Source organism: Miscanthus floridulus, chromosome 4, assembly GCF_019320115.1.
Source record: "Miscanthus floridulus cultivar M001 chromosome 4, ASM1932011v1, whole genome shotgun sequence".
Lineage (NCBI taxonomy): Eukaryota > Viridiplantae > Streptophyta > Magnoliopsida > Poales > Poaceae > Miscanthus > Miscanthus floridulus.
The window spans coordinates 112245832-112384040 of record NC_089583.1 but is presented as its reverse complement, the minus strand read 5'-3'; the positions used below and the strand labels follow the sequence as shown (position 1 = coordinate 112384040).

At 47.8% G+C, this 138209-nt stretch overlaps 9 protein-coding genes and 3 pseudogenes across 9 annotated transcripts; 8 read left to right on the top strand and 4 right to left on the bottom strand.

Moving 5' to 3' along the window:
- The first annotated feature begins 33483 nt into the window (after positions 1–33483).
- On the top strand, positions 33484–38914 carry LOC136552656 (probable protein S-acyltransferase 22). Its single transcript, XM_066544213.1, has 9 exons — positions 33484–33852; positions 33951–34064; positions 35364–35750; positions 35825–35893; positions 35972–36043; positions 36322–36450; positions 36571–36651; positions 37201–37383; positions 37712–38914. Exons 1-9 carry the CDS (start codon positions 33811–33813, stop codon positions 38489–38491), a joined length of 1857 nt encoding a protein of 618 aa, XP_066400310.1. The 5' UTR covers positions 33484–33810; the 3' UTR covers positions 38492–38914.
- A 1645-nt stretch (positions 38915–40559) lies between these two features.
- LOC136552655 (uncharacterized) lies at positions 40560–42175 on the bottom strand. Its single transcript, XM_066544211.1, has one exon. It carries the CDS (start codon positions 41914–41916, stop codon positions 40921–40923), a length of 996 nt encoding a protein of 331 aa, XP_066400308.1. The 5' UTR covers positions 41917–42175; the 3' UTR covers positions 40560–40920.
- Positions 42176–43493: 1318 nt separating this feature from the next.
- Positions 43494–45691, bottom strand: LOC136552654 (uncharacterized). The gene is made up of 3 exons (XM_066544210.1): positions 45493–45691; positions 44207–44491; positions 43494–43936 (listed from the first exon to the last, which is right to left on the bottom strand). The coding sequence occupies exons 2-3, from the start codon at positions 44481–44483 to the stop codon at positions 43857–43859; spliced, it is 357 nt and encodes a 118-aa protein (XP_066400307.1). The 5' UTR covers positions 44484–44491; positions 45493–45691; the 3' UTR covers positions 43494–43856.
- Positions 45692–49321: 3630 nt separating this feature from the next.
- LOC136552653 (uncharacterized) lies at positions 49322–52494 on the top strand (annotated as a pseudogene).
- A 3434-nt stretch (positions 52495–55928) lies between these two features.
- On the top strand, positions 55929–57485 carry LOC136552651 (senescence-specific cysteine protease SAG39-like). Its single transcript, XM_066544209.1, has 2 exons — positions 55929–56471; positions 56606–57485. The coding sequence occupies exons 1-2, from the start codon at positions 55979–55981 to the stop codon at positions 57202–57204; spliced, it is 1092 nt and encodes a 363-aa protein (XP_066400306.1). The 5' UTR covers positions 55929–55978; the 3' UTR covers positions 57205–57485.
- Positions 57486–73299: 15814 nt separating this feature from the next.
- Positions 73300–74897, top strand: LOC136552650 (senescence-specific cysteine protease SAG39-like). Its single transcript, XM_066544208.1, has 2 exons — positions 73300–73883; positions 74018–74897. The coding sequence occupies exons 1-2, from the start codon at positions 73328–73330 to the stop codon at positions 74614–74616; spliced, it is 1155 nt and encodes a 384-aa protein (XP_066400305.1). The 5' UTR covers positions 73300–73327; the 3' UTR covers positions 74617–74897.
- A 5440-nt stretch (positions 74898–80337) lies between these two features.
- Positions 80338–81211, top strand: LOC136552649 (ribosome-inactivating protein-like; annotated as a pseudogene).
- Positions 81212–89525: 8314 nt separating this feature from the next.
- Positions 89526–90053, top strand: LOC136549096 (glycine-rich protein DOT1-like). Its single transcript, XM_066540394.1, has one exon. The coding sequence runs from the start codon at positions 89526–89528 to the stop codon at positions 90051–90053; it is 528 nt and encodes a 175-aa protein (XP_066396491.1).
- A 1443-nt stretch (positions 90054–91496) lies between these two features.
- On the top strand, positions 91497–91907 carry LOC136549095 (ananain-like). Its single transcript, XM_066540393.1, has one exon. The coding sequence runs from the start codon at positions 91497–91499 to the stop codon at positions 91905–91907; it is 411 nt and encodes a 136-aa protein (XP_066396490.1).
- Positions 91908–123225: 31318 nt separating this feature from the next.
- LOC136549093 (ervatamin-B-like) lies at positions 123226–124267 on the top strand. The gene is made up of 3 exons (XM_066540392.1): positions 123226–123235; positions 123339–123758; positions 124221–124267. Exons 1-3 carry the CDS (start codon positions 123226–123228, stop codon positions 124265–124267), a joined length of 477 nt encoding a protein of 158 aa, XP_066396489.1.
- Positions 124133–128628, bottom strand: LOC136552648 (uncharacterized; annotated as a pseudogene).
- A 1212-nt stretch (positions 128629–129840) lies between these two features.
- On the bottom strand, positions 129841–134089 carry LOC136549092 (putative disease resistance protein RGA4). Its single transcript, XM_066540391.1, has 4 exons — positions 133043–134089; positions 131449–131618; positions 130691–130749; positions 129841–130604 (listed from the first exon to the last, which is right to left on the bottom strand). The coding sequence occupies exons 1-4, from the start codon at positions 134087–134089 to the stop codon at positions 129841–129843; spliced, it is 2040 nt and encodes a 679-aa protein (XP_066396488.1).
- Between the last annotated feature and the right edge of the window lie 4120 nt (positions 134090–138209).

The window sequence follows — 138209 nt, the reverse complement described above, 5'->3', positions numbered from 1 at the left end:
AACCAATCCTCAAACTGTACGAACCATAGATGCTACACCTGTCTAGCTATGGCTACCCTTAGGTCAAGGTGAACAACCGACGGTAGACCCTATGGTCTAGGAGGTGGACGAGAGCCCTACCTCTATGTTTGAGGCCTCGATGACACCTGAGTGCGTGTGCGACTAGAGCATCGAAGCTATGGCTATGTTGCCTGCTCTGCCTCCTCAACCTGCTCTCCCTGCTAAGCATCCTCTGTCTGCTCCGCTGACTATGTCTGCTACTCAGTCACCCCCTGAGTCTGATTCTCCTCTAAAGAGACACGCCATTCTCCAAGCATGATGGTCCTAGGTGGACTACCAAGACTAGCCTCAATCCTCTCGACGGCGGTCGTCTGAGCTAGTGGCAACTGATCACCTATGTGAATGCCACTGCTAGATCCATCTATCTCGGCTCGCTCTACGGAGGCTACCACTGCTGCCTCTCTCTCTGCCTCAACATCATCTCTCTTGTGCTTCTTCTTTGTAGTCTTTTTCACCTTTCCTTTTTGAGGTGAGGCGGAGGCGTTGGATCCTCATCGTCAGGACCACCCCCGACATTCTTACAACATGCCATCTCTGAAGCTAACAAGAATCACTACCACTGACAAGAAACAACTGCCAACTGACACTCATGAGGCTTGGCCTCAATCCATACACGTGAGCTTGGCCCCGAGTAAAGCTACCACTGTCAACTACCAAGCAACCTCAAGCACACCGACTCACTGCATAGATGGAATAGATGGATATAAATAAGAACATTATGTAACTAGAGATAAGAGAGTAATCCTATTGGAGCAAGCAATTGGGTAAGAGATAGAAGAATGTCTTGCTAACTGGAAAAACTCCAATGAAAAGATGAGTATACTGAGCACAATGGGGCACCACAAGGTCACGACAAGGATACAATGGAAAGGCACTGCCGGCCAATGAATTTGGGAGAGCAGCTACTCTGGAGGATGAGTAAGGCCAGGGTGGGAGCGTAGGAGAGAGTGGTGACAACGGCGAGCTGGTGCGGAGAAGAACTCCGACGGTGGTGATGAGCCAAGCACAGGCACAACGAGCAGCGTCACGGCATGGTGAGTGGAGGCGCATGCACAGGTGCGGTGATGGAGATGTAGGCATGGTGGGTGCAAGGCGGTGTGGATGCAGGCACGGTGAGGGCAAGGCAGCGTGGATGCAGGCGTAGGCACAGCGGTGGAGATGTAGGTGCGATGAGGGCAAGGCGGCGAAGTGAAATAAATGAGCCCCCTCGTGATTGTTACAGAAGAAATGGATCTAATCCACATGAGTTGAAGCGACCAGACATGCCGATGAAAACAACTAGACACAGAGAACTAGAGTCTGGTCGAGTATAGAGAGGTCCAGAAACGCCCAAATGTTGAACGGACGCGTCCGATGCACTGTGACCGGACGTAGCTCTGAGTCCAATCCTTTCTTGTTAACTTCCTCGTGTTGACCGGACGTGGATTCAACTTCACCCATGATGCGCGCAAAATACTATTCATCTTTCGGTCTTTCTTTAGCAACCGTATCTCCTCCTAATGTATTGACCAGACGCTGCAACAGGTGAGTCCGGTCCCTACATCTGGTCCCTCTTTAACTACAGATACTCCTCCTTTCTTCGCGATGCTTTCTCCCAATCAAGTCCCAAACTTCAATAAGACTCAAATAAACACCAATTGAGACTGATACGAGAGACCTCTCTCAAACCCTCAAGTTTATCTAAATATTTTGCCTTCGGCAATAATTCTTTTTAAGAAAATAAACAACAAAAGGGGTGAGGAGCACCATGTGACCACACAAGAGGGTTTTATGACCAATAGGAGCTTCAAATGCTCTCCCTATTTGTGGATAAACACAGCGGGTGCTCAAAAGATAACAGAAAAGAAACGATAAAGCAACACACATGCACATGCAATGCAACACTTGAAAGTAAGTCTAGTTGATTGTCAAGTTTAATCCAAGGTTAAGCTTCTTCACACACTTTTTGGCGGTTATCTTAACCATGTTAGACAAGCCCTAAGTGCATTACTAAAAATTAAACATATTTTATATTACAATGCAATGCAAGGGACAACACAAGCTCATTTTTTAGTGAAGTTACTAAAGTCAAGCACATTTAGCTCATTCCTCCACCGACAAAATGTAGCCTCATCCAGCGGTTTAGTGAAGATATCCGCCAATTGATCCTCGGTCCTTATACCTTCTAGTGATATATCATTTTTAGCAACATGATCTCTAAGAAAATGATGGCGGATATCTATGTGCTTGGTGCGAGAGTGTTGAACTGGATTATTAGCAAGCTTTACCGCGCTCTCATTGTCACAACTACACCATAGTCTAGAAGAATTTGCTTCATTTAAAGAATTTGTGCACAACAAGCACCCATGGCAATGTACTCCACCTCGGCGATGGACAATGCCAACTAGTTGGAATCTAGCTGGAATCTAAGACACTAGTGACCTACCAAGCAAATGGCACCCTCCGGATGTGCTTTTTCTATTAATTTTGCAACTGGCATAATCCGAATCGGAATAGCCAACTAGTTGGAATCTAGCTTCTTTGGGATACCAAAGACTAATGCTTGATGTGTGTTTAAGGTACCTAAGGATTCTCTTAACAGCAACCATGTGAGCCTCCTTAGGATTAGCTTGAAATCTAGCACACATACACACACTAAATATGATGTCGAGCCTAGATGCGGTCAAATATAATAAACTATCAATCATAGAATGGTAGAGAGTTTGATCAACTGATTTACATCCCTCATCTAGGTCAAGATGTCCATTAGATGGCATTAGTGTCTTGATTGGCTTACATTCATCCATTCTGAACCTCTTGAGAAGGTCCTTGGTATATTTTCTTGAGAGATAAAAATGCCCTCTCTCATTTGCTTGACTTAAAAACCAAGAAAGAATGTAAGCTCTCCAATCATAGACATCTCAAACTCCTTTGATATCAATTCACAAAACTCTTTGCAATAGTCTTCATTTGATGAGCCAAATATAATATCATCAACATATACTTGACAAATAAAGATCTCTCCATCAAACTTCTTGTTAATAATGTGATATCGACCTTCCCAATGGTGAAGCCCTTCTTAATGAGGAAATCTTGAAGGCGCTCATACCAAGCTCTTGGGGCTTGCTTAAGCCCATATAGTGTCTTGGACAACCTATAGACATGATTAGGATATCTAGGGTCTTCAAACCCGGGAGGTTGATCAACATAGACTAGTTCATTTATAAAACAATTTAAAAATGCACTTTTAACATCCATTTGATATAATTTCATTTTATGATGGGATGCATATGCAAGAAGGATACCAATGGCTTTAAGTCTTGTAACCGGTGCAAAGGTCTCTCCAAAATCCAACCCTTTAACTTGGGAGAACCCCTTTGTAACTAGCCTTGCCTTATTCCTCACAATGATGCCTTGATCATCTTGTTTGTTGTGGAACACCCACTTTGTTCCAATGACTCTTGCATCTTATGGTCACCCTTCAAGTGTCCAAACTTCATTTTGAGTGAAGTTGTTCAACTCTTCATGCATGACATTTATCCAATCCGGATCTTGAAGAGCTTCTTCTACATTTTTAGGCTCAATGCAAGAAACAAACGAGTGATGTTCAATAAATGAAGCAAGTTTTTGAGAGCGAGTCATTACACCCTTTGAATGACTCTCTATAATGATATGCTTGTAGTAGGGGTGAATTTCTTCTATCAACCACTTGAGAGGGAGGTTTTGGAGCATCAACATCTTGAGCTTGTGCCACCATTTGATCATGGGAGACATGAGTATCTTTATTTTCTACTCTCCCATCTTTATCATCATCTTGTGGCACATTTAATGAAGATGGTGAATTAATCACTTGTATATCATCTTCATCATCTTTGGGCTTGATGTCTCCAACCAGAATGTTCTTCATGGCCTCTCTCAACGATTCATTACCTACATCATTAAGATTCTCATGTGCTCCTTGGGAGCCATTAGATTCATTAAATTCCACATCATATGTTTTTCAACCAAGCCAATGGTATGATTAAATACTCGATATGCTTTGGACTTTGATGAGTAACCAACAAAAAAACAATATCACAATATCTTTGAAACTTCCCTAGGTGTTGCCGCTTCTTGTAGATGTAGCATTTGCAACCAAACCCCCGGAAAAATGATACATCTGGCTTCTTCCCATTGAGCAACTCATAAAGGATCTTGCTAAGAAATTTTTGAAGAAATAGACGATTGGATGCATAACATGTGGTGTTGATAGCTTCTACCCATAGAGCTTCGGATGTTTTGTACTCATCAAGCATTGTTCTCGCAAGGATGATAAGTGTCTGGTTCTTTCTCTCTACTACACCATTTTGTTAAGGAGTGTATGTTGCAGAGACCTCGTGCTTGATCCCTACTTCATCACAATATGCTTCAATGTTTGTGTTGTCAAATTCTTTTCTATTGTCACTTCTTATCTTCTTGAGCTTCATATCAAATTTATTTTGTGCTCTCTTGGCAAACTTCTTGAAACATGTGGCCACTTCAGTCTTGTCATGAAGGAAGAACACCCAAATATATCTAGAGTAGTCATCAACTATCACAAGATAATAGAGATTTCCTCCCAAACTCTTGTAAGTTGTTGGTCCAAATAGATCCATATGAAGAAGCTCTAGCACTCTTGTTATTGACATATAAGCTTTTGTTAGATGAGTGTTTGCAACTTGCTTGCTGGCTTGACATGCACTACAAAGCTTGTCTTTCTCAAATTTCACATCCTTCAAACCTCTCACCAATTCATTCTTCATTAGCTTCTTGAGTGAGCACATCTCAACATGTGCAAGTATTCTATGCCATAGCCACCCAAGTGATGTTTTAGTGAATAAGCATGTCTTCAAGTTTGTATCTTTGAAGGTGAAATCCACTAGATATAGGTTGTTGTATCTAAAACCCTTGAATATAACTTGATCATCATCTTTCTTTGACACAACCACTTCCTTCTCAGTAAACAAACATTGAAAGCCAAGATCACACAATTGACCAACATATAGCAAGTTGAAACTCAATAAAGCAATATATAGCACATTTGATATTGAATGATCATTTGATATTGCAACTTTGCCCAATCCTTGAACTTTGCCCTTTGAATTATCACCAAATGTAATCCTTTGTTGACCATCTACTTCTTCATTTAGTAAGGTGAACATACGAGGATCACCGGTCATATGTTGAGTGCAACCACTATCAATAACCCAATGACTTCCACCGGTCTTGTAGTTCACCTACACACAAGAGATCAAGCTTATTGTTTAGGGACCCAAACTTGATGAGGGCCCTTGACTTTCTCAACTAGTGACTTTGCAACCTAAATTTGCTTAGGCCTATTCTTGTTGGGTGGACCTAAGAACATAACTTTCATTTTTCCACTAGAATCATTTCTAAGCATGTAGTGAGCATTGAAGGCAAAGGGTCTAGCATGCTTGGGCAAGGGTTGTAGTGGTAGAGTTTGACACTCATGAGCAAAGTGACCTTCTTGTCCACACTCAAAACATCTCTTTGGCTTAGACTTTGACTTGTATTGTTGTTCATGTTGAGCTTGAGCTTTTTTCTCTTGATTTGCCAAGTACCCAATACCACTTCTATCCATCTTCATCACGGTGTTCATGAGTAGCTCACTTTGAAGATATTAGCCTCTTATGAACTTGCTCAAACCGGTCTTGAGTTGTTCTTTCTCCAACTTGAGCTTCTTGTTTTCTTCTCTAAGTTCATCATGATTTTTATCCATCTTGAGTCTCTTGTTCTCTTCTTTAAGCATCTCATTCTCAAGAGCTATATCATAATCATTGTCAATATTCTCTATCATAATTGTGTTGGTGGTTGATAGCTTTTCAAGATCTTTCTTGAGCTTTTCATTCTCATTCTTGAGCTTGACATACTCATCATAGTAGTCGGACTCAACCACTTTCTTACCTTTTTCTACTAGAACCTTGCTCAATGCTCTCAACAATTAAGTCATCACATGATATAGCTATATCAATCTTAACAACATTGTTAGTAGCATCATGTGGCTCTTTGAATAATAACTCATGAGAAAGAACAAGATTGTCATGATTAATCTTGAGATTGGCGTACTCTTCTTTTAGCAAATTGTAACTAGTGATGAGCTCATTATGTATCCCCTCAAGTTTACCATGTTTTTTTTCTCTAAGCTCCTTTTTAGAGGATTTGAGCTCCTTAAGTTTGGATGACACAATTTTATTTTCTTCTCTAAGCTCAACACTACCTTTTTCGGTTATGTCATACTTTGCTCAAAGTGAGTCCTTCTCAAGTTCTAGCTTTTCATTTTTAGCTCTTGTCTTTCTAATGATTTTAGTGTATTGGTTTAGCAACTTGACAAGATCAACTTAAGAAGGTAATTCAATTTTTTCATCACTATCACTACCACTTTCATCATTGCTAGCATTATCATCATCATTTTGTACCTTTCGTTCACCCTTGGCCATAAGGCATCGGTGTGTAGAGGATGATGGCGGCGGTGTTGGTGAAATAGTGAAGAATCAATCACAAGAGCGGCCATCTTCTCCTTCTCATTCTCACTTTCATCATTGGATGAGCCACTTGATGATTCAATGTTCGTAAGCCAATCATCAACAATGTATGCCTTGCCATTCTTCTTCTTCTTATGAAATTCCTTCTTCTTGCCATCCTTCTTCTTATATGGCTTGTTCTTCTTCTTCTCATCATCATCTTCATCACTTGAGTCATCTTTCTTGCCCTTGTACTTCTTCTTATACCTGTCTTTCTTGGGTTTGGGGCATTGATGAGCTAGATGACCAAGTTCTCCACAATTATAGCAATCCATTTCGAAGATGGGCTTCCTTCTACTACTAGTGAAGAATTTCTTCTTCTTGCCATCAAACTTGACACCATTCTTGTTTAGCTTCTTGAGCATCTTGGTAGTTCTTCTCACCATAAGAGCAAGACTTGCATCATCAATCTCATCATCACTTGAGCTATCATGACCAACTCTTGCTTTTCCCCTCTTCTCTTGGCTAGTATTGAATGCCAAATGTTTCATGTTGGTGGAAGAAGAGCTATCTTGTGGAGTGATGTGCATGTACCTCTCATGGGTATTGATCTTTCCTAATATTTGAGTTGGTATAGCGGTGGAAAGATCACCTTGATGAAGCACCGTCACAATATGCCCATACTTGTCAATGGGGAGAACACTCAAGATCTTTCTCACAACATCGGATTGTTGTATTTGTATGAGTCCAAGCCCATTAACTTCCTCTAAAAGAACATTCAAGCGTGAATACATCTTATTGGCACTTTCTCTAGGAAGCATCCCAAATGAATTAAGCTTTTTCATCATAAGATGATAGAGTTCCTCACACTCACTTTTGGTTCCCTCATGGAGCGCACAAATGTCCGACCATAGTGTATGGGTGTCTTTATGGTTCCGCACACGGTTAAAGACATCCTTGCAAAGGCCTGTAAAGAGAGTGTTTCTAGCCTTTGCATCCACTTCTCGTAGTTAACCTCATAACCTTGAAGGTTGGCAGGATCCTTAGGTTTTGGGAAGCCTTGTGAGGTGGCTCTAACAACTCCAACATCTAAAGCATCTAGGTATGCCTCCATGTGAATTTTTTAATAAGGAAAATCATCTCCCTCAAAGATAGGAGGGGGTCCATCTATGTGGGACATCTTACTCTAGGCGGTTAAGCCTAATTTAGGGAGCACGAGGCTCCAATATTAATTGGAAGGATCAAGATGCCCAAGAGGGGGTGAATTGGGCTAATTCTATTTTTTTGTAATAATTAAGCCCTACACTTAGCTCATTTCACCCCTTATGACTAGAATGTGTTTCTATTATTCTACCGTACAAAAGTTTTGCATCCTAGGTTCCAATCCTCCTCTAGCATGACAATTCTAGGAATCTAAAGACATGAAATGAATTGCTCAAATGTAACTGATCAAAATAAAGAGAGGGAAAGGAATGCAGCGATGTTTTCCTAAGGTATCAGAGAGTCGCCACTCTCCACTAGTCCTCATTGGAGCACCCACACAAGGGTGTAGCTCCCCCTTGATCCACGCAAAGATCAAGTGCTCTCTACAGGCTAATTCTTTGACACTCCATCATGATGAATTGCCCACAACCGCTCACAACATGAAGTGGGTCATCCACAAACTCCACCAGATGATCACTAAGATCCCAACCACCAAGCCGTCTAGGTGACGGCGATCACCAAGAGTAATAATCACAAACTCTCACTTGACCAAGACAAGCCTAATGAGAAAGGTGGATGCACACTTGCTACTCCCTATGCACTAATGAGGTCCTTAATCTTGGATTATCAAATCTCAATCACCCCACTAGGGTCTTGCTCTCCCTTGCACTCCAAAGATGTTTCTCAGCTGAACAAATGGGCAAGAATCCTCACATGGATGAGTGGGATATGTATTTATACCCCCCATTCAAAACATAACGGTTGAGGTCCAACTCAGTAAGTATCGGGTGATCGGACGCTCTGGTCAAGGTGACCGGACACACCAGTCAGTGTAATACGTTAGCATGTCAGAAAGAGTCGTTTGCTCTGACTGGACTTTGGCCTACATCCGGTCAGCACCAATCGGATGCATCTGGTCATCAAAAACCCTCTCTAGAACCTTATTGTTGTTGACCAGACGCTGGCACATAGAGTCCGGTCATTTCTCTGTTCAGCGTCTGGTCCATGATCAACAGCTTGTCCACACTGCTCCAGATATGACTAGCGTCGCATGTGGTGAGCACTGGTGTCTAGCGTTCGATCGCACTCTGACTGCTGCTACCATTCAAATGAACTGATCAGACTCTCCAAGCTGTGTCTGGTCACAACCAAACTAGCAACCGATCAGTCATTTAATACTCTGTTTACTTCCAATTTAAAATTCTTTATGAATGAAGTTGACTTCTATCGATCTTAGGCCTATTCCTGAGCTACCTAGTGCTAAGTTTGATAAGTGTGCACCACACCTAATCCATTAGACTCACCTAGATTAAGCTACTAGTCCACACCCCCCATAATAGTATAGCTAAAGGAAAAACAAAGTCCTATACTACTCTAAGTGTCTCTCCAACACCAACCGACACTTAGAACTAGTCCGCTCTTAACCTTGTCTTCCATCCTTTGAAAACCAAAATAATTTCCATCGACATGGGCATGACAATCATGATTGTCCAATCAATTTCTATTACCATAACATACCTCAAATTGCCTCTGCAACACACATGTTAGTCATAGTAATCTCATATCATCATTAATCATAGAAACCCAACTGGGGGCCTAGATGCTTTCACACTCGAGGAGGAGCGCCCTCCACTAGCCCTAGGTCGCTCGATGACCTCAACGTTGAGACACTCACACTCCGCCTTGAGCCCATGCTAGGCTCAAACCCCATGGTGAGTAACATAGATATTATTCTTTACTCACTGTTTAACACCTTTTGCCAGCTCTTCAGAGGGACCCTGTTGTCCCCACCATGACCGCCATACGACTAGTTCCCCTATGGCTTCACGTCCCCTGTGGATGCGTGCACATAGGGGCTTTGGAGGATGCAGACGCTGCCCCCTCTCACATCCAAGTTCATGGGGATGGCGGGCTATGGCCCCACCTCCTTCCATGACCTCATCAAAGATGAGGTCAAGAGCGATAGCTCTAGCATCGGTAATGTCATGGCACCTGGCCACCCTCTATCCTAGGAGTGTGCTATGGCGGATGCCTCGAGATAGCTACCAGAGGTGGTGGAGTCTCTGCAGACTCACACCCCTTCGAACTCTCATGCGTAGGCCCTAGTGCATGCATAGGAGCATGGCGAGGAGTTACAACAAAGGCAGCAGAGCCAACCACCACCTGCGCTGGCATGCCTAGTGTAGCACGCTGCGCCACATGCATGTACCTAGTGAGCAGTGCTCGAGGTCATGCCCGTTAGGTCCAGCGTAACATCCTAGATGAACGGGATGATCCCCATCAGTTTGCTCAGGCTAGCCAGAACATCACTGCTACGGCCATGCTTCTGCGCGTCCACCCCGATCCTGCTGACCCCTAGGAGTAGGCAATCCACTAGAACCTCCAAGTGCTGGTGGAGACTGCTGCCATTCAGCAGGCGGAAAGCTCCATGTCATGACACTGGCTTGTGACCTCTTGCCTAACCAGGGGACTAGGGCTACACCAGTCGAATCACTTCATCCACTCACCACAGCAGTTGTTGGGCCTAGAGCAAGAGGTCGCGGCTATGTCATAGCCCAACCCAGCGCTCGCTCCACACCAACCACCTATGTGCGAATGGCTTGGGCCGAACCATGATGCTCGCAGCGTCATCAATAAGCAACGCCATGCCCTGCATGATGATGACGTGCATCGAATGGCGGCGAGAGCAGGTGGTGTAGGCCCTAGCCTGACCATCAAGGAGTGTAAGGACACACACCCTAGGCATGGAGGCTGACCGAATGACCAGAGCCCTAGCCCAGATGGCCCGGGGCCATGGGCCTTTGGTCACCGCATCTCGAAAGCATCGTTCCCACTGTGCTTCCGACTACCCACCAATATCACCAGGTACACCAGAGAGACAAACCCCGGTATATGGCTCAAAGACTTTGGCTTGCCTGCTAAGCCGGAGGAATGGACGATGACTACTTCATCATCCAGTACCTCCCCATCTAAGTGGGGAGCATGTTCGAGCATGGCTCGAATTCCTTCTGCTCGACAGCATCCGTGACTGGGCAGATCTCAAGAGGGTCTTCGTTGGAAATTTCCAGAGGACGTATGTCCATCCTAGGAATTTATGGGACCTCAAGAGCTATAAGTAGGAGCCTAGTGAGTCCCTGTGGGATTACATCTGTAGGTTCTCAAAGCAGTGGGACTCCCTTCCTGATGTCGTCGATGCGGACGTCGTCAGCGCATTCCTCTTTGGGACAACCTACAAGTCCCTGATCCACAAGTTCAGCTATGTGAAGCCTCGTACCACCCGTGACCTGCTCGACATCACCACGAACCACGCCTCTGGCGAGGAGATGGTCGGGGCAGTCTTCAGCAGCGGTCGAGACAGGGGCAAGACCAAGTGCGAGGACTAAGGAGAGTGCCCCTCCACACAAAAGGGCAAGAAGAACAAGAAGGATCGGCGTCGACCGGCCAACCCAGCTTTGGTCACCATGGCCGACCACGTGGGCAAGCAGTCCTAGCAAGGCCAGCCCAACCACTTCGACAAGCTCATGGAGAGTCCATGCACCAACCATGCCTATCCCATCAAACTCCTCTACAAGGATTGTGAGCTCCTAAAGCGCTTCCTGTGGCAAGCCTCCTAGCCAAAGGAAGGGAAAGGCAAGGAGGAGGTGGCCAAGAAAGGAGGTGTGGCGGGCAAGGATGAAGACGGCTTCCCCAACCCCGAGGAATGCCTCATGATCTTTGGGGGATCCAACGCCATCCACTCCAAGCGCCAGCACAAGGTATGCTATAGAGAGGCATGTGCCACCGAGTCATCCATCCCCTCCTTCCTTAGCTGGTCTAAAAGGTCCTAATGTCTAGAGGGGGGTGAATAGCCTGTTAAAAATTTCTACAACAACACTTAGCAAACCAGTTAGACAATTATGAGGTGAAGCAAGTGTTGCACTAGCCTACTAAAATTGCAAGCCACCTACCACAATTCTAGATTCTATAGTCTCTATCCACACAATGGCTATGTCACTACACTAAGTTAGTGTGCTCTCAAAGGCTAACTAAAGAGCCACACTAACCAAACTAACAAGCTCTCACGACTAGCTGCACTAAAGAGCTTGACAACTAGTTTACGGTAATGTAAAGAGAGAGAGAGCAAGATGGTTATACTGTTGAGTCGAGGAATAAACTAATCAATCACAAGAATGAATACCAATCACCTCGAAATCAAATGTTGACACAATGAATTTTTATCGAGGTTCACCTTCTTGCTAGCAAGCTGGTCCTCGTTGTGGTGATTCACTTACTTAGAGGTTCACATGCTAATTGGCATCATATGCTAAACCCTCAATAGGGGGCCGCATAACTAATACAAGATGATGATCACACAAGCCACGAGCAATTTACTAGATTACCTTTTGGCTCTCCACCAGGGAAAGGTCAAGAACCCCTCACAATCACCACGATCCTTGCTGCTCCAAGCCATCTAGGTGGCGGCAATCACTAAGAGTAACAAGTGAATCCCATAGTGAAACACAAATACCGAGTGCCTCTAGATGCACCGTCTGTGAAACTCTCTAGATGCAATGAGTTAGAGCATCTAGTGGCACTTTGATAACCGTATTTTGATATGAGTTTCACCCCTCTTAATAGTATGGCTATCGATCCTAAATGTGATCACACTCACTAAGTGTCTTGATTACTAAAACGAAAAAGTTCCTATCAAGTTTCACCTTTCCCTTGAGCTTTTTGTTTTTTTCTCTTTCTTCTTTTTCAAGTCCAAGCATTTAATCGTCACCATGCCATCACCATCATCATGATTTTCACCATAGCTACATCACTTGGAGTAGTGCTACCTATCTCATAATCACTTTGATAAACTAGGTGAGCACTTAGGGTTTCATCAATTCACCAAAACCAAACTAGAGCTTTCATGGTCGGACTGCCCGATCACTTTTGATCAGAGAGACCATCCTTCCCACATCGCCCAAATAGGTCGCTACCCACTCATCACCGACCCCATCATCCACAAGAAGTGCCTCACCAAGGTGCTGATGGACAGAGGCAGTGGCCTCAACATTCTCTACGTCGACACCCTCGACGCCATGTGCATCCCTCGGTCGAAGCTCCGTCCAGTGAGCTCTCCCTTCCACGGCATGATCCCGAGGACGCAGGCATACCCACTCAGGTAGATCAACCTAGCCGTCATGTTTGGCGACTATGCCAACTTCCGCTCAGAGGTCCTAACCTTCAAGGTAGTGGACTTTCTAGGGTCCTACCATGCTATCTTGGGGCGGCCATGCTACGCCAAGTTCATGGTGATCCCCAACTACACCTACCTCAAGCTGAAGATGCCAGGGCCGAACGGTGTCATCACCATAGGTAGCACCATCTCACATGCCTACACATGTGACCATGTTTATTATGAGCTTGCCACTACCATCATCAACTCCACCGAGCTCTCGGAGCTCGGGAATTTGGTGACTCCAACAGTCCCTGACCATAACGGGCAGACCTCCTTAGGCACCTTCCTTCCGACCGAGATAACCAAGGCAGTGGAGATCAACCCCAGCAACCCAACCAACAAGGTGCGGATTGAGACCAAGCTCCTAGCCAAATAGGAAAGCGAGCTCGCTGACTTCCTATGCATAAATCGTGATATCTTCGCGTGGAAGCCTTCTAACATGCCGAGCATACCAAGGGAGGTCGCCGAGCACACACTACGCATCATCCTAGGCTCAAAGCCTACCAAGCAATGCCTATGTCGCTTTGATGATGAGAGGCGCAGGGCCATAGGCGAGGAGATCGCCAAACTTCTGGCATACGGATTCGTCAAAGAGGTATACAACTCTGATTGGCTAGCTAATCCTATTCTTGTGAAAAAGAAGAATGGGAAATGGGGAATGTGTGTTGACTATATTATCCTCAACAAGGCGTTTCCAAAGGACCACTTCCCTTTACCACACATAGATTAGATAGTCGACTCCACCTCAGGGTGCAAAATTCTCTCCTTCCTGGATGCCTACTCAGGCTACCACCAAATCATGATGAAAGAGTATGACCAGGTCATGACTTCATTCATCACCCCATATGGTTTGTACTCTTACATTACGATGCCTTTCGGTCTAAAGAACACTGGCACCACCTATCAATGGTGAATGCAGCGATGCTTCGTCGACCAAATTGACCCGCCCGACCAACCTGACCGAGTCGAGTGGCCAAAACTAACAATCGCCGTTTATGTAGATGACATAGTGGTGAAAACAGCTCAAGCTAGCGACCTGATCACAAACTTGGCCACCACATTTGCGAACCTCCGAAGGTTCAACATCAAATTGAATCTCAAAAAATGTGTTTTTGGGGTTTAAAAGGGGAAGCTGCTCGGATACATCATGTTCAAGCGCGACATCACAGCCAACCCTGAAAAAATCACGACCATCTCCAACATGGGCCCTATACACAATGTCAAGGGCGTCGAGGCTCACTAGCTGTTTGGCCACCCTGAGCCAGTTCATCTCCCGACTAGACGAATGGGTGATGCCTCTCTATAGACTTCTCAAGAAGATAGACGCATTTGTCTAGACAAAGGAGGCACAACAGGCTTTGGTAAGCCTCAAAGCATCACTAGCATCGACTCCAATCCTCGTCGCTCTCGAATGGGGAGAATCCCTCATCCTCTACATCGCAGCAAGCAACCATGTTGTGAGTGCCGCCCTCGTCGTCGAGAGGGAATAGCTCGGACCCCCTAAAGGTCCAACAACCAGTGTACTTCATTGGTGAGGTACTCACCGACACCAAAATTCTTCCCCTAGGTTCAAAAGCTTCTTTACGCCATGTTGATGGCTACCCGGAAGCTTCTGCACTACTTCACTGACCACGAGGTCATGGTCGTTCCTCGTACCCACTCGGGGAGGTCATCCGTAACCATGATGCCACCGACCAAATCTCTAAGTGGGCTCTCCAGCTCATGGGCCACGACATCAGGTATGTCTCCCGCACCGCTATTAAGTTTTAGGCTCTTGCCGACTTCATCGCCGAATGGACGGAAGTCCAGCCCCTGACCCCAGACGTCACCTATGAGTACTTGACGATGTACATTGATGGGTCGGTCATGGTGCCTAGCTTGGGGCCTAGAGTGGTTCTGATCTCCCAGATAGGAGCAGGCTCCGCTACGCGATCCATCTCCATTTTTTAGCCTCAAACAATACCACAGAATATGAGGCCCTCATCAATGGACTACGCATCACTGTCAAGCTCAGCACCACGTAGCTGTATGTCCACGGCGACTCAGAATTGGTCATCGACCAAGTTATGAAGGAGTCCTCCTACAAGATCCCTCTCATGGCGGCATACTGCCAGGAGGTGCACAAGCTCGAGGACTAGTTCTGAGGGATCGAACTACATCATGTCCCTCAAAAGGACAATGCCACCACCAACTTTCTCACAAAATTGGCGGCTAGACAAGAACCGCACGCTGACATGGTCTTTGTAAATGACCTCCACGAGCCGTCTGCCCGCATCCGAGAGGATCCGATCTAGACACGCTCCAACACCAATCTAGCACTTGGGGCTTCGACCCCCCCCCAACGTGTCCTGACCCCAACCGAGTGCTTGGGGGCTCTAACCTTGGCACCTCCGTGGCAACGTCGCCCGGTGACATCGCCATGATGTCACTCGATCCAGCCAACTAGAGAGCACCACTGCTCGCTGTGGGGGTATGCCCCCCAAGACATGGGCCGCACCATCAGAGGTAGCCCAGCCACAAGATCAAGGCATGCACGGTGCTACTCGGCGTGTACCACAAGACATTGTATAGTACCAAATAGGATACTTACCTTGTAACCCTGCTCCTCCATACTATATAACGAGAGGCAGGGGTTCCCTAGCGGACAGGATACAACTAGATCTATCCACTACATCTCAATACAATACACCAAAGACACAGGACATAGGGTATTACGTCGATTAGACGGCTCGAACCTATCTAAATCGCTGTCTCTGAGCCTTGTGTCACCATCTGGTTCCTGATCACGCGCACCCCCACCGACAAATCTACCATCATGGGATACCCCTCGGTGGACTGCCAACGATATTCTGTCGATAGTTGGCATGCCAGGTAGGGGCTGTGCATGCTGATCCATAGCGAACCAGATGGCGTACCTCAAGATCAACATCATCCAGGGGCAACTCAGCATCCGGAGATTGAATCTCTATCCTTCACGCTGTCGTCGCCAAGGGCATCTACTATTTTCTACCGATCTAGTCAGTTCGCTATCCTTGAAGTTGAAGATGAAGCCAAGTGCATCACGTGTTGGCTCAGGCCCACGTGGAGCCAAGTTTGACTCTGACCTGTGCTCACGAGCCTTTGCTGTATCCGCTCCACCGAGTTCGACTCTGACCTCTAGAAGCAAAGGTGGAAGAAATCCATCTACTTGTACATGCAAGCCTCAACAGAGTCAATCAGACATGCAAGCCAAGCCAATCAATCTATACTTGCCTCACGTACATACAAAAAGACATGCAAGCCAAACCAAGATGCAACATATCAAGTTGCATATAAATACATCATGTGCAGGCTCACTTGCATCTACACCGCCGTGCAAGCTACCAAGACTTACCTATACACATGCATCCATGTATGAAGGCTACGTGTTACACCTCCATGTATGAAGCAGATTGACCGCACGTCTTTGTACGCGGACCGACACTGCCAATCTCTAACTATGTCCGTCCTACTCCAACACGAGATCAACTCCGTTCTAGCTGTCAAGTGAGCCGCTAAGCGAGTTGTCCATGTTGCCAACCAGATAATGCCATACGTCGCCGACCAAACGCTCCGTCTAAAGCTAAGTCATGCCTTAATATTTTTTCTAAATATTCTCCGATCTTTGTATATCGCCATAATGTTTCTCCGAGCTATTTTCTCCATATTTGCTCTCCAAAATGATTTTCCAAACCCCCAAACAGTCCTGTTGATGCTCGAATGCCTCTAGAGACAACCCTATCTCCGGCTCCTCCCTACACGTGCTACGGGCTCCGCGCTCTGCGTTATGGGTGGTCAGCAGCGGCTCCTTGGTCACGCCTGTTCCTCCTACACGTGCACAGGCTCCACGCTCGATGTTATGGACTATGGGCTAGCTAGGGCTGGAGACTCAGCTACACACTAACTGTTCAGGCGGTTTATATTAAACATAAATATATTTTCACGCCAACTGATCGCCAAGCTACATACGCTATTTTTTCTCTAGAGTTCATATATTTTTACATCATGTACTACCCATTCTACATATTTGTTTTGTAGGATCAGAGTCTAGGTGATTGGATCACCTGGTGCTCGGAGGACTTCTCCACCGATCAACTGGTCAGACCGCTCGGTTCATGGACTCCGTCACTGACCAATTGATCGGACTGTTCATTGGTCGCTTCTATTCAATGCTCACCTCACCACCGACCAGTTGACCTGACTGTTTGTCGCTCGTGCTTCATCGCCAGCTACGCCGGTTACTCCTTAGCGCTTGGATTCTTTATGCTCGAGGACTAAGTGGGCACACTTCACCGCACGGACGTCGTCAGCTACGTCGGTGTTTGGTCATCGCCAGCGATGCTGGGGACTCCTCTCTCCTCGGTGCTCGATCATCATCAGCGATGCCAGGGACTCCTCGCTCCTCGGTGCTCGGACATCGCCGCCTACGCCGGGGACTCCTCGCTCCTCGGTGCTCGGTCATCGCCAGCGACACCGAGGACTCCTCGCTACTCGGTGCTCGGTCATCGCCAGCGACGCTGGGGACTCCTCGCTCCTCAGTGCTTGGACATCGCTGCCTACGCCGGGGACTCCTCGCTCCTCGGTGCTCGGACATCGCCAACGACGCCGGGGACTCCTCGCTCCTCGATGCTCGATCATCACCAGCGATGCTAGGGACTCCTTGCTCCTCGGTGCTCAGACATCGCCAGCAACATCGAGGACTCCTCGCTCCTTGGTGCTCGGTTATTACCAGCGACGCTGGGGACTCCTCGCTCCTCAGTGCTCGGTCATCGCCAGTGACGATGGGGACTCCTTGCTCCTCGATGCTCGGTCATCGCTAGCGACGCCGGGGACTCCTCGCTCCTCGGTGCTTAGTCATCGCCAGCGACGCCGAGGACTCCTCGCTCCTCAGTGCTCGATCATCACCAGCGACGCTGAGGACTCCTCGCTCCTCGGTGCTCGATCATCACCAGCGATGCCAGGGACCCCTCGCTCCTCAGTGCTCGGTCATCGCCAGCGATGCCGAGGACTCCTCGCTCCTTAGTGCTCGGTCATCACCAGCGACGCTAGGGACCCCTCGCTCCTCGATGCTCGGACATCACCAGCGACGCTGGGGACTCCTCACTCCTCGGTGCTCGGACATCGCCAACGACGCTAGGGACTCCTCGCTCCTCAGTGCTTGAACATCGCCAGCGATGCCAGGGACTCCTCGCTCCTCGGTGCTCGGTCATCGCTAGCAATGCTAGGGACTCTTCACTCCTCGGTGCTCGATCATTGCCAGCGATGTCAGAGACTCCTCGGTGCTCGGATCTTGCTATGTCTCATCGGTGTGCTATCAAGCTGCTCCATGCTGTTCGGATCAGGGTGCTGATCTTGGGCAGCACATCTAGGGTCTTGATACGTGCATGTTAGACGATGTTGGCAAGCTTTTAGACTTCTTTGACGCTGCTACAAGATTCATTCTTCATCTTCCAGCAGGCTCAGGGACTAAGTGGGCACACTTCACCTTGCAATGAATGTGCTTGTTCTCATCTCGAGGCTATGCCTGGGGACTGGCTGCCTGCTCGGCTGGTCTTCTACTTTTATGACCCTGGCACCATGTGACTGTGTCACCTACTGCTAGGCTCAGGGACTAGCTATGGGGGTATGGCCCCCAAGACATGGGCCACACCATCAGAGGTGGCCCAGCCCACAAGATCAAGGCATGCACGTCGCTGCTCAGCGTGCACCGCAAAACATTGTATAGTACCAAATAGGATACTTACCTTGTAACCCTGCTCCTCTAGACTATATAAGGAGAGGTAGGGGTCCCCTAGCGAACAGGATACAGCTAGATCTATCCACTACATCTTAATACAATATATCAAAGACACATGACGTAGTGTATTACGTCGATCAGATGGCCCGAACCTGTCTAAATCGCTGTCTCTGCGCCTTGTGTCACCATCTGGTTCCTGATCTCACGCACCTCCACCGACAAATCTACCATCGCGGGATACCCCTTGGTGGACTACCGAGCATATTCTGTCGACACTCGCCTACGTCCTCGAGGAGGTTCTCCCACTAGAAAGGACTAAAATGTGACAAATCACTCGACATGCCAAGACATTCATCGCCATTAGTAATGAACTTTACAAGCAAAGTCCGTCGGGAGTGCTCATGAAGTGCATCCTGACTGACCAGGGGAAACAACTTCTCCTTGAAGTCCATACCAGAATATGTGGATATCACGTGGCCCTAATGTCGCTAGTTAGGAAAGCCTTTTGCTAAGGTTTTTACTGGCTCGCTATGCCGCGAGATGCAGAGGAGGTGGTCCACATGTGTGAAGGATGCCACTTCTATGCTCGGCAAACTCACCTGTAGGTGTAGGAGCTTTAGACCATCCTCATCACTTGGCCATTTGCAGTCTAGGGCCTCGACATGGTTGGACCCCTCAAAAAGGCCCTAGGTGGCTTCACTCACCTTCTCATGGTGGTGGACAAGTTCACCAAGTGGATAGAGGTGAAGCCCATCACCAATATCCGCTCAGAAGAGGCGGTCAAATTCTTCCTCAACATCATCTATCAGTTTGGTGTCCCTAACTGTATCATCACCGACCATGGAACATACTTCACCGGGAAGAAGTTCCTAGACTTCTATGATAGATATGACATTAGGATCGATTGGGCCTCGGTCAGACACCCGCGTACTAATGGTTAGGTCGAGCAGGGCAATGGCATGGTCCTCTAAGGACTCAAGCCTCGCATCTTTGACCGACTCAAAAAGTATGCCGAGCGATGGGTTGTAGAGTTCCCAGTGATCCTCTAGAGCCTAAGAATGACCCCAAACCGATCCACGGGGTTCACCCCTTTATTCTTGGCATACGAAGCCGAAGCAGTGTTGCCATCCAACCTCGATCACGACGCCCCAAGAGTAAAGGCCTTCGATTGAGACTGAGCTACGAAGGCTCAGTAGGACGTAGTCAACCTACTTGAGGAGGCTCGTGAGATGACCATCATCCACTCTGCTCGTTACCAGCAAACTCTTCGTAGGTACGTACCAAGGCGGGCCAGGGCAAGTATAATCAGGGGGAGGATCCTCAAGGTCAGTGATCTCATACTCTGAAGGACCCAATCAACCAAGGACAAACAAAAGCTCTCTCCACCATGGATAGGACCATACATGATGGCCGAGGTGATCTGACCGGTCGCCTATTGGCTGAAGGATGACAACAGCAACGTTCTTACTAACACATGAAACATTGAACATTTACGTTGTTTCTTTCCCTAAAGCTTGGTCTTACCGTTTATCTCCATTCAATGCTTGCTCCTACAGCGCCCTAGCCCGAGCACTCTTAACCTGGGTCGCTTAGGGGCTCCACGGGGTGCGATACCACCCTCTTTTTTTACTATTATGTAATAACACTTTTTGCCCAAACAAAAGGGCATCCCGTTCCTTTGATTACCCTATGTTACTTGCGCTTTAGCCTCCCGACCGATCACACCCTGCCACGACCTATGATTATAAGTAGCTGAGCCTCGTGGGCTACGCCCGGGTTCTTAAGGTTGCAGCCTATGGGTCAACGGGCAGGTGCAAAAAAGAAAGGACAAAAAGCAAAGCTATGCAAGGATAAAACCAAGGGTAGATGAGACAAGCTTCCCCTCACGAGTGATTTCATAACAAAATGAACTTAAAATATTCATGAATGTAAAACTATTCACATAGGGGCTCCCCCATGAATTCATCTTTTACATAAACTAACTATTCTACTCTAACTCTATTGTGGCCCCCGACTGCGTCAGTTGCCAATGCTGTTGGCAAGGATGAAGGCAGCTCGATTGTGGTTAGGACAATGACGCTCGGCTTGGCTGCGGTCGGGACGATGTTTGGCTCAGTTGGGGGCATGACGATGCTCGCCTCTGACCCGGCCTCCGCTGCCTCCATAGGCTGGATGACGTCTTCTTGGTGCACATCTACGACCATGGTCCAACAACGAGCCTCCATCACCCACTGTGCGGTGACCTGCTCAACGACCACCTATGCGTGCAGCACCAAACTTTCCCCCAGCGCATGGATCTTGTCTACGCTCCACCCATCGGCATATCCTCTATAGATGGTTGTGAAGTCCAGATCAGGGTAGTGGGTTGCCACCGAGGACAGCACCCCTGATGTCCCATAGAACATGTCATCGGAGATGAGGGCCCAAACTTCATTTGGGACCTCCGCTAGCTGGACGGTGGGTGTACTGGTGCTCGGTCCTAACCCGAACACCTCAGAGACCACCACATGTGCAATGTTGCAAAGCTGGTCAAGCTCTCCCATGAGAGCATGTCGCTCCTCAAGGGACTAGGCTAGCGCCTCTGCACTTTGACCGATTGCCGCTTTGACCGTCTCCAGATCTTGCTCCAGAGAGCCAATCTTTCCACCCAGTTCTAGAAACGCATGACAAATTTAGGAGCAAGGAAAAGAAAAATTCAAGGCATCAATCGAGGGCAGAACAGGTATGTACCGAGGTGGGTGCTTTTGAGAATAGAAAGCCCTTCCTCTTGCTGGGTCACCCTCTCGAGCAGCCGAGTGTTCGAATCCTCTGCCCCGAGCATTTGCCCCTAGAGCACAATGACCTCCTGCTCGGTGTCCGATCGGGACTTTCGCTCCACTTCCAGATCCTCTAGGGACTTCATAAGCGCCGCATCGATCGCCGCCAAGTGGTCCATCGCCATGTTGAGTTTCTGCTTGGCAGTAGTTGCCCGCTCGACCACACATAGCTCCGCCACCCATGCTCCCATCGCCTTGGCCACCTAGTCTTAGGACTCATAGCGAGCAGACTCTAGCTTGTGCCTAAGCTCATCGACCTGCCACAATGCCACTACTTCTTGATCTATTCGACTGTGCTCCTCCCAAAGAAATCAGGACTTGCGGATTGACATCATCTCCAGGTCCTATGAGACAAGAAGCAGGCATGCTGAGACAACCGTTTAAATGCCAAGGAATCAAAGACAACACCAGGAATGTAGAAAACTTACCTCTATAATGTGTGGTAGGTCGACAGTCATGGTCTGATGGATGAGCTCAACCCTCTCTACAGCCTCCTTGAACTTCGCCTTAGTAAGGGCGAGATCAGACTCCATCGACAGTCCTCTCTCCCTAAGCAGGTGCCAAAGCTTCACCTCCTCCTCGTCGCGAAGGACGAACTAGGCCTTTCCTGACTCACCGAGGCAAGGCCACACCAGCTCGCGGGTCACCCCCGACCCGCTAGAAGATCCATCCATCATAGTATCAAGCGATAATCGGATCATCACCAACTCTTAGGATGACGGGATGGCTGGTGGCTCCACCTCAGTGTCTTCCTCACCATCAAAGGGGATGTCCACCACCAGGACTCCATGGCTCACTAGCGGCTGCTCTATCTCTATCCTGGTTGTAGCTCCTTTGGCCCCTCTAGCTCTGACTAGGTGGGCAAACCATGTGCTCCTCCGCCATGTGAGACAGGAAGCCTAGCTTCCCTCCTCTCCTCCTCTACAACCGGTGATGGAGGGACCATAAGAGTCACCCCACCCCAGCCTCTACCGACACCATGGAGATCGTCGCCGTCGCCACCGCTATAGCTGTACCCATGACCGGTCAAGAAGAAATGACCCTCATTAAGGAAGGTCATGCTGCCACCAACCTACTTCCCCCACCGCTCGTCATGACCCACTGTAGGCTGGGCCATGACTCTTCTCGCACGAGAGGTGGGGAGATCTCCATACCAGCCAGAGCATGGCCGCTGCAAGAGAAGGCACAAACATAGGTTAGTCATACCCAAAAACTCAACTATGAGGGCAAAGGGAAGCATGAATACATACCTAGATGAAAGTGGTAGAACCTTGAAACCCCGACTGGCTAACGATGAGCCAACTGGATGAGGATCGCTCGGGGGTCATAGTTTGTGCCTCCTCGGATCGACCGAGGGTAGGGACGGCATGGCTGGTCCCTATTTGGCTTGTGAATGGTCACGGCCACTAGCTCGTAGCGAGACAACTGGAGCAATTGGTGGGGCATCTCCCCATTAAGGGCCATGCACGTACGTTGACCCTGAGGGAATGAGCGAATGATCGCGCTCCCCCGATTGACCAGCGTGCTCCATCACACTCAGAGCAGGGGGCTAAGAAGCCGACGATGCCTCTAAAGGGTGCGACGACCACTCCCACTTTGCCTTTTGTTCAAGGGCAGCGTCTACACTCACAGTGCGCTTCCTCGACTCAGGAACATCGCCGCATGTCTTCGTACCACACCCACAACCGACGGGCACAGTCGTAGGCTCATGGTGCTCCACCAAGGTCATGGTAGCACCTCTATCTCTGTTGTCCTCCGAGGAACTCACGTCATCACCTATCTTCGTGGGCTCCTTTGACTCGAGCTCTGCCTCCATGTCGCTCTGGCTCTCATCATCATGGACCCACCGATTGATCTCCTTCTCCTTATCAAACCTCCTCCGGACCTTCTTGGTTTTCTTTTTCTTCTTGGCAAGTGTGGCCTCCCTCTAGGTGGCTTGCCGAACCATGCCTTTCAGCCCTCTCAGAAGATGCGGCCAAGATTTATAGCCCACGAGTCCCTTCAAAACGAGCAACTCAAAATCAATCAAAACAAGAAGGAAAAGGTCACAGGAAAAAAACATACTAAATCGGATAGCTTCGTGGCATGAAGGGCTTCGGGCGTCCCTTCGAGGGAGTCTTCATCCCTCAACTGCAGTGCCCGACCAAGATAACTCCAAACTTCATATTTCGACAACTCCTCCGGCGATGCATAGTCGGGATCCATCGGGCCAAAGTATTCCCACAACGGTCATGTCCTTTCCCTCAGTGGGGCAACCCGACAGCGGAAGAAGGTGTGGAAGACCCGCAACTCATCGTGGCCATTCCGTATGGGCTTTTGAAGCTCTAGCTTGATGATCGCTAGCTTTTTCTGCTGACGGGAAGGACTCCACGTCCAACTTTCCCTCTTCTCCGGCCTCTCCCCGGTAAACATCAGGAACAACACCTCCACTGGGTTCCTAATATAGAACCACTCGCCATGCCACCCCTAGTTGGAGTCACTAGGGGAGTACATGGGGTAGGGGACCGACAACTTTGGCCTCTTCTATAGGGCAAACCCCCCAACCGGTGCAGTTCTAGGCGGTTTCCCCTCGGACAGGGCTCGCCCGATGAAGACTCACCAGAATAGATCCACATGCGGCTCCATCCCAAGGAAGGCCTCACAGACGGTGACAAAGCTAGTGATGTGCAGCCCCCTAGTTGGGTTGAGGTGCTGCAACTCCAGGCCCCACTCATTGAGGAGACTGTGCAGGAACCAATGTGTGGGGTACCCGAGCCCGTGCTCGTGGAAGGCGAGGAAGAAGGCGACCTCGTCAGCTTGGGTTCATGGAACAACCTCTAGTGCGCCACCTCCTCCGACAAAAGTAGCCCCTTCACGATGAAGTCGGCCAGCACGGCCTTATCCATGTTGGAAGGCCTCCAGTTCGACATCGCACCTTGGATTTATAAATGAATTTGTGAGTTTTTCCTCTCCCTCGCTCTGCCCTCCTCTCTCCTAGAAACCGCCGTAGCACACGAACAAGCTTGGCAAAAAGAAGGAAGGAGAAACAACAGTGGTTGAAGAAAGGGGAAAGAACGGAAGGAAAACCCTCTCCATTCCCCCTATTTAATGCAGAAAGACATGTGGTGGGACGTGGCCCTAGCTGATAGGACGCGACCTGCACAACAGGACGTTGTCTGGCTAACGGGAAATGGACTATGTGGAGCCCACCACTACCACAACCCGGGCATGGGAAACGGGGCGCAACCACATGCAAATGACCCTCCACCTTCCTAGGTAGGGTTTGGAGGGGCCCACCGATAGAATTTCCATCGAGGAGGGGCCAGCGGGTCACCCGAGTCAATCGCACGGCTAGGGCGGCTGCTGAGAGATAGGTAAGGAGCAGTGGGATGCCCCATGCGGGTTATGTCGACTCCATCACGAACGATCGACCTAGATTCCACTCGGACATATCCGATAGGAGCTCCCTGAACCTGTCACTCGAGGCATCGAGGTAACTTTATCAACCCCCGTTTTACTTTTCCAGTACACAAGCATTCATTCTCATGCATGCATTCATACATCCAAATCATTGCCTATGCAATCATTGCATCGAAACGCTTCGTGTCACGTCACGAAGCGGTAGTCGTCTCATTCGATATGAGCGGCAACCGACCGAGGTTTGAAGGCCGGCCCACGAAGGGCTCGAGGCCGCCTCACGTCAAACAGAGCCAGGGGAGAAAACGCAGATGAGCCCTAACGGCCCTCGCTCGACCCGCTCAAGTGCAAATAGGGGCTTCTCAACCTTCTCGTTCTATCCTGACCTCGAGCCGTTCCCACAGAATCTCTATCGAGGGGAGGCCATCGGGCCACCTGAGTCGCTCTTCAGAATGACTCGGGCATCTATCGGGAGGCGGGTTAAGGAAAAGTGGAGTGCCACAGGAGGGCTATGCTGACCCCATCACGAACAATGAACACGGATTTCACTCGGACATGGCCGTTAGCGAGCTCATCGAAGCCCACCACTCAAGCCATTGAGGCAAGTGGCGTCAGCTCCACCCCTTTGGTTGTGAAAACCACGGACAGGGTGACATAGAAAATCATGCGACCAGCCCGGACTAGCCCCTAGTGGCTTAGGGGCTCAAGCCGCCAGATCTCGACTCAGGAACCCGACCGACCGCACAGGTTGCGGTCAAAATGGACATGGGCGAACACCCCAACCAGAAGAGACACAAGAGTCCGTAGCCCCAAAAAAGAGTACCAAGGTGCTCAGCCTCTGATCGACTCCCTTGTTGGTCGTAGGCTCGGGGGCTATACCCATCGGGTGCGCTCGCGCGTACCCAACGGAAAACGAATTACCAGCGAGTCTCCTCCTCAGGGGCTAGGCACCTATGTCTGCACGACGTGCCTTCACGGCCTTCACGGATGGAAAATTCAACGGAGTGTCGTATAAGGAACGAAAATTGAACTCGGTGTCAAATTGGGAACGAAATTTTTTTGAGGGTCAAGAAAGGAACAGATCATTTGTCTGATGTCAAATAAGGAATTCTCTCCTCTGCAATCTGCTTGCGCTTGTAGATACTCCTTGATTAAGCTTATCGAAAGGTTGTTGAGGGCTGGAAGGAGAACAACAACAGCAAAGGACAAACCTGGCACAACAACTCAGTACTAATCCACAATTGTTTGTCTAACCCCAAAAGGTACTCCTAAGCTCACCATTGTAATACTATTAAAACAATGTTAAGTTGTTGACACTTGACAGACAGAATCGTGAACAAAGTGATGGTGTCAGCATAGTTTTGTAAATCGAGGTCGCTAACTGTTGATCCCTGACAGACTGTTGTTGTGTACGGACGACGTGACACACTGTCATAGATGGATGCTGATATGCTGGATACTGGGAATTCAGATTAGCAGGAAAGCAAGTACAGTACAGTACGCTTGCACGCCGTCAGTGCAGTAAGTGAGGCCTGTTCAGTTTCTCCCCTAAAATTTACTTTCTGTCCATCAAATATTTGACACGTACATAGAATATTAAATATAAACTAAAAAATAATTAATTATACAATTTGCGACTAATTTACAAGACGAATCTTTTAGATCTAATTAGTCCATGATTTGACAATGTGATGCAACAGTAACTATATGCTAATGACGGATTGATTAGGCTTAATAAATTCATCTCGTGGATTACTAACGGATTCTATAATTTATTTTTTATTAGTATTCGAACACTCCATGCAATATACCTATGTGACATTTGATATGACACCTCAAAACTTTACACTCTGAATTTAAACAAGACGTGTGCACATGAAAGGGGTGCTACTTTTGGTTCGTATTTGATGCATTGTTTACTACGTTTTGCATGATAACACGCTGGGAGTGGAGGAATTCTTTTGTTTATGTCAGCTGCAAATGTTGATTAGATACCGGATGGGTATATCTGTGTGTCCTGTTCGTTTGAACTTATCAGCCCGATTTATCAGTCATTGTATAATATTTTTCTTTCACAACACAACAGCATCAGTCAGACGCGGAAACCATCAGCTAAACATGTTGGTGAAGGAGGTATAATTTGTAGGAGGTAGAAACCATTAGCCGAACAGGTTAATGCAACGTGAACAGGTTGATGCAACGTGAAGGAGGTATATTCATATCCATTAGAACTTTTTTGCTTCCAAAAAAACTCATATCTATGTAGGAGGTATAATTTGTGTCTATACGTATGCCCATGCGGATGACGAATGTATTTTAGGTTGTCCATACTGAAAAATAATATGTCACATGCATCAAGCTATAGCCATATAAGCAAATTACAAATCTAAAATATGTAACAAATGTAACCAAGAAGCGATATATATGTAGTTCCTTTTATATGGCACTAGTTGGGCTTGGTTTGACCACGTTTTGGAGTACTTTTTGAGTTGAGGGGTGGCTAAACTATGGATGCATATCAGGATATACTTACCCATGGTTTTACGGACACAGATAGAATAGAACCATACCTATGCTCACAAATCCAATAGGTAAGGATTTTTGTCCATTAATTAATATGTTTATTGGTAAGAAAATTAGTCCACAACCAATATGCCCTAGTAAGGTAAAAATTCATTGGGTTTTGGGTTGCAGATACCCATTGTCGACCCTACTTGTATAGCTGTATTGTAGTAACTTTGACTATTTGTTTTTCTCTAAAAAATATCCTTACATATTTCAAAGTATATAACAAGAAAAACTATATGATATACAAGGCTAGATATATCTATAAACCTTTCTAGAAAAAAATGTTTGGAAAATGCAGTTGTAAAAGTTTAATCTCAAGTAAACGAAAATGGAGGGAAATAATAAAACTAGATTTATTTTTTAAAGAAAAAAAAGTATATTTCTCTTGGAAAAAAATAGTTTAGTCAGGGTGGTCAAATGGCATCTTAACTTTTTTGTGGCTACCTTGAATGCCACTTCTTTATGACTAAAGGAAGTAATGTAATTTTTCTAAACTCGTACTGTATCTGCATTGGAAGATTTTTTTTCTCCCGCTGAGAAGATTTGCTTCACATCTATAGCTTATGCTTGTGGAGTATTTATGTGCCAGCCAATTTTACTAACCGTTTCAGATGTAAGCAAATTTAGCACCATATCACATCAGATTTTTCCTGTCAGCAGGTGATTGATGTAGCACATGTTGGAGTTGTTCCAAATTCACTCCAGGATATAGGCCAGGCTTCTGACGGAGCGAAGCGGAGGCCCGTCGCCGGAGGCTTGGGCCGGAGCGTCCCCCTGTGTTCGGGGGGGGGGTGCGGGGGGCGGAGCCCCCCACGGTACGGTACGGTATATATACCCTTGCTAGGGTTTCGTGGAGACTTGATTCTCTTGTAAGCCGCCATAGGCGTGTAACCCAAAACTCTTGAGATAGTGAGATTGTTGCTGGCTGGTGCCCGTGGTTTTTCCCCTTCACATCGGAGGGGTTTTCCACGTTAAATCGTGTGTCTCCTCTGTGGTTTGATTCTTTACTTCATATTCCTATACGTCGTTCATAACAAGTGGTATCGGAGCTTTGGTTGCTGTTAGGGTTCATGACGACGTCGATGAAGTTCGATCTTCCGCTGCTGAACTACGACACACGGTTCTCGCTATGGCAAGTCAAGATGCGGGGGATTCTGGCGCAGACTCATGACTATGATGAGGCGCTGGATAGTTTCGGAAAGAGGAAGGCCGAGTGGACTCCAGAAGAGATCCGCAAGGATCAGAAGGCGCTCGCCCTAATTCAGTTGCATCTTCATAATGATATTTTGCAGGAGTGTCTGAAAGAGAAAACTGCTGCAGAACTATGGCTGAAACTGGAATCGATCTGTATGTCCAAGGATCTAACCAGTAAGATGCAGATGAAGATGAAGCTGTTCACCCTGAAGATGAAGGAGGAGGATTCAGTGATGAGCCACATCGCTGAATTCAAGAAGATCGTCGCCGACCTAGTGTCGATGGAGGTGAAGTATGATGATGAGGACTTAGGTCTTTTGCTGCTATGTTCTTTGCCAAATTCGTATGCAAATTTTCGTGACACCATACTTTTGAGCCGTGATGAACTAACCCTAAAGGAAGTTTATGAGGCTCTCCAGTCTAGGGAGAAGATGAGAGGCATGGTGCAGAATGACGGGACGTCGTCCTCCAAGGGCGATGCTTTGCATGTGAGAGGCAGAACTGAAAACAGATCCTCCAATGATGGCAATGATGGTAGAAAGAACTACGAAAGGAGAGGCCGTTCAAAGTCCAAGCCGCATGGTAATAAAAAGTTCTGTGTTTATTGCAAGCTGACAAATCATAATGTTGAGGATTGCAGAAAAGTACAGAATAAGGAGAAGATGAAAAACAAGTCGGCTGGTAAGGTCTCTGTTGCTGCTGCTGCGTCTGATGATGATTCTGGAGATTGTCTGGTAGTATTTGTTGGTTGTGTTGCTGGTCATGATGAATGGATTCTCGATTCCGCATGTTCATTTCATATTTGCACTAACAGAAATTGGTTTAGCTCGTATAAGTCTGTGCAGAAAGGGGATGTTGTGCGGATGGGAGATGATAACCCGTGTGACATTGTGGGGATTGGATCAGTTCAGATCAAGACTGATGATGGCATGACACGCACGCTGAAAAACGTCAGGTATATACCAGGGATGTCCAGAAATCTTATCTCATTGAGCACGCTTGATGCAGAAGGTTACAAATATTCCGGTTCAGATGGCGTTCTGAAGGTATCAAAAGGTTCTCTTGTTTGCTTGAAAGGTGATCTTAATTCTGTAAAGTTATATGTCCTTAGAGGGTGTACTTTACCTGGTTCTGATTCCGCTGTTGCTGCTATTACTAATGATGAACCTAGTAAAACTAACCTTTGGCATATGCGTTTGGGACATATGAGTCACCATGGTATGGCAGAATTGATGAAGAGAAACCTGCTGGATGGCTGCACTTCGAGTAAAATAAAGTTTTGTGAGCATTGTATTTTCGGGAAGCATAAAAGGGTACATTTCAACACTTCAGTTCACACCACTAAAGGTACTCTTGATTATGTTCATGCTGATTTATGGGGTCCTTCCCGTAAGTCCTCACTTGGTGGTGCTCGTTACATGCTTACAATTATTGATGATTACTCTAGAAGGGTTTGGCCTTATTTTCTGAAACAGAAAGATGATACTTTTGTTGCTTTTAAGGACTGGAAAGTAATGATAGAAAGGCAAACTGAAAGGAAGGTAAAATTGCTTCGTACTGATAATGGTGGAGAATTTTGTTCGCGTGAATTTAATGATTATTGCAGATCGGAAGGCATTGTTAGGCATCACACCATACCCCATACTCCACAACAGAATGGTGTGGCCGAACGCATGAACAGAACCATCATGTCCAAGGCCCGTTGCATGCTGTCTAATGCCAGGATGAGCAAGCATTTTTGGGCTGAAGCTGCTAATACTGCCTGTTACTTGATAAACAGGTCGCCTTCTATTCCACTAAATAAAAGAACTCCCATTGAGGTATGGTCTGGTACGCCTGCTGATTATTCACAGTTGAAAGTTTTTGGATGCACTGCTTATGCTCATGTTGATAATGGAAAATTAGAGCCTAGAGCTGTTAAGTGTCTTTTCCTTGGTTATAGTTCGGGAGTCAAAGGCTATAAATTGTGGAATCCTGAAACAGGAAAGACTTTTATGAGCAGGAGTGTTGTTTTCAATGAATCTGTGATGTTTACTGACAGTTTGCCCTCAGATCATGTTCTAGAAAAAGAGCTGCAACGTATGCGCATGCAGGTGGAGCATGTTGATGATGATACAGGTGTGCAGGTGGAGCCTGTTGATGAGCATGGTGACCATGATAATGATGTTGCTGAGGATGATGCTCATGATGATGTTCAGCAAACTCCTCCTATTTTGCAGTTAGAGGAGGATTTACCTATTGCTCAACGCAAGTCAAAAAGGACAATTGCACCTCCTAAGCGTCTTATTGAAGAGTGTAATTTGTCTTACTATGCTTTGAGTTGTGCTGAACAGGTGGAGAATGTTCATGAGCCAGCAACCTATAAAGAAGCTATTCGTTGTGGTGATATTGAGAATTGGATTTCTGCTATGCATGAGGAGATGCAGTCTCTTGAGAAGAACAGTACATGGGAGATTGTACCTTTGCCTAAGAATAAGAAGACCATCAGCTGCAAATGGATCTTCAAGAGAAAGGAGGGTTTATCTCCAAGCGAGCCTCCAAAGTATAAGGCAAAGTTAGTTGCTAAAGGCTACAGTCAAATTCCGGGTGTTGACTACAATGATGTGTTCTCTCCAGTGGTAAAACATAGTTCAATTCGTACTTTCCTTAGTATTGTTGCTTCACATGATCTTGAGCTTGAGCAGTTAGATGTGAAGACTGCGTTTTTGCATGGAGAGCTTGAGGAGGACATATACATGGACCAACCAGAAGGGTTCATAGTGCCTGGCAAGGAAAAATATGTGTGCAAGTTGAAGAGATCCTTGTATGGTTTGAAACAGTCCCCTCGTCAGTGGAACAAGAGGTTTGATTCATTTATGTTAGCACACAGTTTTAAAAGATCTAAGTATGATAGCTGTGTTTACATCAAGCATGTTAATGGATCACCTATATATTTGCTGTTATATGTTGATGATATGCTGATTGCTGCCAAGAGCAAGATTGAAATCACTAAGTTAAAGAAGCTATTGAGTAGTGGTTTTGATATGAAAGATCTTGGTAGTGCTAAGAAAATTCTTGATATGGAAATTAGTAGAGACAGAAAATCTGGTTTGCTATTTCTTAATCAACAAAATTATATCAAGAAAGTTCTTCAGCGTTTCAACATGCAAAATGCTAAGGTTGTTAGTACCCCTATTGCACCTCACTTTAAGTTGTCAGCTACTCAGTGTTCTAGTACAGATGCAGAGATTGAATACATGTCAAGGGTTCCTTATTCTAGTGCTGTTGGGTCTTTGATGTATGCCATGGTTTGCTCTCGTCCAGATTTGTCATATGCTATGAGTCTTGTTAGTAGATATATGTCTAATCCTGGTAAAGAACATTGGAGGGCAGTTCAGTGGATTTTCAGGTACCTTAGAGGCACAGCAGATTCCTGTTTAAAGTTTGGAAGAACTGATAAGGGTCTTATTGGCTATGTGGATTCTGATTATGCTGCTGATCTAGACAGACGAAGATCACTTACAGGTTATGTGTTTACTGTTGGCAGTTGTGCTGTGAGTTGGAGGGCTACTTTACAGTCAGTTGTTGCTTTGTCTACTACTGAAGCAGAATATATGGCTATTTGTGAAGCGTGCAAAGAATTAATTTGGCTGAAAGGTTTGTACGCTGAGCTTTGTGGAGTTGAATCTTGCATAAGTTTGCACTGTGACAGTCAAAGTGCAATTTACCTCACTAAAGATCAGATGTTCCATGAGAGAACTAAGCACATAGATATCAAGTATCATTTTGTGCGTGATGTGATTGAAGAAGGTAAGCTGAAGATATGCAAAATTAGTATTCATGATAATCCTGCTGATATGATGACAAAGCCTGTTCCTGTTGCTAAGTTTGAGCTGTGCTCAAGCTTAGTTGGTTTAATTGGATAGTCCAAGAGACTATTGTTGGCACCAGTGGTTTTCTATCTTTTGTTATGTTCAGGATGAAGGGTTGATTTATGATACAAGATGAATTTGTCTCAAGGTGGAGTATGTTGGAGTTGTTCCAAATTCACTCCAGGATATAGGCCAGGCTTCTGACGGAGCGAAGCGAAGGCCCGTCGCCGGAGGCTTAGGCCGGAGTGTCCCCCTGTGTTCGGGGGGGGTGCGGGGGGCGGAGCCCCCCGCGGTACGGTACGGTATATATACCCTTGCTAGGGTTTCGTGGAGACTTGATTCTCTTGTAAGCCGCCATAGGCGTGTAACCCAAAACTCTTGAGATAGTGAGATTGTTGCTGGCTGGTGCCCGTGGTTTTTCCCCTTCACATCGGAGGGGTTTTCCACGTTAAATCGTGTGTCTCCTCTGTGGTTTGATTCTTTACTTCATATTCCTATACGTCGTTCATAACAGCACATTAGTTTCTTTCTCACAGTAGAAAACACTGTACAAAATACAATCTCACAGTTCAGTTCTGGTTTTGGAATTACCGTCAAAATTAACACATGAAAAGAAAATTACTGTGCTCTGTTAGAACTTGGAAACGCCCCTATCATGAAAAGCCCAGAGCTACAAAAGCAAAAGGATCAAGGTCTATCCGAGCCGAGGACCATGGATGACAAGGGGTTAAAACAAACCGGCTGTCACTGGGCCCCACACTGACAGACAGGCATCCTTGCTGCTCCTGCTACTGCCACAGTCCTCAGTCATCACAGGGGAGACCGGAACCGGACTCTGGCAACGGAGGTTCACGTGAGCGCCCAAAAGGCCAGAGCGAAGCAGCCACGGGCCACGCCAGTCCAAACCCTCTTGTTCCCTCCCTCCCTCCCTCCCTCCCTCCCCGCTCGCTTCTTGCAACTCCCTCGTAAATCTGCACAGCCAGCGCGGCATTTAATGCTCTCCAACCTTTGGTCTCCCTCCCAAACGCTCCCCCATTCCTTCCATCCTATTCCCCTCTCGCCCACCAGGCCCCAGCCCACAGATGCGGCAAGATCGAATCCATGGCGAGAGCTAGCAGAAGCCGCGGGCTTGGTGCTTGAACCCTCGATCCTTGGGGGTCCCGGTTCCTTCTCCTTGCATTGATCGCGTCCCTCGACGCGAGGAGACGAGCAGAGAGGGTAAAAGGAGGGTGCTTTCTCGTGTTTCGTTCTGTCGATTCTGCGGTTCTTGGGAGTAGCAATGAGGCGGCATGGGTGGCAGCTCCCGTACCACCCTCTCCAGGTTCGTCCCGGCTGAAATTTTGCGCCTTTTTCTTGCTGGGCGTGGTTCCTTTTGTCGCCCGTGATTACTGAAGATTCGATGTCTCGCGCGCATCGCAGGTGGTGGCCGTGTCCGTCTTCTTGGCGCTGGCGTTCGCGTTCTACGTGTTCTTCGCGCCCGTCGTTGGGAGGAAGGTGTTCCAGTACGTGGTCATGGGGCTCTACACTCCGCTGGTGAGACTCGAGAGCTCCTGCTTGGCTCCTTCGATGCCATTCTGAGTTGAGTGAGCGACTGAGCGCCTTGTGTTTTGCTTGTCTGGGACCTTTTTGGATCCCCATCTAGCTGCTGGGTGATGGGCCCAGCAGTGGTTGCTGAGCTAGGGAAGGCGCCGAATTAAGTGTGGCCTGATAATCATGAAATGTGTTGCTTGGCAGTCTCGCGTATTTGTTTGGTAGGATTTCTGTACGTTTTGTTTGCTTGTTTAAGGGTGGTACATCTTAAATCGTTTTGCTGGCCTGGGCAATTCTTGTTGTGCCATCATGTGGCGTGCCTAACCCTGGAAGCAATGTCTGTTTCGTTCAGTTCAACAGCTTTGCTTCAGCCTCAATGGTTGGTTGAATTCTGGCTTGTGTCACAAGGTTAAGGACAACAGTGCATGCTTATCTGTTGTTTATCTAACACCATTGGGGAAATGTAGTTTCAGAACAAGTGGGAGCTACATGTTCGTCAGGCTCTGTGTGCCTCTTCATTTCTGTCCACATCAGCACTACTGTCTTTGGGTTGTATGCCAGAACACGTGTTTGGTTGGATTTTGTGGCTCCGTTTGCTGGAGAGTGACATGTCATAGTAGTACTTATACTAACATCGTCAGTTTCGGAATGGCCTGTAACCTTCTGATACCATGTCAATACTCTCGGTGCTACCTTGTTGTGATGATGCCAACTACTGAAATACTGTTCCGTGAAATGGGTCGTATCATCCCTGCAAATTGCTGCCCTGGATTATTCTTTTTGCTTCACGGTTGTCATGAAACCTAATTTGTTTTGAAGCTTTCTTTGCTTTTTTTTTTTAAAAAAAATGTTGTGCTTATGCTGTAACAGTGTAGTGAGTAGGCAATGCTGTGAAATGTAATGGTGCCTGTTCTTCTGATGGACATGTAGTGGCATGTTCTTCACTGCTTCTGACAGACCATATGTAGTTACTGTTGGCTTGGAATTATGTTTTGCCTTCACATGTGTGAATTCGTGAGCCACAAATATGGAAGAACATGAAAATTTGCAGAAACAATGATTTCAAACTTTCTGGATAAAATGTTATGTGCTCTAAAATGCCACATTCTGCTTTGCTAAACTGGAAAAAAAAATGTTGTGATTGTTGAATACAACATGCCTTACACACAGTGTCATCATGAAGCTACTGTTTTGGGCAAACTATATTCCAAGTTCATGACTGCACCTTTTTGTCTCTCCTGAAGAATCAAAGCCTATCATAAGGGAATTTATTGTGACCAAATGGTGATCTGATCATTTCAGGTTTTATGTGTATTCTTTCTATACATCTGGTGTGCTGCAGCAAACCCAGCAGATCCAGGAGTCTTCAAATCAAAGAAGTATCTGAGCTTGTACGGAAGTGGCAAACACAGGCATCTGATGGAATCCAGAAAGGGTTCTTCAGATGCTCGGTTACAGCTAGAGGGAACTGGAGAAAAGCAAGAGCATGAGGTCGCAGCATCTAGCGAGAAGTCAATGACTCAACACAAGGACAAGAATTCATCTTGCTTGAGTTCAACCTTCTCTGCATTTCTCCTTCTATTCTACCCTCTCTCTTTTGTTTTCTCATGCTGCCAATCACATGAATGGTCCTCTGAGCAGCACGGCACTGAGGAAGGGATGTTTTTCTGCAGCCTATGTGAAGTTCAGGTATGTTTCTTGTAGTTATTGGCATTGAGGTATGTTTTTCTGCTCACAGTTAATAGTCCGCTATTTTTTTGTAGGTGTTGAAGTATAGTAAGCATTGCAGAGTTTGTGACAAATGTGTTGATGGTTTTGATCATCACTGCAGGGTAACATACTCCTTAGCAATTGTCTTATTTCCATCAGTGAGTACATAATAACTCCCCTGTTTTCCTCAATCTCAACAGTGGCTCAACAATTGTATTGGAAGACGAAACTATAGGAGGTTTTTTATTCTAATGTCAACTGCCCTTATCTTGGTAAGCTTACGCTCTCCTAGTCCTATCCATCTCTGATAGATTGTACTAATACGCTCTCCTAGTCCTATCCATCTCTGATAGATTGTACTGATAAAGATGCTACAAAATACTTCTACCATTGTGTCATTATGTAGAGCATGTTCCCAATATCGTCTAGATTCTAGAATCAGTAATCTATATGCATTGGTCACCATTATTGTGGGGAGCATTTTATTCCTGGTCCTTTTCATCCTAGTTGACCATTGACAGGTCTGCATGGTTTGTGCAATTTGGGCCAGCTTATCCTACAATCAGCAATTGGAGTATTGGTGCTAGTGCTATGCTTTGTTGAGCGAAAGGAATTCTCTATGCAAATTGTTTCAAAGCTTGGAAGCAGCTTCTCTGTAGTGCCTTTTGTTATTGTGGTGGTATGTACTGTCATCCTACTTCTTTCATATCTACTGAATGGTTCAAAGATTATTGAATTGGTCAGCTCTTTTCACCAATCTTTATCGAAATGCTCAAAGCGTTGACACTTGTTGACACAGGCATCATGTACCATCCTAGCCATGGTTGCTTCACTGCCTATTGCCCAACTTCTTTTTTTCCACATTCTTCTGATCAAGAAGGCAAGTTCTGATACATTTCCCTTTTGTCTGATTCTATTGCTTACTGACTCTTGTAAAAAAAAAGCTCCATGCCTATGAATTCAAATTATTCTAGCTTCTACCAATAATATCCTTGTGAATCATATGGGCATACATAAACTTTGCTAAGTTTCAATAATATATTAATATGGAAGGATTAGAAGCTGCCGGTCAAAGTTATGCACTTATGCCTTATTGGCAATAAACTTGTATTAAAAATTTCTAGCCCACCTTACAAATTTTCTTTTGGATAATGCAAACTTGGGTTCTATGCGCTGTGTCTATGCTTTTTGTACAATGTGAATACTGACATCATTATGTATTGAACCAAATATTGATATCACTAGCAGGATTAGTATCGGCATGGAGTTTCTTATAGTACCACTTTGAAACTTTTGATTTTTGAAAATAGTGATTAAAACAATAAACTGTTGCCACGGAGTATGCAAACACCATGAATAGTTTGAGTATGATATCATAGCCTTTTGTGGTTATGTGAAACTGAAGCATCATGATGACAACCTTATGCAGGGAATCAGTACCTATGACTACATCATTGCCCTGAGAGAGCAAGAACAAGATGATTTGAGTGGGCAGCAGAGTCCACAGATGTCTCGTGTAAGCTCATACACTGGACTCAGCAGTACTAGTTCCTTTGGTCCACTTCGTCGTGGTTCATGGTGCACTCCGCCAAGGCTGTTTCTTGAGGATCAGGTGTGAACGTTACATCCTTAGGCTTCATCAATTATTAAACAGATAATGTAACTCCCAGGCTGAAGCTATACCTATATCTATATGGCACATGGGTAGTATAGCAGGTGAATGGAAGTTAAGTTGGTCACTTTTCTAACAGTCATACTGACTCTAAGTTTCTAGTTGATAGCTACAATTAATGTCTTGCACATCTAACTGATAGCAATTGCACATGTAGGCCTCATCATGAGCTGTACGTATGATTAAATAAAAAAATGTGTGACCATTTTCCATTTCACATCTGCCCATTAACTCACTATTGACATGAAGTTACTGAACCTCCTTCTAGTTTGATGTTATTCCATCGGAGGCTGCTTCTTCGCATAATTCTTCTATGAAGAGAAAAGAAGATGAGGGAAAGAGGAAGAAGGGCTCAGGGGCTGTGAAAATAAGCCCATGGGCATTAGCTCGTCTTAATGCTGAAGAAGTTTCAACGGTTGCTGCAGAGGCACGGAAGAAGTCCAAAGTTTTAGTACCAATCAGAAAAGATGACTATTCACGAGGCCATGAAACAGATAGTAGCTACGGAGGCATGAGCAGTGGTAGGATTGATCTAGGCCCCGATAGCAAGAGGAGAACAAACAGAAGAGGAAGACAGCCCAGTGATCTCTCTCTCAAACCTGTTGCAAAGATATCTACATATGCTATTGATTCTACCAGCAGTGACATGGCCCCTGAAGCAATGTCCAATTTAGCACCATTGCAACTTGAGGCACGGAGTGCCTTCCATCCCAGTAGGGCTGCATCTTCTGTTAATGTTGGTGGGTCATCTCCAGATAGCAGCTTGGATTCGCCTGACCTGCATCTGTACCGAGTCTCGGCTGTCTCCTCGTCTGGAGCTGAAGACTTGCAACTGACAGCTCTAACTGCTCCAGGAAGCACTCCACAGCAAGGGATTCAACTGTCGAGATCGACCAGCGATGGGTATGAAGCATCAGGGGGTGAAGACAGCGACCGCATTCCGTCACGGATAGTGCATCGCTCGTCGAACTGGGCAAGCATCATCCTCAACTCCGACCAGAGTGCGTCCTCATCTGGCATTCTTGTGCCAAAGAACAGATTGTCCTGACTTCAGATGAATGAAGATTGTAAATGATCAGCCAAGAACCGGAGATTCCAGTATCTGACCTTCTTTGTTGTCAATGTCAAATCTTGTCGCAGGGATGGTTGGATACTGCGCAAATCATTAATTTTTGTGTTAGTCTCTGAATCGCTAGGCAGGCAGTGTCTGAATTTCTTCCGTGGGGGTTCAGGTGCTTGTAATTTTGCTGTCAGACGACAATGAACTGATTTGTTTAGAGGTCGGTACCTTGGATGAAATGCCTGATTGGTTGGTGATTGTTTTTTAGGTTGACTTATCGGCTCCGACCATGTGCTGTGATGAAAACAATGGCATGTACTTATATGCTGCAATAGGCAACGGGCATTCAGAAAGTAATTCTCTCTGACTATAAATATCGGCCTGTGCAACTCCTGTCATCTGGAACACACTGTTAATCAGCCTGCTCGGTTGGCTGGTTCGTATCGTTGCTAGTTCGTGAAGAAGTACTGCTGACTGGTTTGTGTAAGAGAAAAATACTGTTCCGACAGGAAATTTACGATCGTTTACGACAAACCACAGCCAAACGAATAGGCTGAATAAGTCTCTAATGGCCGTACTAGGGTTCTGTTTGGTTTCTACAGGAGCTCATAAAATTTCTGCCACATCGAATGTTACACATGCATGGAGTATTAAATATAGACTAATTACGAAATTAATTGCACAACTTGCGACTAATTTGCGAGACGAATCTTTCAAGCTTAATTAGTTCATGATTTGACAACGTGGTGCTACAATAAACATGTGCTAATGACAAGTTAATTAGGCTTAAAAATTCGTCTCGCAAATTAGCCTTCATCTATGTAATTGGTTTTATAATTAATCTATATTTAATGCTTCTTATTAGTATATAAATATTCGATGTGACATGAATTTTAGGAGCGCCTAAAGAACAAACACTCCCTGGGTATACTTTTATTAAGCCATACCTACACAACCAAGTCAAACATGTACCAAACATTGAATCCTATAATAAATTACATAGACGTCACGTGATAAAGGTCAGTCGCTTCTGTTTTGGTTTTGGTGCCAAACATGTCGCATAAAACCTGCAGGAGTAACACTTATATCAGTTTGACGATCGGTTAGATTCGCTGCCCAATAGAAAGAAACCGGAAATACCATGAACACTATTTATATGACATTTTTTGACCTGAGTTATTTTGCGATAGAACGAACAATGCCACTTTTTTATTTTCTTACCTTGCTCCTGACAACTTGTTTTTTTAAAGAGTGGAAGCGTTTGCCATATTAAATTCAACCAAATTGAAGCAAAATGTCAGGGGTTATCATGTAAAAAAAAAAGGTGTCAGGCGTTAATGTCGGCGGCACGCACCAACTGACGGTGAGGGACACAAACTGAACAGTCAATTGTCTGTGAACACTTGACAGTAAAATACGCGAATTGTTCATTGAACATTACATAGGTTCGATCTTGGGCATAAGGCACAGCCAATAATCAATGGAAGTCAATGGCCTGTTGATCTGAGGAAGAGAAAATAATTCATCTGTCTATAAAATGCATGGATTATCAGCCCAAGTTCTGTGCCGACAAAGCATAATGCTAAAAGATAATAAAGAAATAAAAAAGATGCTTCAGATGCAAAATTCTAAGTTTCAGAGTTGATGTGTCTTCAGCAGCACAAATTACACAGAAAGAACACTCTCAACAAGGTTGCTTAGCTCCAAGGTGACTTGCGGATGCTAATTGCTAAAGACAATCAGCATCTTCTGCAAAGACAAGAATACACCATACAGATTTGTCGGTTGTAAGAACCTTTTTCAGATAGTAGGAAGACAGATCATCAGAAATCTGAAAATCTAGGGCAACCAGACTTCAGCAAAAAACAGAATACAGGTAAATAAGCATAAACTCAAAATGATGGCAGCGTTTTGCCAACAAACATCATCCACTGCACAAACATAAAGTCACTGACGACGCACATTTAGCTTGAGTGATACTTCAAGAATCAAGATTCGTATTTCCCTAGTAACAAATGTTTCATCCAGTATAATCAGAATGCTGTAAGGAACAAAATTCCACAACAATTAAATCGATATGCTAGTTACATCATTTTGAAAGAATGCTACACATATCACCAGCTCTTGAATCGCTGCCAAAACTCAGATCTGATCGAGAACACACCACATGACAGATTTCCATCTAGCCTTTCCATCCAAATCCGCTATAACTAAGCATGGATATACCAAATGGCTGCAAAAATGTTCCTTTCAACACCAACTTCAGCTAATCAACCCAAGCATACACATAAGCCATGGCGCTGTAACCACCAATACCACTGGCCAATCTGTGCGGCTCTTGGCAAATGGCCATCTCACTTATTTTCCTGTGATGCTATGAACAGATACACATGTGAGAAATAAACCAATCTTCTTCATCACCTAATTGCATCTAAATTGCCAGCTCTCATCATCTCAAGCTCCTCAACCGAGCCACCCTCCTCGTCCAAGAAGTCTAAGTTTGATGACCGGCAAGTGAAGTAGAACACCGCACTCATCATTGAATCAATCAGCATCACGAAGGAGTACATGAGGACCAACAATGGCCCCTCCCAGAGCCGCGACAAGCCGTCGCCATAGCTCAGCGTCTTCACCCTGTGCTCAAACAGCCCTTCCACGAAAGCTAGGCCAATGGTGGACCCAAGAAAGATGAGCAGCCCGACGTGGGTCTGCCCGCGCATCAGCTGCACCGACCAGCGCAGCGCATTGACCCCGGCCACTTCCTCGAGAACGGCGATGACGCCACCGAGGTTGCAGATGATGATGGTGTGCGCGTACACCACGGAGTAGGCGAGAATAGTGAAGAGGCCCGCGCACACGACAATGTCGGGTGGGTAGAGCATGGCCCTGAGCGTGGAGCAGGCCGTGACGAGGAGGGCGAGGAAGGCGACGAGGCCGGTGGCGACGGCGGCGCACCCAAGCGCGTACGTGGCGGCGAGGCGCGGCCACGCCCGGCGCGCGAGGAGGGTGATGTCCCCGGCGGCGAGGGGCTTCCCGGCATACACAGCCGCGACTGTGTATGCCACGGCGGCGCGGGCGGCGAGGAGAAGCGTGAGGAGCGCCGGTAACGAGACGACGGCGGAGACGAGCGTGGCTGCGAGGTGGTGCGCCAGCTGCCTGACGAAATGCGTGAGCGGGAGCCCCGACGTGGCCGCGGCGACGAGAAGCCGCCGCTCGAGCGGCACCACGACGGTCCCGTCCAGCGCGGCCGCGGACAGGAGGAGGCACCCAGACGCCGGGCAGAGCAGCAGGAAGAGGATGGACGTGAACGCGTGCGGGTCCCCGCGCAGCACGCGCACCGTCTCCCGCAGGATCTCCATCGCGTTCATCGGCGGCAGACGCACCCCGCCTCCGGTGCCCCGCGTCGGCGCCATTCCTCCCGGCTCCTTCCCCGCCGCCTCTTCTGTGCTCTCCTTAGATTCGCGGCTACTTCTCAGCGCACCCAAGACCCCGCCGCCGACTCGCCGGTCAGGGTCAGATCCGGGACGATATCCCGGCGGCACAACGCGCGTGCCCAATGCGGTGTTCTGCGACGGAAATTAGGGCCCAGCAGGTGGGATCTTGGGGGATGATAACGGCGTGGGAGGAGGTGGAGGAGAAGTTTGTTTGGAGCAGAGATCGAGGGGGGCTTTTGTGAAGGAAGACGACGATGAGAGTGTTGTGGTGGGGCCGGGGGGGGGGGGGGGGGGGGGGGGGGGGGTGTAGGTTGACACTTGAGACACCGACAGTTCACTGGGGAGGATGACAGGTGGGTCCATGGAGGGTTGGCCGTTTGCTTCCGTGGGAGAGTGGCAGGTGGGTCCCGGGAAACGAAGTACAGTGAAGCTTCCGCGCACGGATTCCAGTGGGTTTATCTTTGTCAACGGTGGTAGTACTACAAACGATGAGTGTGAAGATTCCTAAAGAGTGTGATTAAATTTTGTACGTCCAATTTGTTTGACGAAAAGAGTATGGGTTAGGAGATTAGTCTGTGTACCATTCATTCGTTTGACAAATCTAATCATCGGCGTTATGATCCGTTTGACACACGTGGATTTCGCATTGAACATGTCATTCCAAAGAGCCTACAAACCACAGTAGTATATAAGATTTATTTTTTTTGGTAAATTCATTTCATGTCCGTGGAATTTTTCCTTTTCCGAGTGTATCTCAAGTTTTGGTGTACACTTCATTTTATTGACAAATCCGGATTACGGTTGAGATGGCACCACAAACTGTATGCAATCTGAGAGTTCTTAGTTTAACATAGAGGTGATGACTCATTTCGTCTTAAAAAAGAGAGGTGATGGGTCATTTTCAGACGCCATTTGAAAAAAAAAACAAAAGGGAAATAATCAACTATACGTGAAATGAAATACAGTACATTTCCCTCAACGATAGCATGCAGTTGCAACCGCAGGGAGATAAAACAGGCCCAATAGCCCTTAAAAAAACTTGAACTGTCTCGGCCCTACTAGCCTGATTGACTAGACAGTAGCAAATGAAGGCAACAGGACAAAAAGAAAATGACAATTGAATCCACGAAGCAAAAATACCCTTCTTCAGTGTGCCCAGCATTAGCGAAGGCACCCAAATGGAAACGCCAGAGTAGCCGGCTTATTGACGAAGCAAAGCCTATGCTTTAGGGCTTGTAAAATGAAATGGACCACCAGGATACTTATTTCCCTTGCTCAAGTCTAAATACACTCATTGGCATGGCATGCACAACATTTTAAAACTCGCCTACGATGCTTTCCTTGCACTTGCCTCTTGGCTACACACACTCTTGGAAGGAATACCAGGAGTGTAGAATACCCAACTGTCCAACTGGAGTGTGTCCTCATACATCACGTGCAAACGAAGAAATTTGTAAATTCATACTACATTCGAGTCCCAAAACATGAAAGAGATGAATTAGGATAAGCTACAAGGAAATGTGCTCGAAGGAACACACAGCCATCAGTTCAATCTGTAAGAGCTCCAGAATACGATACTACAAGGTACTGCATCAGTATGATGGCAAAATTCCCATTGCATATCTATGAATCCATCAGAATTATCTAATACAAGTAACCAAAAGGAAACAAAAACAAAAGGAGAGAAAGGGGCAAACATATGTACCTATGTTGCTGGCATTCTACTTAACAACATTATTTCTATGTTGCCAAGTTAACCTATTCAAGAATACTACAGCACCGTTTCAGAGGATATGTTGCCTATACGTATCGCTTGGGAGTCTTGACAATTTTGATAGCTCCATCAGTGGCTCGATTAACTGTCCAGGTGCTTGCCCTAGCTGCCTCTTCACGCTCTCAATCGTATGAAACACAGACGGCTAATAATCCAGGATGGATGCAAAAGTGTACCCTTGTGCTCCTCTCCATGAATAGTAAGCAACTCGAGTCTCATAATATCCTGTAAAACAGATTTACAGCCACAGTGAAGTCACATAATTGACAGAAAAATCGATCTAAAATGTCCACTATCTACTGATCACAAACTAAACAATTTTACTGATCTGTACAACATATTGCTAGAAGAAATATAACTAAAATACTTAACCACCAGGAACAAAAATACATTCAGATTCTTCCAGAAATGCATGTCTGCATCATTCGTGCCCAAAAAAGAAGGCATAATCTGGAAAGAAAATACAGAAGGATAAAGTGGTTTGTGGTAACATACCGGGAAGGAAAGCAAGCACACCCAGGAATAAGAGACCATATTCCTGAGAACCATCACCCTCCATGTGATTTGTGAATATAAAATATGACTGAAAGAGGAGTAAAATTCCTATAAGGAGGAGAAAAAGTGCTAGGGCAATTGACTTCCATGGAATTCTCATGTGCGATTTTGGTGTGTAGGTGAATCGTAGGTTATCATCAGCTTCTTCACAAGCATGGTCTCCATCTATATCCTCCATAGGAAGATGTGCATACTGAACATTGCGTCTTGTTGCCATTGTAGGATCTGCAACGAAATGTATTAAAAAAAACTAAAGTAGCGCAAAAATATATAAGATCACACAGTGGAGCAAATATAATAGAGCTAGAAACTTTGAGTCCTTGAAGTCCCCTATCTGTGGAAACATCACAACCTTAAAGATATCCCAAAATTATGGACTTAATAACTGAGTACAGAGTTAAACTTGGATCTATCAGTGATTTCTAGTTAGTCAGATTACATATGCTCATTCTAAATGAAGAGTTAAACAATTTTTAAGAATGAATAGAAAGCATTTCATAGATTAGAAAGTCAAGTAAATTCCTTTACATACGAGATGAACAACTCTAGCTGGTTGAATGAAAATAAAGGAGAACTGAACATACATAAGCTCAAACACAAAACCATATGAATATAGACAGCGATAGTGTCACATGGCATCAGTTCTCAGTTCTCTAGTACTTCCAATGCTAGAGGTACAGCATGGCAGGAGCCAATGCATGTATGAAAAATAAATCATATGAATGTTGGCACCATTACAGGACTTCAATAGGACATGTATTCCAAGCAAGTATCTCTAGCTTATGACTATCAATTAGTAACTGTCCATATTCATGGGATCCAGTTATGCGAATTCGAATTTGTTTGCTATTGTTGCCACTGCAATACAGAATAGAAAGAGTAAAGTAGATGCGCTTCCTGCTTGCAGCTCTCACATACTCGTGATTACTAAGCACGTCCACGACTAAGCCCTAAAGACAACCGAAAGTATCATAATCATAACGAGCTTATCCCCCCACCACACTCGATGCAGTTACATCGGGGCTATGCGTGGAACAAATAGGCCAATAGCTGGATAAGAGAAGGGCATCCCAGCAATTGTTTAATCGGCCGGGATGGGTTAACAACCAATGCAGAGTAAGTGAGGCGCATCTGAGCACTAATTGGACGCGGATCGGACGATCCGTCGAACACCATCCGTGCGGGTGCGGTGGAGGGGAGTGGGGAGAGGTAGGACAGTGCCTGACCTGGAGCACGTCGGGCGGGGAGTTGGCCAGGAGCCGAGGAGGTGGGTCGGCACCGGTGCTGGACGCCGCTTGGGAGGCTGGCGGAGGCCGTCAGCGGCGCCGGGCCGGCGACCGCGCAACGCAAAATCGAGGTAAAGGAGCGGGAGTGCGGAAATTGTTCGCGTACGAATCGCGAAGTATGGTACAGGTTAGGGCTGGACAAAATACCGGCTCGTCAACTAGCTCCACTGGTGGTCAGCCCAAGCTCGACTCGGCGGAAAGCCCAAGCTCGACTCGGTTCGTTTTAATTTTTCCATGAGTGAGCTGTAACTATGTAAGTACGGTTATTTTAACGAGCCAGCTCAAGCCAGCTCGTGGGCTGCTTACGAGCTAAAACAAACTGTTCATGACTATAAATATAGAAGATGATGATGCTGACTAAGAAATGTACACCTATTCTATTAGTACGTAATCCTTATTTTCAGCTGTTTCATATGAATTTTAATTTTATAATTGTTGTGGTACTTAAATGCTAATTTTATGGATTGTTTTCTAGGGAGAAGATGATGAAGCTGACATTGAATCTTATGGACTTTTCTAAGTTTGTGGTGACAAGCAATTAGTTAGTATGCTAGAACTGTATGATCATGAATGGACCAACTATGTTGCATGGTGATACTTTTGATGAACATGATATGTACTAATCATGTATGGTTACATAATGGTAGACGTCATCTTCTGGAATTAATGTAGCATAAATATTATAAACATGTATGTCCTATTTTTGTAGTAGCTCGCGAGCTAAACGAGCCAGCTCGAGCTCGGTAACGAGCCGAGCCGAGCTACTCCTCTAGCTCGTAATATTAACGAGCCGAGCTGACTCGTTAGCCTAACGAGCCAGCTCGAGCTGGACCGAGCCGAGCCGAGTTGGATCGATATCCAACCTAGTCTAGGTTATCGCGACACGAATACATGGATGGATGGAATTTTCTATTTTTTAAATTTTCTCCGTAATTCAGAAAATATACCAGAAATATAACATACTTCATCTTTTCTATAAAAAGAGTCGCCATAACATTCGTATTGGTCAAACTTTTATAAATCTAATTAACAAGATTTATAAAAAAAAATATTAGTAATATTTATAACTTAAAATCAATAATCTATCTATCATACTACTTATGTAGTAAAAATATTAATATTTTTATATATGTTTGATTAAAATTAAAAATATGTTATATTCCTTATTTTAAAAATGTTACACATGCCCTTAAAAATGCAAAATTTATATATGATATTTTTTATTTTAAATGTTTTGAATATCGAAAGTCATGAAGATTTTACAGTAAATCACATCTCAACTAGTTATTTGTGGCAAAAGTTTCATACACAGAAGAGCTAATGTTAGAGTGCACAAAGTACAACTATCGCCCTATTCGCTTGGTTTATAAATCGTATTTTTTTAGTCAACAAACAGTATCTTTCTCTCACAACAAATTAGCCAACAATACTTTCAGTCATGACTTATCAGCCAAGCGAAGAGGGCATATGTTTTTAGCTTGTTTAATACATTAAAAACAAATAGAATTGTTGAAAAAAGAAAAAAAAACATGATTTCCCTTAATTGTAAGATTAACACACTGTTTAAGTAACTTATTTCTTTTAATATTAAAGGGTCAAAATTCATATGTCGGACTTAACTTGGATAGGAATTCTAATCCTAATCTAAATAGATTCTTCGGATCCTAAGTACCTGAATAGAAATCCTCCAAATATAATAAGAATTCTAATCCCAATTCAAATAGATTCTTCGGATCCTAAATACCTGAATAGGAATCCTTCTAATATAAAATCTATGTACGTTTTGTTTTCCCTATGTCGGGTACCCTATGTCTTTTTTTTTCCTTTTCTACCGTGGTAATTTTGGTCTCCCATTGCTTTGAATCATGAATGTGTAAAATCCCTTGCTATGTCGTTGTTATTGCTTGGTACGGGTATAGAGTTCGAGCTCTAATGCATAATGTAGATAAGGCATTGGAGTTGAGTCGGGTTCAGACTGTGCCGGCCTCCTCTACCGTTTCATGCTCCAACTCTGTTAATCTAAGCTGATTAAAGTTGAGCCCAACAAAGAGCAAAAACGTGAAAGCCTAGTTATAACTGCTGCATCCAGCCCAAAAATGGTCTGATCATTGGTCAGTGTTGGGTGAAGACGCAAAAATTTGGTGACCACTCCCAAATATTTCTTCTACCACTAACGGTCGTATATATTAAAACTAAAATAATCTATATCTATCCCTATTCCTTCTCTAATACTAAATCAAGAAGAGTTTTTTTTCGTTTGGCCCTCCTTTTTTTCTCGACATCATTCCGTCGGTTTTTTTTTTTTTTTGCTTCAACTGTCCTCTCGTCAACTCAATATACACTATACAGTCTATCCGCATCCGTGTTACCCATGAACTTGGTGATTTGTTTGGTACAGGTGCAGTCGGTTCCGGATTTGTTTTTATCTATAAGTACATCTCACTATGACTTTTATTTTTTCTCACAAACGTTAAAAACAAATAATAAATATAATGTTATGGGTCTTTGAACAGTTAAAAAAACAAAGATTCTCATTGATGTAATTTATGATTAGAAACAAAACTTACCTAAATTATAAAATTTAGATTAACGGATGATCCAACTAATCAAACAATTAGGGCATGTTTGGTTCCAAATAAGTCACCTACTTATAAGTTAAAAAGTGAAATACGTGACTGATTTTACCAAACACCACCAACTTATAAGTCACCCTTGCTTAAAACTTATAAGCCACCCTTTTCCACGTGGGGCCCACACCTTTCACTTAACAGGCATGAGCTTATAAGTCATCTACAACCAAACAGACATGACTTATAAGTCACTGATTTTCAATCACCTGACTTAATAAATCACCTGACTTATGGAAACCAAACAGGGCCTTAAATGTACGAACATTCGTAGTTTTTTCTCCTGTCGTAATGCACAACCATATATAATATCAAACAGAAATTTCTTCCTTCATACTTTGGTCCATCACGCACTCTCCGCTTGTTCATGTGTCCCTCCACTTTCCGTAGCAGTTCTAACCGGATTTATTAAGTGTAGTAGTATGTGATGAATTAGAAATTAGAGACCTGATTAGATTACTCATGCGAGTTACATAGCGCATGTCCCAACTACGATACAAGTTTAATTTCAAAACATATTAGAACAGATGACATAGGATATAAATCCCGTTGCAGCGTATGGACATATTTCTAGTTTAATATTAAAGGATCAAAATTCAACATATTTTTTCGTCTACCTCGTATTAACTATCACGATGTATTGGAGAGTTTTTTCTACCCCGTTGAGTTAGAACAACTCACGTATCACGATGATGGATAGGTCCAACCCCGATACGTACATCCTCCGTATATGTGACCCGGACATATATCATCCACGCTTATACAAATTAGAACAATCCACGTCCACGTAAAGAGTATAATTTCTATACTAACGTTTGCTAGTAGAGAAAATTCATATTATCCCTAACCCGTTCAAGTCCGTCGGAACCACCGTACCCTCACCGCCGCCATGCCGATCTCCCCCACGGAGAAAGAGATGCCCAGGCACCGGTGGCAGGGGCGGATCCAGGGTCCGGGCTGCCCGGGCTGCAGCCCGGGGCGAGTTCATGTAGCCCCTATAACATATGTGGTGTTTAGCTAAAAAAAACTATGATTTTAATTAGACAAAAGAAGACCTAAGAAACAAGATCAGATTATTTTAAACGTGAATCAGCAGCTCAGTCTGGGGCGCAGCCCCGTTCCGGATCCGCCCCTGACCGGTGGTACAAGCGATCGTCCAGTGCTTCTCGGTCCGTGGGGTCACCGGCCAGGGCCGAATCCTGGCATCTCAAAGCACCGCTGGTCATGCGGATCTCGTCTACGGAGACAGAGATTCCAGGTCACGGGCGGTTGAAGCGATCCTCGTCGTCCAAGGATGCCAGGGCCGTCTCCTCACACTGTAAAGCATCGCGTGCCATGCGGATCTCATCGCCAGGGGCGGTTGAAGCTGCCGTCGTCGTCCGAAGCCGCCAGCGCCTCCTATCCAACCTGGGTGATTCTGAACAGGGTAGGCGCCCGGAAAGACTCCTTCGACGGCGACGGCACCACGTCATCTGTCTCCTAGATCTCCGGCGGCGAGCAGGTCTCCGTCTCATTCGTGCTCGAGAAGCCGCCGCGGACTTCCCTCGTCACCCTCGACTGGCCACAAGGGCCCCGCCCGTCGGAGGGGAGCACATCAAAGCCGCGCGTCTTTGCCGCGCCAAGTACCATGCTTCCATCAACTTCTTCGTCTACAAGGCCAGCGGCAGCCGGGGGCCTTCCTTGACGCGTTTGCCTCTTTGCTACTGGAAGGGGCCTTCGAATGCAGACAGCCCTCGGCCGCGCATCATGGGCAAGTACTCCACGGGTCTTCTGTCCTGCAGCGATGATTTCTTCGTTGTAGCTGATCTCGCTAGAAGGTCACCTCGACCTTCCCGAGTTTGACATGTACCTCATGTGCTCTGCGTTCAACGACTCGAAAGTATTGAGGAATTTGCCTATCCATGATGCTGATGGCGTCTCACATTTGTCCTGGTGGTCAACTGATGTGGTGTTTACCCTGCCGCCATCACTTGATCTGGGTGCACTATTTCAGAGGGATGATTGTTGCCCACATCACACATCCAGGAAACGGCGCCATTGACCTGCAGGAGCCTCTTCTAAGATATGTGCCCGCTTCTGGTGGATCCAGTTCAAGATAATCCTTATGACAATGACTATGGGCGAGGATGCCCTGGAGCTTCCCGTAGTGTTTGTAACACCCACCATGGCATCAAGTTCGTCAGTGTTAACAAACATGGCAGCAGTTTCAGCATCAAACTGTGGTCCTTGTGCGAGAATGAAAAATGGAGAGAAGATGCAACAATGGATGCTGCCCAACTTTGGGACCTGGATTCTGAAAACCGCCTTCCAAAAGTACAACCAACATTTCCTGTTGTCGACATGGAAAACCCTGACGCCATTTGCTTCTTGTTGAACTAGCATTTGCCCGAGCGTTGCTACGGGAGTTTCAAAATTCAAAGTTGCCATTATATCATCAATGCTCAAATTCACCCATACATCTCAGTTGATCACTCATAGAACAAACAGAAAATGTTAAACTGAGCATGAAGCAAATTTGAAAGACTACTTAAATATAGAACCTCCAACAAATCAAAATAATTATTTATATGCTAGAATACCATTGTTTCACACCAAAGGTTAAAATACTACACAAATAAGTTACAGGAAAATACTCAAGTACAACACCCTTCATCTGCTCGAAGTTCAGGTTATCACTCATGTTTGTGGCTGCCGAGTCCAGGCTTTAAAGTGGCACAAGAATTCCTGTTGAAAAAAAAAAGAGATTGAATCAATGTAATTGGACGAAGACATATCTCCTATATCAGTTGTAGCCATGATTAAATCAATGATCAACGCATTTTTACCTTTTTAGTACTAATGCGATACCAACATGAGTGGGTGAGGGAGGGGTTGGGTTCTTTCAGATGCAAACTGATACTTGGTGGTAGTAAAGGGATGGCGGGTAGGAAAGGAAGTAAGAGCTCACTCATTCTGGTGCCTCACAGGCAGGCACCTGCATTTTTAGGAGACGTGGGCACATAGGTGACATACATTAACTTGTCCTAAATGTCATATAATTACAAACAGAGGGACTCACCTGAAGAACCCAATAGTTATTGATATTGCTTATGTTCAAACAATTACCAGATATAAATACCATTCAAAATTTATTTGCAATAGGCATACCGTGCCTAGCCATCTGTGTATTTAACTTACGAAAGTTTAATCGAAGATCCTTGAAATTTGTTGCTTCATACACGATAAAGTTTCTGCACAAAAAATGGTTATACTTGGTATAAGCCTGGATCAGGAGACAGAGAATCTATACACCTCCAGGTTATTGTCAGTTATGAGCTTAGCATCATCCTGAAACATAAGATGGTTTAGGTCAAAGCAACAAACAAATAAGAATACTCCTCTCCGTATGCTGAAACATTCAGCATGCTGATCTCAGTAGTAACAGTACTTCAACACAACAAATTATATGTTAAGACTAAGGACAGCAATTTTCATATTTAGATTACAGAGTTTTGCAATAAAAATATTTAGAGATCAGACAAAAGGTTATTAGTTGACAGGCACAGTAAGAAACAAGCAGCTCGATACCAGCAGAAAAATTGCCCTCACAGCTAAAATTTTTCACCTTGTACTTGTACCCGTCGGCAGCTATGTCACCATTGCTTTTGTCGAGCATTCTCCCTGTCATCAAGGATGGAAAAAGTGGCAGTAATACTCCAGACAAGCACTCAGGCTGCACGGTACTAAATCAATGCATTATTAAGCATCAATCGGCCAGGTCGACCACCTTCATCTGCAGCGGGATGAGCGCAGGCCTCCTGGCCTTGCCGAACTGCAGGATCACCGGGTCATGGCTGGACGACGACGATGGACCCGAGGCCTGCGTCTGCGTCTGCGCAGGAGGTGTTGCGGCCTGCGGAGGAGCAGAAGAAGCCTGGCGCCTTGTTGCGCAGAACCAGAGGCCTCTCCTCCTCCTAGTCGTCGTCGCCTCCACCAAGCTCGGAGAACCGGCAGCTGCTCAGGTCCATGGAGCTGTCCCCTCGTGGCCCGAAGCGCCTGCCGACACGGCACCGTGCGACTGCTCCGGCGCGGCCTCGCGTGCCTGCTCGGGCCCGTTCCTGGCGCGGCCCCGCGAACAAGATCCGTGCGCGCCGCTCGCACGCCCTGCTCCGCGCGCGCCACCCGCACTGGCCCCTGCCGCGCGCGAGCAGCCCAATCGGCCGCCAGGAGCAGGCATGGGCGGTGGCGGCTCGGCCGGGCTCAGCCGGTGGGGACCGCCCGAAGGGCGCGCGGGCCAGGGCAGCGGCGGCGGGCGGAGGCGGGGAAGGAGGAGCGCGAGCACTGAGCCTTAATTCCTCGTTAAATTACTGTAGCATCAAGCATAAATCATCATTAAATCTTCATTATCAATTAACATGTCCATTACTTAGTCCCCTCCTTGATCCCATCCTGAATCCGCCACTGGGCGCGAGGTGGAGCCGGCGGCAGCGAGGGGCAAGGGCGACGACCGACGGGGGAGAGCAGGGAGTGGTGGGACCGTGGGAGCAGTCTGCGCGCTTGGGGAGTCGGGGGAGTTGGCGTGGGTCGGACTAGCCCGCAATACAGCCCAATCGAATAGGCTGTCGGACTTCACCACGGATTGGGTGAACGGGTCCAGTTTACTCTTTTCAGAGTAGAGACGAGGGCCGACTGAACCCTGTACCCCAACATGATGATCAAGATTCACGTGAAGAAGAAGATTGTACTAGATTTTACTGAATATTTCAGGAAAAGAATAAAGTCTTATCAGAAAACATATACATGTGCTAGGAGTATGTCCGAGGGGCTCTCCTTCATCTCCACTGAAATGCTATATTACCTGTCCGGACGAACCATGAAAAGGTAATCACAGTGCGACTGCAATGAGAGGAAAAAACAATCAAATAGAAAAAAGTTATTAATCATTCATGATAAACAAGAATGAAAAATGGTACATTATTTAAGTTTTACACTGTCTATAAAATTTATAAGATCTATAATTTAATCTATGATGACCATGACCTTGGTAAAGTAATGTTGGCAGTAATACGATAATGCAGAAAGCCAACCAAACGGTGGAAAAACTGCTGCTTTCGTCTAATATAGTTTTGGAAGCACATTGGTCCCTTTCGGCTTACCTTATAATCTGCACTATTCAGTTTGTTTTTTCAGCTGGAACATTATTTTTCTTTCACAATAATTCAACCAGAACAGTATTTTTCAGCCAATTCAGCCAAGTTTCAGCAAGCCGAACGGAGCCATTGAACCTTGCTTTTGGCTTTATGCCGGTTCATGCGCCAACCCTGCAATGATAGCCATGGATACTAGTGTCGGTTGATGCATTCATTCGACGATGATAGACTATTATCAATGTCGGGTCGCCCAACCGGGTCACCCCATCACTGTTGATTATCCTCTGCCGGCGTGAATTCTAGTAGTATAGGAGATTTCGACCCGACAATGATCCATTGTTCTGGCATAGTGTTATATCATTCGCTCATTAGGGGTAGTAGATAGGCACTAAGGCTTTGTTTGGATTTTAAAATTGAGTTGGCTAAAGTTAATGGTTAAATTAACTTTAGATAACTTTAGCTTGCTCTAAATAGATGGTCTAATGTATCATCTAAAGTTAATTTAGCCAACTTAAAAAAATCATTAGTTCATTGGACCATACAAATGAGTTAAAATGATCTAAAGGTTAGTGACTAAATTTTAGACCGTAGCATTCGAACAGGCAGAGGCCTAAGACCGATTGGACTGACGGCAAAAGCATTTCCACTCTAACCGCGCGTTGGACACACCAGTACCGGCGGTAGCCACAGAAGCATTGAAGCAGCCCACTGAGCCTCCAGCTCGGGCCGCTCCTACTGGCTCGGCGATCAATTCATCCGATGCGCGCGGGGGAGCAGGCGAATCCAGCGTTTCCGTGCGCGCAAGGGCACAGGGACTCACCAAGGGAGCACCACGAAACGACCAGTGCCTGTGATGGTGGTGCGCATCGTCGTCATTAGCGTACAGTCCGAAGGATATGTATGGCATGACGCCGTGTGGCGCGTGCTGATCACTGACACCGGCACCCGCGGCGCACCGAGCTAGCTAGTGATCAGCTTGCCACCACGTTCGCCGCGGACTGCCCATCGTCGTGCGTTTACACTGCGCTTGCACAGTTGCACAGCAGCAAGCCAGCAATGGGTAGCGTATACTAGCTAGCGTGGCTTGTTGCATCACGATCTCAAACGTCAGGCCTGAAAACAACTAAACACTCCTGCAGACTGATGACAAAAGTACTTATATGATGGGAAGAAACGTGAAACTTACCACGCACTTGTATATGTATATACGATCGTATCTATATGTTCACAGGCGTTGAGATTTGTGCTAGGAGAAACCCTCTCTTACTGAGCACCAAATAAGGTGCCTAGATAACGTTTGGTTTGAGGTGGATCAGGGACGAAGTAGGATATCCACTTTGTTTTGTTTCAAATTCTAGGACAGAGGCGACAAAGTCATCCCAGAGAGGAATATTTCCTCTAAATCTGGTTTTATGTTATTCCAAAAAATTTAAAGGAGGAATGTTTCTGTTGGTTCATCATCGCTCAAAACTATTTGGTGGAGATATGATGGACTAAATATCTCTCATGTCCGTATGAGTTGAGCATGTTTAAGCATAGCGTGGAGTCCGATTCAACAAATTGGAATGTGGAACGTTTTCATGGTTCGTACGAGTTAGAGAAGAGTGTTGAGGCATGGTGCAGAGTTTGATTCTAAAACAAATTTGAACGCATTATGCCCATGCCAGAGGCCCAATAACACTCTCTCTCTCTCTGGTCATTGGGTCCTTGAGTGTGAGAGATGAGATGTAGGAGTGTTTCAACGGGACAGATGCCCATGCCAGAGGCCCATTAACATTTGGCAGATGTTTTTTTTCTACTTTCACAACGTGTCAACACAAAGACGATATTTTTTTTTTTGTGAACGGGATGTAGTACCCGTATTTCGTTAATACGAAAGGAATCATTTTACAGCATGTTGTTATTCCTGCTACCTAAAACCGGTCCGCGAGAAGCAGACGACTAGTGACACTAACAACCGAACACAAAGCTGGTAATACACGATGACGAAATCGTTGTATTTGATCATTTTCCTGTGAGTATTGTGTCCACTTCAAATATTAATATCTCATCGTGTTTTCGTCAGGAAATAAACTCATTCCCCCATAAGTCTTTTAGTATTTCCTGTGGGTTTTAAACAGTACCCAAAGGTTAATCTCTAACTTTTCTATTCGCTAAAAAAACTAAAAACTTTATATGTACCTGTAAATGGAAACCTAAAACCAGTTATTTGAGGTAGTAACCGATGATATTTTTTCTGTTTGCAATCTAATCGAGTCGAACTATCATCACTGATGAGGCACTTATCGATCGTTCCTCATTGGAGCAGATGTAACACTAACGCTATGCGAGTCACTAATAAGCGATGCGCAGTAAGCCTTCGTCATGCCTATGCGTGCAAATGCAAGGACACATGAACTGTGGCACCAAGCTCTGTCGTCTATCGGTGCTGCATCAAAAGCAATTGCACTTGCACCATCTCTAGTGCTGCCATGAATTCTCGGCCACGCGAGCACCGGTATACCGCACTGATTCCGATCACTTTACCTCCGATATTTCTTCGTCCACTCCAGTCCAGAGATGCGAAGATGCGCATGGCGAGCGATCGCCAGACCGCTATATAAACCCGTCCATGGCTGCTCACTCAGTACAAGCTCAAGCCAGGCACACAGCAGCCCAAAGACATCGATCATGGCTGCCTCGCGTTACCAGCAAGCTCTTGCTCTCCTGTGCGCCTGCCTGCTCCTGGCCGGCGCGGCGTCCGGCGGCCGCGTGGACGTGGAAGACATGCTGATGATGGACCGGTTCCGCGCGTGGCAGGCCACGTACAACCGCTCGTACGTGACCGCCGCGGAGCGTCTGCGTCGGTTCGAGGTGTACCGCCAGAACATGGAGGTAATCGAGGCCACGAACCGGCGCGGCCTCTCGTACCAGCTCGGCGAGACCCCGTTCACGGACCTCACCAGCGAGGAGTTCCTCGCCACGCACACCATGCCGCGCCTGCGCGCACCCGAGGCCGCCGCCGCGAGGCACCGGGAGCTCATCACAACGCGCGCTGGCCCCGTCAGCGACGGCGGTCGTCGCCACTGGAACTGGAACTCCACGACGGCCGTCGACGTCCCCGAAAGCGTGGACTGGAGGACCAAGGGCGCGGTGACGCCGGTCAAGAACCAAGGATCTTGTGGTAAACAATACTCGTAGAAAAATATTTACCAATCACCGTATCACACGCATATTCCTACAACGTATACGAGACAAAAAAAAAAATACACACACTGTCATGATAGATGATCGACGACGATGCCCCTCTCCTTGCAGGCAGTTGTTGGGCATTCGCGACGGTGGCGTCGATCGAAGGCCTGCACAAGATACGGACGGGCCAGCTCGTCTCCCTATCGGAGCAGGAGCTCGTGGACTGCTCGAGGTCCCCGCCCAACAATGGCTGCGACGGCGGCGACCCTGGGGTTGCCATGGACTGGGTGGCCGCTAACGGCGGCCTCACCACCGAGTCCGACTACCCGTACTACCCGCCTGAGGGGCAGCAGGGCAAATGCAAGCCCGCCAAGGTGCGCAACCACGTCGCCAAGATCAGAGGCAAGAAGTTGGTGGATCAAAACAACGAAGCAGCGCTGGAAGTCGCCGTGGCGCAGCAGCCTGTTGCCGTGGCCATAAATGCAGAAACCCTCCAGCACTACAACGGCGGGGTGATCAGTGGCCCCTGCGACCCTGACAAGATCGACCACGGCGTCACGGCGGTCGGGTACGGTGCCGAATCCGGCGGCCGCAAGTACTGGATCGCAAAGAACTCGTGGGGCGAAAACTGGGGCGAGAAGGGATACTTTCGCCTCGAGAGGCGCATCAAGGACAATAGAGGCACATGCGGTATAGCCACATGGGCAAACTACCCGGTGATGTGAGCTCCTGTCCGTCGCCGCCGTGCTTACTTGCCTGGTCGATCGTATACTCGTATGGATGATTAACTATATACAGTACGTACAGTACAGTCGCCTTGCTTCCTGCACATGCGCAGCGCAAACCTATATCTGATGAGGTGCAGAAGTCAGCTTGAAGAACAGGCTGAAATAAACTCGACGCACGCGACTACTCAGTACAGTGTCGTCGTCGTCATTTGCCAATGATGTATAATCTTAAAAACTATAATATATATAAGCTCGATATGTGGCTGTGCTAAATAGAATATCCCCTACTTTAACTATAACTAGAAAAATTAAATACCCTCCACTTTAACTAGCAAATTTATCCGTGCATTACAATGAAACCTAATTATGTTCGGGCATGGATCTAATTAATAGGATAAATGGATGATATGATACCAAACAACACTGCACTACGTACATAATACTCTTTGCATTTCAAATCGTAAGTCGTTCTAGCTTTTTTGATATATAACTTTTGCAACATACCTAGATACAGATTATGGCTACATACTGGAAAAGCCAGAACAAGACTTACAATTTAGGATGGAGAGAGTATTAAGTTACTACGATCATTTTTCAATGGTGCATTATACAAATACTAAAACCGACTATGCTGATCTTAACTTGCTCAATTAATACAATGGACGGAATATTCAACAACACTGTTCTGGTCGAAATTATACTGTTAAATGGCCAAGTTTCTCCAGAATTCCGTAAATCTTGTCTAGCAAAACCAAGAATCACTTCTCCTAAAAAAACAAGAATCGCAATGGGGGAAATGGAAAAAAAAAACCTCATTTCCCTCCGGTCACAAATTTGTCCATGCGTTCTAATAGAGCATACAACTTAACTTATTATGCGTACTGCTACAAAATTTATTTTTGGAGATTACTACTTTCGTTTATGGAGGTATCACATTTATATCACTGTCTTTCATAATAGAGACCCATTTTGAAAGACTCACATGCCATTAATTTACAGAGGTGGAGGAATCGGTGTACACCGTCTCCCAAAAACTGGCTAAGACGTGTTTATCTCTGATAGCACTCCAACGCTAGTTTTTGTGTATAGCCTATATATAGCTCTCCCTTTCCCCTTGTGTTGGCTGTTGTTGCTCTCCATTGCCATACACGACCAGAAGCCCTTGGCTACTCCCAAACCTCCCTTGCGGGTCATAGTGATTAGAGAAGTGAAAATTCTTAGTTTGGGGAGTGTGTTTTGTTTTGTGAGAAGCCTTGCAGGTACGGTGGCTAGGTGACGCCGGCAAGTACCTAAGGTTGTGGGTGGCTGTAGGAAGTTTGTGAGGGCTGCAATCTTGCCCCGAAAAGGGAAAATATCACTTGGTAGAAGCGTGGAAAGTGATTGGATGAAACCTGGCTAGAGCTCGTCCACGAAGGTCATTCACGGCTTCCACAATAGAGATGCAGGATCCGGTGGGGATCTGAATACTAGGAAATACATTGTTGTGTCTCCATTTGGTTTGCTTCACATTTTGTATTTACATTGCGTATTTATTATCCTTCCGCTTGTGTCAACTTGAGTGTGTGTGTGTGTGTGACTACACGGGCTGTGTGATTATGTTGATAGATTCACAAAGAAGCCACAAAACCAAGCTTGTGCTGACGTGAAAGAGGCAAGGAGGGCTCTAACTATTTTTTGTTGGAACTTAGTGAAAACCGGCTAGGCTAGTATAGGAACCCGGCTAAGCTGGGTTGGACACTGTGGTGTGTCAAACAGCCAAAACTAGTTTGGCTAGGTGAAAGCTCTAGTTTGGTTTTGGTGAATTGATAAAACTCTAAGTGTTAACCCAGTTTATCAAAGTGATTATGAGATAGGTAGCACTACTCCAAGTGATGAAGCAATGGTGAAAATCACGATGACGGTGATGGCATGGTGATGACCAAATGCTTGGACTTGGAAAAGAAGAAAGAGAAAAAAACAAAAAGCTCAAGGCAAAGGTGAAACTTGATAGGAGCTTTTTCGTTTTGGTGATCAAGACACTTAGTGAGTGTGATCACATTTAGGATCGATAGTCGTACTATTAAGAGGGGTGAAACTCGTATCGAAATACGGTTATCAAAGTGCCACTAGATGCTCTAACTCATTGCATATGCATTAGGATCTAGTAGAGTGCTAACACCCTTAAAAACATTTGTGAAAATATGCTAACACATATGCACAAGGTGATACACTTGGTGGTTGACACATTTGAGCAAGGGTAAAGAAGATAGAGTTGAAAAGAAGTTAGTCGCGCTAGTCACAGAGTGACTGGACACATCTGGAATCTAGACCGGACGCGTCCGATATTCGGACCCAAGGTGAGCGACTAAGTGAAAGTGACCGGACTCTAGCTCAGTGGAATGACCGAACGCTGATGAGTTACTATTCAGCGTCAGGTCAAAGTGATATACCCCGATACAGGATTGCAGAGAGCGACCAAAGGCGTACGGTCTGTGAACCAGCAAGTCTTGGGTTTTCAGTGCAATAATTCATCGGACACTAGGAGCGTTCGGTCCAGTATGACTAGACGCGTCCGGTCGGCCCAGAGCGCTCTAGGAGCTCCCTAGACTTGACCAGATGCTGCATCTCCTACGTCCAGTCCGGTGTGACCGGACGTGTCCGGCCGGCCCAGAGCGGCTCTAAAAGCTCTCGAGACTCGACCGGACGCTACGTCTCCCGAGTCCGGTCATTTCTAACAGTGCGTCCGATCACGTAGTATTACTGTGCAGAGATAGCCGTTGGGCGGTCAGGCTGCGACTGGACGCAGCGACCAGACGCGTCCGGTGCACATGACCTGCGCGTCCGGTCGTCTCGTAGTCAGCCCAATAATTGAGCCAACGGCTCTATTGTTTAGGGGTGTCTATAAATATCGTTTGGCTGGCTCTAGCTCACTTTCTTGGCCATTTGCATTGACATAGCAACCTTGTGAGCTTAGCCAAAGCCCCCCCACTCATCTTCATCATTGATTCATCATCTTTGTAAGATTGGGAGTGAATCCAAGTGCATTACTTGAGTGTTTGTATCTAGAGGCACTTGGTGTTCATGTTTCGCTATGGGATTCGCTTGTTACTCTTGGTGGTTGCCACCACCTAGATGGCTTGGAGCAGCGAGGATCGTCAAGCAGAGGTTGGTGATTGTCTTTGGCTCCGATCGTGGTGATTGTGAGGGATTCTTGACCTTTCCCTGACAGAGAGCCAAAAGGTTGTAACACCCCGGTGTTACGCAAGCATTTAGGCACTACAAATCATGAACATAATACATCATCAAGCATCATAATCATACATGTATAATCATGTTAAATAATTACTAAAATAATGCTTTGAAACATATGAAACATGCTCGTGAAACATGTATGTTGCATTACTGTTTAAATGAACATGGGTCGTGTTTGTGCTTGTAATTATGTTTAACATGATTGTTTGAGAGTACAAATGACTTAGAAATATTTCACATGCATTTTGGAGCAAGGTTGGTATTCAAATTTCCCAAATTTTGCTTTTGAAAATAATCTTCCAAAATATGATTTTGAAATTAAATTGACCTTAATTTTGTAATTCAAAATCTAGTGGGAATTAGCCCTAGCTCCTTTTGACAAAGTTGTAGAGAATAAATTTTAGAGCAACTTTTATTTTTGGGCCAAAGTTTGAAACTGATTGAAATTACTCAAAATTTGCATTTGAATGTAATAGGAATAGAAAATAAATTGAAAAATTCGATTTGCTTCTTACTGGGCCGCCGCCTCCCTTTTGGCCTAGCTGGCAAAGCTGGCCCGCAGCGCTCTCGCCTCCGCTCCCGCGCCGCCTGCGCCCACGCTTCGACCACGCTAGAATGCGCGAGCCGCGTGGCGGCCATGCGCCGGCGAGATCGCCACGCGGCATCGCCGGCCTGCCCCGTTCTGACCGGCCCCACCCTACCTTCAAGACCCCTGTCCAAGCCTCACTCCGCCAATCCCTCCCTCTCTTCGCTTCTCCATCACCCGGACAGCAGCCGTAGCTCCCGCGCGCACAGCGAGCTCCGCCACCATGCTCCCTCACCGGAGTTGGCTCGCCCGGCCACCCTAGCTCACCGTCGATCGCTCCATCTCGCCCTGAGCTCCGCCTCCACCTCGCGCACCCCGTGCTCGCATCGGTTCGCCTTGGTAAGCCTTCACCGGCCATGAATCGCTCACCGGAGTGAGCTCCTCCTCGCCGGAGTGCTCCGCTCCGTGGACCTCGCCCCTCCGTCCTCCTTCTCGCTCTCTTTTCTCACGCATGAGCACCACACTGACACGGTGGAGCTCGCCAGCCATTCCCCGTGCCACATCTCGGCCGGAGATGGCCGGCCGACGTAGGGCCGCGCCACCACGCCGCCATGGACACCGATGAGCTTGCTCCCGAGCTCCACTGGCCACAGTAGATGTACCATTAGGTCCGCCTTGTCATGGGAAAGCCTCCGGTGGTGACCTCACCGCCGACGAGCTCACCGGCGGCGAGAACCGCCGTGGCCGAGCGCCTCCCCTGTCATAGTGACTGACCGGTGGGGCCAAGGGGGCCACTGTTAGCCGCTGGGGTGCACGTCTGTGTGCAGATCCGGGTGGATCTGGCATTTTTGAACCGGGATTTTCAGAAAGATTAAAAGAAATGATTTACATATTTTAATTAAATGCTTTGGAAATTCATAACTTGCTCAAAATAGCTCCAAATTTGTTGAAATAAGTTTTGCTAGTTTCTTGTGACTAGATTTATCTGTTAAAAATATTGCATGTCAAATTTGTGATACTTTTCTGTGTAGCTTTATTTAAATTGAATAAATGCTGATTTCTTAGAAAATGTCTAGTAAATAGAATAATTATCAGAAAAATATGGTTCTAGTTTTGTTAATCTCCTTTAGTGATGTACTTTGTAGGAAAAAGATATGTCATGCATGTTCTGTAGAGAAATATTGATATGTAGTTCAAGTGCCTTTAATTGATGATTTTTGTTATTTTAATAGAGAGCAAAAATTGTATAAAACATGTGTATGATAATTTTTGTGCAGTGATTGTTTACTGTGTATAACATAGAAAAAAATACCAAATCTATTGTTTGACACTTTTCATAGTACAAAGTATTTTCATGCTTAATTATCAACCATAGCTTGTCATTTTTGTGTAGGCTGTTATACTTATCCACATGCAATTAAAATTTTATGGTAGACTAATTATTGGCTAAGGAAGCTACTGTAATTTTCTCATAATTTTATGAACACCAGAAATATATGTTGCTGTTGTAGCCCTAGATTAAAATGAAATAAAACAATCTTCTTTAATGCATGTTTAGTTAATAATGTTTACTTTGGTGTATCTTTGAAGCATCTTAGCTTGCTGTGGTGACTTGGCATGTTAGTACAGTGGTTGTAGTAGTAGTATAGTAGTACATGTTCTTGGATGATGTTGGCTACCTTGTAGAAGAGCTTTACTTCTACTATGTCCAATAAAGTTAAACATGTTCATCTGCATTCCATGCATCATGATCATTTCATATCATCTCTCCGATGCACCTATGCATGAGCACTTAAACATCTGCATCATACAGGAACGTAGGAGGAGTTGCTAGTAGTGGTTCAGAAAGAGCAGACCGGGACAGATCCACAAGAAATCCAGGCACAGGAGGTACCAGAGGAAGAGGAGCAAGGAGAGGACTTGCTCGAGTGCGTAGATCATCAACCTAGTTCGTTCGAACGAGGCAAGCCCTGGAGCATTTTAAGTCTCCTACTTTATAAAAGCAATAATTCTTTCTATATATGAGTTTATATATTGTTGCATTAAGTTGTAGGAGTTGATTGAAACCGTTGATGCATTCATTACTATCCTTGCCTACCTTATTACCTTTTTACCCTGTTAGGTCAGGATCAAATGACTGCTTAGCCTTGCTTAGACCGGTAGCGATCGGTGATTTTCGGTCACCTACATCTATAGGGGGTTACTGGAAGAATTTAGCTATAGAAAGAATGATATCCTGGAATTAACCATGTGTGATGGATAATTGGAGACCGGACGGAAAAGTTGAAGGCAACCAGACAGGGTTCTGGGGTGCTGTTAGTTTTCCATCTATGTCGATTAAGGACCGATCGTTGCTCGTCCCTCTTGTCATGTTGAACGTATGCCTCATATTTAGCTAGCTGAATAAAGTACCTTTCAACCGCAAAGCTAGTGACACTATTTGAGCCAAGATAAACTCAGATTGGCAGACTGGTGCTGAAGAGGGTATGACGGGGACGCGAAGAGTGAGCCCAAGGTGCGTCCTAGCTGTCGGGCGGTCCCTAGGTAGTGCGGTCCATGACTGTTATCCCGCGGCTACTTGGAAAGTGTCATTAGTGATCTATAGCTCACTAGATCGGTGAGTGTGGTTTGTGTAAGGAATAAATCACCAGCTGGTTAGGAATCGATTCGAATCGCCATCGCTCCTGTATAGTGAGCACTTGACTCGAGCTACAGCATCGTAGTAATTATGATGGAACACTGATGGTTATCTGGATGGTATGGAATATGCTAAATCTAAGTTGGTAACTGGATGTTATTGGTTAATCAAGGGATTGCTATAGTATAGGTGCTTACCTAGATGGATAGGTCATAATAAAGATGATGCAATGTACTTAAAATGGTTTCTTCATGATAGCTTATGCTTTTCGCAAATGAGTCAGCTAGCCCACTAAAGAAAGCCTTGCATAATCCTTGGTGTCGCTTTATTTTAGTTTAAGACGGGTAAATCTAGCTAAGTACCTTCTCGTACTCAGGGCGTTGTTTCCATTGTTGTTGCAGATGGTCAAATATACTACGGCTATTGCATTAACTGCCTATACCCGGCGATGGGCGACAACTAGGACCAAGGGCAATGGTCACTCCGTATCTCTCATCTGATGCTTTTGTTGGAGATGACTACCTACTGGCACTGTATTTGAACCAAAAGTGTGTGTGTGGCTTTAAAACTATTTGCTTCCACTATTTTAGTTTGAACTTGGGTTGTAATAACTTTATGTTCTAAACTCTGATATATCCAACTGTCATTGCGAACTTTATATAACATGTGATGGTAATTGCTAAACTTGTACGATCTTGGTTTGTATGTCAATTGGTTTGAAATCCTTTGTGGTTTCACGGACTACCGGGTTATACGGGCTTAAGTTTGCCAAATTATCTGCTTCGGTAGAAAATTTCCTTACTTAATCTTGTATAATTGGTTGGTTCTATTACAAAGGTACTCTAGTAAATTGCTCGTGGCTTGTGTGATCCTCATCTTATGTTGGTTGTGCGGCACCCTATTGAAGGTTTGGCATATGAAGCCAATTAGCGCATGAACCTCCAAGTGAGTGAATCACCACAACGGGGACTAGCTTGCCGGCAAGTAAGTGAACCTCAGAAGAAAAATCATTGTCTTGATTGTCTCCTTGCTATTCATTGGTATTCACTCATTGGTCACTTGCCACGGCGGTATACCTCTCTACCACTCTTGTATTTCATTATATATTCACTTGAATAGAGCTAGTGGTAGTTAAGACTAGATAGTGTATCATTTAATTGTATTACTCTCACTAGGTTGATCACGTAGGTGTATATTAGTGACATAGCTTTGTTGTGATATACTAGAGATCATAGAAAATAGAATTAGGTAGGTGGCTTGCAACCCTAAGTATAGTGCTAGCGCAAAATTTGCGTCGCCATCTTATTGACTAATCATTTGTCTTAGTGTTATTGTAGAAAATTTTAATAGGCTATTCACCCCCCCCCTCTAGCCATTAGGACATTTCAAGTGGTATCAGAGACGTGGTCACCGTAATTTGAGGCTTAACAACCTTCGGTGTAAAAATGGCTCAAATCAACAACACCAAGAAGCCACCCCAATCTGATGGCGCAAATTATTCATATTGAAAGTCAAAGATGACCACACATATCAAGTCAATCAATAGAAGGGTGTGGAAGGTGGTAGAAACCAAAATTGAGGTTGTTGATCCGGAGAATCCCACCGCGGCCGAAGAAGTGCTTCTCCAAAATAATGACATTGCTCTAAGTGTCATTCATGATGCAATTGATGAGAGAACATTTGAGCAAATCAAGAATTTTGAGATGGCTCATGAGGCTTGGAAGAAGTTGAAAGAATCATTCGAGGGCACCAAGGCAATGAAGGGTGCAAAGGCATACATTCTCAAGGAGAAATTTGCTAGCTTCAAGATAATGGAAGATGAGAGTATGCTGGACATGTTCTATCAGATGGAAATGCTTGTCAATGATCTCAAAGCACTTGGTGAGAAGGTGGAGGACAATGACTTCTCTCATAAGTTCTTGAAATGCTTACCCGCAAGATTTGGCATGTTGGTCACCTTGTTAGTGAGGACCAGTTTGGACACAATGACACCAAACCAAATCTTGGGAGATATCATGACCAATGATGCTTATAGAGATGATGATGAGAAGGAAGAAAAGAGAGAAGAAAGATGACAAGAAGGATGACAAGAAGAAGAGTGTGGCATTCAAGGCCACATCATCTAAGGGCAAGGCAAAGCAAGAATCATCAAGTGAAGATGAAGACTTGAGCTTTGATGAGATGGATGATGAGAAGATAGCTCTCTTTGTTAAGATATTCGGCAAGTTCATGATGAAGAAGGACTACCATGCTAGAAGAAAGAAGTCTTCATTCAAGAACAAGGAAGAGTCAAGAAGGTGCTTCAATTATGGAAGCAAAGATCATCTTGTTGCTCAATGCCCATATAATAGTGACAATGATGATGACAAGAAGAACAAAAAGAATGACAAGAAGGAAAAGAAAGAGAATGACAAGATGACCTTCAAGAAGAAGAAGAATGGTGGTTCATATGTGGTCACTTGGGATAGTGATGCTTCCTCAGGTGATGATGATGATAGTGATGATAATAAGACCATCAAAAAGAAGGCACTTGCAAGCATTGCTATCAATAAGAAGCCTTCTCTCTTCGACACTCTGTCATGCTTTATGGCTAAGGCCACTAAAGTACAAATTTGTGATGATGGAAGTGATGAGGAACATGATAATGAAAATGAAAATGAAAATAAAAGTGATAGTGATAGTGATGATGATGAACCAACTAAGGATGAACTACTTAACATGCTAGATGATACTAAAAACACTTCAACATTAAGAGAAGGGAATGCAAAAGCTTGTGTAAGGAAACAAAAGCCCTTAAGCAAGCCTTTGATGAGCTCAAAGCATCTCATGAGAGGCTAGAGGAAGCCCATGAGAAGCTTGGCAAGGCTCACAAGAAGCTTGAAAAAGCTCATTCATCTTTGCTTGATGAGCAAAATGAGAAGAAGCATGTTGAGACATGCAATGTAGGCTTAACTTGTGACCTAATTGATGAATCATTATATAAGTCTATCATTGCTGCTTCCACTAACCCTTGTTGTAGCACTTCTACTTTCACCTCATCTAGTAGTGATGGTTTCACTTGTGATGCCTCACTAATGGTTGAGAATGAGATTCTCAAAAAGAAGGTCAATAAGCTCACTCACACCTTAGCTAAGGCATATGGTGGTGAGGACCGCTTGCTTATGTGCTTGGGTAGCCAAATAGCTTCTCTCTACAAAGAGGGATTGAGCTATACCCCCAAGAAAGATAAGGCGGTATTTGCTCCTCACAAGACTAGTTTTGTGAAGAACCATGATCGGTTTTGCACTAGTTGCAAGCAAATTGGTCATAAAGAGCATGAGTGCAAGAATAAGAGCAAAAATACTAATATATCCTCAATTAAGATTAATTCTTTCTATGTGCTTACTAAGGGTACAAATGGTGTGAAGACTAAATTCATTGGTGCACCATGGATGGGCTCAAAGAAGAAAGTCATTTGGGTACCAAAGAGCTTAGTGACTAACCTTTAAGGACCCAAGCAAGTTTGGGTACCTAAAAGGAATTGATCTTCTTTTGTAGATCGATTATAAAGCCGGAGGAAGGCAATGGGTTCTTGATAGTGGGTACACTCAACATATGATCGGTGATGCAAGAATGTTTAACTCAATCAACACCAATGGCAATGATGGTTATGATAGTATCACATTTGGTGACAATGACAAAGGCAAGGTCAAATGGCTTGGTAAGATTGCAATATCCAATGACATGAGTATTTCCAATGTGTTGCTTATAGAGAGCTTGAACTTTAATTTGCTATTCGTGGCTCAATTATGTGATCTTGGATTCAAATGCATATTTGAGGTAGATGATGTAGAGATCATAAGTGTAGATGACTCTAACTTGATCTTCAAATACTTTAGATATGAGAATCTATACTTGGTTGATTTTAATGCTAGTGAAGCTCAACTATCTACATGTTTATTCGCTAAGTCTAGCATGGGTTGGTTATGGCATAGAAGACTTGGTCATGTTAGAATAAAACAATTAAATAGATTGGTTAAGCATGACTTGGTTAGAGGCTTGAAAGATATAGTGTTTGAGAAAGATAAGCTTTGTAGTTCTTGTCAAGCCAGAAAATAAGTTGGAAACACCCATCCTAAGAAAAGCACGATGAGCACTAGTAAAGCATTTGAGTTATTGCACATGGATTTATTTAGGCTAACTGAATATACTAGCATTGGTGGTAACAAATATGGCTTTATGATAGTAGATGATTATACTAGATACACTTGGGTATTCTTTCTAGTGGATAAAAGTGATGTGTTTGTAACATTCAAATCATTTATAAAAGGCATTCACAATGAGTTTGAAACAACCATCAAGAGAGTTAGAAGTAATAATGATAGTGAGTTCAAGAACACTAGAATTGATTAGTTGTGTGATGAATTTAGAATTAGACATTAATTCTTGGCTAAGTACACTCCATAATCAAATGACCTTGTTGAGAGGAAGAATAGAACACTCATTGATATGGCAAGGTCTATGCTTCATGAGTACAATGTGAGTCAATCTTTTTAGACTGAAGCTATCAACACGGCTTGCTATTGTAGCAACTGCCTCTATTGTCATCCATTGAAAGAGAAAGTACTATATGAGCTCTTAAATGGTAGAAAGCCCAACATTGCATATTTTCGAGTCTTTGGTTGCAAATGCTATATCTTGAAGAAAGGCACTAGATTAGACAAGTTTGATAAGAAATGTGATGAATGATTCCTACTTGGATACTCAACTACTAGCAAAGCTTATAGAGTTTGGAATTTGGATAGTGGTACTCTTGAGAAAGTTCATGATATTAAATTTGATGAAACCAAGGGTTCACAAGAAGAAAATGAGAACTTAGAAGATGTTAGATGTATTCAACTTTTAAATGCCATGAAGAACATAGATGTTGGTGAATTGAGGCCTAGGCAAGTGAATGATAATGAAGATGATCAAGTGCAGGTGTTCTCTAACTCAAATGTGCAAGATGATACAAATCAAGCTAGTACAAGTGGCTCTCATGATAATGAATAAAATCAAGTGGCTAGAACATTATCTCAATCCAATGATCAAGCAAGTGCAAGCAATCAAGTTTTAATACTCCAACCAACCAATATTGCAAGGGATCATCCATTGGACACTATCATTGGTGATATTTCAAGAGGTATGCAAACTAGATCAAAATTGGCTTTATTTTGTGAGTATTTCTCATTTGTGTCATCTATTGAACCAAAGAAGATAGATGAAGCATTGAAGGATGTTGATTGGGTGAATGCTATGCATAAAAAATTGAATAACTTCATAAAAAATCGAGTATGAGAATTGGTAGAGAGACCAAAGGGACACAATATGATTGGAACCAAATGGGTCTTTAGAAACAAGCAAGATCAAGATGGGATAGTAGTAAGGAACAAAACAAGATTGGTAGCACAAGGATATACACAAGCTGAAGGTCTTAACTTTGAAGAAACATATGCTCCGGTTGCTAGAGTAGAAGCAATTAGAATCTTACTAGCCTATGCTTGTGCTCACAACATCAAGCTTTATCAAATGGATATTAAGAGTGTATTTCTCAGTGGTTACATCAATGAAGAAGTATATGTTGAGTAACCTTTTGGTTTTGAAGATGGCGAGAAGTCCGACCATGTGTACAAGTTGAAAAAGACATTGTATGGCTTGAAGCAAGCACCTAGAGCATGGTATGAGAGATTGAGGGACTTCCTACTCTCTAAAGGGTTCATGATGAGCAATGTTTACACCACTCTTTTCATCAAGAAGATTGGTAAAGACTTATTTGTGTTGCAAATCTATGTTGATGACATCATATTTGGATCAACCAATCAAGACTTTTGTGAAGACTTTAGAAAGATGGTGACTAATGAGTTTGAGATATACATGATTGGAGAGTTAAGTTACTTCCTTGGTCTTGAAATTAAGCAATTGAAGAATGGTACATTTGTAAATCAAGGCAATTATATCAAGGACATGATCAAAAAGTTTGGCATGAGTGATAGTAAAACCATTAGTACACTAATAACAACAAATGACAACTTAGATAGTGATGCAAGTGGCAATGTGATAGATCAAAAATTGTATCGGTCTATGATTAGAAGCCTACTCTATGTGACCGCATCAAGACCGGATGTCATGTTTAGTGTATGCATGTGTGCAAGATTTCAAGCCTCACCAAGAGAAAGCCATTTAAAAGCAACAAAAATAATATTGAGGTATATCCTTGTGCTACCAATCCTGTTTTAGATAACTTTAGCTTGCTCTAGACAGATGGTCTAATGTATCATCTAAAGTTAATTTAGCCAACTTAAAAAAATCATTAGTTCTTTGGAGCATACAAATGAGTTAAAATGATCTAAAGGTTAGTGACTAAATTTTAGACCGTAGCATTCGAACAGGCAGAGGCCTAAGACCGATTGGACTGACGGCAAAAGCATTTCCACTCTAACCGCGCGTTGGACACACCAGTGCCGGCGGTAGCCACAGAAGCACTGAAGCAGCACACTGAGCCTCTAGCTCGGGCCGCTCCTACTGGTTCGGCGATCAATTCATCTGATGCGCGCGGGGGAGCAGGCGAATCCAGCGTTTCCGTGCGCGCAAGGGCACAGAGACTCACCAAGGGAGCAGCACGAAACGGCCAGTGCCTGTGATGGTGGTGCGCATCGTCATTAGCGTACAGTCCGACACCGGCACCCGCGGCGCACCGAGCTAGCTAGTGATCAGCTTGCCACCACGTTCGCCGCGGACTGCCCATCGTCGTGCGTTTACACTGCGCTTGCACAGTTGCACAGCAGCAAGCCAGCAATGGGTAGCGTATACTAGCTAGCGTGGCTTGTTGCATCACGATCTCAAACGTCAGGCCTGAAAACAACTAAACACTCCTGCAGACTGATGACAAAAGTACTTATATGATGGGAAGAAACGTGAAACTTACCACGCACTTGTATATGTATATACGATCGTATCTATATGTTCACAGGCGTTGAGATTTGTGCTAGGAGAAACCCTCGCTTACTGAGCACCAAATAAGGTGCCTAGATAACGTTTGGTTTGAGGTGGATCAGGGACGAAGTAGGATATCCACTTTGTTTTGTTTCAAATTCTAGGACAGAGGCGACAAAGTCATCCCAGAGAGGAATATTTCCTCTAAATCTGGTTTTATGTTATTCCAAAAAATTTAAAGGAGGAATGTTTCTGTTGGTTCATCATCGCTCAAAACTATTTGGAGGAGATCTGATGGACTAAATATCTCTCATGTCCGTATGAGTGTTGAGCATGTTTAAGCATAGCGTGGAGTCCGATTCAACAAATTGGAATGTGGAGCTTTTTCATGGTTCAGAAGAGTGTTGAGGCATGGTGCAGAGTTTGATTCTAAAACAAATTTGAACGCATTATGCGATCAATGGATAAATCTCTAAGCCTCCCATACCTCTCTCTCTCTCTCTCTCTCTCTCTCTCTATATATATATATATATATATATATATATATATATATATATATATATATATATATATATATATATATATATATATATATATATATATATATAGAGGCTATTCAGTAGCCAGCTACAGAATAAGTTATTCTGTAGCCACCTCCATTTACTATAATTTTATATACTAATTTACGATAATGTCAATATATATTTACTATAGTTGGGTTACTATAACACATAGGGATATTTACCATAACGTTATAGTAAACCACTTAGTAAGGAGTTACTATAATCTCATAAATTAACATAGTAATTATAGTAACTCAAGGTGGCTACAGAATAGGTTATTTTGTAGCCAGCTATATATATATATATATATAACTACTATCCTGTAGCTGGCTACAGAATAACTTATTCTGTAGCCACTTTGAGTTATGATAATTACTATGTTAATTTACGAGATTATAGTAACTCCTTACTAAGTGGTTTAATATAACGTTATGGTAAATATCCTCATGTGTTATAGTAACCCAACTATCGTAAATATGTATTGACATTATGGTAAATTAGTATATAAAATTATAGTAAATGGAGGTGGCTACAGAATAACTTATTTTGTAGCCGGCTACTGAATAGCCTCTCCATATATATATATATATATATATATATATATATATATATATATATATATACACGCGTCAAGCATAATATGAAGTTTGATCGCAAGACGAACTGAAATGTATAACATGGTTGTTAAATAAATCTTCAATTCATAAGTTCCGTTGCCAGGCATACACGTAAGTGCATGTTTTGCTAGTGGGACCTAAGCAGTTATTTGAGGTTCTCGCCGATGATATAACATCCCCCTCCCCCTAATCACAGCGCACTCAACACCGGACCACTCATCGACGGATCCTCACTGCAGCAGATTAACTCAATTCGAGGCACTATAAGCATGCAGTTAGATTTCATCATGCGTGCAAGGACATGAAATGTGACACAAGCTAAGTCGTCTATCGGTGCTACATCAAAAGCAATTGCACTTGCACCATCTAGTGCTGACATGCATCCTCGGCCACACGAACGCGCGTCGCACTGTCCTGATCATTATCATGTGACACTAGTATTTATGTTAATGTGCTTAGGTTAGGATCCATACCTACTATCTATGGACCTTTCTCTTAGTGCGAGTTCTTGCTAAGGACATGATTAGCTTGATGACCCTAAGGACTCAATAGATTGCTTTTGAAGAAGAACTTATTAGGAGTCAAGGTGGTGAGGGGACGGGGTTTAGAGTTTACATAGGCTAAGATTGTTGATTTAAAGTTTGACCCAATTCACTCTCTCTCTCTCTCTCTCTCTGGTCATTGGGTCCTTATATTAAGTGTGAGAGATGAGATGTAGGAGTGAGATGCCCATGCCAGAGGCCCATTAACATTTGGTAGATGTTTTTTTTCCTGCTTTCACAACGTGTCAACACGAAGACGATATTTTTTTGTGAACGGGGTGTAGTACCCGTATTTCATTAATACGAAAGGAATCATTTTACGGCATGTTGTTAGTCCTGCTACCTAAAACCGGTTCGCGAGAAGCAGACGACTAGTGACACTAACAACCGAACACAAAGCTGGTAATACACGAAGACGAAATCGTTGCATTTGATCATTTTCCTGTGAGTATTGTGTCCACTTAAAATATTAATATCTCATCGTGTTTTCGTCAGGAAATAAACTCATTCCCCCATAAGTCTTTTAGTTTTTCCTGTGGGTTTTAAACAGTACCCCAAAGGTTAATCTCTAACTTTTCTATTCGCTAAAAAAAACTAAAAACTTTATATGTACCTGTAAATGGAAACCTAAAACCAGTTATTTGAGGTAGTAACCGATGATACTTTTTCTGTTTGCAATCTAATCGAGTCGCATTATCATCACTGATGAGGCACTTATCTATCGTTCATCATTGGAGCTGATGTAACACTAACACTATGCGAGTCACTAAGAAGCGATGCGCAGTAACCCAGTAAGCCTTCGTCATGTCTATGCGTGCAAATGCAAGGACACATGAACTGTGGCACCAAGCTATGTCGTCTATCGGTGCTGCATCAAAAGCAATTGCACTTGCACCATCTCTAGTGCTGCCATGAATTCTCGGCCACGCGAGCACCGGTATACCGCACTGATTCCGATCACTTTACCTCCGATATTTCTTCGTCCACTCCAGTCCAGAGATGCGAATGATGCGCATGGCGAGCGATCGCCAGACCGCTATATAAACCCGTCCATGGCTGCTCTCTCACTCAGTACAAGCTCAAGCCAGGCACACAGCAGCCCAAAGACATCGATCATGGCTGCCTCGCGTTACCAGCAAGCTCTTGCTCTCCTGTGCGCCTGCCTGCTCCTGGCCGGCGCGGCGTCCGGCGGCCGCGTGGACGTGGAAGACATGCTGATGATGGACCGGTTCCGCGCGTGGCAGGCCACGTACAACCGCTCGTACGTGACCGCCGCGGAGCGTCTGCGCCGGTTCGAGGTGTACCGCCAGAACATGGAGCTAATCGAGGCCACGAACCGGCGCGGCCTCTCGTACCAGCTCGGCGAGACCCCGTTCACGGACCTCACCAGCGAGGAGTTCCTCGCCACGCACACCATGCCGCGCCTGCGCGCACCCGAGGCCGCCGCCGCGCGGCACCGGGAGCTCATCACAACGCGCGCTGGCCCCGTCAGCGACGGCGGTCGTCGCCACTGGAACTGGAACTCCACGACGGACGTCGACGTCCCCGAAAGCGTGGACTGGAGGACCAAGGGCGCGGTGACGCCGGTCAAGTACCAAGGATCTTGTGGTAAACAATACTCGTAGAAAAATATTTACCAATCACCGTATCACACGCATATTCCTACAACGTATACGGGACAAAAAAAAACACACACACACTGTCATGATAGATGATCGACGACGATGCCCCTCTCCTTGCAGGCAGTTGTTGGGCATTCGCGACGGTGGCGTCGATCGAAGGCCTGCACAAGATACGGACGGGCCAGCTCGTCTCCCTATCGGAGCAGGAGCTCGTGGACTGCTCGAGGTCCCCGCCCAACAATGGCTGCGACGGCGGCGACCCTGGGGTTGCCATGGACTGGGTGGCCGCTAACGGCGGCCTCACCACCGAGTCCGACTACCCGTACTACCCGCCTGAGGGGCAGCAGGGCAAATGCAAGCCCGACAAGGTGCGCAACCACGTCGCCAAGATCAGAGGCAAGAAGTTGGTGGATCAAAACAACGAAGCAGCGCTGGAAGTCGCCGTGGCGCAGCAGCCTGTTGCCGTGGCCATAAATGCAGAAACCCTCCAGCACTACAACGGCGGGGTGATCAGTGGCCCCTGCGACCCTGACAAGATCGACCACGGCGTCACGGCGGTCGGGTACGGTGCCGAATCCGGCGGCCGCAAGTACTGGATCGCAAAGAACTCGTGGGGCGAAAACTGGGGCGAGAAGGGATACTTTCGCCTCGAGAGGCGCATCAAGGACAACAGAGGCACATGCGGTATAGCCACATGGGCAAACTACCCGGTGATGTGAGCTCCCGTCCGTCGCCGCCGTGCTTACTTGCCTGGTCGATCGTATACTCGTATGGATGATTAACTATATACAGTACGTACAGTACAGTCGCCTTGCTTCCTGCACATGCGCAGCGCAAACCTATATCTGATGAGGTGCAGAAGTCAGCTTGAAGAACAGGCTGAAATAAACTCGACGCACGCGACTACTCAGTACAGTGTCGTCGTCGTCATTTGCCAATGATGTATAATCTTAAAAACTATAATATATATAAGCTCGATATGTGGCTGTGCTAAATAGAATATCCCCTACTTTAACTATAACTAGCAAAATTAAATACCCTCCACTTTAACTAGCAAATTTATCCGTGCATTACAATGGAACCTAATTATGTTCGGGCATGGATCTAATTAATAGGATAAATGGATGATATGATACCAAACAACACTGCACTACGTACATAATACTCTCTGCATTTCAAATCGTAAGTCGTTCTAGCGTCTTTGATATATAACTTTTGCTACATACCTAGATACAGATTATGGCTAAATATTGGAAAAGCCAGAACAAGACTTACAATTTAGGATGGAGAGAGTATTAAGGTACTACGATCATTTTTCAATGGTGCATTATACATATACTAAAACCGACTTTGCTGATCTTAACTTGCTCAATTAATACAATGGATGGAATATTCAACAACACTGTTCTTGTCGAGATTATACTGTTAAATGGCCAAGTTTCTCCAGAATTCCGTAAATCTTGTCTAGCAAAACCAAGAATCACTTCTCCTAAAAAAACAAGAATCACAATGGGGAAAATGGAAAAAATACCTCATTTCCCTCCGGTCACAAATTTGTCCATGCGTTCTAATAGAGCATACAACTTAACTTATTATGCGTACTACTACAAAATTTATTTTTGGAGATTACTACTTTCGTTTATGGAGGTATCACATTTATATCACTGTCTTTCATAACTGAGACCCATTTTTAAAGACCCACATGCCATTAATTTACAGAGGTGGAGGAATCGGTGTAAACCGTCTCCCAAAAACCGGCTAAGCCGTGTTTATCACTGATAGCACTCCAACGCTAGTTTTTGTGTATAGCCTATATATAGCTCTCCATTTCCCCTTGTGTTGGTTGTTGCTGCTCCCCATTGCCATACACGACCAGAAGCCCTTGGCTACTCCCAAACCTCCCTTTGCGGTCATAGTGATTAGAGAAGTGAAAATTCTTAGTTTGGGGAGTGTGTTTTGTTTTGTGAGAAGCCTTGCTGTTGCAGGTACGATGGCTAGGTGACGCCGGCAAGTACCTAAGGTTGTGGGTGGCTGTAGGAAGTTTGTGAGGGCTGCAATCTTGCCCCTAAAAGGGAAAATATCACCTAGTAGAAAGCGTGGAAAGTGATTGAATGAAACCTTGCTAGAGCTCGTCTACGAAGATCATTCACGGCTTCCACAATAGAGATGCAGGATCCAGTGGGGATCTGAATACTAGGAAATACATTGTTGTGTCTCCATTTGGTTTGCCTCACATTTTGTATTTACATTGCGTATTTATTATCCTTCCGCTTGTGTCAACTTGAGTGTGTGTGAATATGTTGATAGATTCACAAAGAAGCCACAAAACCAAGTTTGTGTTGACGTGAAAGAGGCAAGGAGGGCTCTAACTATTTTTTGTTGGAACTTAGTGAAAACCGGCTTGGCCAATATAGGAACCCGACTAAGTTGGGTTGGACACTTTGGTGTGTCAAACAGCCAAAACTGGTTAGGCTAGGTTGCAAAGCCGGTTAGACCAGGTTTGATTGTGTGTGTTGTTTATATTGTTTTAATTGCTAATATTTGTTGAAAAGTTTTGTAGAGCCTATTCAATCCTCTCCCCCTCTAGGCATCAAGTTGGTCATTCCTAAGTGAAATATTTTTATGAAACCTATAAGTTAGCACAACTAGAATATAGAGAACATGTAGACTTTGCTAGGCTAGATGCCTAGATCTGAACAAAGATGCTTAGTGAACTTTAAGACTTGATGCAATATATGAGTTAAAAACTTTGATGTATATATATAGTATGTTTGATGTATATGATGGATTACAATGGTAGAATGAAGTAAGTATTTGTGTTTGTAGATACATGCATGAAAATATAATTCCACGTGATGTATATTTACTATGTTGTTAGAATTAGCTATGATGTCTATTTGAATTTAAATGTGATCAATTTAATAGTAATATAGCCAGAAGCATTTGACTTTTTATTTTAAAATAATATTTTTACATGAGGTTTATTTTACTTGACTGCCTCTAGAATTCAGTTAATACTTAATAGAGGCAGCTTTATTACGTAAACCTACGATTATCTTAAGTTTATATGTGGTTGTCTATGGCCTACCGCCACCGTAAATGGATTTACATAGGCGGCTCTCAAGATGTCGCTAATGCAATGTTATTATTTTCATTGGCCTTTCATACCGGCGGCTCACGAAACCGCCAACATAGATGCAAAGCCTACCACTAGGAAAAAAACTTTTCTGTACTAGTGATGAAAAATGTTATTAGAACCTATAAAATAGTGAATCATTCCAAATAATTCTAATAACACTCTTCAACAATAACAGATGTGAATTCAGAAAGATTAATTTATGGTACATAAAACATATGATAACCAAGAAATTAGAATAAATTTGCATATACGATAACAAAAACCTTTTTAGAAAAGAGGTACAACCTTTTTCCAACTAGATCAAATGTTAGCACCAAAGTTCACAAACACATTATAATATAACCACCTCATAAAATATTTTTCTAGCACCCTAGTGGGTCTCAAACGTGCAAGAACATGCCAGAGGGGGTGGAGAGCCACTATGGCTGTGAGTTGTGATGAGCCTATGCCTCTGGCAGTGATGAGCCAATGACGCTCGCTCAACACCGAATAACAACCTATACCATTATATTGCTACCAGCGTGCTCTGGCTTCGACGTGGTTCCATCTTCACAAACATTCTTCTAGTACCTCTGGTGCACCATCTTGACTACAAACAGGCGATGTATATATGGGGAGCTTTCTTTCACATAGAGCATAAATTGAGACTATACAAAAATGGTGAACCAATTTGTGGTACTACAAGCGGCTGACACATGCAGGGGACCTCTTCTATCCGTGTGGAGGGGTCTGGACGCTGGTTTTATAACCAGAAGTAATGGCGGTAGTTGGATCCAACGGTGGAAAATCAATCAATTGATGGTTAGATGGATCCAACGGTACAGTACACTGTTGAGTTAATACAAAACCTGGCAATGATATATCATTGTTGGGTCTAGCTTAAGCCGATAGTGATATGACGTTTATCACTGCTAGTTTGTGGCTTGACCCGGCAACGATATGTCACTGCCATGTGGTGGTTTGAACTGACAGTGATAGATGCTTTCATTGTTGGGTGAAAAATGTCTCCGGAATTTTCTAGATTCTAGGCTTACGAACCGGCAATGAAAAGCAATAACTGTGACTCTAGCACAACCGACAGTGATGCACAGGCACTAATTGCCTGTTCTGGCATAGTGTCTTATCAGATTTGGGCAAGTCAACGAAGGAATTCAATTAAAAAGACTAATAATACCTCGTCCCAAAAATAATGCAATTCCAGGTGCATTCTCAATTAAAGTGCCTAGAGCTTGACCATATACATAGTCAAAATATTCATGTTTATGATGATAAATAAGTATATTATCAAAATATATTTGATGACAAATCTAATGGTGACTACTTAGTACGATAAATGTTACTAGTATTTTTCATATAAACTTGGTCAATCTTGACATACTTTAACATAGTACCATTTTAGAATTACATCCTTTTTAGGATGGAGGGAGTAGAATTTGATTGAATTATAAGTTGATGGAATGGCAAAATATATAGCATTATATGGATGCCATCTATATCTGTATCTATATCTATATCTCTTATAATTCTAAATCTCACTAGCTATGTATCTTAACATGCAAGTTGTCCACCTCAGCAATGCACTATCACATGCAATTAAAATCCATTAGCACGTGCAATTGTAATGTCCACATTAGCAAGACGCACAAGCATTTTGTTGTCCACGTCAACATGCCATGCAATCCACTAATCCGCAATTCTCACAACAACACGCAGGGTATGCTTCTAGTTCCTTATATATTGAAAGTATTATTTACGTTTAGTGGAGATGATATGGATAGCTTTTATTAAAGGTTGGAAATTAGTGAGATGACATGACTATTAGAGGAAGATGGCGGAATAGTGTGAGAGATGATGTGGATGGATTGTTTTCATTAAGAGGTTGGAAGTTAGTACGATAACATGGTTATCAGTGGGAGATGACGTGGATAGTTAGTGGGAGATGATGTGGATGGCTTGCTTTTACAGAAAGGCTAAAAGTTAGTAATTTTGTTTAGCGAAGATGACGTGAAAAGCTTTTATTAAGGGGTTGGAAGTTAGTGCAATGACATGACTATTAGTGGGAGATGATATGGAAAGTTAGTGGAAGATGATATGGATGGTTTGCTTTTATTAAAAGGTTAGAAGTTAATGAAATGACGTGACTATTAGTCAGTGGCGAATGTAGGATTTTAGGTTAGGGTATGCCACCTTAAAAAAAAATTATATATAATTTGATAAATCTATTTTAGCATTTTGATAATAAATATAAAATTGACAGGTAATTCAGTATATATGCATTAAGTAACATGATAAGGCTTAAATTCATAGATTAAGTACAATATAAATAGTTCAAAAGCCATTCAGATAATTGAAATATAGGCATAAAAAAGTATTAGAGACTTATAACTATTTTATTCGACGCTTTTGAAGGGACATAAATATATTGCATCGATTATATATCTCAATCGACTTGAAAGAAAATATCTCGCTCAATGAAAATGAGCAATCATCCAAAAGATCATCTCCCATCATATTTCGTAACTTTGTTTTCACTGATGATACTCTGGGACAAACCCTCGACCTCGCTGTGTGATAGATGATTTTATGATGTTAGCGCTTAGCAAATAGCAATTAAAGTAGACATCAATTTGATATTGAATCTCACCTCATTTCTGATCACAAATTGCACATAAGCCTCCGCACGCCGCCGCCGCCGGTGTGGTCAGTCTGAGGATCTGGGAACGTTGTGGTCGTAGGAACCAGGGACGACGGTGACTGGATGCTCGTGCTCCATATTGGCGATTTCTGATCTGGTATGCGTATGCTGTCGAGCGGTTAAGATCTGAAGATGAACCGTCAAACATACCTATACGGCGATGCATCGATCGAACGGTACTCGTACTTGCAGCGCGGCGCAATAGTCGATAGAAGCCGAGGCGCTGTAGTCTCTTGTGATCCTGTCGCTGGCTACATGGGCCGCGTGGGCCTTCTCTGACGCTGGTTCGCAGGCTGCCTCTCCAGTCTCCACGTTCTGCTCTTAGGTATCGCAGGTAAGTATTGTTTTCTTTTTTTAAGAAATATGCGTATATATACATGCTCGCTAGCCAGAATTGCAGGGTATGCCGGGGCATACCCGGCATACCCTGTAGCTCCGCCACTGCTATTAGTGGGAGATGATATGGATATAGATACATAGATATAGAATACCTACATGGCTACATGCCCCAACTCTCCCACTATATATATCTGCAAGTACATCATCCCAATTCACAATGCCAACAACCCATCCATCCTTTTAGCTGTTGATACAAAAGAGAAGACGATGGCCGAGCCAAACACAGAGTTCAGTGATCTTATTACGCAAGCAAAGAAAAGAATAGTACCAAGGTTCACTGAAACCTTCAACGTGGATGACGTGAACTACACTTACGGCTCCTTCATTGCCTGGGCCCGGAAAGAAGTAATCAAATACTGCACCGACCATAAAGGCATCCTCCAGCCTGTGCTGCCGCCGGAGAAGAAGGTCCCCGAGCTCTGGTTCCACATCGAGCTCAAAACCAAGACCAGCTCCATCACGCTCGCCATACGCATGGACAACCTCTACCTCGTCGGCTTCAGGACCCCAGCCGGTGTGTGGTGGGAGTTCGGCAAGAACGGCGACACCCACCAACTCGACGACAGCCCGAGGTGGCTCGACTTTGGCGGCCGGTACCAGGACCTCATCGGCAATAAGGGTCTGGAGACCGTCACCTTGGGCCGTGCCGAAATGACCAGAGCCGTCAACGACCTGGCGAAGAAGACGACTATGACATTAGAGGAGGAAGAGGAGCTGCTGATGCTGATCTGGCAGCGGCGGCTGACCCGCAAGCTGACACGAAGAGCAAACTGGCGAAGCTGGTGGTCATGGTGTGCGAGGGGGTGCGGTTCATCACTGTGTCCCGCACAGTAGAAGCGGGGTTCAACAACCAGCCAGGGGTGACCATAAGCGAGATGCAGGGGAAGCATGTGCAGAAATGGGACAGGATCTCGAAAGCTGCCTTCGACTGGGCTATAAAAACCAGAACGCTGTGATCCCCGACATGCAGAAGCTTGGCATCAACAATAACAACGATGCTGCGAGGATCGTTGCGCTCGTTAAGTATCAACCTACTGCAACTGCTATTACTAGTGCCACATACGAGAACAGCGAGGTCTGATGATCGACACATCATGACTTGCCGTTGTACTCCTAGCTATATGCATACCGTGCGTGGTGTTCCTTGTATCCTTCTAATGAGAAATACCTAAATAAAATCCTGCATGCTCCATGCTTGTTGATCGACTCCACGTCGACTGAATTTCTTTGCGAAAGAGCGAACTTGACTTCGCATATCCATGAGTCTTGTGACCTTTGTAGTTGATTCCAGACACGAAAAAGAAACTTTGCAAAGCTTTGCTACGGTACTCTGACTATATTACTCCATAGGAAGTAATAGCTAGAAGAAATCACGGCCGTTGAATTATTATTAGGTGAAATAATGCAAATGCATTGTCAATATGTTGAAATAAGAGAGGAGAAAAAATAATATGGGCCGAGATTTAGGGTGTAAAGCGACACACTACAGGATTCTGGTTCTTTGCCGAGTGCAGGCCGCACTCGGCAAAGCCCGCTCTACACTCGACAAAGGTTTTGCCGAGTGCCGCAATCGGCAAAGAGCACTCGGCAAAGAATTCTTTGCCGAATGCCACCTGTCTGGCACTCGGCAAAGCCTTTGCCGAGTGCCATGTCAGCACTCGGCAAAGCCTTTGCCGAGTGCCATGTCAGCACTCGGCAAAGTTAACGTCCACCATCATCTGTCGGTTTCTTTGTCGAGTGCTGACGTGGCAGGCACTCGGAAAAGAGTTTTAAATTTTTTTAAAAAAATAATATTTGCCGAGTGCTGGTCTGACAGACACTCGGCAAAGCAATTTTTTTTGAAACAATCTTTGCCGAGTGCTGGCACTCGGCAAACTTATGGTCACTTTGCCGAGTGCCTGTCAGCACTCGGCAAAGCTGTTGTGCTGGGAAAAACTTCCTCAGCTTTGCCGAGTGTTTGCACTCGGCAAATCTGGGTAAATTTTTTTTCAGTTTTTTTCACATTCCATCCATGCAATATCACATATATTCAACACACATATATATCACATTCCATTCATACAATTCAACACAAATCCATCCACAAGTTCATCCGTAACAAATCCATCCATCCATCACAAGTACATCCATACAAATCCATCACTAGTCCAACATAACCCTCACAGAAGCCAATCCATCACTAGTCCAACATAACCATCACAAGTCCAAAAGCGAAATGAGAGGTACCTACTGCGTCCCTTGGTCCCCATGGCCCCCAGAGTGTGAAGAGCTTCCTAGATGGCCACGAAGGCCACCCTTGCTGCGGAGGGCCACCCTGGAACGTCCACCCGGGCGGCGGAAGATGGCCGCCTGTCCACCCGGAGTACCCGTGCTGCGTAGACGGAGGAATGGCACCTGGCCACGTGTACTGTGGAGTCGGGCCAACCGTGCCAACCGGCCACCCGTGCTGTGGAGAAGGGCCACCTGGAGGAGTCGGGTTCGAACCCGCCGACTGTGCCTGCACAAAGGAGAAGCGATCTCATTAGTACCTACAGGATGGCCGCACAAGCTAAAGCAATAAACAACCATATATACTCACCGGAGTCCCTGTAGGACTAGGAGCAGGGGGTGGAGCGAACAGCGAGGGAGGCAACGGAGGCAGGACCAAACCCGGGATCTGAAGGCCCTAAAGTAGGTCGCCACGTCCTACAGCTGACGCGCCGAGTGCTGCTGGACAGCCTCCAGCTGACGCGTCGACTGCTGCTGGACAGCCTCCAGCTGCCGCAGATGGGCCTCCACCTAGGCCATCTGCTGGGCCTGCAACTCTGCCAGCTGGGCCTGCAATATTACACCCGCGCGGTTTAAACAATGCAAAGGCCAGGTACATGTGTAAAACCAGTGAACGACGAATAAAACTATACTTACCTGAAATGCCAGCCATCATCTGCGTGGAGCTCGGCTGCCGAGGTGCTATGGGGATGTCGGAGGAGCTCGTGCTGGTTTGTCGAATCTGGCTCAGTCTGGGAACAAAGGACGACTCGATTGCGCTGTTGGCCATCCAGTACCGGCCGTGCTGCTTCCCTCCTCCCAACCTCATCACGAGGTCCGTATCCAGGGGCTGGGTGGCCGGATCGAAGTCCTCCCCATGGCGCGTGCGAGCCGCCGAGGTGTACTCGGCAAGCTTGGGGTAGACGCTCGCGTTGGTGTACGCGTCGGCCCCGTCCTCGGGTTGTAGACGTTGTCCGCCGCTGTCGCTGGGCCCTTGTGAGCCAGGGCATACCCCATGAACTCGTTGATTTCCTGGCCACCATGCGACTGGGACTGCGAGGAAAACACAAAGATGATTACAAGTAATGACAATTGAGCGCTAGAATAAATAAATAAATAGATCAACAGAAGCGTACCCATCTTTCCATGTAGACTAGGAGGGGCCGGTTCCCTTGGTGGTGTGACGGCCCTTGCATCTCCAGGCGGCACCTCCGACGGCTTCTGCGCTGAGTGTACGTGTCCTCCGAGACCCACTTGTTCACGATGTCCACCCAGCAGTCTTTGTACTTGGAGCACCAAGCAGGACACATCTGCATGACATCAAGTATTTGACATGTCAGAAGATGAATTGAAGCCTACTTATTTTTCATGGAAGGAATCAGAATGAATGTTTCCTACTTACCTAGAGGTACTGCTCCCTGGTGAGGTCGGTCTCCCTCTGGAGCATCATCTGCCTGGCTTCCCTCTTCCTCACCACCCGGCCAAGCACGTCGGCGTTGTAGGTGATGATGCACTGGATACGCCCCTCGTGGTACAGGTCCTTAAGTCGCTCTCTGTAGACCTTGTCCTGCACTCGCGCCGCCTCGGCCTGTTTCCCATCCTCGCACGTGAAGTAGTCCTGCATACAGACATCATGTATCATTTCATTATTTCAAGAACGTCCAACGAATGCGTAGTACTGAGCAATGCGGTGCGATGAAGACTCACCCAGAACTCCCTCTTGATCCTCGTCGCAAGGGTGCCGTGGTCGGGGTCCACGACGCTGGCGAAGTGCTCCCACGACCAGGGCGGCCCTGTCACCCCGGCGTGGGTGACCCTGCCAGGGTAGTGCTTCCGAAGCAGGAGGCTCTGGATGCCATTGACATGGCGTGCATTGCCCCCTCCGCTCACCATCGTCCAGTTACTGCACCAGTCATTAAGAAGAATTGTTAGTCTGAAGTACGATTTTCAACATGTCATATGAACAAGTAGTGAAAACAGCAATGGTTACTTACTTGTCACCGCAGGGTCGAATCACCGGGCGGTGGGAAGGCGCGAGCGGCGCTGAAGGGAGGGACGAGGGCCCGCGCGAGTAGACCTTGCTCGAACCTGAGGAAGGCGTCTCCCCTGGTGTCGCCTCGCCCCCGTGGTCCGAGTCCGACGAGGAAGAGGAACTGCCGGTCGTCGTCGTCGTCACCCCCTGTTGGGGCGTCGGGTCGGGAGGCAACTCCAGCCTCCTCATCGCCGAGCGACGTCCGCGGGGCCTCCTCTCCCTGCTCGTCGATGGCTCCACCGATGGTGGCTCCTCGTCGGCGGTGGGTGAGCGGTCCCTCTGGTAGACCGAGGTGATCCCCTGTCATTGCTGCCGCCTTCCGCCTGGCATTTTTTCGAGTGCCTGCAATGACAAAGATTAAACCCTTGTTCACAAATAAACGAGAAGTACTTGTAAAGAGATGCAAAATGAACGAAACATAATTGCAAGGTAATAATAATAACAATATATTATTACATGAATTAGAAATTATCTCCACGAACGGCAGTGACTGGCGTGTCGTCATCATCATCACTATCACTATCACTATTGTCGTCATTACTATCAATATTGTCGAGCTCGTATAAGTCCTCATCATATCCACGAACGGCATCATCTCCATCGTCCTCATCATCTACATCGTCCTCATCATCTACATCATCCTCAACAACTCCATCGCGCTCCATCCTCCATCGCTCAAGCATTCTTAAGTCCTTGGCATTCTGCACCTCATCACCCTCGTCCTCATCGATGTCGTTGTCTACTTCCATGCCCATCAGCGAAGTTATGTCTATCTCCAAACTCCCTTCTAGCCCCTCAGGTTGATAGAACTCTCCGCTATCTGTCTTTGGGTCAAAGTTGTAATCATCATCGTTTGGGACAGGCGCTTTACCGCGCGGCTGATACCAAGTGCACAAGGTACCAACCCGTAAGCTTCTCGTCTTTTTGGCACGCCCATGGGAGATAATAAACTTGCCTGGCCTGTTGAGCCACAATATAGACATCGTCTCCTTTATAGACAGGAATCCTGTCGAATTTTGACTTGCCCAATCTCAGGGGCTCTTCTCGTGACTTCAGGATCGAACCAATGGCATTTGAAAACCACTGGATTAAGAGCTTTGGGACCCTCAAAGTTGAGCTCGTATATTTCTTCGACTATGCCGTAATAGTCGCGCTCATCGGTGCCGGGCGTACGAACTCCAGTGCACGTGGTGCTTCGGTTGGGCCGACTCTCCTCGTAGCTTCTCGTGCGAAAGCGATAGCCATTCGCATCATAAACGGTGAATGACTTGACCCTATGGGAGAAGCCCCTGCCAACCTGTTTCAATTCATCACTCATTTCCGCATCCGTGCGGGCCTACAAGGTGAGGCCAGGTAGATCGTTACATTACTCGCTCCTAGGAGCAAAGTGGAATCTCAAAGTTGGAACGAGGTGAGTTGGATGGTACCTTCGTACAGAACCAGGAAATAAAATTGGGCACACCATATTTGAGAAGATGGTCTTCTTCTTGAGGGGAAGGAGCCCTATTCCCTCTCAAGTATTCATTAATAAATTCCCTAAAAAACAAGAGACAAGGGGGTCGGATCGATAGGTGGAGGATAGTGACAGCGTATGTAACAAGCTCATTGAGAACTTACCTCTGATAAGGATTCACTTCTTCAAGGTTCAACAACACGTAGAGGAAGATAGTGCGCCACTCATAATCTCGCAAGTTCTTGGGGGTACCTGCGCTTCCTCTTCTGAGATGCCCTGTGAAAAGGCTGAGGTTCGATGAACTCTCGACGGCGTTGTGACGAGGGGGTGGATTGTGCACGCTGGGAAGGGTCTCATTATAGTACGCCGTTGTGAAGTTCGACACCTCCTCCAGAATGAATGCCTCTGCCATGGAAGCCTCAATTTTGGCTTTATTTCTACACTTTTTTCGAAGAACCTTTAGACACCTCTCGATTGGATAGCACCAACGGGCCTGCACGCCCCCCCCAAACGTGCCTCGCGCGGTAGGTGCAAAATCAGATGCTGCATCGACAGGAAGAAGCCGGGTGGAAAGACCATCTCCATCTTGCAAAGCAACAAAGGTGCAAGACGCTCCAGTTCAGCAATCGCGGCCCGAGATAACTCCTTGGCACAAAGCTGGCGGAAGAAATAGCTCAACTCTGCCAGTACGCGCCACACTGGCTCGGGGAGGTATCCCCTGGGTCATCGCAGGAAGGAGCCGCTGAATCCATATGTGGAAGTCATGACTCTTCATCCCGTTGACTTTCATAGTCTTGAAGTTCACTCCCCTACTCAGATTCGCCGCATACCCATCAGGGAACATTAACGTCTTGATCCACTGTAGTATTTCCTTCCTATTGCCCCTTTTCAGGATGTAATCGGCCGGGCCCCTTTTCCATCTCTTGCCGGGCGTAGGGGTCTTCATCACTAGCTTTGGTCTATCGCACATCTTTTCCATGTCCAGTCTAGCCTTAACTGTTGTCCTTTGACTTTTCCTTTATGTCCATGAGTGTTGCCCAGAGTGCCTCGGCGATATTCTTTTCTGTGTGCATTACATCGATGTTGTGTGGAAGAAGAAGGTCCTTGAAGTAGGGGAGCCTAGTCAAGCCCGATATATGAGTCCACATGTGTTCGGTACCATATCCAATAAAACCACCCTTGACTTCATCAATTTGGAGAGCCTCTATCTCGGCAAGGACCTCGGCACCGCCCATAATCTGAGGAATGGGGTCGGTGACTTCAACACCTTTCGTGAAGTGCTTGATGTCTCTTCTGAATTCATGGTTGTCAGGCAGGAATTGACGATGTTTGTCGAACGAAGAATACTTGCCACCCTTGTTCAGCCAGGTGAACATCACAGCTGCCTTGCATGTTGGGCAAGGGAACTTCCCATGAACACACCACGCGCTGAATATGCCATACGCCAGGAAGTCATGCATTGAATACTGGTACCACACATGCATTGTGAAGTTCTTCTTTGTAGCTCGGTCGTACGTCAGTACCCCCTTTTCCCAAGCATCTTGCAATTCATCCCACACTGGCTGCATGAACACACCCATATTGTTGCCCGGGTGTCCAGGTATTATCAGCGACAAGAACACGTTCCTGGGTTCAAAAATGACGCCGGGGGGAAGATTGAGGGGGATCACGAAAATGGGCCAACAAGTGTACGGGGCCGCCATCATTCCAAACGGGTTGAACCCATCTGTTGCCAGCGCTACACGTACATTTCGAGCCTCCATAGCTTTGCCAGGATGCATGTCATCGAAGTGCTTCCATGCGTCACCATCCGATGGGTGTATCATCTTGTCAGGACTGTATCTTTTGCCATTCTTGTGCCATGTCATTTGTTTCGCGGACTCCTCTGTCATGTACAGTCGTTGGATCCTCGGTAGGAAAGGAAGGTACCGTAGGACCTTCTCGGGGATCTTAGACTGTTTCTTCTTGCCATCACTACCGTCTACCTCCACAAACCTAGAGGCTTTGCACTTTGGACAGTGCGTTGCTTTCTCGTGGTCTCCCCTAAATAGGACGCACCCGTTCGGACAAGCATGGATCGGCTCATACGGCATCTTAAGTGCACGAAGGAGTCTCTGTGACTCGTACGTGTTCTTCGGTAAGGATGTGACCCTCCGGAAGCAGTTTGCCCAAAACTATCAACATGGCATCGAAGCCGTCTCGACTCAGGCTCAATTGCGACTTCAACGCTATTAGGCGTGAAATGGCATCCAGTTGCGAAACCATTGTCTTCTCGTGAAGGGGCTTCTGTGCCGAATCCAGCATGGCTAAGAACGCCTTTGCGGTTTCCTCTGGATCCTCCTCCTCCTCCAATCCTTCAACTGAACCGTGCATCGTGAAAGTCTGCCATCATGTCTGCCATCCTCGGCATCTCCATCATACTCCTCGAGGCGTGGTCTCACCACCTCCTCTCTAATACGATCGCCTTCACCATGGTAGATCCAGCGGGTATAGTTTGCAACGAATCCGTGCTTGTAAAGATCTCTCACCACCTGACTCTTTCGTTTTCTTTTCGTGTTCTTACATTTGCTGCAGGGACACGGCATCCGACTCGACCCTTTAGCAGCCCTGCCAAATGCATGCTCCAGGAAATGACCGGTCCCCCTAACCCATTCATGGCTCTTACTTGCGTAGCCCGTGTACATCCACTCACGGTTATCCATCCTCTGTCATACACATATGTAAGCGAGTAATAAAACCTAGCAATTGCATCTACATGGCGTTCCTACCATCTAATAGGTGAAGGATAGGTCCTAATCCCACCCGAGGATGCGTAGATAAGGTTAGCTTCCATGCTCCGCTCCTATCCGAGACGGAATTTCGGCAGCACCTCCCCGCTGTTCTCCCGATACACGTCCTGCAAAGGAGAGTGTGTATCCGGAGAACAACGGGGAGGTGCTGCCGAAACTCCGACTCGGACGGGAGCAGAACATGGAAGCTAACCCATCTACGCATCCACAGGCTGTCCAAAAAATGTGGACAATCCGAAAGAGATACGGTGGGAACCGTATCTCTTTCGGACGGGAGACGCCTAACTGGGTGACGAGATCTACGACCAAGGTACGGGTACAGGGGTTATACCTAGGGTGGCGGTGCTGTGGTGAGGCGACGCTGTGCAGGCAGACCGGCACGGCGCGGGGCTACTCCGGATCCGCTCTTCTCTGCAAAACAAGAAAATACTGTCATTTCCAAAAAAAAATCGGCAGAACCTCCCCTGCACGGTGAGGTTCCCAAAACCTACAAAAAATCATCGGCACGATGGCCGGCAACCACACAAACATCCACAAGTACACATTTAACACCACAAGCATACATCACAACCATATACTTTAATTATGAAGCCATAAAACCTCCACCTCCAACTCTACATCCACCTCCATCACCACTACCACCACAACCCCACCACCACTTCCACCTCCACAAACACCTCCATTTACTCCACCACAACCACACCACCCACCTCCACCCCATCACCACCACAACACAACACAACACACGGCTACACTACTACGAGAAAGGAAAAGGAGAAAGAGAAAGAGAGTGTACCTAGGACGGCGTGGACGGACTAGTGGGCAGCGAGCGAGGTGTGGTCGACGACGTGCGAGGATGGCTGGGCGTTCGGGGATGGGTTGGTTGGCGGCGCTTCCCTCCTCCTCCTCCTCCTCTCCTCTCCTTCTCCTTCTCTTCTTCCCCCTTTCCTTCCTCTTCCTCTCCTTCCTCCCTTTCTCCGACCGGCCGGGGCAAGGGCCGGGGCCGGGGAGGCGGCAAGGGGCGGGGCTAGGACCGGGGCGGCGCGCGCGGCGGCGCCGGGGTGGCGACGCGCCGGTGCGGCGCCGGGGACGGGCCGAGGCGGCGCGCTGGGGCAGGGCCGGGCGGCGGGCGGGGCAGGCCGGGGCCTCGGGCCACGGGCGCGGGCGGTTGCGGGCCCCGGGGGCCTGGCCTGGGCTCGGCGGGCAGGACGGGGCCGGGGCCGGGCAGGGCGGGGCGAGCGCGAAGCCGGGGCGGGCAGGCCGGGCGGCGGTGGACGCGGCCGGGGCCGGGGCCAGGCCGGACTCGCAGAGGGAAAGGTGGGGGCACTGGTGTGCGGCGGGCGCGGCGGGGGCAGAGGGGGCGCGGTTGGCGGCGGCGGCGGGGCCGGGACCTGGTTTGTGAACATCGTACGTGCAACGTGCTCGAAACTTTTTCAAATTTTGACCCACTGCATACGCATATGATATCATGACATCTCGACAAGTTCGCGATTTTCAGAATTCGTTTGCATTTTTTAGAATTAAAAAACCGCCCGCACGAAAGATGGTGGCGTTGCTCCATTGCGCACGTTGATCGAAATTTTGGGTCAGTTCATGGATTTGGCCTAACTTTACACTCAAAAACAAGAATATCATTTTTTGAATCATCAAATCGAATATTCGATGCACCCACAGTTCAAACCTACATTTTCGAAAAAATTCAACAATCGAAAAAAAGTGAAAAATATAGCAAAATGTACTAAAAATGTGCCAAATTTGAACATGTTGATCATGGTACTGTAGGAATGCTTCACAAAAAAACTGGCGGCCAAAACCAAAAAAAAATATTATTTGCCGAGTGCTAGGTCTGTCACTCGGCAAAGAGGTCCTTTGCCGAGTGCCGACCACGTGGCACTCGGCAAAGGCGAGCCGGCCACGTGGCAGGTCTTTGCCGAGTGCCTAACGGCAGGCACTTGGCAAAGGTGGCGGCCATGGATGCCGTTTGCCCCTGGCACTCTTTGCCGAGTGCCCATGTTTGCCAAGAGCCCGGCACTCGGCAAAGAACTAATTTGCCGAGTGCCTGAGTTCGCCGAGAGTCAGGCACTCGGCAAATCGTCCTTTGCCGAGTGCTGGGTTTGGCACTCGGCAAAGTGGATCTTTGCCGAGTGCCCGAGTTTTGCCTCTCGGCAAACCTCTACGCACTCGGCAAAGATCCAGTTTCCTGCAGTGACAGCCAGAAACCAAGGCGTAAAAAAACATAGGAGCCCATACTCAGATAAATAGGAGGCTGGTTTAGGGGGATTAGCTTATTGCTGGACATGCTCTAACCAAGAGTTCAGAGTGCAGGCAACGACGTAACGCACGCTTCACTAATCACTATATGCAGTGCCACACTGCCACTACTATATGGTTGCGCTAACTCTTAACAGCACAACTAAAACTGTGGCTGCCATGAACTTGGCGTGCATCTTATCCTTAACTAAAATCGGACCACTGAACCTAATTAACAGACGGTCTCTCATCCGGGAGGTACGTCGTCGGTGTGAACTGTAATAATTCTGTAAAGCTAGCAGATGCAAAAACTTGCACATCATCTGGAAGGACGTGTACCGGTACCATGCGTCCATGCCGCTTGCGTTGCTCTAGAAGATGCTGCGAGCATTACTCGTGGACCGGCCGGAGCAGCGAAGCGAACACGTACCGTACCTCGACGCCCTGATCCTGGTCTCTGACAATCGACGCGACGCCCCGTTATTAAGGCCACAGCTTTGGCTGCTCTCCGAACTCCAAGCAAGCAACTTGCACGGCCAGAGATAGCAGCTGGAGCATCGGGCCACATCGATCGACTGTATTGTACGTGTTCATCATGGGTGCCGCCTCACGTTGTCTAGCCCTCGCCCTCCTGTGCACCAGCTTCCTGTTGGCCAGCGCCGCGGCGTCCAGAGAAATGCTCATGATGACGAACCGGTTCCACGCCTGGCGCGCCGCGCACAACTGGACCTACGCGACCGCCGCGAAGCGCCAGCGCCGGTTCGAGGTGTACCGCCGGAACGTGGAGTACATCGAGGCCACGAACCGGCGCGGCGGGCTCTCGTACCAGCTAGGCGAGAACCAGTTCACCGACCTCACGAGCGACGAGTTCCTGGCCGCGTACACTATGCCGCCCGGCCAGGTGCTCGCTGCCCGCGACGACGAGGCCGTGGCGCGGCAACTCAACGCCGCCACGCCACGCGACGAGGGCGGTCGCTGTTGGCTCTTAAGATCGTCCACTACGTAAAAAACGTTTTATTAGCAACGGGATGAATTTTTTTGTATGGGCGGCTGGTGATAGAGTCGCTCCTACAAATGGTTGCCAAATGAGCCGCCCTTACGAATCAATTTGTAGGGGCGGCCGGTGTTATCAGCCGCCCCTACAAATAGCCTAATTTATAGGGGCGGCTGGATATCCAGCCGCCCCTACAAATCAATTTGTAGGGGCGGCTCAACATTGATGTGCCTCTACAAATGGACGCCGAATATTAAAAAGTAAGCACTAAAATTCCAATTTTGTAAACGACCTCAGATGAAGAAACAATCAAAATGAAAGTTGTAGATCTCAAGAAGTTATGAAACTTTGTAGTTGATAACTTTTTCAGTTGAGATCAATTACTACTTGAAAATAACGTTTGAAATTATTGTTCTCGTTTTGTCCTCTAATTCGGAGCTAATTCTTAAAACTGGTCTATTTTCGCATACAAACTCCGATTTCGACGTTCCATATATCAAAATCGATCAGAAAAAAATTTTGGATCCGTCCATCCCCTGCTTGGCCGGGGTTTGAAGTTTTTAGATTGGTTAAAAAGTTGTCACAAGATCCTCTTTTCGTGGTCACAAGGTTTTTGTCCATTTTGAGCACGTCTTCTAAAAATTCCACAGGCCACGTCTTTCACTTGTATAAGCTCATATTTTCTGTGGTTGCTTCATTTGTGCTCCTAAGTAAAGGAAAAATATCAAAAAAAATAAAAAAGTCAAAATTTCCTAAAAAAACAACGAAGAGAAGGCCAAACGTTATTTTGGAACACTAATTGATTTCAGATGAAAAAAAAACATGAACATAGAAGTTGCAAAACTTATCAAGATCTATAAGTTTTATTTTGGTCATTTCTTCATCCGATAAAGTGGTAATAACATTGTTCACAAAATTTACATATCTCTCTTATAGTTTCATAAACAATAAGAGGGATATGTAATATTTGTGAACAATGTTGGTACCACTATGTTGGATGAATAAATGATCAAAATAGAAGTTGTAGATCTCGGAAAGTTACGAAACTCTATAGTTGATAACTTTTTAATTTGAAATCATCTTGTCAAGGAAAATTACGTATGAATTTCTAAAATTTGAAATTTAAATTTTGTAAACGACCTCGGATGGAGAAACAACCAAAATAAAAGTTGTAGATCTCGATAAGTTATGAAACTTTGTAGTTGACAACTTTTTGATTTGAAATCATCTTATCAAGAAAAACTACGTTTGAATTTTAAAAAATTTGAAATTTTAATTTTTTAAACGACCTCGGATGAACAAACAGTAAAAATAAAAGTTGTAGATCTTGAAAAGTTATGAAACTTTGTACTTGATAACTTTCTCATTTGAAACCATCTTGTCATAGAAAACTACGTTCGAATTTCTATTATTTGAAATTCAAATTTTATAAGTGACATCGGATGGAGAAACTACCAAAATGTAAGTTGTAGATCTCGAAAAGTTATAAAACTTTGTAGTTGACAACTTTTTCATTTGAATTAGTTTAGGGCCTCAAACAATCAATTTATGCTCAATTTTGTATAATACATGGGGAATCAAAATGGATTGTGGACACAAGTGAATGTGAGGTGTAGTGGTAGAGGAGATGGCGCGTGAGAGAGAGGTCGCCAGTTCGTAACTCGGCCAACGCAATGTGTGTGGCTGCCGGTGGGGACCTCTTCGGTTAAAAATTTTTTGCTATTTTCCCCCTTTTTTCGTGGTTTCTGGAAATTGATTTGTAGGGGCGGCTCAATATCCAGCCGCCCCTACAAATCGATTTGTAGGGACGGCCTGGGAACCGCCCCTACAAATCAGTGATTTTTAGCCACCCTTTCATAGGGGCGGCTGGCAAAACCGCCCCTACGTAGGGTTACCAGCCACCCCTACAAATCTTTTTCTACGTAGTGGTCTAGGCATAGATCTAGTGGGTGTGTTCTTTCAATTCGGGATAAGTAAGCATGTAGATCATCCTAGAGCACACACTAGAGAGAGGGAGAGAGAGAGGTAAGGGTACCGGCCATCGGCGGGCTTGATGGAGGTGGAAGCCATGTCGTCGGTGGCGTGGAGTATTGGTGGAGTCCGACGGGTGTAGACGTCGGGCTCACGGTGTCCGGCGAAAGCAGGGGCAACGAGATCCAGTGGCGACACCGGTGGAGCTTTCCGTCGCCTTCAGCGCTACCCTCTAGATCGGATTAGGGTTTAGGTGGGTGTCGGGTACCTTAGAACGGGGTACCCCGAGCGAACATCAAAGGAGTCACTTAAGTCCCATAAAAAACAAAGCAAGAAGGTAAGCCGTGGGCCCCTCACCCACCACGTCCGAGCCCACCAGGCCCTCCGCCTCGCCTCGAGCCTCGCGTAGGAGGTCTCGGTGGCCAGACGCAATCTCTGCCTCGCGCGAGGCTTTCCACGGAAGGCCTCGGCAGGGGGTGCATTCTCCATATCGCGCGAGGCCTCTCACGGAAGGCCTCGGCAAGGAGTCCAATCTCCGTCTCGCGTGAGGCCTCATTCTCCGTATCGCGCGAGGCCAGCTTATCCACAGTCCGTCGCCCCCCCCCCCTCTCCCCTCGGCCGGTCTTCCCGACAGCATGTCATGTCCCATTAATACTTCAACCACTCCCGCAATCTTAGCCAGACGATGACCGACAGGACATAAGGTCGCATCGGCCCCATACCGGCCGAGACAGGACACGGCGGGGATTACCGGTCACTGTATCCTGACGCTGTGCCCACGATCAGCGCCCACACTACACTATACCCCGCGATCCCCGCCTCGAAAACAACATCGCGTGGACTACTTGGCCCGGGTCATCACCGCCTCCAAGCCAGCGTGCCAGATCAGCCACCCTCTCGGGGCCTCGGCACTATACACCAAGGTCTTGACTACCTCGGGGTTCGTGCTCGCCGAGACCCCCACTACGGTGCAGCCTCGGCACCGACCAAGCCTCGGCCTCACGCATAGTCAGTCTACAGTGGCTCGCACGTTCACCGTTGCACCCACTCCGAGGCAGTCCCGGGGCTCCCACGACGCATAGGGTCGGATGGGACCAGCACGCCGCCCCAGTGCTCCAAGGACAGACCACTCCGACGACCACGCCGCCATAGGAACAGGCCTTGGGCCACTTAGAAAAGGGAGAACACCTTGTAACACACACATACACATCCCAAGCCGCCTGAGAGCAACATCTCAAGCAGCCCACACGACACCTCACCGAGACCTGGGATTAGCTCCCTCTCTCATAGTACTTGTAACCCCCTACTACTAGCACTTCGGTGCAAGGAATACAAGATCGATCTCTCAGACTGAACATAGGGCATCGATTGCCTAAACCAGTATAAACCTTGTGTCTCTTTGCATCACCATCCAGGACTAGGGGCACACAGTTCAAATTCACTAGTTGGTTGAGGACCCCCCAGTCTGAAACACCGACAGTTGGCGCACCAGGTAGGGGCCTCTGCGTGTCAGCTTCGTCACCCCAGCAAGTTTCGGATGGTAGACCCCATACGACCGTTGTGTCTCGGCACGGTGGTTTGGTTTGGGAGCCTAGAGTTCATGTCTCTGGGGCATGAGTACGACATGGTACTTCTCACTCCTCGAGCCTCACCAACCGACGACGAAGTCACGCACCGGCAACCCAAGCGTAGGCGGCGCTCGGGCGGCCACTCTCGCCGCGCTCGCCAGGCACGACGCGAGCAAGATCACCCCGACGCTACGCGAGTCCAAGGCGACACGCCGCTCCCCGCCGATATCCTACGACCAGTTGTTGGCGCAAGGTCCCTGGTCGGGAACCTGTCTAGCCTGAGCTTGGACAAGGGAAAAACGCCGATGGAACATGGCAACACCCAGTCATCAAGCTCCGCTCCACCACCCCCTGAGAACCCAACTCCGGCGAAGCAGAGCCCGGCGGCGGCACCATCCCCATACCCCTTTGGGTTGAGAAATGCCGCCACCTCTTATGCTTACGCTTACACTGCCGCTCATGAGGATACCTCAGGACGCTGCCAGCGCTTCGCTCTCGACCTGAACGCCCATGCCGACTCCTCAGAGGAGGACGAGGCGTGGCCCGGGATGGATTTCTCTGGACTCCACGACCCTAGGGCTATGTGCCGTTTCCTGGCCACAAGCGACTACTGCTTTGGCTACTCTGACTCCGACGACGAGGGCACCTACGACCCCACTCACGAGTGTTTTCACGTTGGCCTCGGGATGTCGAGGGCGGGCGAGGAGGACGAGGGGGCGGGCAGCCGTTCCCCACTTCACCCGGGTACAGGCGCCACCACACCTCCGCGCACTGTCCTGCCGGCAGCATGGAACGAGAACCTCGCTCCTGCGCGACCTCAATGCTCGGACCTGGAATAGCTCCGTGAGCTCCAGGCCAAGGTCGAACAAGACCGACTCCTTCTACAGTAACTTCGAGACTCTCTCGAACCAGAGCAGCGAAGTCGTGGCGAAGGCGGAGGAGCCCAACGGAGGGCCCATGATGTACATCACCGCATCCATGATGACGAAGGGTGTGAGCAACCCCCAGTCTTCAACCGCGCTAGCCAAAATGTCACGGCCACAGCAATGCTGGTCCGCACAATGCCCAAGCCCTCTACCACGGAGGGGCGGCGGGTCCGCGGCGAGCTCCGAGATCTCCTGGAGACCACCGCGGTATAGCAGGCCGAAAGTTCCGCCTCCCGACGACACAGGGGTGCCTCGAACTTGCCCGCAGCCCCACCTCTGCAGGATAGGGAAGCCTCGGGACATCCCGAGCCCGCTCGAGCACCGATGGCCCACAAGGTCCCTGTGCTTCTTGACCGCCTCGACAATCGACATGAGGTGTAGGGAGACCATGAGGTGGTCGGCCGACGATGACGCCACGATGGTGAGGGGCCCGCCCGAGGCTACCATCTGCATCGGGGTGGCCGTTATGACAGCGAGGAAGACCGCAGTCCCTCTCCTGAACCACCTGGCCCTCAGGTCTTCAGTAGAGCTATCCGCAATGCTCAGTTCCTAGCCTGGTTTCGCCAGCCAACCAACCTCACAAAATATAGCGGTGAGACCAACCCCGAGCTTTGACTCGCCGATTACCGCCTGGCTTGTCAGCTAGGTGCCGCGGACTGTCGACGAAATATGGTCGGCAGTCTACCTAGGGGTATGCCCAAGGTAGTAGATTGTCAGCAGACAGATGCGCAAGCCACAAACAAGACAGTGACGCAAGACAGACATGAGGTTTTATCCAGGTTCGGCTGCCAAGAAGGCGTAATACCTACATCCTACGTCTGATTTGTATTGCTGTATGTTAATGAGAGATGTTTTTTAGAGGGATTCCCTGCCCGCCTTATATAGTCTGGGGGGCAGGGTTACAGATCTAGAAACCAATCCTAGTCAGTTACAATTGCCATATGTGGTCGGATAAGGATTCCTATTCTAACCGACCAGGATCCTGCTTGATCGCCAAATCCGCCTTGACTCCTTGTGCAGGACTCCGATCAGGTTGGCTGGGCCGCACGTCGTCTTTTGGGTGGACCGGACCCATCGATCCGGGCTGGCCCAAGCTTAGCCGTAAGGGTATAGGGGTTAATACCCCCACAGCTAGTCCCCGAGCACCATGTATTATGCTGAGACACGCCATTTTAACCTTCTTCGACAAGTAAGGCTTGAGTTCTTGACATTTCTGACCACCGTCATCGCTGGAGAAGTAAGTTGTCCAAAGAATGTATAGTGCTCTTAAGAAAAAAGAAAAAGATTTCCATCCTGAGAAGTGTGCCCACTTGTATTTCTGGAAAGAAATGTAAGTGGTCTTGAAGCATAGCATCCTTGAATTGTCAGAAGTGTAGGGGTCAAAAAAACCAACACATTCACCGCAAGGTGAAGTGTGCCCACTTAGTCCCCGAGCCTGGTAGTAGGTGACTTAGGCACGTGGTGCTAGGGTCTAAAAAGAATTCCTAGCTAAGTTGAGAACCCAATTGTCATACAAACAAAAATGAGATGCACCGGCAGGTGCATCGTACCGACGTAGTCCCCGAGCTTGCTGGAAGGCGATGTATGAACCTTGTAGCAAGGTCTAAATAAATGTCTCTCAACTATACGTGAGTACAACTCACATGTAGCCGAGGAGAACCATTCTCCGAGCAGTGGTCGGGACAGTCCCCGAGCACATTGATAATCCTTACAATCATTCAAAGCACAGGGGTGAATTAAAACACATTCGCCGTAAGGTGAAGTGTGCCCACTTAGTCCCCGAGCCTGGTAGTAGGTGACTTAGGCACGTGGTGCCAGGGTCTAAAAAGAATTCCCAGCTAAGTTGAGAACCCAATTATCGTACAAACAAAAACAAGATGCACCGGCAGGTGCATCGTACCGACGTAGTCCCCGAGCTTGCTGGAAGGCGATGTATGAGCCTTGTAGCAAGGTCTAAATAAATGTCTCTCAACTGTATGTGAGTACAAATCACATGTAGTCGAGGAGAACCATTCTCCGAGCAGTGGTCGGGACAGTCCCCGAGCACATCAGTTGTCGGAGCAGTCCCCGAGCACGGCAGTGGTTGGATTAGTCCCTGAGCACGTCAGTGGTCGGAGCCATCTCCGAACACGGTAGTGGTCGGAGCAGTCCCTGAGCACGTCAGTGGTCTGGGTAGTCCCCGAGTACCGGAGTGGTCTAGGCGGTCCCCGAGCATTGTAAGGGTCTGATCCATCCTTGAGCACAAAACAAGCATCGAAAATATGAACACCAATGATGTATTTATTTGGTGTATTTATTTATCTCCTTTCTCTACCAAGTCCAGTCTGACACGCCTGGTCAAAAAAGCAGATGGGTATAGTATGCCATTCTGTCTTCTTACTCTTTTCTGGCAAACAGTCGCTTGGCACCTGTATGGAGGTGCGTCAGTGTGGGCTCTCTTTCACTATCAACGAAGAGGCACGTACACTGGTAACGAAGTGGTGCGTTTATTGGCATAGATCTCAAGGTTGTGTGAACAACCGTTTGCGGCGCATGCGCATGTCTCCCAATAATCTCAGGCGGACGAAACGACAGAGCTCTTTGTTATTTATAATGTAGATCTGGTAAGTTACTCACACCGTTCCCCATTGTCATTCGCCGCTGCAACCTTCTTCTTCCTCTTGCCGAACCCTATTCCTCTAAAAATCATCACCAACCCCCTCGCCACCGCATCCACCCCCTTAGTAAGGATAGATTAATGGCGAAGAGAGACGCCCAGAAGAAAGGTGGAGTCATGGCGAAGGAGTGGTGGAAGTCGTGGAGCAATGAGCAGACCATCGAAGACCTCATCGCCATGGAAGTGCTCCACAACAAGGCACTCGTGGGATGGCGTGCGCTGGAAGGAGAAAGCTTCCCCGATCCACAACCAGGTGAGATTGTGGTTTTCGAAGACTTCTTCAAATGGGGTTTTGGGATTCCAGTGCACCCTTTCCTTCATGGTCTCTGCTTGTATTACGAGATTGGGATTTGCAATATGCATCCCAACTCGATTCTTCTTGTCTCCACCTTTATCCATCTCTGCGAGGCTTATGGTGGCTTCCAGCCCCATTTCGACCTCTTTCGCCACATGTTCTGTCTTTGGAAGAAAGGGAGCGGTGGCTTGAAGATAGCAGGAGGCGTCTACCTGAATCTGCGCGATGATATGAAAGCCCAATACTTGCACTGCCCCTGGAACACCTCACTAGACGAGTGGTACAAGAAATGGTTCTACATCCATGAAGAGCTGAACACCATCACCCTATGCGACGTGGGACTGATTCCAGAGAAGAAGAATAGCTGGACAGAGAAGCCCGAAAACTTGGAGCAGATCACCGAACTGCTCGGGATGATCCCGTGGGGAAAGCTAGATGGCCCAAGTGTGGTCGGGAACTTCATCAGCCGAAGGATTTAGCCCTGCCAGAAGAGGGTTCATCCTGGCTTCGAGTACCAGGGGAGCGTAGATCCAACAAGGACCAGGAAAGAGGCGCTCGACAAGATAAAAATCAAGGCCAGGATTGGGGAGCTTTCAACCTGGCCGATCCCAATTATGTCAGGCTGAACGACATCGAGCACGCCTTCAAGCTAGCCCGACCTCCCCCAAAGGTAAATGATGCTTCCTTTTAACTGTAGAGTCATGTTGTAACAAGAAATTGATTGTTGTTTCCGTTATGTGTCTCAAATTAATAGTCGTGACCAGGCAGCAGTGTTTGTGTCTCCGCCCCTTGGTGTGGATTACCCACAAGTTGCCGGCCCAGCCGCCCAGACCAGTGCCAGGACCGACGACGTCCACTGGGCGGCACTTTAGGCTGTGGAGGATGCATCGACCAGAGCCGCTGGCAAGCATCCGGCTACCAACAAACAACACTAGGCCATCTTCCCTCTTTCGAACGACGAAGCAGAGGATGCGGACATCTTCCGGCTCATCCCTCGAAAGAGGAGGAGACAAACGGGGTCGACGGAGCAGGGTGGCTCCTCTGTGCTGGCAGTGATCGCATCACTGACCACTGCAACACAGAGGACAAACGAGGGAAATGTCAAGCATCAAACCCCGACACCTATGCCGGTGGTGGAAGAAGTTCCGGTGGAACCTGCCGAGCACGCGGAGCAGGGACGGTCGAGGAGACGCTCCTTCGCCATATCATTCCACGCTTCGAAGCTGTAAGTATCTACAACTTTGATGTAAGCTTGTAATTTGTATTGAATACTATTATCTTCTGGACTTTTCTCTGATACATTAGGTCGGCGTCCACCGAGAACCCCGACCAGCTAGCCGGGTGTGACACAACTTCGCCAGCAATGGTGGGAAAAACTGCCCAGTAGCCAGCCATGGAGGAACCTGTAGAAAGAACTCCGCCAGGACCTCAGCAGGCGGACGACCAGACATCAGTCCCCGAACAGCTGGTCGAGAAGACAGCCGAATAGAGTACAAGTACTCCGAGCACAAACCCTATTGAGGTGGATACCTTGGCGCCAAGGAAACCGGATCAAGCCGAGGAGCAGCAGCCAGAAGTGGCACAGAGCACTCTTGCCAATGCGACAGCTCGTGGAAAAGCCATGGTGGTCGTGGAGACTACAGACTCCAGACTAGCGCCGCCCCCCAAATAGGAGGCTGAAGAGGACGAAGTAGAAGAGGTCCTGGGCCGTCCCCAAGATAAGCAACAACATGTATATGTGTCGCGCTGGCGGAACGACGAATGTGTTATGCACGAAGAAATTCCAGAGGTTGAAGAGACCCTAAGAGTCGAACGGGTAGCAAAGCATCTGGTGACAGAAGTCCAGGTATGTTTGGCTTGACCACTTGACCCTGTTATGTAGTCGATCTGTCTGACTTAGCTTATTTATGTGCAGGACTTGATGAAGACTGCGAAGTACCGAAAGAGGTGCTTCGACCAGATTGAGGGGATCACGGCGAATAATAAAGAACTGGTGGCTGAGGTGGAACACTTGCGCCGCCAACTTGAAGCCGCCGACCAGAAGACGGCAGAGCTAGAGGCATAGAACCAGACCTGGTCGGCCAGCTTAATAACAAAGAGCAGGAAAAAATAAGTAAGTTGTCACTTTATCACAGTAAGTGTGTAACACGTATTGTTGTGTTGTTGGTAGTGACAGCTGTAATGCAGGTTTAGAAGCTGAAGTAACCCGCCTCCAAGAGGGGAATAGCCACGTGACCGTAGAGTGTGGTCGTCTGAAGGAAGACAACGAGAAACTGGCACGCAGCCAGTCTCAACTCCAGGACCACACCACCAAAATGAAGGAGGAACTGAAAAGTAAGTATTCCAGACCACCTTTCTCATTCTTTTGCCTGCCTTGTCTTATCGTGCCATAACATTTGATGTCTTGTATGGTGTTTAGTTTTAAAAGTCAATGCCAAGAGACATCTGGAGGCCATGATCAAAGAGCGTGATGGCTGGAAAGCACGATGCCTCGAGGTCACCGAGGAGCGGGACACGTGGAAGAACCGGTGCCAAGAAGTGGCAACTGGTATTGTCCCCCGTCCTCGACCTTATCGACCGGCGCTCACAGAGGAAGAGCCAAAGACACCCTAGCTCGGACTGGTCGAGAGATGCAGTCAAGCATGGGGATGGTTTCAAGAGTTCGTGAAGGAGGCGGGTGAGTACACGGGTGCCCATGTACTAAGCATGGTACGTGCTCACTACCCCCTTGATCGATCTCAAGCACCTAGAGGCTGGGTACCCGAAGGAGGTAGACCCAGACAAGGCAAGGAGCTTCGGACGGCCCAGCTGGACTTGTCGTCAAAGATATTGGCGACATTAACCTATGTGGAGGTGGGGCAACACCTGTACAGGTATGCCATTGACGAGTCAGCTGGAAATGCCATCAGTTGCCAAATCAACCAATGAAGCCTACGGTCTCGACCAGCTAGGCATTGGCAGGGCCATCCCCTTTAGCTCGACTAGCATAAGAGTCCCCGAGACTCGAGTGGGATGTCGGAATCGGCGAGCAGTAAGTGCTACGCGCCCCGACCAGCCAATGTAATAAGCTTAGAGCTGTAGAAGGAGGACATAGTTGTGTTATTGTAAACTTGAGCCTCTTCAGGCAAGCTTGTAATAACGTAACTGTATATCCTTATAAGCTTGTTTGCTTTGTATAAAACGTATTTAAGCTTGAAACTTTATGTTGGTGTAACTAAGTGAGAACATGTTAACATTCTGTTTAGTTGTACCATTTTGCTCGACACATCATCCTAGAAAGTTTGTGTGGCCTTAGTTTGTCATGTGGTCGGAGTGTGAGGTACGGTGACCTATGCACACATAGACGTGGACAAGTCAAACCAAGGGGGACCTGCCGATCACCCATAATGTAGAGAGCGGATCCCATGCACGTGTTGGGAGGAACCGGAGACAAGGCCGGCTCTAAAACCGTAGAAGGAGTGGTGGTTCGGCTTTTACTGGCTAAGTTAGAATAATCATAAAATTCGAAGTGACACATTAGAGTGGTCGGAGAAATCATAATTGCTTTATTGAAGTAAATCAAAAGTATAAAGGAGTACATATCTTAGTAGTTAAGCATAGAAACGTCTAAGCTTGTCGATGTGCCACGAGTTTGGTACGTCTGTACCGTCCAGGTGAGCTAACCTGTAAGACAGTTGGTCATGTGACTTCCTTGATCATGAAGGGTCCCTCCCATGGGGTTGCGAGTTTATGGACGCCTAGCCTGGTTCATTTTCCACTTTAGGACCAGGTCCCCGACCACGAAGAAACTGCTCTTTAACGTTCTTGTTGTAATACATGCGCAAAACAGCAAGGTACTTGGCCGTACGTACACAAGAATCAAGCCTTTTTTCTTCTGCGCTGTTAACTTCTAGCTCCCGTACTTCATTGACCTTGCCCTCGTCGAAGTTCTCTACCCGTGCTGATCTGAAAGCTATATCTAGGTGGGAGGACTGCCTCAGCACCGTAAACCATAAAGTATGGTGAGACGCCTGTGTTACGACTGGGCTGGGTTCGGAGGCCCCAACCACGGCTGGTAACTCCTTGAGCCATCTTCTAGGAGCTTTGTCGTTTTCTCTGTACATCCTCTTATTCAATGCGTCCAAGATCATTCCATTTGCCCGCTCGACTTGTCTATTAGCTCTAGGGTGCGCCACCGAGACGTATTTTACTACTATGCTCCTTTCATCGCAGAAGTCCCAAAAAACGTTCTCGGTGAACTGAGTACCCAGATCAGTGATGATGCTGTTGGGTATGCTGAAACGGTGGATGACCTGGTCGAGGAAAATGATAGCCTTTTTCTGAAGATGCCTGTACCAAAGTCATGTATTCTATCCACTTAGAAAATTTGTCAATCAGCACAAAGACGCATGTAAATTTCCCAGGAGCCAGTTTGAAAGGGCCCGATCATATCCAGTCCCCAGCATGCGAAGGGCCAAGAGGCTGGTATCGTCTGTATCTCATGTGCTGGTACGTGGATTCTCTTGGCGAAGAACTGACAACCCTCACAGTGGCGGACTAGCTTCTCTACGTCGGCTACTGCTGACGGCCAGTAGAACCCTGCTCGGAAAGCCTTACCGACTAGTGTTCTTGAGGCCGCATGGTTGCCGTAGGAGCCAGAGTGGATTTGGTCAGGAGATGTTCACCTTCTTCCTGGGTTATACACTTCATCAAGATTTCCTCCTTTACGTTTTTGCACCATAACTTGCTATCGACGAGCAGGTACTGCTTACTATGACGCATCAAGCGCTCATTTTCTGTCCGATCAGTATAACTGTTGCCATCTGTTAAGTACTTGATGAAAGGTACCCTCCAATCAGGCTCATGAGTGGTCGGAGGTGGCTCGGTTGTGCTCGGCGCCAGAACCGTAGCCACCAATTGCTGGTCTAGAGCCTTGTCGACCGTGGAATCTTCCTCTTCGATGGAAGGCATGAGCAGGTCTTGGACGAATACGCCATGTGGGATTTTGGCTCAGGATGATCCTAACTTTGACAGCGCATCCGCTGCTTGGTTCTTGTCCCGGACCACGTGTATGTACTTGATGCCATAGAACCTGCCTTCCAGCTTTCTTATTGATCTGCAGTATGCGTCCATCTTTTCGCTGGTCGTGTCCCAGTCCTTGTTGAGTTGGTTGATGACCAGAGCCGAGTCTCCATAGACATAGAGACGTTTAACACCAAGCTCAATCGCAATGCGTAACCATGCAGGCATGCTTCATACTCGGCGGCGTTATTAGATGCTGGGAAATAAATCCTGAGAATGTACCAGAGCTGCTCCTTGGATGGTGACATGAAAAGAACTCCTGCTCCTGCGCCATCAATGTTGAGAGAGCCATCAAAGTACATCATCCAATATTCGTCGGATCCCGGAGAGGTAGGTGTGCTTAAGTCTGTCCACTCGACGATGAAATCGACGAGTGCCTGAGACTTGATTGTAGTACGTCTTGCAAATTCCAAGGAGAAAGGGCATAGCTCCATTGCCCATTTGACAATGCACCCGTTTGCATCCTTATTGCGAATGATGTCCCCCAAAGGATACTCGGTCATGACCACCACACAATATCCATCGAAGTAATGTCTCAACTTTTGGGATGTTATCTAGTATGGCGTAGAACAGTTTCTGAATCTGTGGGTACCTGGTCTTGGATTCGTTGAGGACCTCACTGATGAAATAAATTGGCCATTGTACCTTATAGGCGTAACCCGGCTCGTCGCGCTTCGACCACCATGGTAGTGGAGACCACCCGATTGGTTGCCGCAATGTAAAGTAGGAGAGTTTCATCTTCTCTGGGAGCAGTAAGGACCGGAGGTGATGTGAGGTATTGTTTTAGCTGCGTGAAGGCAACATCTGCTTCCTCGACCACTCAAACTTCTCGGATGCTTTGAGCAGTTTGAAGAACGGTAGCCCTTTTTATCCTAATCTTGATATGAAATGGTTGAGAGCAGCCATGCATTTGGTAAGCTTCTGGACATCCTTTACCTTTTTGGGGGGCTTCATGTCTAAGACAGCTTTGACTTTCTCTGGATTAGGGCGTATGCCATCGTAGCTGACGATGTTGCCTAACAATATACCAGAAGGAACACCAAAGACGCACTTCTTTGGGTTAACTTCCATTGGAATGTATTGAGGGCTGCAAAGGTGTGTTTTAAGGTTGTCAACAAGGGTATATGCTTCCTTGGTTTTGACAACTACATCATCCACAGTAGGCTTCTACAATGTCGTCTTTTATCTCGTCTGTGAGGCAGGCCTGAATGGCGCGTTGGTATGTAGCCCGGCGTTCTTGAGCCCGAACGACATAGTCGTGTAGCAGTAGGCGCCGAAAGGCGTGATGAAAGATGTCTTGATCTGGTCGTCCTTTTTGAGAGCAATCTAGGTGATAACCAGAGTAGCAATCGAGAAAGGAAAGCAGCTCACAACCAGCGGTTGAATCTACGACCTCGTCTATGCGAGGTAAGCTAAAGGGGTCCTTAGGGCAGTGTTTGTTGAGATCAGTGTAATCAATGCACATTCTCCATTCATTATTCTTTTTGCGTACAAGAACTGGTTTGGCTAACCACTCCGGATAATACACTTCTTTGATAAATCTGGCTACCAAAAGTCGTGTAACTTCTACCCTAATCGCCTCCTTTTTGTCACGAGCGAACCGTCGTAGCTTCTGCTTGATTGGTTTGGCCTTGCTGCTGACATTTAAGGAGTGCTCGATCAAGTTCCGAGGTACACCGGGCATGTCGGAAGGTTTCCATGCAAACACATCCACGTTGCCCCTAAGAACCTGACGAGCGCGTCTTCCTATTGGGATCCAGGTTGCCCGATAAGGGCCGTTTTGCTGGGATCGCCATCGACCAGCTAGGATCGCCTTGTGCTCCTTGGACCTGATGTTCTTGCGTGGAACCTCGAGCTCTGGGATCTCTAGGTGGTCGGCTGAGGTCTTCTTAGCAGTCGAGCACGGTCCTCGGCCATGCGAATAGAGAGGTCGTGGGCCTCTGCTATTTTGAAACTAGTCAGTCTTCGCAGGTGTAAGCGGCGTACACGTTACCCCTCGGAGGGTTAGGACCCCTTTCTCAGGTAGGCATCTTGAGCACCAGATACCTATAATGAGGTATGGCCATGAACTTGGTGAGCGACGGTCGACCAAGAATAGCATGGTAGGTGCCGTCGAAGTCAGCGACCACAAGTTGACTGTAGTCAGTGCGGAAGTGGTCCGGTCCCAAATTAGATAGGTAGCATGATCTGCCCGAGAGGTGTAGAGCTCTGTCCGGGGAGAACACCCCAGAACTGTGCCTCGTATGGCTTAAGATCCACCTGAGCTATCTTCAGGGCGGGCAGACTATTCTTGAACAGTATATCGATGGAGCTACCACCATCGATCAGTACTCTGTCGAACTGGACCTTGTTGATACAAGGATCGAGGACCAGGGGAAAATGTCCTGGCTCTAGTATTGTGGCCCATTGGTCCTTCCTACTGAAAGAGATTTCGCGATGAGACCACAGAGGGAGCTGGGGATCGGTGAGGAGGTTATTGGCGTTGGCCACGTTCAAGCAAGCACAGGTGAGCAGCTTGCGTTCCCTCTTGGTCTCGATGGACACTTTGCCTCGATGATGGTGTATGTGATCGGTTGGCTTGACGTACTTGTGATGAGGGTCTGCATCATCGTCGTCATTATCCTCATTGCGCTGTTCCGCTGCATCGTTAGGCTTGTCGGATGTATCCAAAGCCTGTGACGCGTATAGATAGACTTGAGGACGCGGACAATTCTCCATGGTATGGTTCGACTTAGGATGGAGCTGGTAGGCCCCTTCAATGCTTTGGCGTAGTCGTCTTCAGTAGTTACGACGTTCCGCCGCCCTTTTTCACGGTATTGACCTCGCCGGTCGTCTTCCCGGGCACGCTTGCTCCTGTAATCGTCACGGCGGTTGTGCCGCTGATTCGTTGGTCCATGGTGGTCGCGGGAGTCATTGCGCTGGTTGCGGCGGTCAAAATTGTCAGTTCCGACCACTGATTGCCGCGGTAATCGTCGCGGTGTGGAGGGTGGTCTGGAGCGTGGAACCCTTGCTGCTTCTTCAATAATTATCTTTTAGTCGTCATCGGGTCCTGCATATTTCTTAGCGGTGGCCAAGAGCGCTGTGACTGATTTAGGTCTCTTCGGAGGAGCTTGTCTCTTAGGGCTCGTGGAAGCGGAGGGCAGTGATGAAAGCCTCGATTGCCCTCGTTGTCGGAGATTGACAGGACCTTGATGCGCATCTCCGAGAAACACCAACTGTACTCGCGCAGTGGCTTCATCGTTCCGATCTCGGATCCGTTGCAGATCGTACTTGTTGCCTAGTTGTTCACAAGTAGCGATGAAATATTGATGAAGGGCTTGCTTAGCTCCTGCCAAGAATCAAAGTAGTTCACCGGCAAGTTGACTAGCCATTGGTGACCTGCATGGCCAACAGTAGACTGGGAAGTAGTTAGACATGACGTGCTCGTTCAGCATGGCTGATCTGCACATAGGTTTGTAGAGCATGACCCGTAATTTGGGTTTCTTTACCGTCGTACTTCTGAAGTTTCTCGAGCTTGAAATTCTTGGGCCATATGACTTGGCGAAGGTGCGGAGTAAACTACTTCAGACCCGGTGGACCGTGGGCAAGTGTCACACTCCATACGGCGATAGCTTTCATGGGTTCCGATCATCGGCTCTCTTGGTTGATGCGGCGCGCAGGTCGCGTTCACCGAGCTAATGGCGGAGATCGTTATTGCCATCACGGCGATCTCAATTGCCATCTGCATTAGCCTGTGACCGTGGTTATCGCGGCGGTTGTCATGGTTGTCTTGGTGATTATCGTCCCGGACATCGCGACGGTTGTCCTCCCGACGGCGGTTGTCATCCCGACCACTGTCATGGCCATCGTTGTTATGCAAGCCACGTTGGTTGAGTGGCTGTGAACGACTTGGGTGCTGGCGGCTATGGCTTGACTCGACTGATACGGATGGAGCCCGAGCTTGGTTTGTGATCTCCATGGTCTGGGCCATAGCAGCCGTCAGATAGGCTTGTATTTCATCGCGAACTGCTTGGGTTTCTAGGGTGTTCAGTAGCCATTGCATTGTCACCATGGCGATGGCTACGTTAGCACTTGGAGTCCTGAAGACTTGTTTGTCTCCCACCCTGTCGAAAGCATCGTTGAGGTCACGTGGCTGGACCCTTATGCGTCGTGCCTCCTAGTCTTCTTTGGCTTCGATTTGCCGGCGATTAACCGGTCAATCATGCATGCCTCACATGCAGTCCTTTCTTGTTCTGTTTCACCAACTACCGATGGTTCATCATTGCTGACAATGTTGATCAAACCCCCTCACCTTGGCGGGAAAGACAGGAATTGCGGGAACCCTAGGGCGTGATCTGAGATATCCAGATCGTATTTGACGCCTTCATCTCCGTGATGCTGGAGCTTGGTGTGGACGGAGGCATCAGATGTGGTGCTAGACAAGGAGCTGGAGTCACCCTCTTAGACCGTGTGGACGGATCCTTCACGATAATCTTCAATCCGAATCATGTTGACGAAGTTGCGTAGCTTCGGCCAAGGTCGGTGCATAAAACATAGATCCGAGCGTCGTTATAAGTTGTACGCGTAGCTGGAGGCAGCGTTTTGCAGGTCGTAGGGCTGGACCTGGTGGTTCTCCATCGAGGCTTCGTAACCCGGAGAGTTAGAGGCTCGTTGCAAGGTCGGCTGGCGACGAACAGAGCGCCCCTCAGGAGTAGATATGACCACAAGATCTGTTCCAAGTCACGTAGGACGACTGGTTTGAGCTGGTCGGGTTGATCTATTATGGGGAGCGGTTACCTACTCATTAGGTTGACTTGAATCGTACTTACCAGAGCTAGGGTTTCAGTGAGTTTGGTGCCGACCCGATCGATGGAGTCGAGCAGGTCAGTGTTGTCGATCTGCTTCCCTTTGTAGCAGGGAAGCAGATGATGGGTTGTCGGCGTGGCTGAAGGTGATGTAGGCATGGTTGGAGCCAGATGTATCGTGGTCGGAGCCAGATCCATCGTGGTCAGAGTCGTATCCGTAGTGGTTGGAGCCGTATCCGTCGTGGTCGGGAGCCATAGCTGATGCAGGTGAAGTAGTGGTCAGCACAGACTGAATCCACGCCTCCTCCATGGTCATGGCGATGAAGTCGTCGGAGCCGGTGGTCCAGGTGATCTGGTCGATGGTGAACATGAGGCCATTCGGCGTAGCCATGGAGCCGGAGATGATGACCATCTTGTTTGCTTGGAGAGCAGTACGCACACCCCTACCTGGCGCGCCACTGTCGACGAAATATGGTCGGCAGTCTACCTAGGGGTATGCCCAATGTAGTAGATTGTCGGCAGACAGATGCGCAAGCCACAAACAAGATGGTGATGCAAGACAGACATGAGGTTTTATCCAGATTCAGCCGCCAAGAAGGCGTAATACCTACGTCCTGTGTCTAATTTGTATTGTTGTATGTCAATGAGAGATGTTTTTTAGAGGGATCCCCTACCCGCCTTATATAGTTCGGGGGGAGGGTTACAGATCTAGAAACCAATCTAGTCAGTTACAATTGCCATATGTGGTCGGATAAGGATTCCTATTCTAACCAACGAGGATCCTGCTTGATCGCCAAATCCGCCTTGACTCCTTGTGTGGGACTCCGATCAGGTTAGCTGGGCCGCATGTCGTCTTTCGGGTGGACCAGACCCATCGATCTGGGCTGGCCCAAGCTTAGCCATAAGGGTATAGGGGTTAATACCCCCACACGACGATGATCTGCTCATCATCCGCAACCTCCCCTGCTCTTGTCAGACTCGGTGCGAGCCTGGCTTGAGCACCTTCCTCCCTCTCAGATCCACGACTAGCGTGAGCTTTTGTTTCAGATCTTCCGTTGGGAATTTCCAATGCACATACATGCACCACCGAAACTCCTAGGACCTTAAGATTTGTCGCCAGAAACCAGACGAGTCCCTCTCGAGACTTCATTCGGTCTTGCCTCGAAACAATGCCCGATTTTTGCCCACGTCCGGCGACTCAAAGATTTGTCTGGTTTTCTCTCTGGCACCACCTGCCGAGACTTTGGTCCGAGAGCTAGGCCCGGACGTGCCGCGCTGGCCGCCACGCTCCTCGACATCACCACCAACTTCGCTCGGGTGAGGGGCCTGTTGGAGCCATCTTCCCGCATAGCGACGCAAGGCAAAGGCGGAGGACAGGCCCCCCGAGGCCTCGGCCCCTCCCACGCCTCCCCAAGAAAAGAAGAAGGGCACCTAGGAGAGCAGAGGTCTTCAGGAGGCCCGATCTGGTCGATCGGCCCACTAGAAGCGCAAGAATCCCCGATGCCTTCAGAGGCCCTAGGCCTTTCGTGACCATCATGCTTAAGAAAACCTCTGCCCTTACCACCCAAGGCCCGGTCTAGGCACGCCCTCGAGGATTGCTCCATGCTGACGGCGTTACTACGCTAGGCTCGGGCTCCCCCGACGACGACGCCAAGCAGAAGGGACGCCGGCGACCGGGACGATGACAAGGACGACGGTTCCCCGAGGTACGCAACGCCTTCATGATCTTTGGCGGACCCTCGGCGTGCCTTACGGCGTGGGCAAGCGCAAGAGGGAACGCCGAGAAGGTCTTCTCGATCAAGGTGGCCACCCCCCTGTACCTCGACTGGTCTCAGGGAGGCGATCACCTTCGATCGAGACGACCACCCTGACCATGTCCGAATCCCGGGCAGTACCCACTGGTCGTCGACCCGATCATCGGTAACACCCGACTCTCCAAGGTGTTGATGGACGGAGGCAGCGGCCTCAATATCCTCTACGTCAATACCCTAGAGCTCTTGGAGATCGACCGGTCGAGGCTCCGAGGCGACAGTCGCACCCTTCCACGGCATCGTGCCAGGGAAGCGCACGCGACCCCTCGGGCGCATCGACCTTCCCGTCTGCTTCGGCACCCCCTCCAACTACCGCAAGGAAGTCCTTACCTTCGAGGTAGTCAGGGTTCGGGGGAGCCTACCACGCCATCCTAGGGGCGGCCGTGCTACGCCAAGTTCATGGCAGTCCCCAACTATACCTACCTCAAGCTCAAGATGCCAGGCCCCAGCGGTATCATCACGATTGAGTCCACGTACGAACATGCATACGACTGCGACGTTGAGTGCATCGAGTACGCCGAGGCTCTTGCGGAGGCCGAGACCCTCATCGCCCACCTCGACCAACTCAGTGGCGAGGCGCCTGACTCCAAGCGTCGCGCGGGGCGTTCGAGCCCGCGGAGGCCATCAAACTCGTCCCGGTCGACCCCGCCTGCCCCGACGACCGAGCGCTGAGGATCAGCGCCACCCTCGACATCAAATAGGAAGCCGTGCTCAGTCGACTTTCTCCGTGCAAATGCCGACATATTCGCATGGAGTCCCTCGGACATGCCGGGCATACCGAGGGAGGTCACCGAGCACGCCCTGGACATCCGGGCCGGATCTAGACCGGCGAGGCAACGCCTGCGCCGCTTCGACGAGGAAAAGCGTAGGGCCATCGGTGAGGAGGTACAGAAACTCTTGGCGGCCGGGATTCATCAAAGAAGTGTCCCACCCAGAGTGGTTGGCTAACCCCGTGTTAGTCAAGAAGAAAATGGGAAATGGAGGATGTGCTGTAGACTACACCGGTTTGAACAAAGCCTGTCCAAAAGTCCCCTTCCCATTACCCCGAATCGATCAAATCGTTGATTCCACTGCAGGGTGCGAGACCCTGTCTTTCCTTGATGCGTATTCTGGTTACCATCAAATCAAGATGAAAGAGTCAGACCAGCTCGCGACTTCTTTCATCACACCATTCGGCATGTACTGCTACGTGACTATGCCTTTCGGCCTCAGAAACGCAGGTGCCACGTACCAGCGGTGCATGACCCTAGGTCTTTGGCGACAACATTGGGCGGACCGTCGAGGCCTACGTAGACGACATCGTGGTCAAGACCAGAAAGGCCGAGGATCTCGTCGATGACTTGAGGATAACCTTCAAATGCCTTAGAGAGAAGGGCATCAAGCTCAATCCCGAGAAGTGTGTGTTCGGGGTCCCCCGAGGCATGCTCTTGGGGTTCATAGTCTCGGAACGCGGCATTGAAGCCAACCCAGAGAAGGTCTCGGCCATAACCAGCATGGGACCAATCAGAGACCTCAAGGGAGTACAGAGGGTCATGGGATGCCTTGCGGCCCTGAGCCGCTTCATCTCGCGCCTCGGCGAAAAAGGTTTGCCTCTGTACCGACTCTTGAGAAAATCCGAGCGTTTTTCTTGGACCCCCGAGGCCGAAGAAGCCCTCGACAGACTCAAAACGCTGCTCACAAATCCTCCCGTCCTGGTACCCCTCGGCCAGGGATGAGGCCCTCTTACTCTACGTCGCCGCAACGACCCAAGTGGTCAGCGCTGCCGTAGTGGTAGAGAGGCAGGAAGAGGGGCATGCTCTACCCACCCAACGTCCTAGTTTATTTCATCAGCGAGGTGCTCTCCGAGACCAAAGCACGCTACCCCCACATCCAGAAGCTGGTCTACGCCGTGGTCCTGGCCCGGCGCAAATTGCGTCACTACTTCGAGTCTCACCCAGTGACTGTGGTATCATCTTTCCCCCTAGGGGAGATAGTTCATAACCGGGAGGCCTCGGGCAGGATAGCCAAGTGGGCCGTCGAGCTTATGGGGGAAACCTTGACTTTTGCACCTCGAAAAGCGATCAAGTCTCAGGTCTTGGCCGATTTCGTGGCTGAGTGGACAGACACCCAACTGCCACCTGCTCAAATTCAGACGGAGTGCTGGACCCTGTACTTCGACGGATCCCTGATGAAGACCGGGGCAGGCGCGGGTCTGCTCTTCATCTCGCCCCTCGGAGTACACATGCGCTACATGGTGCGGCTCCACTTCGCCGCCTCCAACAACGTGGCCGAGTACGAGGCCCTCATCAATGGCTTGCAAGTCGCCATCGAACTTGGGGCACGGCGTCTCGACGTCCGAGGCGACTCGCAGCTCGTCGTGGATCAAGTGATGAAGGAGTCAAATTGCCTCGACCCCAAAATGGAGGCTTACTGCAATTGGTACGTCGCCTAGAAGACAAGTTCGACGGCCTCGAACTAAACCACGTCGCGCGGAAGTACAACGAGGCCAGCCGACGAGCTGGCAAAGATGGCCTCGGCACGGGCCCCGGTCCCCCCGAACGTCTTCGCCAGAGACCTCCACAAACCTTCCATTGACTACACCTCGACGACAGAGGAGGGCCCACCTGTGGGACCCACGGCAAAGCTCGACGCCCCCTCTGCTGCCGAGACCCCCTCGACCGAGCCCGAGGTCATGGAAGTCAACACCGAGCCTCCGCAGACTGATCAGGACGCGGATTGGCGAATCCCGTTCCTCGATTGGCTTGATCGGGGGGAGCTTCCTGGCGACAGGACCGAAGCACGACGGCTTGCGCGCCGAGCCAAGACCTACGTCCTCTACAATGACGAATTGTACAGGCGAAGTCCCTCAGGTGTCCTCCAACGATGTATCACTGCCGAGAGCGGGCCGAGCCCTGCTTTGGGACTTGCACGCAGGCGCTTGCGGGCACCATGCGGCGCCTCGGACGCTCGTGGGGAACGCTTTCCGCCAAGGGTTCTACTGGCCGACGGCGGTCGCCGACGCTACCAAGCTAGTACGCTCCTGCGAAGGATGCCAGTACTATGCTCGGCAGACACATCTCCCTGGCCCTGGCCCTACAAACCATCCCCATCACATGGCCGTTCGCCGTGTGGGGGCTCGACATGGTCGGGCCTCTGCAAAAGGCCCCCGGGGGCTACACCCATCTACTGGTATCAATCGACAAGTTCTCCAAATGGATCGAGGCTCGTCCGATCAATCGAATCAAATCCGAGCAGGCAGTGCTGTTCTTCACTGACATTATCCACAGATTTGGGGTCCCCAACACCATCATCACCGACAACGGGACACAGTTCACCGGCAAAAAGTTCCTGACGTTTTGCGACGACCACCACATCCGTGTGGCCTGGTCGGCCGTAGGACACCCAAGGACCAACGGCCAAGTAGAGCGTGCCAACGGCATGATCCTACAAGGCCTCAAGCCAAGGATTCACAACCGGTTGAAAAAGTTTGGCAAGAAATGGCTCGCCGAACTCCCATCGGTCATCTGGAGCCTGAGGAACACTCCAAGCCGAGCCACGGGGTTCACGCCTTTCTTCCTGGTCTATGGGGCCGAGGCCATCCTCCCCACTGACTTGGAATATGGTTCCCCGAGGCTACAAGCCTATAACGAACAAAGTAACCGCACCACCCGAGAGGACGCCCTCGATCAACTGGAGGAAGCCCGAGACGTCGCGCTACTACACTCGGCCAAATACCAGCAGAGCCTACGGCGCTATCAGGCCCGACGCGTCCGAGGCCGAGACTTGAAGGTAGGCGACCTGGTGTTGAGGCTAGCACAGAGCAACAAGGGCCGCCACAAGCTGACCCCGCCATGGGAAGGACCGTACATCATCGCCCAAGTACTGAAGCCCGGGACCTACAAGCTGGCCAACGAGAAGGGCGAAGTCTTCACCAACGCTTGGAACATAGAACAGCTACGTCGCTTTTATCCCTAAATTTCCAAGCATTGTATATGTTGTTTCTCGAAATACAATTAAAAAGCGTTCTTTAGTTGGTCTAATTTTTCGAGAAACCCCCCGAGCCCATCGTAGGTCTCGGCAATACAGTAACACGGCAAGGGAGACTCGGCTCTGCCTCGGCAGAACCAAGCCTCCCTCGGGGCTAGATGGGGGACTCCCCCTAGGTCCCACGCACCATTCTTCAGTCGTTTTTCACAAAAATTCCTACGCCAAGACTCTAGCATGCTCTGACGAATCGGTTGTAAAAACCCCTCGGACCAAGGTCTGTTTCCTAAGCAAGAGGCCGGTAGAGTCGCGAGACGGCCTACGCCTCTGGGCTACGGCACTCCCTCACTACCTCTCGCCCAAGGGACGGCTTAGGCCCCAAGGGGGTGTTTTGCAAACGAAATCTGATCAGGAGCAACAGAGGGCAGAGGCTCGGAAACATGAGAAAAACAACTAAGAAACACAAATACTTCAAAAATAAAGGCCTCGACGGCCACAAGCGTTACGATACAAAAATAACTCCTACTCTATTTTTACATAGCCCCCGGGGCCCAGATCAAGGCTCAGGGCCTTCAGCACCGGCAGATGGTAGGGGAGGAACCACCTCCTCTTCGAAGAGCGTCGCCAGCGCCGTGCCAGGGCCTTCCGCCGCCTCCATCAGCTTCGTGACCGCCGCGTCAGCCTCCTCGTCATCATCAGGCAGGACATACCCATCACTGATGGCCGGGAGGTCGACGCCGACGTAGTGAGAAGAGATGACGGCCAGCGCGCTTGACACCCGTGTGCAGCGCTCCTCGGAGCCGCTCGCAGCATCTGGTTGCTCAGCGCGATCAAACGGCTCCCTAGGGAGCTGCCTGACTGAACCCCTTCAACCTCCAAGGCCTCGCAGGCGGAAAGGGCAGCACGTTTCAGCGCCTCGTGCTCCCCGATCTCGGTCTCGAGCACCGTCTGCACCGCGCTGGAAGCCTCGGCTGCCCGAGTAACCTCCGCCTCTGACTCTGCACCCATGGAGAACAGAGTAAGGTGAGCGAGGGAAAAAACAACCTAATTAGGAGAGGAAGCCCACGGAACTCACCCTTGGCCTTCAGCTCCAGTGTCGGGTCTCGACCTGACAGGCCTCGGCTTTCTCCTTCCAGCGCAGGGCCTCGGCCCTGGAAGCCTCGGCCTCCTCCTTCAAGCGCTGGGCCTCGACCCGAGAAGCCTCGGCCACCCTAGAAGCTTCACTCCCCAGCTCTGCGTCACACAAAGGAGTTAGGGAGCGAACATAAGGAAAAGAAAACAAAATGAGGGGGGCTAAAACTCACCCTCAACCGTCCCCTCCAAACCACAGGCCTCGGTTCGAGAGGCCTCAGCTGCAGCAAGGGCCTCATCCAAGGCACCTTTCGTCAGCTGGTGCGCCCTCTGTTCCGCCCCCAGCTGCCCCGCGAGAGCCGCGGCCGAGGCCTGTAGCTTCAACGGCTCGGCCCCTGAAGGCATCCCGATTCGCTGACTGCGCGGGTGAGCTCCTCCTCCAACTCCTTCACCCGCGCTCGCCAGAGGGGCGAGCTGCGTCTGGGCTGTGGCCGCCTCGACCTTCACGTCGGCACAACGAAGGCGGAGGTCCTCTACCTCGCGCTCGCGCCGACAGGAGCTCGTTGGCGCCGGCAAGAAGGCCCTTCTGCCGCTGAAGCTGGTCCCAGACGCCCCTCTCCCCGCCGGAGAAAAGACCGACTTCCCAAGGGAACCGGGTCTCGAGCTCCTAGGGGAAGCAGAACAGGGGTCATTGATGGCAACAAAACCCAGAAAGGGACAACGTCGCAGCGAGAAAGGAAAACGCAAACCTAGGCGACTCCGGGCAGTTCGTCGGCCACCACGGACAGGCCGTCCGTAGCGACCGCTCCGCCAGCTGGCGGTATTGCTCGAAGGTGCCCCAGCGCCCGCCCTCGGCTTGGTCCTCGAGGGCGAACAGAGGCTCCCCCTCAGGGTCGTCCTGGCTCCGCCACAGTACCCGCGGGTGATCCCACCCGCGAGGCTCGGGTCGCGCCCGCACGAGGGCCGAGCTTCCCTCGTCCAAGATCGGCGCCGGCTGTTCCACGGCACCGGCCTCTCGGCGTCGACCACCTCCCGCGCCCGGAAGTATCGTCGGAGGAGATCGGATAGACCTTCGCCTCCCGGGCGCTCTCTCGCAACAACGGCGGCCCCTGAACCAAGGGCGCCACCGAGGCCTCCGCCGCCTTCATCTCCGCCTCCTGGACAGACGGCCTCACCGCCATCACGATGGCCTTGGTGATCTCGGGGCTCGGCCTCCGCAATTATGGCCTCGACGGTCTCGGGGGCTCCGGCCTCCGCCATCGTGGCCTCGGAGGACGCAGAAACACCGACCGCGGCCACTACGGTCTCGGCGGTCTTGGGCGCCCTGGCCTCCGTCGCCTCAGCCTCGGAGACCCCAGGGGGCCTCGGCAACCAAGGGCACGCCGGCCCCATCCGACTCGTGAGCCTCGCCCCTCGCTGGGGAGGAAGCACTCCCTCCCTCGTCTGTGTAGGGGTCGCCTCGGCAGCCCCTCCTTGGGCGGCCGGCTCCTTCGGGTCGACCCTCGCCGACGCCGCGCCGCGTTGGATAGCGGCTTGTGCCTCGCCACCCAGTGGGCGGAGGAGCCAGGGCTCGCCTTGAGCGCCTTAAGGGGCGCCAAGGGAAGCTCGTCCTGCAGGCCGCTTCCGACTAAGGAAAAATAACCTACAGGGTCAGCGCGAGACCAAAAGGCGAACGGAAGGCACTATGACCCTGCCAAAAATACACTTACCTTGAACGGGGCGGCAACCGCTTCGCCACTGGCAAACCTCGTCCGCAACGGCGGAGGCGGCGGCAGAGGCGTCGCCTCCGTATCCATCGTCGCCGGTCGGTCCTCAATGGACCCCGGCGCCCCTTCGGTCCTCTGCGGGGGCGGTGGCGTCGCCTCCACCGCCACTTGTTCCACCACGGCCGCCGAGCCCACCGGGCTGACGGCGCGTTTGCCCAACGCCCGCAGCCTCGGGCGTGTCGGCCTCGGCCCCAGAGCGGGCAACCGCCGACCCCGGGTCCGTTTCTCCTCCTCCTCCGGGAGTGCCGGGCTGCTTGCCAACGCCCTGGGCACCACCTCCACTACGTCAGGAAGGTGGTCCAGGGGACCTCGCCCCACCTCGCCCCCGTCATCCCCGTCCGAGGCCTCCGTCGACAGCGACGTCGACGGGGATTCCTCCAACGGGAGACCATCCTTCCGTTGTTGACGGCGGCGCTTATCCAGCTCCTCGCGCGCGAGGATTTGCTTCGTGCGCTTCGCCGCCTTGGCGTCTTTCCGCTTTTCTGCGCGTCGGCGTGCGCGCGGTTGATCGCCCGCCGCCTCGCGTCCTCGGGAACGGGCGGCGGAGAGGAGCGCACGTCCCTCATCCCCTGCAGGAACGACGGACCGCATAAGGAAACAAGGGGTAAGGGGAGATTGAGGAGGCTCGGAGGCTACAGCGGCACACGACTTACCAGCGAGAGGAACCCCCGCGACTGGCCGCATCGCGATAGGGGTCAAGTTGCCGCCCCTCAGCTTCGCCTCTACCGTCTCCCCCACCCGACGAAGAATTTCCTCGTCGGAAAGGGCAGAGGAGGACATCCGGGTGCCCTCAATGGGCTCACCCGGCTTCATCTCGAACAGCCGCCGCGCGAGCCATCAGCGGCAGCACCCTTCGGCGGTGGAAGGCGGCCACGACCACAGCCACGGTGAGACCGTGGCCCCATAGCCTCGCTAGCCCCTCCAGAAGCGGCTGCAGCTTGGGCTGGTCGTCCTTCGGGACGCCGTACTTCCATCTCTCCGGGCAACTCCCCACAATCCGCCCAGTGTAGGGGGGAAGTCCTCCGTCGTCGTTGCGAAGGTAGAACCAACTCGTGTACCACCGGCGATTGGAGGACGCGAGTTGGGCCAGGATGTAGAGGTGCAGGCGGTCCTGGCGCACTTGGAGAGTGCAGCCGCCGGCCCTCGTCGCCTTCCTCGTACCCGACGTGCCCGTCGGCTTGGTAGTGTGCCCCGCCCGGAATAGGTGGAGCCACAACTCCCAATGGGGAGCAATCCCCAAATACCCCTCGCAGACGGCAACAAAGATAGCCGCCTGAGCGATGGAGTTGGGATTGAAGTTGTGGAGCTCCACGCCGTAGTAGTGCGGGAGCGCCCGCATGAACCGATCCGCCGGGACGCCGAGGCCGCGCTCGTGAAAGGAGACGAAGCTCACGACGTAGCCGTCGCTGAGGCCTCGGCTCTGGCTCGCCGTACGGAGCAATCCACTCCGGCCTGGTGGGGTCTGTCACCGGGCGAAGGAGTCCACCATCGACAAGCGACTGAAGCATCTCCTCGATGACGTCCGATGGATCCCAGGGGTCTGCCTCGACAATGACGATGTCGCCGGCCATGGGTGCGATGGAGGAATTGGGTGCGGCGGTGAGTTTTTCTCTCTCTCCCATGCTTTTGCTTTTTTCTTGCTTTCTCCCTAGGCTCGCTCTTCTCCCCTCTTCTTCCTGGCACCCGCTGCTCTAGCGACGGCTCGACGGAGGCAGTGCTAATGCAGGCAAGGTAAGACGAGGAGGGGCGAGACTCTTCGGGTATTTATGTAGGAAGAAGGCGAAGCGAACGGGCGACAAAATCGGGGAAGTTTCCCCCCCCCCCCCCGATCCGGTGCAGTTAACCACGAGCCGATTTCGCCGGCCCACGCGCCCACATCTTCCTCATTAAATGCGAGAATAGTTACATCCCATCCACCACGTCATGCTTGGCCACTATGGCAGCAGGCATCGTTTCGCCTCCCTAGAAAACCACCTCAAAAGGCACGCCACCCGTTGCCGAGCCAATAGGGAAGATATTCCCCACTGGCCTATTCCTTTCATATGAAGGAACCAGGCTCTGAGCCTATTACGGTCCAGGGGTTCGAAGGCTAGGGCCCCAAGGGGTTTCGACAGCCGCCCTAGGATAACAGAGTCAGGGACGACCGCGGGCGAGCCTATACGGGGCCGAGACCCAAGCAAGCGAAACGCTTGGGACGCCCAAAGTCGTGTCCGAGACCGGTAGGAAGGTCTCTGAATGGGATCCCACCGTAGGGAGGCACCGAGCCACCGAGGCCCAGCGAACGGCCTCGGCACCCACTAGAGAAATCCTCTGGTACTCTTGGAGTGTGTCTCTGGACCGCTAGCCGTCCCCTAGCGAACGGGGTTCGGGCCTCCACTCGGACTACCCGATAACAGCTCACCGGAAGTGCCACCGCTCGTGCCCACCGAGGGTAGCGAGGCACATTCCACCCCTCCTTCCGAGCGAAAAGGAAGCGTGAGGGTCGTACAAAAAGTCAGGGGAACCCCCGACGGCCTTCTCGCTCTATGCAGAGGCTAAGGGGCTCTTCCTGCAACCTTGCCGAGACCCAGCGACCCCGGCTCGCACTCGAAAGGGGCTCGGCAAAACAAACCCTCCTTCCGAGCGAAAAGGAAGCGTGAGGGTCGTACAAAAAGACTAGGGGAGCTCCTGACGGCCCTCTCAGCCCTGTGCAGAGGCTAGGGGGCTCTTCCTGTAGATACGCCGAGACCCCACGACCCGGGCTCGCCCCAAAGGGGCCTCGGCAAACAAACCCTCACGCGCGAGGGGCGTATAAAAAGCCAGGGGAACTCCCGATGGCCCTCTCGCTCCGCGCAGAGGCTAGGGGCTCTTCCTGCAACCTTGCCGAGACCAGAATGGGCTCGGCAAACAAACCCTCCGTCCGAACGAAAAGGATATGTGAGGGTCGGATGAAAAGTCAGGGGACCCCCTGACCGCCCTCTTGCTCCTAGGCGGAGGCTCGGGGGCTCCTCTTGCACCCAAGACAAAGACAAACGGTCCTAAGTCCACGCTAGAGGTTTCGTTACAAATACGATAAAGGGCACCGAGCCCGTTACGGTCCAGGGGTTCGAAGGCTGGGCCTCCAGAGGTTTCGACAGCCGCCCCAGGGCAACAGAGTCAGGGACGACCTTGGGGCGAGCCTACGAATGGCCGAGGCCCGAGCGAACAATCGCTCGGGGCGTCCTAAGTCGTGTCCGAGACCGGCAGGGAAGTCTCCGAATGGGATCCCACCGTAGGGAGGCACCGAGCCACCGAGGCCCAGCGAACGGCCTCGGCACCCACTAGAGAAGCCCTCTGGTACTCTTGGAGTGCGTCTCTAGGACCGCTAGCCGTCCCCTAGCGAACGGGGTACGGGCCTCCACTCGGACTCACCCGATAACAGCTCACCGGAAGTGCCCACGCTCGTGCCCATCGAGGGTAGCCCGGCACATTCCACCCCTCCTTCCGAGCGAAAAGGAAGCGTGAGGGTCATACCCAAAGTCAGGGGGACCCCTGACTGGACCTCTCGCTCCGTGCGGAGGCTAGAGGGCTTTTCCTGCAGCCTCGCCGAGACCCCCGCAACCCGAACTTGCGCTTATGGGCTCGGCAAATGCGATAAAAACTCCTCGCTCAAACGCGAAAACGAAAAAAGCCCCTGGAGGAGTAACTCCACTCCTCCAGGGCCTCGGGGGCTACACCCGGCGGGTGCGCTCGCGCGCACCCACCGAACCTCAAGAAACAAAACCCAATTCCTACGGGAGCGGGTATAAACCAAGCCTCGGCAAACCCTCAGGGAGAGTGCACGCACTCCCCCGGAGGCTCGGGGGCTACTGTCGGGTACCTTAGAACGGGGTACCCCGAGCGAACATCAAAGGGGTCACTTAAGTCCCATCAAAAAACAAAGCTAGAAGGTAAGCCATGGGCCCCTCACCCGCCACGTCCGAGCCCACCAGGCCTCTCCGCCTCGCCTCGAGCCTCGCGCAGGAGGTCTCGGCGTCCTGACGCAATCTCCGCCTCGCGCGAGGCTCTCCACGGAAGGCCTCGGCAGGGGGTGCAATTCTCCGTATCGCGCGAGGCCTCTCGCGGAAGGCCTCGGCAAGGAGTCGATCTCCGTCTCGCACGAGGCTCCGTTCTCCATCTCGCGCGAGGCCTCATTCTCCGTATCGCGCGAGGCCAGCTTATCCACAGTCCGTCGCCCCCCCCCCCCTCCCCTCGGCCGGTCTTCCCGACAGCACGTCATGTCCCATTAATACTTCAACCACTCCCGTAATCTAGCCAGACGATGGCCGATGGGACATAAGGTCGCATCGGCCCCATACCGGTCGAGACAGGGTACGGCGGGGATTACCGGTCACTGTATCCTGACGCTGTGCCCACGATCAGCGCCCACACTGCACTGTACCCCGCGATCCCCGCCTCAAAACAACATCGCGCGGACTACTTGTCCTGGGTCATCACCGCCTCCAAGCCAGCGCGCCAGATCAGCCGCCCTCTCGGGGCCTCGGCACTATACACCAAGGTCTCGACTACCTCGGGGTTCGTGCCCGCCGAGACCCCCCACTGCGGTGCAGCCTCGGCACCGACCAAGCCTCGGCCTCGCGCACAGTCCGTCCACAGCGGCTTGCACGTCCACCGCCGCACCCACTCCGAGGCAGTCCCGGGGCTCCCACGACGCACAGGATCGGATGGGACTTAGCACGCCGCCCCCAGTGCTCCAAGGACGGACCACTCCGACGACCACGCCGCCACAGAAACAGGCCACAGGGCTCGGACATGCCGCCCCTGTTGGCACGACGCCGTGTAGCTAGCACATGTACTGTCCTTGCCCTCCCTTCAACTATAAAAGGAGAGGACTTGGGCCACTTAGAGACGGACGGAGAAGAACACCCTGCAACACACACACACGCATCCCAGCCGCCTGAGAGCAACGTCTCAAGCGGCCCACACGACACCTTGCCGAGACCTGGGATTAGCTCCCTCTCTCACTGTGCTTGTAACCCCCTACTACTAGCACATCGGTGCAAGGAATACAAGATCTATCTCTCAGGACTGGACGTAGGGCATCGATTGCCTGAACCAGTATAAACCTTGTGTCTCTTTGCATCACCATCCGGGATTAGGGGCACGCAGTTCAAATTCACTAGTTGGTTGAGGACCCCCCGGTCCGAAACACCGACAGTGGGGTTCTGTGGGTGGCAGCGAACCTCATGTCATGAGCCCCCCCCCCCCCCCGCCCCCACCTCCTATTTATATCGTTGCGCGACGGGAGCCCACCAGTCAGGAGTACGGCTGGGCGCCCCCGATCAGGGCACGAGTCAGGATCCGACTCGATCGTTGCACCGAGCCGGGTAGAGATCAACCTAACAGTCACAACAGCAGCTACTCGGGCGACGCCTTCGGCCAGGTCCCCTACAGCGTCGACTGGAGGGCCAGGGGTGCTGTGACTCTCATCAAGCACCAAATGACCTGTGGTACGTACGTCAGCAAAAGATGACGCCTTGTCCACGTGCCATGAACATGATATATATGCATTTGTATCCAGCATCCTCGTGACGACATGTCCTTGCATTGCAGGCTCTTGCTGGGCGTTCGCCGCGGTGGCGTCGATCGAGAGCCTGTACAAGCTGCGGACGGGCCGTCTCGTCTCCCTCTCGGAGCAGGAGCTCGTGGACTGCGCGTCCCCGCCCAACTACGGCTGCAACGGCGACGATCCCGCGACGACCATGTGGTGGGTCGCGCGCAACGGCGGCCTCGCCACCACATGGGAGTACCCCTACGAGAGCAAGCAGGGGCGGTGCAGGCGCGGCAGGATCCGCATGGGCAGGGTCCGCGGCGGCGCGGCTGTTGCGCCCAACAGCGAGGCCGCGCTGGAGCTCGCTGTGGCGCAGCAGCCGGTCGTCGTGTCCATCAACGCCGCCACCTTCCAGCACTACAGGGGCGGGGTGCTGTCGGGCCCCTGCGACGCCGGAATCAACCACGCCGTCACTGTGTCGGGTACGGCGCCGACACCGGCGCCAGCGGCCACAAGTACTGGATCGTCAAGAACTCGTGGGGTGACGCGTGGGGCGAGAATGGGTACGTGCGCATGGAGAGGCGCGTCGGGGTCAGGGAAGGCTTGTGCGGAATCGGCAGCAGGCCGTACTACCGGGTGATGTGAGCTCAACCTGAACCTGCATAAGAGGCTCAAATAAACTGCAAATCGGCGAGCAAGATGCTTCGCTTTCGCCGGTGTGCACTGCACTTCAGCACCAACCCCCTTGAGGCCATATGCCAACGCAATTAAAACTTAGAAATCAGTATGAGTTGTACGTGGTGCCGTCAAAGAGATTGTTGTACGAAGGGGAACCTCGTTGTGTGGTCTAAAAATACTCTCGACACCTCAATAGTTTCAACTGCAGGAGTTCATCAGAGATGACGCCAGGTTGTTGTCATGTAAAAATGGAACCATGTTTGCAGAACTGCACTACATTCGACGGCAGCACACCAACCCCCTGCTCCAGTGAGAACCAAATTCTACCACCTATTCCTAGGCGATAACTCTTTCTCCGCTGGAAGCTGCAGCACTTCGCGGATACCTTCACATACCTGCGTGTGTAATTGCCAATGGCTAAGCAGATAAGGGCATATGCAAGAATGCAGCACCTTTCATTTACTCCATTCCAAATTATAAGATGTTATGCACTTAGACATACACTATGTCTGGTAAAAGCAACATATCTAAAAAGACCAAAACGTCTTATAATTTGAAACAAAGGGAGTATGATCTACGACATAATGAAACACCTAGACAATTATAATACATTGTACATACCAACTTGATTTGTGCTTTTATGCTTGCGATGAGATGTGTGTATTCATCTATTTGCCTGCAAAGGTGCAAGATTTCTAAGGTTAACATCTGAACAAATGCTGCTTCAGGGACATCTAAACAAGTATATAACATGATTAGAGTATTTAACCATGAAAGAACCCAAAAATGCAGAAGGAAAGTGTTCGACCATAAACGAATAAAACACAGGATCACAGGATCAGACAAAGAGATAAAAACTATAATGCTAGCAGTCAAGCTTAAACAGTGAAGCTTCTCTCTAAGAAGCCTGATGTGTTTCAAGAGTATAATGTGATACTTCTGGAATCAGACTTCAGGGTACACAAATATGAACAATCACTTCAGAAGATCTGCTTAGATTGAGTGGCTAACTTGCTATTGAAATTCAACGGAAAGATGTCTTCCATCGCGTAACAAGATATATTAGCACTAACAAGACCATCGAATCTGTGATTTATATCCTTGCAACAAAACTGATGTCCAACAAAGCCTCTCCAGTCAATGCTTAGACTATACTATGACGGATGAGTTGTCTAAACTAGAGGGTTTAGAGATCAATAGAACAAAATCCCAGACCAGGCTAAAAGAGCATAGACAACATGTACCTATTCAACTGTGGACCTGTAATTCACTGTAGCACAGTGAATTAGTGGTTTTGATATGGCTATTCTTTTATCCTGATAAATCCAGCACTGACCATTCCCCCAGAGCATATGAAACTATTGATCTCCAAATACCAATAATGACCGTACAAACCAGCACTGACCATTCCCCCGGAGTAGCTTTTACCAATAATGTTGCCATACCAATCTCTACCTAACATTAAAAGGAGTAATTTTCTCCCTCGTTTTTCTTCGTCCATCATTCATCTCCTCCCACATGTGGAAAAAACCAGTTGGAAGAAAAAATGAATGCAAGAAAACTAAGCAATCCGAAGTTCAGAAGGGAAACTGTCCGCCTACATAATAAAACGAAGAAACTAAGAAACATGAAAAAGAAAAATTATCCATCCCTCGCTTGCACCTTTTTTTCCATCCTGATCTCTGTGTGTTCCCACCTACTCCAATTTTGTCCTCACGGATCACGTCTAACAAAAAAAAGAACAGCTTCAACTTCAAAGCCAGAACAGAAATCAGATCAGATCACAAGTCTCCCATCAATCTTGGCTCGTCCCGCACGTGACTCCTCCCATCCTCGACGTAGACTGCCATATTCCCTCCCGTCACGCGATCCCAGCAGATCGCCATGGATGATGGCACAGGATTGGATCAGGCGGCAGCTTTCTTCAGTACGACAGCTTCTGCCCGCTAGCCCGTGAACGTGCTTCCAAGATTAACGAGAGATGGAAGGAGGCATGCAGTTGTCCCCCACTCCCCCTAACCGCTAGTGTGGTTCGTCCGTTGGGTGAGTGTGCTTCCAAGACTATGCAAGCCTCCGTTATTCACCCAAATTACTTACTGGAATCACCCAAAAATACTTACTGGAATCACCTTTTGGAAAGTAATGCTAAGTTGATAATTGAGAGTTGGCTTGCTCATCTTGCTTACTATTTTTATTATCGTTAAAAATGGCATAGAAAGATATATAATGGACACACTTTTACAACAACAAAAAATCACATTTACCCTCATAGTGTGACAACGTATCCATATGGATTCGTTTATAGCAACACGTGGGCATATTTGTCAAAGGCACAAGTAACATGCTATAACCAGCTCTATGATATTCTGCACATTCTACGGATGATGTCTGATGAAGACAAGCTCCAACAAAACTAAATACGTACATTTATTAGATTAGATGCTCCGAAGTCCCAAATCATAATTTTTTTACCAGGATTTAGAGCTAATATAGCAATATCTTCATCCACATTTTTTTTCTTTTATCTGCATCTGCTTTTTTCTTTCCCTTTGGAGCTAAAATCTGCATTTCCTACTAGAAAACTCACAAGTAATTATCTTTTTTTTGGATGTCAAGCACCGTATTGACCAGCAAGCACAAAATACCAGAATCTTTCCCAGACATCAATAATCAATATCATTTTTGGAAACTCACTTTAACAGAACAGGATGCTGCATCAAAGAAATATATCATACTAAAAAATTCTAACATCAGAATTGACTTACCTAGTCAACCTTGCCTCTCTTACAGATATGAACTGTAAGCTTCTTGCCAAGTAAATTCCACATGAAAACCTAGACCAATATCCACAAAAATATACCTTGTGTCCGGTCTACAGAATCATCACACAACAAGGAACATTCAGATCTCAGCAGTTCATGAAATCTAATTTAGGCATATATAGAAAGACTTTATCACCCATGTTTCAAGAGAAGCGACATTGTTAGTTCCTTATTAAGTTTCCTCAACTATTCTAACTTTACGAACCTAAATAACAGCTTGTTAAAGAAAAATAGGTAAGACTGAAGTTAAAAATAAAAACTAGCTTGAGAGCGTATCAAGATGAGAAAGTTCCAAGTTTGCTTCCTATATTATAACCTACAAATCAATGACCTCAATTGCAAAACTAATCTGCTTGTTATACAGTCTCTTTTCCATATGTGTAAACAGCCAAACACCTATTTTTAGAACAGGGCAATCACCGTAAACACTATTTCTAATTTTCAGTCAGAAATAAAAGTAAGTCATATTCCAGACCTTTTGCATGTTTAGGGTATACCAGGTATTTCAACTGAAAATCTCAATCTATTTGATTGGGTAATGTAAACACTGTAAGCATTCTCTTGGTTGGTTGAGAATTGGTGAAGGGGCAAGGCTTACACTTCTGCTTGCATGTACACCTCCGAGCCAAGATTAACCATGGACCGCATGCTGGTAACACCATTCCTCTCCAAATTTTCAATGTTCCTCTTCAAATTCAAGCTGCTCGGCATCCAGAAAAGCGCCATCATCAGAACAAGTTGCAATAGACAAAGCTAATATGCTACAAATAGGCCCTGCAAATGTCCTACCACCAGAAACATGGAAAATTGGAATCGATTGACAGAAGAAAGTTCAGTGGGATTTACAAGGTCTTCTGCTGCTCAAACACCTTGTCGCGCTGTGCGATGGCGTTGGCAAGGTCGGGTTTCAACCGCTGGTCCACGAACTCCTCGAACTTTCTCACTTTCTCCTGCCGCGCCCACGCCTCTGCTGCAGCCATGGCCTGGCTAGTAGTAGTGGAACCAGGAGGATTTTAACAGGGTATCTGTTCTGTATAATTCAATACACGATCTGGCACCAAAATATTAATCCTATTCAGTATCATGGTTGTAATTATATTACATCCTACTGCCAAAGCAAAAGAATAGAATAAAGAATGCGGGGCAATTTGATGTTTCATGGTGCATGATGCATTTCCTAGAAGAAGATGCACAAAACTTACTCTGCTCTATCAGTCAATGGGATTTTACATTGCCAAATACAAATAGGCAAGCAAGTAGTACAAGTTACCAAGCACCGAACAAGCAGAGGAAATAACTAAAAAGTACTAACCCTTTGTTCCCACGGCGGAGGATGTGCTCGACGACCTCTTGACTCCCCGCTCCAGGCACTTGACCTACGAGGCTGCAAAATCGCCCAGAATCGAATCCGACCGGCAGGGAAGAAACCGGTTTGAACCGAAAATAGTGCGAGGAAAGAATTGTAATAAACCTCAGCGCACTAGCTTGAGGGTTTGCTGGCAGAGCTTTTGGCCGGTGAAGGGGCTTCGTGATGGGCGCCAGCACCACGGGGGGTGGTCTTCTGCGCGGGGCGTCGGCTCGTCCTAGAGAACGCACCCGATAATTTTTTCAAAACATTGCAAGTTGGTAGGCATCAATAAAATCGCCAAATAGCTTTAAGTTAGAGAGTGCTCGGTTTCGCACAACAGGCAGGGAAGAGAAGGGGTGGGAATACCTAGTGAGTGCTCGTCGCCGGCGAAGATCCCTGGTGTAGCGGCGGCGGGGACAGAGAGAGAGCGGGCAAGCGGAGCTCCCGTGCGTCAGTGCGTGCGCTGTGCGGGCAGTAGCGAGTACTTTAGTCCCTTTGTTGCTGGGCCTAATGTTTGTGGGGTGGAACTACATAGACGAAGTGTTACTGGGCCATGGCCGAGGTCCTAGAGGCCCTAGGCCCAGGTCTGCCCTGCTTCCGATGGTTCCTGGGCTAAACCAGTCTCTATCAGCGCGTCGCATGGCAGCTAGGAGCTCTTCTGTTCATGTTCTGCCAAACTCACCAGTCAACAGATCTTTGCCATTTCGTGCCTGTAATTGCGTGGTGTGGCCTACTGGAAAAAATGTCAAACGCACCTGGTGAAAAATAAATGAGTAAATAAAATTATAAATCCTTAGTGCTGCTTTTCATAAATACTATGTCAATTTAAATTGTACTCTATAAAAGTTTTGTATCTTCAACAATGTTATTTTTCTCGGTTTCCTTGGATTAGTCACATAAAAAACACATTAATGTAGTAGGCTTATTGCAGAAAGATGTTGCTAACTTTGACGGTTATGTTTTCATAGTAAATGGTAAGGCGTACCTAGTGCAGAGAGCTCCCGCTCTGTGCGGGGTCTGGGAAGGGTGTCAGTGGCAAGCATTACCCTCGTCTGTGCAATGCGAGGAGACCGCGACTCGAACCCGAGACCTTCCGGTCACAGGCGGTAAGACTCTACCGCTTGCACCAGGCCCGCCCTTCAGACTGAAGAGCTAAAGCATCTAGAATTTTTCACTGGGGGGCTAACTAACAAAATCACCTGCTGGATACACTAATGGAACAAACTTGTTTCGGGAAGTCCTTAGCACAACAATATTTTTATCTGAATCAAAGTCTTCCAATGTACAGTTAATGAACATGGACTCAAGCATGATGAGAGACAGTTCGCCATTCAGCTCTAGATGAATTAACTCAACAATCATTAGGACTATGCAATTTCAAATATTTCACACCCCTTGTTGTTTGTGGTGAGGCTAAACGGTTCCTTAGTGTATAATGCATACCATCCTTTACGGTCACCTCCTTTGGGAGCATATGGTTTAACATTTTGGATATTCTTGATCTTGCACCACTCTGAACCTTCTTACAGGATTATTAGTTTAAAGAGTTCTTCATTACAGAAAACCTCTAGCTTTGCAGCACTGGTTTCTTCCAAGTACTGTGGAAACAATTCTGCACCATAGTCCTGCAATGTAATGCTTTGCAGTTCTGTTAAACCCATGAGTACATTCAACTTGGGGCATTGGATAACCGAAAGTCTTCGTAATTTAGGGAGATTAGCAAGCATTTCGAGTTGGGTTGGCATAGAGATGTAGATCGCTGAGGAGGAGGAAGTTTGCGACAGATGTCAAATTGCAAGCTTCAGATATGATCAATTCTTTTAAGGCCCTGGTTTGATGCACAAGCCCCGGGGAGAAATACTTCAGCTTGCATTTTGTGATCTTCAGAGAAAAGATGTTCGGCATTGCCTGCTCAAGTTCCTTGCCCCATATCCATTCTTCCCATCCATCCAACCTATCAAATCCAAGTTTCTCCAGCCTTGGGAACAACATCTGTTGGTTCATCTGTGTAACATTGCTGCTGCGAAAAAATTCATTTCCAATTCTCGTAATAGATGGCGCATGTTTGATCAGCAGGAAATCTAAACTCAGGAGATGGCCCAATGCAGGGAGCTGCTCACAATTGGTACAATCTTCGAGTTTTATTGATCTTAGGTACTTAAGAGCCATCTTACCTGAGCTCATCCATTTAGGAAGTTGATGTCCAAAAAATCCAAGTAGTGAGAGGTTTTCGAGGCAAGTCGGTGGACAGAGCTCTTCAAAGACATCCTCAATTTGATGTTTATCCTGTTGTATGTTATCTTTGATCTGACTTCCACTACCAATTCTTGTTGTGCACTCCAAGCTTAAGTATCTAAGGTGGTGCTTGCCTTGGAGGTTTGGTTTCTTAGCCACGGAGCTAGTCCGTGCTTTCTCTAGGTTGCTTAGATACAAGAGGCTGAGTTGGGACAGGTGGCCTAGCTCTTCCAGACTGTTCCAACCTGTAGTATCATCATTTTGTGTTAAAAACCAGTTAACTCAACAAGATTTTGTAGTTTCCCTATCCCCTTGGGGATTTTATTCACACTGGCCCCCTTGATGTGAAGAGCTCTCAACTTATGCAGCCTCACTATGCTCCCAAGAAGACTGAACAAATTTATACAATTTATCAGACCAATATATTGCAGATATTTCAAGTCTCCAATCGAGTCTGGGATTGTATTTATCATGGTACCAGACAGCTCCAAGTATCTTAAATGCTTCAGATCAGACAAAGAAGGCGGCAAGGTTGTGAGATTTACACCCCCGAGATGTAGTACTCGTAGCTTAGGCAGGTCATGCAAAAACTTATCCAGCTCAGCTGTGGTGCTTCGGAGTATCATTAGTGCCCTTAGTTGCTTCTGATTATTGAAGGTACTTGGGAGCACATTTTCGGTTGCTATGGACAGCCGACGCGGCTTAGTTTTTGTCTTCATGCTGCATAAAGTTTGGCCCTGTGTAAGAACTAATGCTTCATCTTTTGCCAAATAATTGGCAAATGATCGAAGAAGATCATGCATTGTGCATCCTGATTGATCATAATATTGGTCATCAGGCTCAAGTAGGTTACGCATGACTAATTCTTTGTAAAACATGTTTCCTACATCTCCAAGTAGTGTTGAGGTTCCTCCATCATCTTGTACAAATCCCTCAGCGATCCACATTTGAACAACATCCACCCGTTTGATAACTTCGTCTTTTGGAAAAAGGGAGCAGTGCAGGAAACATTGTTTCAGGTGAGGTGGCAAATCGGCATAGCTCAAATAAATGGCATTATGAACTTCTTCAGGTAGTCCTGCGACAGACCATGCAGCACTCCTTGAAACTTCCTCCCAGTCTCTAGATGTTCTTTCTTTTGTGCACAATAGTCCACCCACTGTCTTAATCGCAAGTGGCAAGCAATCACATCTTGTGACAATCTCCATACCGATGTCTTTAAAATTTTCTATATCAGTTGGATTCCTGCCCAAGACAACCTGATCAAACATAAAGTATGATTAAGTTCCTTACCATATTTCTCTTGAAAATTGTATAACAACTGTGGTCAAATTAATTCTGTATGTCTGTATTGAATAGTACAGTGGATCACACATGATGAAACTATTTATTGCTATGATCTTAGGACATGAGGCCGAGCCCTTCGCAAGGAGGATCTTGTTTTAGTCCGTACAGTAGCTGGGGAACCCACGGTGAGTGATTATGTTTGGTCTTTAAGTCCTTGAAGATCATATGTGGGATATGTGTAAACTGTTGATCAAGAGGTCGATGGCTTTGATGGGAAGATAGCCATGGCAAGTAAGAGTCTCCCTTCTTTTGGTATCTTTCGCTAAAGTAGACAATATGTGGAAAACATTTAAACTATACTAGTACTTTTCGCTTCCAGAAATACCACTCTTAACTGGAGTTATTACGCCAAATTTTGTTGGGTGAAGTGGTGCATCTAGATATTTTCATTTGGTTATCTTCCTTTCTTATACCATGTTATAAATAAATGGACGATATTGCAGTATTGATGATTAAAAAAGGACAAAGAAACAACCACACGACTACATGAGAAACAGATGGTAACTTAAGTTTTCGACTCATATATGTTGTAGGCATTAAATGTTGCTAATCTGAATCGTACAGGATATCATACATATTTGCTTCTAACATTCTCACAAAAAATTTAAACATTGACACCATTCCCTAGACCCCGCACAGATCGGGAGCTCTTTGCACTGGGTACGCCCCTTTTTTATGTATCTCCATTCATCCTATACAATATGTGTTGAAGATTGATGCTTCAATGCTTTATCAGGTGGTGGCCATCAGACCATGTACTAATCCAAATGGGAATAAAAATGACAGGGCCCAGTTGGTCCAAGTCCTCATGGCCCTATATGTCTCTGGATGCATAAGTCAGTGCCTGGAGGTTAACAGTTTTGTCCAAAAGAGTTTTCTTTTGTCAGATAAGTTTAGGTTATTTTTTTTATAGCTAGTACAAGAATTGCAGTACTGTGGAGACCAGTACTGTTCAAATTTCGGCAAGAGAAGATATGGCACGAGCCAAGTTTTTCCCCCCTGGAACGGCTTGAGCAAAGATTTGACCGTTGAGGTACCCAAATCGGTGTGCATGTTCATGTGGTGGCTTCTGCATAACGGATTACATCTTCCAAGAAACACGAAAAAACAGATCAAGGTTGTTCCATTGTTTTGATTTCTTTGATATGCAACCAATGAGGCTGATTCTAGGGAAAATCTTGGCAGCTACTGTAGCTGCGGCTAAAGCTGCAGACACATCTAGCACTGTGTGCAGCCGCAGCTGCAGCCACAGCGGCTGATTCAAACGCTCCCTAAAATCTCAAGCAAAAAACCAGTTGCTCAGGCTGTAGAAGACACGGAAAAGAAGCATTCTAACCTGGTTCTTGAGTAGGCGCCACCCATCTTCAGGCTTCAGCTTCTTCACCCAGTGGATGTGCACGGCCTTCATCTGCCGAGCAACCGTCACTTTCCTCGTCGTGACGAGCACTCTGGTGCCACCACGAGCACCGGCCCTGAACGCGTTCTGGAGCACCTCGTTCCAGGCCACTTCGCTCCACACGTCGTCCAACACGAGCAGGACCTTCTTTCCTGAGACGCCCCGCTGGAGCGCGGGCTCGAGCGACGACCTGTCCGGCGTGGCGTCGTGGTGGTGGTGGTGGCCGCCTCCGGCGCCAACCATTACCGACCACAGCAGGTCAGCCTCATTCACGTCCTGCGACACGCACACCCAAACCCTGAGGTCGAACTCGTCACGCACGCGCTGGTCTGCGAAGACCCTCTTGGAGAGGGTGGTCTTCCCGATCCCGCCGGCGCCTGTGATGCCGACGACGATGACATTTTCTCTCTGGTCGTCGGTGGTCAACGCCTCCACCAGCGCGTTCGCGTCCTGCTCGATCTTCTCCCCGACAAGATCGGCGTGGACGATCACCGAGCTCGTCTTACCGTTGCTGGTGGATGCCGGTTGCTGCCGGAGGGGGACGGACGAGGACGAAGCACTGACGAAGCGAAACATGGAGCTCCGACGGCGGACGCTCTCCAGCCTCCGGTTCAGCTCCTTGATTTGCGCCGCCATGTCGTGCGCGAGCACCGGGTCCCGGAAGCACGTGAAGAGGGGCACGCAGCAGCCGACGCCAGGGAACGAGCGCTTGGGCGCGTCGCCGCCGCAGGCCTCCATCCGCCGCTGGTCGAGGACGTCGTCGGCGTCGTACATGACGTCCTTGAGCTCCCGGACCCAGGCGTCGACGGCCGTGTCGGTGATGCGCTTCATCTCGGCATCGCCGAGAACATTGACGAGGTCCTCCAGTGTGACCTCGAGCCTTTCCATCTCCCCGGGCACGCCGAGAAGCATGTCAAGCCTCTCCTTCACGGCGTCAGCGACCATTCGCCCCAGCATGGGCACGAACGCATCTAGGATCATAGCCATGGGTTAATCGAGAGAGCTTAGCTCACGGCACAGGGCCAGCAAGATTGAAAGTGTGTATGCTTTGAGAGGTCAACGGCGGCACAATAAGGGTCACTTGCTCTATTCTAGTAGCTCTTGCAAGTGAACAGCTGGCACCTCGAAGAAACTCCATGGTTTTGTCCTTTTGTGGTTATCCTTTGACTAATCTTCTTTGAATCTTCTCGAGCGCCTTGTCCAACGAAGGATCGAAGAAGCTCGCGCGGAGGACAACTTTTGCACGAACCAGCTGTTCTCCAGCAACGGCTGCTCACTCGTGTTGTCGCTGGTGCAGGAGCTGTCATAGCTCACGGCGCCTCGGTGGGAGAACTCGACGGCGAAGACAAGATCACGGTGAGCACGCGCACCCCGACGACCCGACACCCACGCCTCGTGAGGCTGTTTGACGTCTCGCAAGGTTTACCCATAAAGTGCAGTACAAGAGAAAATCATCATTGATCACCAGTTCGCCAAGGCAGAAGGCGGTAACAAGGCGCCCCCTGCCAATCAAGATTAGGCGAATTGCTGCTTGCCGCACGTATCGACCTCAAAGCGGAGCAAGATACTACTCATGAAGAGGATGGACATCGCGCCACCGGCGGCAGCAGTTTCTTCCGCGTCCAAAGAAGCATACGACGCCATTTTCGCAGGGAACTAGACGTCGAGTCAAGTTGAAGCTCTGGACGAGTTATTCCCAGCGACCAACACCAAGGCAGGTAGAAAACTCTTCTCGGACACTGGAGAAGGATCGCGCAACCAGCAGCGGAGGCGTCCAGCTTCGTAGGATGTAGCGCTGCTCTTAGCTCGGTTGTTGACCTTTATGTAATATCAAAGCTTGGAGTTGTTTGCTATGACGGTCCAGCCTATGGCTATAAGACCTCTGAGGGCGCTCGTCAGAAACGCGTGGTTTGTATGATTAAACTCTTTTTCTTAGTTACAATGATACGTAAATATTTTACGTATTCGAGAAAAAGAATTTAAAAAAAAAGACAACTTCTGCACGCTGGATCATTTAGCGCTGAATGTTTGTCTTATACTGTGCAAACAAAGAAAATCGGGAATTGGCACGGTAATATGAAGTGTTGTTTTTTAGATAATTAAGTGTCTTTCTTTAATGTCGATTTACCTTATTATATGGTTAATGGGCTACAGGAGTGATTCGCATCCGCGGGGTACGGTGTGGCGTACATGTCTGGTGAATGACTAGGGAGTGTTAGTAAGGATTTGACACAGCTAGCTCTACTGGTAGCGGCAACTTCTTGTTAGTCCTTGTGGCTTAAACTAAACAAGTAAACATGAATGACATGATTTTGGGTAGGAAAAAAGCGCTTCTACAGCTTTGCAGATTGTCTACCTTATTATCCGATATATTCGTTCATAGCTTGTTTTTTTAGAAATCAGATACATGTGTGTTGATTACTATGGCGTTTCGACTATTGGAACAAGTGACTATTTTTTTCTTATCCAAACACATGGATGGTAAATCTAATTTGCGGACTGATTTTTAGTGGTGCGTTTGTCTTAAGCACCAAACCTTTTTTAGTCTTTTAGGCTGCGCGTACCTAGTTGTGTAGAGGCCAGACGCGATCTCAAGATAGTTTTATCAACTTAATGTAGTTGCGTTGATATCAACCAAAACTTCCTTTATTGAAAAAAAGAATTCCGACTCCTAGTGACCTTGTGGGGCCACTTTAGGCTTGCGCCCGTTGACACTAGATAAGGCAGAGGGGTAAATCTATAAGCGCACATATGTCAACGTAGGCTCATGAGAGCATACCAGAGTATCAATTTTCAAGAAGAACGAGAAGCGTATAAATTAAGAGTGAAGTTCGCTCTATGATAGCAAAAAAGGTGAATATTACTTTGAAGAACTGAAGATTCAAGTTCTTGGGATTCACTTAGGGACATCAGGCCAGTTTAACGGTGAAAGGGATGAGAAAAGTGTTAAACTATACCGACAGATAGTCCTACATGTTTCATAACCCGTCCGAACATGGTGAATTACATCAGCCGGATAGGGCTACCACCATGTATCAGTTACCACAAGTCATCCGTGGAGCAGGAGGAAATCCCAAGAGGCAGTTTTGTGAAGCCTATGATAGAAATGGCAAATAACCAAATTTCTTATTCTCTAGGAATTAATCAATCTTAAATTCGACAAAAAATAAGATGGAGGGATTATCTTTGTAACAAGTACAAAGGTACTCACCTATTTGGATGAAATTGAATGAAGATTACAAATTTATCTCAACATTATAGGTGAATAGGGAGTACATACCATTCATCATTGGGCGAGGAGGCACAAAGTGCATGCTTTAGTACATGATCAAAGTACAATACTAACATTGTGAGGTCTTTCCTAACCCTTAACTATTACATTAACAATCCCAGACGATATATTTTGCGGGTTTCATAAGTTTCATTTAATTTAGTTTAGTTCGTTACTAGACACCATTCCCAAAAAAAAAACTTTTATTTATGAAGTCGATTAGCCGAAGTTATACTAAAAGCTTATAAATATTAGTATTTTATTTACATTTAATTAATTTTAAGATTTATTGATTTCTTAAAGTATGAGATGTGCATTTATTTTAGGTCAGAGTGTATAAAAAGTTACGATGGTTTTGAGAGTGAAGCTGCTAATAAAATAGAGGAAAGCTAAGAAATGGAGACAAAGCCAAATGCCCAACACTCCATCATCGGTACCCATGGTCCCAAAATACCTGACCTTATAAGATTTAAATTTTGTATTAAAATACTTCCCAATGCACCTTTTCCCCGTATAATACACTTTTTTTTCAAATATTCCTTCAGTCCCAAAATAAATGCATAATCGCTTCTTGAGAAGTAAACTTTTAAGTTTAAATAAAAATATAGAAAATCTTATCAATATCTGTATATTCAAATAAATTTATTATAAAAGTATATTTTATACTTAATCTAATGAAATTTATTATACATCATAAATATTAGTTTATTTATATATGTATCTATCGTCAAACTTTAAAAAGAATTACTCCTTGAGACATAAGATGTGCGTCTATTTTAGCATGGAAAAATATATATGTCTGTCTCTATTTGTCCATATCTCTTCTTGTTTACTTCTTACCTCTTAGAGCATCTCCAAGAGACTCTCCATATTCTTTCTAAATATTAGGAATAGAGATTTTGGTGAAAAACTATCCTCCAACAGCTTCTCTAAATAGTCATCTAAATATAGCAATTTTCTATTCCGGATTTTTCGTTAGCCAAATATAGAAAACGAGAATGACATTCTCTCTAGAGTGTGTATGGGATATAGAAAAATTATTGGAGCGTCAAAAGATATAGAAAACGATTTTTATGCAAATAGTCCTCTAAATAATAATTTAGAAAGTGGGATTTAGAAATGCTGCTCTTACTAGTAAATACCAGTAATAGAAAAACATAATACCACGATAATCATTAATGTACGTCTGCATCTAGCAAAGCACATCAGCAGGGTTCTCTGGCAGCAGCTTAACCGAAAACTTCTGTGAACCAGCACTCTCACCATGCGTTTTAGCATTTGGAAGGGCCATTTCCTATCAGCCGATAGGTCCCGCTCCCTCCAACGACACCGCCACCACTATTCCACGGCCACGGCTGCTCCTACCAAATCTCTCAACTGGGTCATAGTATGATAGAGAGGCTGTTTACACTAAAATTTGGAAGAAGAATCACAGAGGCTCGAAAGCACCCAAGATTATATCAGCAGGGAATCAATTGCGTGCAGATCGGAATCAGCTGATTCAAATGCAGCACTGGAATCGGCTTTCTTCAGGCAGCGCCGGCAGATAATGACAAAGGCTACGATCGACGCCAAGACGAAACATGATGGACTCTACAAAAGGGGAAAGATTAGAGTCCAAGTTATCTTAAATTGGGAATGTTTTCTCTAGGGTCAAAAATTGTGGTGAGTCGTGCTTAGACAGGAGTCATGCGCAGGTCCCAGGTATAAATATCAAAGTCCGGCTATTGTAAAGGACACACAATCAATCAAATACAAGTTATTTACTTTTTTTTTTTGCTCCGGCCACCCTTAGAAGTAGGAGTAGAGTAGATCTCGACGAGTTCTTCAACAAGT

Bases quoted from the DNA above. Each gene is read 5' to 3' on its own strand.
- LOC136552656 (XM_066544213.1), top strand. From the start codon at position 33,811: ATGAGGCGGCATGGGTGGCAGCTCCCGTACCACCCTCTCCAG. The intron at 34,065-35,363 runs GTGAGACTCGAG...TGATCATTTCAG, and splicing joins TGGGGCTCTACACTCCGCTG to GTTTTATGTGTATTCTTTCT. The intron at 36,044-36,321 runs GTAAGCTTACGC...AATTTGGGCCAG, and splicing joins TGTCAACTGCCCTTATCTTG to CTTATCCTACAATCAGCAAT.
- LOC136552655 (XM_066544211.1), bottom strand. From the start codon at position 41,916: ATGGCGCCGACGCGGGGCACCGGAGGCGGGGTGCGTCTGCCGCCGATG.
- LOC136552654 (XM_066544210.1), bottom strand. From the start codon at position 44,483: ATGGCAACAAGACGCAATGTTCAGTATGCACATCTTCCTATGGAGGAT. The intron at 43,937-44,206 runs GTATGTTACCAC...TCTGTTTTACAG, and splicing joins TGTGCTTGCTTTCCTTCCCG to GATATTATGAGACTCGAGTT.
- LOC136552651 (XM_066544209.1), top strand. From the start codon at position 55,979: ATGGCTGCCTCGCGTTACCAGCAAGCTCTTGCTCTCCTGTGCGCCTGC. The intron at 56,472-56,605 runs GTAAACAATACT...CTCTCCTTGCAG, and splicing joins CAAGAACCAAGGATCTTGTG to GCAGTTGTTGGGCATTCGCG.
- LOC136552650 (XM_066544208.1), top strand. From the start codon at position 73,328: ATGGCTGCTCTCTCACTCAGTACAAGCTCAAGCCAGGCACACAGCAGC. The intron at 73,884-74,017 runs GTAAACAATACT...CTCTCCTTGCAG, and splicing joins CAAGTACCAAGGATCTTGTG to GCAGTTGTTGGGCATTCGCG.
- LOC136549096 (XM_066540394.1), top strand. From the start codon at position 89,526: ATGGGTTGGTTGGCGGCGCTTCCCTCCTCCTCCTCCTCCTCTCCTCTC.
- LOC136549095 (XM_066540393.1), top strand. From the start codon at position 91,497: ATGGGTGCCGCCTCACGTTGTCTAGCCCTCGCCCTCCTGTGCACCAGC.
- LOC136549093 (XM_066540392.1), top strand. The intron at 123,759-124,220 runs GTACGGCGCCGA...CCATGTTTGCAG, and splicing joins CCACGCCGTCACTGTGTCGG to AACTGCACTACATTCGACGG.
- LOC136549092 (XM_066540391.1), bottom strand. From the start codon at position 134,089: ATGGCTATGATCCTAGATGCGTTCGTGCCCATGCTGGGGCGAATGGTC. The intron at 130,750-131,448 runs GTCTGTCGCAGG...AAATTTGTTCAG, and splicing joins GTTTCAAGGAGTGCTGCATG to TCTTCTTGGGAGCATAGTGA. The intron at 130,605-130,690 runs GTGTGAATAAAA...ATGATACTACAG, and splicing joins TCTTCACATCAAGGGGGCCA to GTTGGAACAGTCTGGAAGAG.